Here is a 141,035-nt window from a genome sequence, read left to right as displayed (position 1 = left end):
CCCCTTGTTGTTGGTTCACCTTTTTCCACCACATTTCTTCCTTACACTCAATTTTCCGTTAACATGCTTGGATACAGAATTCTGTGAACAACCAGCTTCTTCAGCAATGATCTCTTGTGGCTTACCCTCCTTGTGAAGGGTGTCAATGACTGTCATCTGGACATCTGTCAGCTCAGCAGTCTTTCCCATTAAGGTGTAGCCTACTGACCTGGAGCGAGAAACCGTTCAAAGGCTCAAGAAAACTTTGAGTTGATTAAGGTGTGACACCCCGAGTTTACAATAATTAAGTTTTTCACAGTATTCTAATTTTCTGAGACACTGAATTTTGGGTTTGCATTTTCTGTAAGCCATAATCATCTAAATACAAGAATCAAAGGCTTTGAAAATCTCACTCTATATGTAAAGAGTCTATGTAATATATGAGTTTCATTTTCTGAGATGACTGGCAAAAATGTTTTGCACTTTTATGCAATATTTAAATCTTTTGAGAAGTACTTGTGCCTACCCTGATAACCAACTGTCTTCCAGGAGTGTGTACCGCTGGTCCTTCTCTCTTGCCTTTAAAAAATATTCATGCCAGGTTAGAGGAGATTGCAATTAGCTTTTCTGACCTCCATGCAAAATGCAGCATCAAAAGTATCAAAAAAACCTGTTAAAGGGGAGTTATCCTCTCCACTGTCGCTTCACAGATGCTCAGTATGAGGGATTGCTGCAAAGCCATTGACAATGCAGGCGACTGTCCCTGTGGCTCTACGCTCTTTTAGGAGTAGTGCATGCTGCTTGTCAAGACTTGATGCAGTCTGTCTTTCTGATTTGATTGAATTTTACTTTGTAAAGTGCCTTGAGATGACATTTGTTGTGAATTGGTGCTATATAAGTAAAACTGAATTGAATTAAAATGCTCCCTCCACTGTCCACAATACAGTTCTCAAATATCTACTATTTTCTAAATAACGATGAAGCTAAACTCTCCATCTTCTACACAGTTTAAAAAAAATACTACTTTGAGTTCCAATTTTTCTTTCTCGGTCCATCCTCTTTCTCAGGGATTTATGCATTCGTAAGTCAAAGCTCGGAAAATAACATGCTGAGCTTTGATGTACAGTGGTTTCTTTTAAAGGCCAGCTAAAAACATACCTTTTAAAATCTGCTTTTGTTAAATTTTGTCTATTTTTTTATCTTCTGTTGTAAAGCACTTTGTGATTTTTATCTTGAGAGGCCCTATATAAATAAAGGTTTCCTTACTTTCTAATCCATGAACAATGTGAATTGCTTAGTGATTCACTCTCCGGGACAGAAAGTGGACATGGATCGTGTCCTTATCCGATTATTTCGTCTGTGGTGCTCAGGTCAGATGAGTTTTTCTATTCTAGAAAGGATTCTTGACTTTCAAGGACTTCTCCCATAATGTTGGTGCTCTGAGGATTAATTTAAAAAAGCAAAGGAAAACAAGCTGCATGTTTATATATAGATATATAAAAAAAAGTTTTTGGTTTTCGGAAGACAATTAAACCTGCACTGACTCTCACTAATTAGCAGTCAGGCGAAAAAGCCCTGTTCCATTAGTTGGGTCTCAAGCCAGAAGCTTCTCACATTCACACAGCAGGGATTTCTGTCTGTCTCATAGGGAGAAAATGACATTTTATTTATACTTTCCAACAAACAGTTGTGTTTTTATTCAGGATGGTGACTCTATGATATTGCAACACCAGTCAGGGAAAAAAGGCCCTCAGGTTAAATATGTTTGTCTCCCTCTAGTGTTCAGTTGTGGTAAATACAACTAAATGGTTGTGGTCTGGTCCCACGATGGTGTTTGGAAAATATTTAAGTATTACAATGCTGATCCAGACTAAGAGAGAGCTAGTGGTGGTGTTGATAATAAGCCAAACAAGCATTTACAAATAAAAAACATTTTAGTATAAATTATTATCTGACAATTTGTCAATCATTTAATCTCTCTTTTTAAACATGGCATTAATTGTAAATGTCTGGCAACACGGCGAAAGCCCTATAACCTGCAGATGTGGGTTTTTTTGTGTTGTTTTTAATGTAAACAAATTTTTTTTTTTGAAAAGACATTCAGATGATTATTTCTACTAGGATGTATAGCAGAAACTGAATGTTGATAATTGTAGTGTTGAACTGGTGCTGGCAGGTCAGAACTTTGGCAAACTTGGAGATCTACAACAGCATTGCGAACCAATAAAGGGATCTAAGGGTTTGCTGAATCCTATTGTTTTTGGGATGTTTAATGCCTTTTTAAAACAATTTTAATTAATGTTTGAAAAATAGGTAGGATTCAACCTGTTTGTTTTTAACCTCACATTAATTGGTGTAATTTAGAGAAGGACCACCTGAGGGTGTTGTTACCTTTTCATACGTTCAGAAATTCAAGAAAACTGATTTTTAGGCATGTGAATGTTTCCATGAAGCCGATACTATTATTCTTTCAGCTTGACTAAGGAAGGGTGGGAATTCTGCATCTAACTACAGCTTCTTTGTCCACAAGGAAACCCTGATAAGTGGGAACCTAAAAATCAAATAGTTCTTTCCTGAAATACTCCCATTTCCCCTTATTTAAGTACATAGTTTTACTTATATTAACTTCCCTTGAAGTAGCAGTAAAACCTGATATAAAAGTCCTGTTAAGTAAAAGCAATGACAGGTAAAACAGACAAAAATCCTTCACCAAAATACCAGATAGGACAAAAATTAGGTTTATTCTGTGACTCTTACTTTTTAAAACACCCTTAAAGAAATTGAAAGACTTTACGGAACCTATTTTTATTGCTCTAAGTGCTGAATTATGAATATTCACTCAACCCAAGTCATGACCTGTTCTAGTACATTGCAAATGAAACATTTTGTTTGAGCTCATTGTCCTTATAACCTGAGAGGAGTGGAAGGCTAAAATGTCTTTTTCGTTCAAAAAAACAGCTCAAACAAATCCAAACATATCCGTTCGATTGAACATAAAAACAATTCAATATGTTAGAATAAAAAATAGATATAAATAATTGAAAAGTATGATAAAAGCGTTACATTGTGCGTAGAGCAGCTACTTCCACAATGTCCAGGGGGGTAATTAAAAGCCATTGTGGATAATAAAGTCAAAGTCTCTCAGCTTCTGAAACCTCGGCAGAAATAAGCTTCCCCAAATAAGAGAAAAAGCACGTTTTAACTTATTTAATCCCTCGCAGTGTAGCTGTTGGTGTTTGGTCAGCAGCGTCAGTATATTAGGAAGTTGAATCCTTTAAGTAGGCAATCAGATCTGCTCTTTCCTTCTTCTTTCTGATCCCATTGAAGAGCATCTTGGTACCCGGAATGTACTTCTTTGGATTTTCAAGGTAGATGTCGAGAGTCTCCTCATTCCAAATGATACCTGAACAGAAAACAAAACAAGCAATCAAAATAAAAAGTCAATCACGTGTCGTACGCGGTAAGCTTTTCAGAACTATAATCTCATGAATGTCTGTCTGTGTGTGTGTGTGATGGATTTATTGCCTATAGTTTTAGAGCATAGCTCAGAGAGTCAGAGAGGAAAAGTACAGCTGCTATCTGCCTGTTCAGACCTGCTGTCTGGACTTTATAAGCAGAAAAACGGCACCTTTCAAGGCAGAGCAGAAGAAACACTGATACAGTATTCTGGTGGGAAGGAAAGCTGCTAATATTAGAATTGTTGAGTTTCCTGCAGGTAAACATGAGAAAGAAGAAGGGGTACATTTTGTTCCTAGATTTATTATCTTTGATCTGTGTGCATCTGAAACAAATGTTTGCAGAAAGCTTTCAATATGGACAGCAAATTAGTATGAATTTACCCGCAATAGCAGTCACATCCCTAGAAATGTTCACATTTTGTCACATTACTACTATAAACCTCATCTGCAGCAGTTACAGCTGCACGTTTTGGAGGAATGTCTCATTTTGGTATTTTACAGAGTGAGATTCCTGCCCATTCCCCTAAGCAAAATAGCTCCAGCTCACACAGGCTGTGTGGAGAGTATCTGTGAACAAGAAGTCAGTTGAGTTATACAGACAGACTGGTCATAGAGTTTCCTATCTAAGGACACCCGGCGCATTACATCGAGTCACTAGCTTGCAGTAGTTTGTATTCCTGGATGAGCATGTAGGAACACACAGTGGAAAGTCGCTTGCAATGCGTTGTTAAATTTGCCACAATCCCTCATACTGAGCATGCATGTAGCGACAGTGGAGAGGAAAACTCCCCTTTAACAGGAAGAAACCTCAAGCAGAACCAGGCTCGGTGTGAACAACCATCTGCCACGACTGACTTTTGGGTTAAAAAGCCAAAGCAGAGACACAAAAAAAAGCACAGACGCACTGATCCAGGAGTACTTTCTGTGTTAGATAAATGTAAAAAGGCAATGGGAGCAGTAGCTCTTCAGTGGCTTAATCTAGGAGAGAAACACAGTTAAGAAGATAATATTTGGGCCAGTTTTCAAGTAGGATGAAAGAACCTGTAGCTAGCTGCGGTAAGAGCCATGTCTAGCAGAGAGACAAGGTTAGACTCTGATAAAAAGGGCCAAGTGGATCCTCCATAGAAGAAGAAGGTGAAGTTGTTGGTAGCAGTAGCCCAGCTGATGCCCCCCTCCAGGACGGCGTCACAGCTAAACATAAAGCCAGTCCAGATGTAGCTACTGGGAGATAAATGAGATTAAGGTCTGAAATTTGACTGGGCCATTGCTACACGACCATTCCTTGACGTAAATGACTCCACTGTAGCTTTAGCTGCATGTTTACATTCATTGTCCTGATGAAAGGTGAACCTCTGTTCTAGTCTCAGGTCAGCCAGAGTCCCTCTTTCTTCTGTTACAGCATCGCGATTAGCTCTCTCCATCCATCTTCATATCAACTTCAACAGGCTTTACTGTTCCTGCTGATAAAAAAAAAAAAACCCTCAACATGATGCTGCCACTGCCATGTTTCACAATGCAGATGACTTACTGCATTTGGGCAGAAAAATCCATGGCATATAAAGCATAAAACACGGCTTCCTGTGACTTTCTCTGGGCCTCTCCTCCGTAGAGTACACCACAAATAGTTGACCTCCCAGCTAATCCTCCCACCTGAGTCGTGGATCCCAGCAGCTCCTCCAGAGGAACCACGTGCCCCTTGGCTGCTTCTCTGATTAACGTCAGTTCAGATGGAGGGCCATGTCTAGGCAGGTTTGTAGTGTGGTGTTTCCATACTCTTTCCCTTTTTATACAACAGATTGAGACAGGCTCTGTGGGATCTTCAAAGCTGACCTGCCTGCTGTGTTCCTCGATCTTTGTGGCGGTGTCTGTCCTCTAATGCTCGCTGACAAAACTTGAAGTCCTAGTTCACAGGACAGCTGGATTGATACTGAGATAAAATTACACAAAGGTGGACTGTATTCAACGATAAGGCAACTTCTGAAGCAAGTAGGTCTTCCAGGATTTATTTTTGGGGGGGTATCAGAGTAAGGGGGGGGGGGGGGGCTGAATACAGTAACACACCATGCTTTGCATACTTTTATTTGTTATAAAAAAACAAAACAAACAAACAAAAAAACAATAAAAACACTTTAAAGCATATATAATTGTGTTACTTTGGGTTGGTCCTTCACATGAAGTCCAAATAAAGCACATTGAAGTTTGTGCTTTAAGTAAAAGTTGACCAACCCTGTTTTTTTTTCCTCCTAAGAGAATACAGACAACTCTGTCAACCATACTTAATATACCATAATATTCCTTATTATTACGCCTATACTTATTTGCTTTAGAGGTGTTTACCACTATTGTGGAAAATAAGATGCACCAAGGAAGTTTAGGCTTTCTTTATGTCGCTACATTTTCAATTTGATGATCAGGGACCGGCATGTTGTAAATCACATTTACCATTGCGTTGATGTCCCCTTTGTAACTTTAAACAAGGAATATGTCCAGGTTGTGATGTCAATTGTACTCATGAACATGCTTTTTTGTTATCCAGTCACCAGCTCAACTTAACATTCAGTGCGTTTCTCGGCTCATTCATACCTTTCTCCACGTTGGCCTGAGTGTAGGAGTATCCGGGCGCCTGCCCCGTCTTCCGTCCAAACAGCCCCCAGAGATTTGGCCCCATCTTATGGCGCCCCCCTTCCTCCACGGAATGGCACTGGGAACACTTCTGGACAAACACCTTCTTCCCTTTCTGGATGTCCCCCATGGCTACAGCAGCCAGGTAGGGCAGGAAAAGGACAGCAGGAGTCACAATCATTATGGCTAAGAAAGGCGACCAGTTCACCTTAAACTGTCTTAGCGAAGCTTTTGTCTAGCACCCATCATTGTTTTGAAGGGACCAATAAAAGCTTCTGAACTCACTAAAAAGAAGCAAACAAGCAAATAACAGAGAAGGCAAAACCTACCGTCAGCTTGGAATGTGTCAAAACACCCTCAGGTAGATGTTGTCGCCTGTCAAATTCACACTCCTTCCCGTGTGACGGCTTGCTGACCAGATTTCTGCCGTTGTTTTCGATTGGACTGGACTTGAACCTCAAAGTAACGTGAAGTAAAGTTTCAGAGAATGGGGGTGTGGTCAGAGCGGGTTGAGTAAGCTCTGACATGTAGGTCACACCCATCTGGAAAGACTGGCAGGGTGTGTTTGCCATGTGTGTTAATCACATGTATGAAACGCTTTGGTTCGGTGCTCGTTACTAAACCGTTTGTGTGGCTGAGTCACTTTAAAAAAAAAAAAAAAAAAAACTTTTTAAGACAAAGTAGATTTGAGTATCTTCAACTCCGAAGTTCCCCTTTGTTGTTAATGTTAAGGTTGCTGCTGACTCGTTATGGAAAAATTAAGAGCAAAAGGGAGAACGTTTCATACCCCTCATAAGGAATGGCAGTTTGTATTGAGCATTCAGTCATAATAATTACAATTTAGAGCAAATCTGCTTCAAAAGTAATATTTCATTTGAGAGAGAAAAGAGGATATGTGTTTTTCCCCTGATGTTTTCATATGTAATGTTCACAAACTTATTTCTTGTAGTAAATGTTTTAATAAAGTGACTCCCTTACACACTCTACCCTACCCTAACTGTGTGCTTTAGACGCTGTGTTGCGGGAAACCTGTCACACTTCAACGAACAAGCAAACTATTTTCCCCATCCCTGCTTCAGCCAGCTTAAATTCAATTCATGGTGGTCTATCGCATGGAAAATCCTAATAAAGCATTTGATGTAAAAAAAAAAAAGGCTGCAAGTCGTATGAATACTTTCATACTGACTTGCAGTCCCATCTTACATCCAACAGACAATCTGTGAAAGGAGCTAGAGATTAGGGTGATGGCAGTATGACCGTCCAACCTCAATGACCGGGGGCTCCTCACCAAAGAGAAATAATTTTAAAAAATCCAATGGAAACAGGCAAAAAGCTGCTCAGCAATTATTACAAGGGTTTCATTGCTGTAATCCCAGATATTGATATTGATACATTGATTACTTGGAAGGGCATAAGCCTGTTTGTGATGCCATATGTCAATAAAATTAATTTTCTTCTTCAGAAATAGTACCCATTATTCATTATTGTATATTATTGTCTGAAGTCAAATAATTCTACATCTTTCTCTTAACCATAACACATATGGTTAATATGTGTTATTAACCATATGGTTAATATATATATATATATATATATATATATATATATATATATATATATATATATATATATATATATATATATATATATATATATATATATATATATATATACACACACATTATAAAACTACATTCCTAAAGGACAATGTGTATATTTTGTAGTTCTCCCGTGTAACAGTGACTGATTGTTACATCACCATTTGGAAAAATATCTCCCTCTAGTGTTCAATTACTGCAATAACCGCTTCATCATCACGTTTCCAGTTGGTTCAGTTTTGCTCTGATTTTAATAGAAAGACATTGAGCTCAGAATGTATCTATAGCCCTTTACGGGATCAAAGTGTTGATTTTGGAAAGTCTGAATATATTTTCAGAGAGTCAGTCACAGCCAAGAGGCTTTATCTTAGAATATGCAGATGGTTCTGCAGGTGCTGGAGAAATATGAGAGGTCGTTGTCATGATGAAAAACATGATAACATTTTCTCTTCTCAGTGCTTGAAGCTTTATTTTTAAACTTTTTTTTATATATATATAAACTTCATCAGTTCGATTTAACAGTTTCTGACACTGACAATGACATCATTTTCAAAAGACAACATCTAAAACGTAATACTTTACATCTAAGCTTTGCCTTGATAACCTGAAACATCTTTACAATAAAAACACCGCATCATCAGCACCTCAACAGAGGTCCGTTGAGATCTGGCTATCCTTTGAAGCTCTTTTCTTCAGTCTCTACATCTTCCTCCGAGCTGGTCTTAAAGTCAAAATCTTCAGCCCTGTCAGACACAAAAGAACAACATTTATTTCCATGAACCACAGCAGAGCGTGCTCCAGCAGCAGGGTCAGCGGTGAGGGTTATGATTACTTCAGTTCCCTACCATTGCAAACTGGTGTCCAGCAGGTGTTCACTGGCCAGAGTCCTCAGGAGGCTCCAGTAAGGAGCGTTTCTTCCAAACCTCTGAGGCAGCACCGGGCTGGGAGCGTCTCGGACCCCGCGGCACTCTCCGCACAGCCGGATCAGCCCCCAGGACCGGCCGAACCTCTGGGGCATGTTGGGGCTGGAGTTGGGCACCCTCTCGTCGTTGCTGTCCCTGCCGAAGCGCAGGGGCATGTTGGCGTGCATGTGGAGCGGCTTGGCCGTGGGCGGGTACAGCTTGATGATGGTCGGCAGGCTCATCTTGCTGGTGGCCGGGGTCATGTGCAGCTTGAAGCTCTCCAGATCCAAGCTTCTGCGGATGCCGCTGGGCACCTGGACACAAGTACAGTTCTGCTTACTCGGATCAGAGGAATGAAGGAGAGTATCCAATGAATTGCTACCTTTTTTAGTTGGTCTACAAGCCAGATGAGAAAAAATAAAATTCAAATTTTATGTTCAGGTTGCCAAAATCAAATGGTCTTTTTTTTTTTTTTGGTGCTATATAAAAGCATGGTGGATTGCTGAGCAGTCAATCCATCCATTTTTGTTCCTGGAGCTCTTTACATGTGCAGCTAAACCACCAAAGGCACAGGTTAAAACACAGAGACACAAAAACACAGTTTATTAAACTTAACATTTATTAGACCAACAAATCAAACGTTATAAAGTGATACGAGAAGTGAGGAAACATTGTCGTGTACTGAAGCTTTATATAACTTAAGTCATTTAAAACAGAACATTTATAACACAAAAATCCTAGAACAGAACCCTGCAGCCACAACACTGATTGATCCATCAATTAATCTCACAGGTAGCCGTCACGTGTTATGCGAGCTAGCTTTTCTGGTCAGCGCTCTGACCTGTGAAGTTGGAAAGCTGTAAGTGAGCTATATAAAATAAAACGCTTTTATTGTCTTGTGCTGCTGACACCCAGGATTTCCGGTCGGTCTGAGCGGTTTATTGGCCTTTTCTGAAGTTGGGCTGTGAACTTCAGTGTCTGAAGGTCTGAAGGAATTCACGGTGCAACATCTACAACACATCTACAACACAGTTATAAAGCAGTTATAAAGCAGCATCCGATGTGGAGACCCAAAATACGGGACGGGTTCCAGCATAAACGCCCCAGCCAAAGCATCACTGGCGGCTCCCTACCTGCTGGCGCGGCTGCTTCCTCACAGAGTGTCTGTCGTCGCTGCTGCTCCGCAGGGCTTCGTCGTTGTGGAAGGGTTTCCCAAAGACGTGGAAGTCGGACGCCGCCGCTCCGCCGAGACCCCCCATCATCAGCAGCACTGACAGCACTGCTGCCGTGAACATGTTGAAACCAGGTTTTGTTCTTTCCCCTCTCCTTCTGAACTGGATCTGGACATGTGGCTTACTTCCCTCTGACCGCCCTGCCCCGTGTCATATAAAGCCAAACAAAACCCACGTCACATTAAGGAAACGCACACGCATCAAGCACAAAGTTTTATTTTTGGCTTCTTGTCATCGAGGTAGATTCCTGACCGATCCGCAAGCCATTGCTGAAAAGGCAGGTATGTGTGCGTTATATGCACTAATTGGGCTCCTGAATCCAATGCTTTTGTTTCTCCAGAGAACGGACGGCGTGAAAGCTGAACACACTTTCACTAATCGCACTGATCCAGTTATCAGCTGGGAACGTCTTGAAAAGCTGGAAACACATTCAGAAAGCCTTGCAATCAAACGTTTCATCGCAAATTAATATCACATGCGCAGGTTGGCTCGTGCAATACGTACGCAGCCCCCGTTACTGTGATACGTCTAAATAAAATTAAATAGTTGCCAGAAATCCCCTGATTTAGTAAAAAAAAGTCTCAGTGGAAACAGCTGCTCTGCGAAGGCCTCGGAGGTTTGGTGAAGGAACCGCACCATGAAGGCCATGGTTCACAGCGGACACATCGGGAAGAAAATAGTGGAGAAGCTTAAAACGTGGCCTGGTTAGGAAACAATACCCCAAGCTCTAAACATCTTATGCATCACACCATTTATGAAAACAAATGGATCGAGTAATTGCAATTGCAAAAGCATTTAAGACATAGGCTGGGCAAGGAGAGCACTAATTGGAGGCGTAGACAAGAGGTACCTCTGGAGGAGCTGTAGAGATCTGTTGCTCAGGAGGCCGACTGTCAACACTTCAGCTCAACCTTAAAGCAGAGTTTCTAATTATGCACCACTTTGTGTCGATCGCATAAAATCACCTTTTAAATACATCAAAGTTTGTGTTTTTTACATAGCGAAATGTAAAAAAAAAAAAAAAAAAAAGTTATGAGGGACATGAAGACAACTACAATGCATTTTACGTAATAAAAAAAATATATATTTCGCTAAATGTGCACCGACAAAACTTTCCACATCAACAAAACCGGACAAAAGTTACGTGTCTTCGGCTTTGTCTGCACTTGATTTCCAAAACGCCCGTCGCTGCATTCAGCAATGACTGGTATTCGCCCCACAGGACTGACGTCAGTCGCAGAACGCCTGCGCTCCTCGGCGTCCAGGGCGGTAATGAGTCATTAGGAGTTGGACCAATAGCAGACTGAATGAGAGGAATCCTCGTTAAGCAACGGTGATACTGGCAGCCGGGAGGGGAATTTTAATTTGATCGGTTCGTCTCGACCGTAAAATTGTTGCCATTTTCCACGTTGCCATGTCTGAGCACGAAGAACATGGGTTAAAGTAACCCCCGTTTTTATTTATTTATAAGCGCTTAAAAGCAAACACAGAGGTCAAACTGCTGTACAGTTAAAAGGCCCGGTCCCCTCCTGAGCTCGCGTCCTCGTTCTCGATACTGACAGGAGCAAAAGGTCAGCTGACCCGAGAGAAGGAGGTGGCCCGCTGGGCTGTAAAAGCTCAGAGATGGATAGACCATTTAAAGACCTCAAAACAAATTAAAAAAAAAAATCTTAATTTGGAAAATGGACGGGCAGCCTGTGTGCTCAAACTCTGGTGCGTTAAGTTAACAGAAAAGAGAAGAGTTTCAGTCACATCTGGTTTCGGTGATTCACATTTAGCCTTCAGAAGCCTCCCGTCTCAGCTTACTTCCCTGCATTATCGTTTACCTCCCATCTCCTCTCGGCTCGTCTCCTGGTGCTTTCTTTGCCTGACCCTGGCCCCGGCCTGCAGACTGCGGGATGTCGGATTTACGACCGCGTGTCGGACACTCATACTGTGCATTATCTGCAGAGGGCTTCAATAAACCTCCTCCTTTGTTCTTTAACTGAGCTCATAGAGCACTCCCTAGAAGACCTTGTTCTCTGCTGCTGTAATTCTCCCTTCCTAATGTTTTTGATGCTCATCTTTCGCCACCCCTGCGGCCTTTTCATCTTTCCATCTACATGCTTTCAGGCCTCCTTCCCCCTCTGCCCTCTGCTTCTACGTGTTTTAAAGCATGTCCTGCCTCCTTGATAGAAATATAGTCATGATCCCAGTGTTTAATAAACATGGTTATCTATTTTGAGAAATCTTGCATTCCCTTGACATATTTGGCCATTGAAATGTTCTTCTTTTGCCTATATTTGTGCATCACTAATGTGTATCTGGAACGGGGGACTGCAGTTTGCAACCAGCAGATTCATCGTAGCGAGTCATTTGGTCCCTTTGCATAAATGTCTCACGTTCTGCCTGAAATGGATGAATACTCCAAGTAACATTGACTGGTTACCAGCATCAAGACACGGCAATGCTGTAAAAAATTGTGGTGTGAAAGCCGCCAAAATCTTCTCTCGTATGGTTTCAAGTTATGAGACGCCACAGAGAAGTGTCAGGGAGACCAAATTTTCTGCCGCAGCAGGGAGAGATGTTGCGGCACGCTCCAGGGCAGCCGGCCTAAACAAGGCTTTTGGGTATATTGGTTGCAAATGATGTGCGTACGTATTTATGGTATGGAAACGAAAAGAAATAGAAAAATGATTTGGTGGTGGCAGTATCATCCTTTGGGGATGCTTCCCATCGCCCATCACTGTTACCCCTGATCATATTTACACAGTTTTAAAACTATATTTTGGAAGCTAGAATGCAATAATATTTATGCAATACTTTGCTTCGTAAAAATTATAAATAAGGTAAAAATAGCAATAAATACATCATATAGATGGCATTATAATAACTGAAGTAATTAGTGTGTTGTACTAGGGCTGGACAATATAGGAAAAAAAAAGCATATCGATAAACTAGAAATCATGTTGACCGATATCGATAATTATCAACTAATTCAAAGCATATATTTTAAGTGCAGCCCTGACCTTTTCATGCTGTTGCTTAGCGACTTATTTTTATATACAGAACACACAAACACTGAATTCAAAATCGAACCTTTATTCAACCAACTTTTTACCCCAAAACTGCAAGTTTTTATATTAAAAAAAAGAAGAAGTGTGCTCTCCGAACTCTTTGAAGGGGGCGGAGCTTGGTTCCTGGATCTGCGTTGTGATTGGTTAGGAGGATATAATGACTGTAATATTAACCTACATGGGTAGAATGCAAAAGGAAGGAAAACTTTTATTCTATTGAACTTTTTACTGACCCTTTTTTCTATCATCGATTTACGTTTATCGACCAAAATATATCGTTATTGAATTATCGTCCAGCCCTATGTTGTACTATATGATGTTTTTACATTTCATCTTTGAATTTTTGCGCTTATGCTGTGATTCTGTAAAGCTACACATTTATGTTGTCTCTGTGCATGGAGTCTGCATGTTCTCCTGTGTATGCATGTGTTCTCTCCGGGCCCTCCGGCTTCCTCCCACAGTCCAGAAGACATTACTGTTAAGATAAAACGGTCTCTCTTGAACTTTTTTTCTGGTTGCTTTCCTTTTTTACAACTTTTCACACAACTTTAATGCCATTACATTTGGAGGGCCCTGTGATTGTGAGCATTATCGTTCTGCAACCGAATGGCAAGCTGTTTTACTCCTTACTTGACTTTACACAAGCTTTCAATAACTGTTAAAATTACATATTGAAAATGGAGCATTATTGAGGAAAAAAAGGAAAACAGCTTGGTGACGTGAACCAAACTCATTCCCATTACTAAAAAAGGAAAATTACACTTCCTTTTTAGGTTCCACATACGTTTGTTTCCTCCCCTCAAGTGTTCAGAAATAAGCAGGAAACGGGTCATAAGACCGCTTCTCAGAGACCCAGCTTCGTTTGTGTTAACCATTAAATTAAAGCAAAAGTCAGTTTTTATTTATCTTGATTTATCGCTTCTAAAAGTCAATGCCATATGCGCATGAAAGAATATTATTCGATAAAGCATCTTTTGAGAAATAAACGGTCGTATTTGATTAGATTTACATTTTATGGATTTGTTTGCTCTGGTTTGGAAAAGATTACGCGAAGGAAGACGGAGATAAACAAACTAACTTCAGAGAAACTATAGGCAGTGGAAAAAACAGATTCTCCACGATCACTGCTTCCTCCTTCTCTCTGTAAACATCTTGTTTAAAGTTTGGCAGAGATCCCAAAATTCCTTTCCCGGACTGGGACACCCTCAGATTCCTGATATGACATGTGGGAGTCTGCTGTTACCTCTCCGCTGAGCTGATTTATGGGCCGCTTTATCTTCACCCTCACTTAGACATCAGCCGGGTCATCATCACAGCACTTCACGTGCCTGCGCACTCTGAGAGGAGACCCATTCATCAAGCCCTCCCGACTGCTTATGGCTCAGACGGTGATCAAATCTGTTGGATCACAACAAAGTAACGTATGGCACAATTAGCTGACACGGGACGCAGAGCGCTGCATGTGTGGTCTGGGTAAAAGCAACTGGATACAGATTAAAAGCGACCGGGAAATAAAAGAGTTAAAGGTACGGTGGCACAAAGGTATCCCTGCCCGTTAAGCCTTCTCACATTTTGTCCGGTTACAGACGCAGGGTTCCTCACATTTCATTGGGATTTTATGAGAAGTGGAAAGACTTTATTTATCTATTTTTACGAGATTTAACTAATTACAATCTGAAAATGGTTGTGAGTATTTATATGCAACCCTTTGCTCTGATACTCCTCAATAAAATCCAGTGGTATCAATTGCCTTCAGAAGCCACGCAATTAGTAAATAGTCAAATCTTAATTTTTAAATGTTCCCCAAAGGCCTTAGATCAGGGGTCTGTCAACCTTACAGCTGAAACTAATTTGTTTAGAGCCACAAAAGCCACATGACTCTTCGAAAAAATCAAATGCCTCGTTTTTAAAATACATACCGTATGTAATTTTAGATTTGTAAAATAAAGAACAATTTTAGCTTTGCTTTTAGGTTTATTACATGTTCTTCAATGGGACATTGAAAGTTTATAGACAACTATGTCTAAAAGCATGTAGTTTGAAACCTATTTACAAATCATTTAAAAGAAATATAATATTCCTTACACTATTAATGTCATACAAGCCACATATGTCAATGAAACGCATAGGAGAAGCTGCTAGCATTGTTAAATTAGCTTTACATTTTAAAACATTGCTCAACTCTTTAGCATCTTTTAGCCAAAGCTATAATGAGCCACAGGCTGCAGATCCCTGTCTGGGATGCTTGTCGGAGAAAATCAGTGAACAAAGAGCATCATAAAGACCAAGGAACTGAGCAGGCAGGCCACGGATAAAACTTTGGAGAAGTTGAAAGCTGTGATAGTTTTAGAAAACTATTCGCCAAGCTGTGGATATACAGAGAACTGTTCATCAGTGCATCATCATCAAAGGAAAGTAAACCATAACTTTGAACCTACAAGACATGACCTTAAACTGACAGGCTGGGCAAGCAGAGCAGGATTCACAGAAATAGCCAGGATGCCCATTGCACCTCTGGAGGAGCTGCAGGGATTCACTGCTCACGTGAGTAAGGCGATTCTATCGAAAGGACGAATCTCAGCGCTGCACTTCACAAATCAGGTCTTTATCGACGAGTAGCAGGAGGAAACCGTTGTTGAATGTTAATCAGAGGAGGTCACGTTTGCCGCAAGCCGTGTAGGGGATAAAGCAAACACCTGGAAGAAGGTGTTCCAGTCAGAGGAAACCAGAAATTGCTGAGCTGGCTTTAAAAATGCTCTGTGTGGTGGAACACATTCCCCCTGCCATGCACGAAGCTGCCACCGCCGTGCTTTGTGCTGTGGGGATGCTTTGCTTCCAGCAGGCATAGGAAAGCTGGCCAGAGATGATGGGAAAAGGGAGCAGATCTAAATGATGAATGATCCTGGTAGAAAAACTGTTAAGGGGTAGAAAATACTTCAGACCGGGGCAGAGGTTCATCTCCCAGCAAGACAACAACTTGAAACTTCCAGCCAGAGCTACAATGGGTTGGTTTAGCCAGCAGCTTGGAACGACCCAGTTTAGGTTCAGACCAGAATCCAGACAGGAATCAATGGTTTGTGTGTTTTACGTTGATCAATCACGCGAAACCCAGATAAAACACATCGAAGGTTGTGTTTGTAATGTTACAGAATGTGGACAAGTTTCAGGGGTTAGAATTACTTAGCAAAGACACAACTTTTAGCTTAGGGCTAACCTGAGTTTATCTAACGTCCACTATTGTTCCAGAAGAGGACAGCACAGTTTCCTGGTTAGTTCACCTATTTAATACAATGTTAAACTGTGTGAATCATTGTTAGCCAGTGATTTTCATATTGTGTGTGTGTGTGTGTGTGTGTGTGTGTGTGCGTGTGTGTGTGTGTGTCAAGGGGTTGAATAGTTGTCTTGTAATTGTAAGACTGTGGGTTTTATTCCAGCTTCCCTCGTCACATGTTTATGTGCCCCTGGGCAAGGCACTTAACGCTAAGTTGCCTACCGATCTGCGTATCGGTGTATGAATGTGTGTGCATTAGGCTGGGTGAATGTGGCTATAGTGTAAAGCGCTTTCAGTGGTCACTATGACTGGAAAGTCGCTGTACAAGTTCAGTCCTTTTATATATATATATATATATATATATATATATATATATATATATATATATATATATATATATATATATATATATATATATATATGTAGAAATGTATAAAAAAGTATTTTTTTCTGTGACATTTTCAACCTCTTGTTTGACTGATAAACTCAAGACATGAACTCAAATGTCAAGGAGTCGCTTTAGAAGCGTCAGCGTGAATTGACCTTAAATCCAGAAGCTACAAATGTATTGACTGGGGAATATTTTCAGCTGCCTCTTCAGTATTATTAAGAGCTAACATAGCATTATGCTTGATGCACTCTCAGCAAGCAAATGTGAACCCTTGAGGAAACGTGCCGATTGTGAAGCTCTCTTGAATTAAAAGAGTTTCTAAGTCTAAGAAACAGGACCAAGCTACTTATTTATTGTTTCTGGTCTTTTTTTTGTTTGTTTGTTTTACAGAATCTCCAGAAATGAAATGATAAATATAAATTGCGAGCTGAGCTAATTTCTGTGACGGTGTTGGCAGACCGAGGCCAGCTTTGTGTGTGCAGTGCAGTGCGCCACAGTCTCCGTCGAAAAAAGCCAATGCAGCAGTCTGCTGGCTTGGGTCTGAATTTAATGGCGCTTATTTCATCAACATTAAACACTGAAAAACACACAGCAGTCATGGCCCACTGCGCTTAATAGGCAATAAAAAACACCAGCTACTGTAGTCAAACAGACTGGGTTTTAGCACCGTATTAATATTCATGCCATGAACCAGCCACCTTGGATGGAAACAGCCTTTGGTCCAGAAACACGACAGCCAAACAAAAACGGGACTAAAGGCAAATTTGTAATTGTTTTTCACTGGGATTTTCACACCATCTGTGAGATCTTGTGTTCTTATGACGGTGAATCATAAAGACGTTGATCCCAGCCACTCGAGGCACAGGAGCCCCCCCCCCCCACCCCTCACCCCCGGCTCAATTACAACATCCCATCAGTGTTGACCTGATTTCCTCTCTTAGCTGCAGGAAAACATCCCCCCCCACACACACACACACAGGATCCAGCCAACACCACTGACACGGTGCGTTCAGGTGATCTGCTGTGTTTGTTTTCCGCCTCGCAGAAAAAACGTCGCATTTGGGTCTTTGCCGACCTTTTAACCTCGGACGGGCCTCACATTGTTTCTGGAACAATACTGACACTGAGACCCAGTAGGTCCTTGGAAAGATTAAATTGTTCGGGAACTAATTACAGCTTTTGCTACGAATGTATTTGCATGTCGGTCAGTCCTGTTGCTTCACAGCTAAAAGGTCGCTGGCTTCCTCTCATGCCACATATTTGTTTTGCCCATGCGGGTCATCCCGCAGCGCAAAAGCCCGCATGTTTGGTTCACTGGCTGCTCTAAAATGCTCTGAGGCGTTATTGTGTAACCTGTGCGTCTCTGTGCTTTGCGCCTCTGACCATCTGACTCCCGGCCTCAGTGGCCCTGCTGCTCTGCGCTGTCAGTGAGCAGAAAGGAAATGCAACCATCTGTAAACATGGTAGAATCTCTTAAGATAAAACTGAACCATGGTCGTTTCTGACCACCAGGAGGCGCCGATTGCTTTCCTTTCCCCATGACTGTACAGGCGGGCTCTCCGGTCCAGTTTTCCGCGACAGTGAACTCCTGGAAACACTAGATGGCACTAAAGGATAGAGGCATTGAGCAGATGCTGTCTCCTTTTACAGAATTACTGAAGCATCTCTTTTTCTGTTTTAACTTTTTCTGTTTGCATTATTTATTGTCATACAGACACCAGTAAGATGTTTTTACGATATTATTTTTTTTTTGTTAGCTTTCTTTTTAATGTAGACCTGAATGACAACTCGCTGGGTCATAACTTGAAGTCTTCATCGAAGGGACTCATCCCACCAGGTGGCGCCCTGACGAACCTTTTCTCAACATGCAGAGAAGGTGGAGCATCTAGAGGAGAGGCGGAGAGTCAGATGGGGAGGCCGTCCTAAGCGTAGGTGGGCGGTGCCAGTAAAAAGGGAGGTGCCAGAAGGGGAGGTGTGTTGCAAAAGACCACGGCCCAATCAGAGCCTGGTCTGAACCGACCAATCGGAGAATGAGTGGGGGGGAAAGGCTGGGATAGGCAGGAGGAAACTGAGCAAATGACCCTTGATGAGAGAGAGAGAGAGAGGAGGTGGAGGATGGGAAGGATGGGGGTGGGGGGGAGGAGGGGGAGGAGGAGGAGGAGGAGGAGGAAAGGGGGCCCTGGTAAAGGGATGTGTGTGTGCGTGTATGTGTGTGTGTGTTTTTAAAGTGTTGCCTTTGCTCAGAAAATCTTCCACCTCTTTTGTCTGTCTATAAAACGAGATATATTTCTGTCTTCCAAAAAGTACTTATGGCTTGTTTTGAATTTAAAGAAAGAAAGTCTGCCGGAGGGACGGAGTTCAGTAGATAAAGCGCAAACAGAGGAGAGCATTTTAATGAGATGTGAGCCTCTGGGACAGTGTTAGTGGGTAAGAAAGAGAGGGGGGGGGGGTGAGATTTCTACCAGTTTTACCAATGAGTTACGATTTCTCCCACAATGACGCCTTGTTGAGCGATTAACGCTCAACGACGTTTAGACATGCCTGCTGTTTTGGGATGACAAAACAAAACAAGTCTTTTTATTACTTTCCCTGCTCTCGCTTGATTTGAATGTTTACACGGTCATTTATCTGTTGGGTGACTTTCATGATCCCTGGGCCCTGGAAAGCTCTTAAAAGCCCGGCGCATAAATTCCAAAAAACACGGCTGTCTTCAGAAAAAAAAAAAAATAAGCATCTCTGTCCCACCTTTGCTTCTGCGCTCATGGCACATGTGTGTTGTCGGCGCAGCCCCCGGTTGCAGGAGGATAAAGTGAGGAGCCGGATAAAAGAGAAGTAAGGGGAATGAGTGGAAAACACGACTGAGGGAAAGCTTTTTCCTTGATTGTTTCGCCTGACCCCGGTGCATCTTCCCCGGCTCCCAGTTGGACGGCCAGTTTGGCTGCTGTTCGCCAGGGTCAGAGGGGGTCAAAGGCTACTAAGACACCCACACAGAAATCTACACTGCAACCTCTGACCCGTTTCCCCAAGATGCAGCTGAACACTGGGAATGCAGCACTGAAGGCGAAGCAGAAAATATCACTTCTAATCAGTTTTACTCCAAAGTGCCTTAATGCGGCCTCATAATTGTCCTATTTAATTTGCCAGGAGAAAAATTCAACATGTAAACTTTTTTGTCCCCTGCGCTTTAAAGACTTGCAAAAAGGAGATCCCACTGTAACCGTAGTAATGTAGGTGTAACTACTGAGGATTTTCTGCAATTGAACACTTGAGACTTTTATGGCTGCGACTGAAACCCCGTGCATCTCATATTTTTCCACAAAGATCAACAATTCTCAAATTAGCATAAGTAAATAAATGAACACACAAATTCACCACAATTTGAATAGATTTTTTTTCTTGATATAAGTTATTTTTTCTTGTCACAGTGTCTTTGCGTCCTTAATAAATCCTAAAACACTGGAAATTGTGGTGCCACCCACGGGGATGGGGTTGTGGAGTTGCAACATTTCTTTATTGAATTGACATAAAAAAAAAAAAAATTAATAAATAAAAAAACAATATTACAGCTTTCAGCCTTGGATTGGTGCCCTTCTGATCATCAGTGGTTCAGAATTTGGACACGTCTTGGAAAGCTTCCTCCATGTGCCCCTGGCTAGAGGTCTGACTTGCCCAGTACTACCAGTATAAACTAATATCTCACTTTAAATGAACATTAATCGTCCTTCAGACATTAAATTTTGATCTCAGGTTACATCTTCATGGCTGTTGATTTCTTTAAAAAAAGTCATGATTTGAAAACATTTATATAAAAACAAGTATACAATAAAAACATACATTATAAAAATGTGTACTTCATTTACAAAAGACAAACACAACAAAGAAAACTATATTAAAGGAAATGCTGCCAAATGTGCAGCTGTTTCACTCCAAAGCCGATGTAGGTGTGTGTTGTGTGAGAAGGGAAAGACTCGCAAATCCCTGAATGAAATCAATGCAGATCTAAAGTAACAGCTCTCCCAAAGTTCTCCATTCAGAAAAAAAAATACGTTTAAATGCAAGAGTCAAAGTGCATGCACTTACTGTAGCTGCCTACGGTTCTAGTAAAAGCACTCATGTTTCATTTCCAGGAAGCTCTCAACCTCTGATACAATAAAGCCTTTAAATTAGGATCACACAGTAGTTAATGCTATGTTAAGCGCTCTAATCTGTTTTTCTTTGAGTAATGCTACGCCGCCTGAGAAGATATGCATATTTTAATTAGAAGGAACGGGGGAATGAAAGGAAGGTGTTTTTTTTATTGATAATATGCTGTTAGGAGTTGCAAAACGTATTCATGAATGTAATGAAGAGAACAGAAACAGATGAACTTTAAGGCTGACTCCATAAACTTTTGTGAGATCAGCTAACAAGCCTGCACTGTGGGGGCAACCCTGCATTTTGACTGCTATAATGTTTTTACAGCAGCATTGGGACGCTTGGTAGCCGCCAAACTATCGCTTCATTCTATGCTTAGTTTTGACACGGGCCACTATTTAGGCCGCTCGTTTATCTGATGAACTAAATTGCACTTCGGGGACGTCGTAGAATGGCATCGGTGAAACGACAGGGAAACAGTTGCAGCGGGTTAGAGGACCTGAAGTGAACTTTTTTAATTTGTTTTTGTGTGTGGTTTAGGGAAACAACTTTCAGTGAAAGCCAAGCGTTCGTCATAGAGGCTCTTTTTAAGTATTAGTTCCCGCTGAACATTTCCTCGCTGTGTCACAGTACAACTTATGAAGCCAATGTGTTTTATCGGTGTTCCATACACTGACGCATAATTGTGAAGGAAAGGTAAATGTTATGTGGTTTTCAACATTTCTTGTGAAGAAAAAATCTCAACAATGTAGCATGCATGTGTGTTCACCCTGCAGATCGCAGTGAATGCATCACCCGTAGAGAGTAATATGGTGGTGGCAGCATTATGCCGTGGGGAGGCATTTTTTCAGCAGGACAAGTGAAGCCGGTCATAGTTGATGGGACGAGATAAATAAGTGGCAATCCTGAGAGAAACACAGTTGGATTCAGCAAAGATTTAAGAGTGGGGCAGAGATTAACCTTCCAGGAAGACCAAGGCCATGAGCATTTAACCAGAGCTGCACTGGAATTGTTTTGGATCAAAGAATATTAATGCGTCAGAATGATCCTGTTAAAAATTCAAACCTAAATCTAATTGGAAATATGAGGCAACGCCTGAAAGGCTCGAGCTATTTTGTAAAAAGAGCATGCATATTCAGTTTTTAGATGCGAGAAAATGGTAAAAAATAATAATAATAACACGCCAGCAGACCTGCAGGTCTCCTGTACTGACTTGGGGGGCAAAAATACAAATACGCAACACATTTTTCTGCTTTATCCTGGGAAGTTTTGCAGTTGTGCACAATATTCTGTTGGTCTATGTCATAAAATCCACTGAGGTTTGTTGCTGTAAACGGGCAGCATGCGAAAACGTTGTATGAGTACGAATAGTTTTGCAAGGCGCTGAACCTCTAAGCGTTTTAGCTGTAACATTGGTGCAGGTTTTCAAAAGGAATGACTATAGAACAAATGTATGTTTTTCTAAAGCACTTTAAGGCAATATGTACAGTTCAAGGACATATATCAGAGAAATAATTTTCATTTCTTGTCGGAAACTAACTTTTCAGTTGAGCAAATTTAAATCTAAACTCTACATTTAATTTAATCTGTTTGGTTTAATCATTTTTTTGGTTATACTACTTTTTGTGTATGACTAGCTTCTATGATTATCTATTCTTGAGTTGGACCAATATATTAAAGTGAAAACATTGAGTTTTCTTGAACTTAAAAGGTTTTGAAAACATCCAAACAGTAAAGTTAAAAAACACAACTTGACATAAAATAGTTCATTAAAAAAAAGAAGTTCAGTTGTGCCCGGATCATGTTCCTCTGCATTTCCACGCTGTTCCCCCATGCTCCGGACACGGGGATGTGTGTGGCCTGCTTCGTGTGAATAAAATATTGTTTTACCCTGATTGTTTGTGATGGGGCTGCTGTAAAAGCATCCCCACATTTCTCTCATTTCCCCCACTCTCCCCCCCCCACCCCCCCACCCAACCCCCCGAGCCTTTCCCGGCAACCGGAATTGGGGCTTACGGCGCATGTCTGCGTGCATCTCGGTGTGTGTGAGTCTGAGTGTGTGTGTGGCTCACATACGCACAGGGGGAACATGATCCAGACCATTGCTTTCAGCACGGCGTGCAGAATCCCCAGAGTTTTGAGAGAAGACAGAATTAAAGGGCGGGAGACGGAGAGAGATTTGACCTCGGTGAAGCTGTTCGCACAGGCACTCATGCACTGCGTGTGTGTGTGTGTGTGTGTGTGTCTGAGTGTGTGTGTGTGTCTGAGTGGTAGGGACAGCTGTGGGACAGTGACATCATCTCTAGTTGCTGCTTTGCCTATTTGATCTGGCCCGAGAAAGAGATTGAAACTGAAACATCAGACTTCTCCTTGGACCTACATCCTTTGGGAAGGTTTGGGAACGTCTACACGAGCGTGCGTGCTTTTGAGCACATCTGGATGTGTGTGCATGTGTGTGCGTGTGTGTGTGTGTGTGCATTAAAGGTATAGGAGCAGCAATAAAAACACCACACTGAACTGTACACCTCGCTCTTTGTCTCCGTCTGCCTCCCTGCTGATTGATGAGTTGTATATATCCCGTGCAGTAACCAGATCCGTTTTATCCAGAGGTTGTTGTAAATACTGTCTGCCGGAGTGCCAAGGCTGCCAGGCAGACAAGCCGACTGTCTCTGGCAGGGATTTGGCAGAAGCCGTAAAAACCCTGCTTTCGTGCCGCAGAGGCCCCCCCCCCTGGGGAGCAATGGACGAACACATGATGTCCCGCTGCAATAAGAGGAGAGCACGAGTGTAGTGCTGTGCTTGTAACTGTGTGTGTGTGTGAGAGAGAGAGAGAGAGAGAGAGAGAGAGAGAGAGAGAGAGAGAGAGAGAGAGAGAGAGAGAGAGAGAGAGAGAGGGATAGAGAGAGGTCAAGTGAGGTCCGTGTTAGCATGGATGTGAAGATTCATTAGGCATCAGAGTTGATTTAGATGGTAAATTAGCTGCTACATGGAGATGAGCGAAGCGGAGAGGTGGTGCGCTGATGTGACTTTTTGCGGTTCAGTGAGGAGGACACAAGCTGGAGGACGCACAGAAGTCATACGCACAGAGTGACACATCCAGGTGTCTATCAAGCAGCACATATGCACGCGCGCACGCATCGTAGCAAGGTCTTTGCTTTGACTTCCATTCATTTTACACTGATTTCCATGGCCTAACCATAATCCCGACCCTAAACCCAACCCTAAACTCAATTCCCAGAATCAGATTCAGAATTGGAACCGGAATCAACTTGATTTAGCCAAGTTTGAGGGTACAAACAAGGAATTTGAGCAAAATACAGAGGGAGCCTTCTGTGGCGCCATGACGGATCCAATGAGTGCTAAATTCATACCTAGTCCTAAACCTAACCCACAACCCACGAACAGCACCCACTGCTCCCTGAGGGCACCACGTCTTGGTTCCCACAGGAAGCAGTGGATCCTTACAGTGTTGTATATGTTGGGAAAATGGTCCTTAGACCACACACTGGCTCCGTGTTAGCACTGCAATAAAACCCGCTGTAAAAAACTTGCTGCAAACTCACTGACTCCATGCAGTTTTGGCCAGGCTTGCAAAAAGAGATATAATCAGAATTAAATTGAAACTGCATGCAAAATGGTTTGAAATCCTATAATATGATTGGTTTGTGTCAGAATAATAGATTTACTACCAAGTAAACTCCATTTCCTGTTACATTGTTGTTTATTTTATTCCAATTATTAAATCCCATACATGGTCAGATTTATCTGCATATTTCGGGCCTACGACTGTCATTTAAATTCATCCCCACAAGAGGAATTGAAACAGGGAATTTAATATATTAATGTGGATGTTTTTTTTTTTGTTTTTTTTTTATTAATGCATGGCCTTTACATAAAGGGTCCATTGGGTTGGATTGAAGGACATCGGTCCATGAAGTGATCAAGGTAGTTAAATTAATAAAAATATAATCCCTTTTCTGCATGTTGTATACTTGTTTGGTGTTTTGGTTCCCATCAATTGAAACATGTAAAAAGGGTCTACGGAGAAGTTTTCTGATTCTATTTTAAGATAGATGTGCTCGAATTCCTTTTGCTCAATGAGCACATTACCTTTTATCCGAACAGGGTAGTATTAGGGGACGCAGATAATTTACTTATGTATTTAAGTAATTGTTCAAGCATCCAAAAGATTGCAGTACATTTCTGTTTGCCTCAAGTTGGGTTTTCTTTTACCAACAGTAAGGACAACTGAGTACTTCAAAACACCAGCAACGACTAAAATTGTCATTCATAACATCACATTGATGGGTACATATAGAAACATATAGAAACACATAGAAAGCATTGCTGCACACCCTACATGTTAATACATCACCTAGTATGCTTCACCTTGGACACAGGCCATCTAACCCTTGGTATTATCGTTGTTTTCTGAGTTTTCACAGAAATTTAGAGCAGTTGTAAGGATGAGTACACAGAAAAACAACCATAGCTAGTTTGCATAGATGTTCATCTTGTAGTTTTAAAACACAAAAGTATTCTTGTGTCGCCACAGGCACACAGTTTGTGTCTCTGCATGATTTTGCCAACAATTTTGTCTGCAAAACATTTTTCTTTGCTTATACTATAGATCTGTTTGCTGTAGCATTACCCAAATACAATGGGACCGTGGCACATTTGCGGCTAGCGGAATTGATGCACTCAAACAAGGGATCAAGCAACAAAGACGGAGGGAAAATACTGAATCTGATGAAAGTGAGAGGAGGGCTACCACCCACGGAAAGCAGACAGCACACCCCGTCTCGCTCTCCAGAAAGTCAGCTCAGACACAAAAGGTACAAAAGCCATCTGGGCTAGGCGGCTACGCTACATCCACAGACAAAAGGGGCTCATTCACACAGTTCGGCCCAGCCGGGGCCATCTGCTCTTGGTGAGCGTGAGTGGGCGAGGGGACACCCGGTACCTCCAGAACCCCCGCTGCTCTAAAGCAAAACGGGATGGCTGTCTGATTTTAGCATAACGTGAGGACTCGCGTATGAAAATATGAATTTGGATGAGCAGCTTCACGATCACAATGAGAACGATGACCGATACAAGCGCGTAAGGATGCATAATGCTCACGCGTTGGGAATTGCCACATGTGTCGTGTTTCTCTGCACGACAATAGTGAAAAGAGAGCAACTGTTAGGTGGAGAGAAAGCGCGTGTGAATGAAGGCTAACATCTAGACGTTTAACGCGCAAGCACAGACGTACATGCTTTCTGCAAGCTAACATGTCATTCATCATGCAGTGGAAACTGAACAAAGACACACTAGAGAGAGAGAGAGAGCTGAAGAGACTGAGAGTAAATGTCTTTGACGTTTATTTTGTAAACTTTATCACATTATAGCATTGTCTGAGCCATAGGTCTAATCATTATAAATTATATTGATTTGTATAATGTAGTGTATGATATTATATATTTACGTACAGAAACATCCCCCTTTAACTAAGTTAAGAAAAAGTTAAGAAATGATGTCACATACATATCAAGCATGTAATCATGAAAGCTATGAATGTGCATAGTGTCCATTTTTTACCATCTGGACTTGGGACTTCCCCATTTGATTTGGCTGCTTTGAAACTATTCTGTTTTGAGTTTAATGCTGACAGTATGAACACAGATGCAACACTGTAGCCAATGCGCTGGCCTCTTTGGACACTCAGTAAAGATTCAAATTAAAACCTGGTGAATGGCTATGTTAAGATAAAGAGCAATGTCCACATGATCTTGATTTAGTCTTTCTGTAATTGGGTAACTGAATTAGGGTTGCCACTTAGCACACATGAAGCTGTGCCAGATGGGTGTCTAGAAGGTGCTCTGATCAATTTTTGTTACTATCAAGGACTGTAAGATAATACCATACATAACACCACCTTTAAGGCAACCTGCAGATGTTTGCAGCAATTAATTGGTTTAAAAAAAAAAACTTCACATGCAAACATTATAGAAACTGTGTTAGCTGGATATACCCAAAACGTCTCTGGTCTTTTTATTTTTGTGTCAGGGGTCCTGATAACTTGCGTTTCAAGGACCCCTAACCCGTGGTTTACGGACCCCCGGGGGTCCAGGGTCCCGAGTTTGAGGGCCGCTGATCTAAAGCAGAAAATTGCACATTTATCCAGAAGACGTTCAAAAGGACGCACAAGGTGAGTTCCCGATTTAAGGGTTTGAACTCAAGGAGACAACATACTTGTAACTAGAATAGTCAGAAGAAATACCAACTGGGAAGGTGGACTACTACAACCAAGGCAGTACAATCTGGCAATTGCTGCGTGTGACTGATCATGCACTGAGATGAAAATTCTTATGAAGTTAGAACATTTTTCCTCTTTTACAAAAATTTACACGTGAATATGATTAAAGTCAGATAAATACTTGACATATGCACATACATATGTGACATTAGATTATGTCCTCAAGTGACATTTCTGTACATGTTGGCACCACTTCATAGGTGAGGGTGAAACTTATGAAAGCAGTTTGTTTCTTTAAAACCTTAAAAACACACAAAAAAAATGCATTCCCCCCCTGCTTGCAGGATGGGAATCCTGTCCTTAAGAACTGCCATCCTGCAACTTCTAGGTGCACACCTTCCCCCACAGACCTGAATCAAATGAATGAATGAGCTGAAGGACATGTTGGTGAGGGAATTCAAGAGTGTTGGAGAAGGGATACATCTAAAAGCTTCAGGATTGTATGTGTTGGAGAATGGATTGGGGCACTTATGATCCATGTGCTTACTAAATGTGAGTACATTAGCCCTGGGAAAAAAGTATATTTATTGGACATAAGGAAAGTTCTTCAAACAGGCTTCCCAGCCTGTCTTTAATGCTTTGGCCAAATAAATACCAATGATTCATTTTAGCTAAATGAGAAAAGTTTAAGCAAATTACAATAGAGAATCAAAATGAACTGCTGGCTCTTTAAGAAGGGGGGTAAATTAACAAAGAGGTAGCTGTCCGACATATTCTTATCATTGTCAGTCTCTGGTTTTATGGTTTTTAAATCAAACTCACAAGACTCAACAGTCTGTCCCTAGTTAAACTTGGAGAACAGCGTTGACACTTGCCTGTCATCAGCAGCTATTGTTAAACTGTATCAGACACAATGACAGCCCGTCAGCGGAATAGCATTTGGCAGAATCTATTATTTCACTGTCAACACCCTCATCTCCGAGCTTTTGTCCAGCCACTCTTCACTGACACACACACTGTTTACACAGCCAAGACTGTGCAAGTATTATTTTTAGGCCCAGGTTTAAAGTGAATTTAGTGGGCACTGTGTTGCTACTTGTGTGGGAGTGAGTTTTGAATGCAGCCGTGGCTCCGTCTACCTTTACCGTCTGAGCGGGGAAGTTTCTGACTTTACTCTGAGACGAGACGTCGAGGCACGCACCGATGAGAGACGCGGTGTCAAATTGTATGCCTTTGCGATAATCAGCTGCTTTGTTCTCAAACACAACCAGACTGAAAAGTGTGGAAATCCCTCTCAGCTGGTGACAGGCAGTTGTCAGAAGCCCCAGATTAATGAAGGTGTCGCTCCGTCAGTCGTGTCTCAAAGTTCATCCACGGGGGCTTAGGTGTGCTGAAGTCTTCTGAGGTTGTATGTTCACAAGATGTCTGACAAAGCTAACATGCACGGGCACTTCCACGTGATATGTTGTTGTTGTGATATCTCTTCCATGAAAGCCACAAATTAAAGATGCATCTGTCCGTTCCAGGCTTCTGACGATCTGGATTCTGTTGCAGTAAATCAGGGAGATTGCATTTTTGTCAGTTTGTGTCATCTTGTGAGAGGAAAGAACAAATATGCAAAGAAAACATAAAGTGTCGTGGTATATTTAAGTACACATTGGAATTTTTTTCATATTTCTCAAGTGGAAACCATGGAGAATAAAACGGTTCCTGGACACGCATCAGTACAGGGAAATCCCCGCTTTGTGGAGATGCAATGATTCATTCAGCTCAGAAACAAGGCAGGACTATATTTTTACAATATTTTTGGTTAATGCTTACAATCTGTGCAAAGATTCCACAAATTGTAAAAAAAAAATACATTAAAAAAATCTGTAATCAATATACAATACTTGATCATGTTCATGATCAAATAGTTTTTATGCTAGTCTCGATCGAAGATGGTCTGTTTCCGGCACAGATTTGATACCTTTAGATAGTTTAGATTTTGAGAAGTACAGTACAGCTTAAATGCAGTACATATTCTTTACATTTTTTGTGAAATAGCCTATAGAGATTTGGAGCAGTGACTAACTTTAGTGTTGCCTGTGCAAATTCTCAGTTATCTGGGTCATCGCAACAGCAAACAGGCTTAAATCGGAGGCGACTGGTCTAACTTTAGCATTGTTGTTGGATAACGATTAGCCCATCGTGGTCCTCACACAGACAATTTGATAACAAACCATTTGTATCTTGCCTGTTGCTCTGTCTGTTTCTTACTGCTACAGAATAACCTGAATGCTGACATACATACAGTTTAAAAGCGGTGGAAATTGGTTCAACACTTTCACACATGGCTGTTGTCAGGAAGCTGAACGAGCTGTCTCTACTTCAAAGTAAGAGTCTCAAAAATAAATTAACGGTGTCAAGCTTAAAAGCGGTACGCCAGCAAAGTTGCTGCCTGCCTCTCTGATGGACATGCAGAACGGAGAAATAGCCAGACACAGCCCCCGGAGGGACGCTACAAAGGAAACTCCAAGTAGAATAAGTCAGTGAGCTGTCCTAAACTCTGGCATTCATGCAAAAAGAGATGGGATGAAGATTATATTATTTAATGGTCACAATCACAAATCAGATTTAGTTTATGGAGGAATAAAGCCGAAAACAGTCTGGTTGACATAGCTCATGAGGAAGAGGAGAATTTATGTGATTCAACACCACACCGTATCAGGCTAGTCTCTGTTACAGCCGCTGTCAACTTACCTGAAGGAAGAGGTAGACATCATCAGGCCAGTGCTGGGGCTAGATCAAGGTCTAAGCCTACCAATATTACTTTTATCCACGACTCAAACAGCTTGAATTTGATCTTTTTGGTTATGCACATAAAAAACAAAACAAACAAAAATCGTAAGTAACTGTCAATTGTATTGTTTTAGTCAGGCTGGGTAGATGTTGAGTTAGAGATTTTTATGTTAAAAGATAGTGGCTGGTAGCGACAGCCAATAGTCGAAGAAAAATAGGAAAATTTTGACCTTGATCATAATATGTAATCTTTCTCAATATCAAGAATCAATAATCTTTATTGTCATTATGCAGCCATAAGGAAATGTTGGTGAGACTCAGGATCTGAATGCACACATAATAGACAGCCACGAATCAAAAACTCCCATAGAAAAACAAAGAACAAGCATTCCTAGAAAAACCCTCCGAAATGCAAAAGCATTTAAAGTTAAGCTGAACAACAGAGGAGAAACACACTCAGGAGGGGAAACATGCTGTTCAATTATAGATAATATGCCATATTCAGACATTAATGAGATGTTCAAGTTAAAAAGAAGAGAAGAGAAGCAGCAGTCGATGTGAAAAACTGTGTAATTTGCATGAATGTACCAGACAAACGCTCCCTGTGCAGCTAAAAAGTGCAAATAGTCATTCACATCTGATTAAAGTGTAAATTTCAAGTTAAAAAAAAAGAGGAAGAACAGCAGGCGATGGAAAGAAATGTGCCATTTGCATGAATTTCCAAAGAAACACTCCCTGAGAAGCTAAAAAGTGTGCAAATAGACATTATCATATGAGAGGCAGTTTAATAATTCTCAATTTAATAATTAGCATATTTGTAAACATATAAACAGATTATGGACGAGGTTGGTGGTTTATTTGATCCTCAGCAGGGGACGATTGCCTTCACAGCTTTGGCAAATAAGCTGTTTTTAAGTCTATTTGTTTTGGATTTAATGTTCCTGAATAGTTTTCCTGATGGAAATGGGACAAACTCATAGTTCAACAACAACAAATGCTCTTTGCCAACTTGTATGGGTTAAGTCCATAAAATAAATCTTAAATTTTTCTGTAAAAAAAAAAATGCCGTTTTACTTTAATAACAGTTTTAATACTTGCACTTGCCAATAATCATAATAATTCTCCAAGATGACTCGATGGGTACCTTTTGTGACATCATTGCTAACACCATAAATCCAGTGTTGAAAATAATACTTAATTATACTTCACTAGATGAAGCAACAGCTTCTGAATAACGCTTTGTGGATCGTACTTCTACTATGACAGGAAATATTGCGCTGTTTCAATTTTGCAATCTCAGTATGCCCCTACATACAATCAAATTGTGTGAAAAATACACTCAGCTGCTAACAGCACTAAAACTCTCCCAATTTACCAAGTTAACATTGTTTACACTCTTGTATTATAGCAATTACACCTAAATGTCATATCAGCATATATCATTTAGATATACCCAAAACAATGCAGAGCCAAAATCTGCATTTGCATTCTAATGTCCACGGATTTCCACATGTTGTGGCAGCTGATCCGGTTGCAGAGCACAAAGAGAAATTCACTTCTTGATTCTCACTCACCAAATTAGCCACTGGCTTTTGCTGAAAATCCACCCGCCAAATGAGGGACGACACATCTATAGCCTGAAGTAAATACTCTAAAGTACATTGAAGAGTGAAAGGAAAAGCTTTATTTTAGTTTCCCTTGTGCTAGTCTGAAAGATTTATCTTGTGTGGTGTGGTAAGTAGTTTTTTTTATCCGTAGAATTACGGATTCATTTTTAATTAGAAACCAACATGTTTTATTGCCAGCTGTCAAATAGAAAAAGTTCAGTTTGCCACAAACGTTAAACTGTCTGATCAGATGTCCCTCGTTATAATTTGCCAGTTTGTTGAGAGCTTGGTGTTCTTTTCAGCAGGACATTTCTGGGATCCAAGTCTTGTACATGTGACTTTCTCGGCTACCATTTGTCCTCATTGCCAATGAATCAGTGAATTTCTGAGAAAAAAATAAAAATAAAACAGGCAGTTAACTCTGAAGAACTCATACAATTCAAACAAGAAGCCAGAACAAAACTCCATTCATCTCCTCAATTAGCCGCACTTTTATAGAGGACACAGACTACATGCATGGGGTTTGATCCACTGAGCAGGAGTAAACAGCCTCTGTGATGTGATATATTGAATTTTCGAGCTAACCGGATTAAATTTGCGGTATAGATTTAATTTGTAGAGAGAGTTTAGGTGCTCTGGGGCCAGACCTAAAACCATTAATGGCTCACTGTCTCAACAATTTCCATCGTAACTTGTTTCATGATTTGTACGACGGTAGCTTGTCGCTCAGAAAAAAAAAAACATTCTCTTCTTTTTTTTTCATATCTTTTTCTCCCCATTTTGGGAAAGACTGTGTGTGCAGCCACTGGAAAGAGGTTTTTGACAGGTTTTGACAGGTATGGCATGGTGGCAGACCTCCTGGCTGTCAAACAGACAGACAAACCAATGGAACCAGACATAAACAGTGCTCACTAAAGAAAGATGACGGATGGATAGCTGTGCAGACTGGGAGTGGTGTGTGCAACTGACTGACAAACAAAGGAAGAGAATAATAAATATTCTTTCTTCTCTCTTTTTTTCAACACCTGGCTCTCACCTGGACGAGTGGACAGAGCTGCAACAAAATGCTGCCTTGCTCAAGTAAATATAAACAAAGCTCAAGTGCTCCGAGTCTCAAAGTGAGGAAAGCCGATCCATGTTTCGAAAAGAGTCGCTAGTTGGAACTTGTGAGAGGATATACAGTGCCTTGCAAAAGTGTTCATGTCTGTAGAAACCCTTGCACATTTTACATCATAGACCAAGAGCAAAGCAGAGAACGATTGTGACGTGGAAGGGAAATCCTACACACATTAAGATTTGTACCGAGGGTTCTTAAAGGTAGACATAAGACTTTAAGGGGTTGCTGAACAGCACAGCAATGCTTTCTTTGTTGTTACCCTGGGTGGCTACTTCCACACTGCAAAAACGGAACTAAAAATAAGTCAAATTTTCTTGAAATTAGTGCATTTGTATTTTGACCCCTAAAATAAGATAATTAGATATACTGCACCTAAAAAAAGATGCCAGAGATGACTTGTTCCTATTTTAAGTGCAAAAATCGTTTGGTTATCTAACATAACCCCAGTTCTTAGAATAATATGAGCGAGGTGTCTCGCTATGGGATGCAGCCTCCTGCAGCCCTGATAGAAGCATTTATCTCAATCTGCCAATCCTGATTGGCCGGTGAAAGTGCTCGTCTTACGCCACGCCCAGTAGCCCCGACTACTAAAGCGTGCGCAGATCACGTCACTTCAATTCAACAAGCAAACCTCTTCTCACCGCCCAGCAAGAAGGGTTGTCTGGCGAGACACCTCGCTCATATTATTCTAAGAACTGGGGTTATGTTAGATAACCAAACGTTCTTTTTCATAATATTCACTCGGTGTCTCGCTATGGGATATGGTAGCTCCCGTATTGCCAGACAGCTTATCGAACAAGAACCGGCCGTATGGGGAAGGTCCATAAGTTCCGTTATGACTCCAGGACCGCACGGTCTGGACACGTCAAGCATGTAGAACCGCACAAAAGTCAGAGGCGAGGACCAACTCGCTGCCGAACAAATGTCCTGAACGGACACTCCCCTGAATAAAGCCCAGGACGCGGCCATCCCGCGGGTAGAGTGTGCACGTAAACCCGCTGGGGGCTGCAGACCCCTGCTTCCATACGCCAAAGCTATAGCCTCTACCACCCAGTGGGCGAGGCGCTGCTTTGTGATCGGCTGTCCCTTACGGGGCTCCGCCCAGGAGACAAAGAGCTGATTACTCCTCCTGATGTTCTGTGTCCTGTCCATATAAGAGCGTACGGCCCGAACAGGGCACAACATGTGCGCTCGCTGTTCACCGGGGGAAGCGGAGAACGCCGCCAGCTCGATTGGTGAACAAGAACCAACTACTTTAGGAACAAAAGCTGGGTTGGAGAAGAAGCCATTGGCGTCCATCGCCTCGGAATCGAGGGATGCCGCGCCTGCAATGGGGCTCCTGTTGCTGTACGGGCAGTTAGTCCATGTTTTGGAGAGCTCAGTCAGCAACTCGGGGAAGACAGGAAGAAGCTGCTTCATCGCATTTCGCGCCAAGGGAAGCCGTTTGCCTTCATAGCGGGACCGGGTGGGCTCCGCTATTGCAATCGGCCAGGGGATCTCCAGTTTCTCTGCCGCGCGTTTGCACACGTCGAGCAGGTCCACATGGAGGGAGGGAGCTGGTGAGCTCGCTCCCCTGTCTTCCCTGGTAGAAGGGCTCGGCAGCTTCGGCTTTTCAGTCTGGACTGGGGCCATGAAGATGTCATCCTCTTCCTCGTCCTCTGATATGAGGAACGAGGCGTCGTCATCCTCCTCCATGGGGCTAACATCCAGCACGTCTTCCTCGGGAAACGGGGGGGCACGGAGCTGCTCGCACTGGGTACTCCAGTCGTAGCCAGTCTCCGGGGCTTCCCCAGCCATGTCCTCGTCCTCCTCCGCGGCTGCCTCGTGGGCGGCGGTGGGGAGGAATGGGTCACGGTCCGAGATGCTAACCTGGCGGGCTAGTCTTCGTCTGAGGCTCTTGACCGTGAACACTTTGCAGTGCCCACAGGACCCGAGAACTTCGAGGGCCGACCTGGCGTGGTCGACCCCCAGACAGGTACTGCACACCGGGTGGGTGTCCTTCCCCGAAATTTTGTTCCCGCAACCACAAAGACGGTAGTCTCCTCTGGTGTGAGGGTTTTTGACGGTTGCCATTTTCTGGCAGCTGGAGTGCTGGTAGGGAAAGGGATCGTGGCTAGCTGGTGTGCTAGCGTGGTGGGGTCGAGAAATTCGCTGGTGTGCCAAATGCTCGACCGACTCGAGCGTCCGCGGAGGGGAGCCGAGAGGGATTCCGCCGTGGAGTGAACGGAAAAAAACGATACCGGTCCGGTCTGGAGTGAGCGGACAGGGCAGAAATGGAAGCACAGTGCTAGCGTCCGGCGACGGAAGCTAGCAAGGTCCGTCTATGGGCAGTTAAGCTAGCAAAAGGCTCCGACGTGAGATAAGCTCTCAGGTGAGAAGAGGTTTTGAATTGAAGTGACGTGATCTGCGCACGCTTTAGTAGTCGGGGCTACTGGGCGTGGCGTAAGACGAGCACTTTCACCGGCCAATCAGGATTGGCAGATTGAGATAAATGCTTCTATTAGGGCTGCAGGAGGCTGCATCCCATAGCGAGACACCGAGTGAATATTATGAAAAAGAACTCATTGCATTGGCAAATCATCTTATTTACATGCTCAAATCAAGGACAAATGCACTAATTTCAAGAAAATTTGACTCAATTTTAGTTTTGTTTTTGCAGTGCAGATGTGACATTTTTTTTATTTACTTAGTTTAGTTGATTGTTTCTAGCCTAGTTAAAGAGTTTCTTGACTAAAGTAGTTCAACTGGAAGTTGAACTTTTTTTAATAAATTGTTGTGTCTGGAGAGAAGTTGTTTGAGTTAATTCTGAAGGCCCATATGTGTGTAATGCGTGAGAATGTCAGCGTGCAAATTTGCTCCTTCAACCAATGTTCAAGAACCACACCTCACCAGGCAGGTGTTCCTTAACCTGACAGAAACCTGATAGAAACTGAGAAACGTTGGCTATTGTTTCCTGATAATTACGTTGTGCTCTGACTTGTTAAAATTGATTAAGATTAATAACTCTTTAGATAGTTTATATAATACATTATAATCGCTCTTTAGATGTTCTCCTTGTGCATGCGTGGGTTCTCTCTGGGTACTCGGGCTTCATCCCATAATCCAAAAACACGACTGTTAAGTTAATTGGTTACTCTAAATTGTCGGTAGACGTAGGTTTGTGCATCAATGGTTGTTTGTCTTGTGTGTCTCTGTGTTGCCATGTGATGGACTGGCGACCTGTCCATGTGTACCCTGCCTCCCGTCGATTGACCGCTAAAGATAGGCACCAACACCCTCGCTCCACCCCACCCACCCCATTCAACCCTGCATGGACAAGTGCGTAGAGAAAATAGATGGATGGACAGATGGACTTATTAATAGTTGTTCATCGTACTGTTGCACAACATTTAAAATCTACGTACATTGTAACTCTGGAAGAGCTGCTCAGATCCACAAACACTATTGTGGACCGGTTTGTCAACAAGATGAACTACAGATTTGTCATCCAACACCACACATGTATTTCTTTCAGCAACAGGAAACCTATTAGCAATCTGGTTAAGGTTTGCCAAAACCTTAGAATCGAAATAAGATGCTCCGGTCAGATGGGACTGAAAAAGTACCTTCTGGGCTCCAAACAAAATGCTACGTATGACAGAAAGCGAACACTGCAAATCAACCATCCTCACAGTGAAACATGGTTCTGGCAGCATCATGCAATGGAGATGAGTTTTTGTTTAGGGACAGATACGCTGGTCAGAGGTGATGGGAAGATGGGTGGAGCTAAATTTGGAGAAATCCTACCAGAATGTCTGTTGGAAGCAGATAAGTTCACAATTCCTTTTTTTCCACATTCTATTCTTTCAGTTCTTTGAGAAGTTCTTTTGAAGTCCAACTAAAGATTGAAGTCTTTTATTTTTGCAACTTAACTCTTAAACTTGAGTCACCATCTCTGGTTAGAGGCTGTAAAAACAGCAGAGCAGCAACTCTGAACATACTACCAGAGCTACAATTGCACAATCTAGATTAAAGCATATTCATGAGTTTAAATGACATAATCAAAACTCTGGCCTGAATGCAATCCAGAATCTGTGACAGTCAATCAAGTCCCAGAGATGAACAGGCAACACCCGTAGTCTCCAGATCTTCAAACAGGATAAAAAAGCAATGTTCAATACATTAGAATATACATTTCTAAGAGGCTTACCTGTCAAATTAAAAAGTACATTTTGAAAACAACAATCTCAAAACTGGTTAAACACAATTTTCCTCAAGCCCTCATCGCTGCATGAATCATTATTATTTTTTTGCTTCTTTTGTTTGTCTAATACAATATTCTAATCTTAAATGCTGTGTTTTTATTAACTGGAGGTAGGGGGAAAAATAATTATTAACAGAAACAAAGGCTTCAAAACATCATCAGTCTGTGCTGATCTATTTAATGAGTTTCCCTTTGTGAAATGAGTTACTGAAATAATTGAACTTTTCAATAATACTCCAATTTATTGAATAGGGCTATGTCAGAAATGATTTGAAGCTATTATGGACAAAGTACATAGACAAATTCAAATACACGCTTCGCCTCTCAAATTTCCATTTGTCAAAAAAGTTGAAAAGTATATGATTTCCCCTTCCACTTCACAGTTATGCATTACTTGGTGTTGGTGTATCACTTAAAGTCCCACTAAAGTAAATGATGGTGCAGCGTGATGCAATGTGGTAAAATTCAAGAAATACAAGTAGTCCCTGTATAGCAAGCATGCAATTAGAGCGTTGGGAATGTTGGGAGAAGCACAGACCGAGCTTTCAGGAAGAAGTAACATGGAGGGGAGGGAGGGAGGGGAAGAAAAAAAAAAAAAAACAGGGGATCTGTGTATTTCCTTGGTGAGAGGGTGCTGATGGTTCAGTTGGAGTAGTCTGTCAGGGCTTGTCACCCCAACAACCAGCCCTGTATTTTACTCACTCAGTGAAAAAAAAAAAAAGAGGCCTCTGGCTTCTAAACCCCTGTATACACCGACACACACAGACTTTCCCTTACAACACCCAAACTCTCTCTCTCTCTCTCTCACACACACCGCTAATTCATTCGGCTTCCTCATTTAACTCTGCCAGCGAGAGATCTGTTTCGGAGGAATTACACAAGCTGTTGGTGTTGCGCTGAAACCTCTCAGGAGTCTCTGGGAGTCTTGTTTGGCAGCCGAGGTGCACCTGGCAATAAACACCGTGGGGAAAACGCCATCTTTCTTTCCCCTGTTGGCACACAGGTGCGAATTATCCGTGAGAAAGCACGCTAGTCGTCCTCTGCTTCAAATCCGTCACCGTAATTCCGAAGAAGGGAAAAAAAAAAAAAGCCAAGATCACAGTGGCGGTCACAACAGTGTCTCGGCATACACAATAGACGCCCCGGACGGATGAATGAATGAAGGAAGGAGGGATGAGCTGAGTGAGTCGCTTGAAAGACGGATGGTCTGATGGATGGATGATTTAAGTGACGGGAGAAATGAGAGATGTTGCCGAATAAATGGATAGATTGACTGATCGACGGAGAGGCAGACAGACCAAAAAGAGGTGTAAAGTGACAAAAGCAGGGAGGAGAGAGAAATGAAAGCACACGGTGAAAGAAGATATCATGTTCAGTCACCGAAACATTCGCAGGGGGGAAAACACATCTGAATAATGGCTCTTGAAGCCATTTATCTTTGAAGGTTTTTTTTACGGCACAAACGGAGGTTTTGACAGCTCCTCAAGTGACTAAGAGGAGAAAAAAACACTCCAACAAAACATCAGCTACAAGACGTTTAGCTTAAAAGAGTGGACTTCCGCCTCTTCCGCCTTTGCGGATGGATGAAAAAGCAGGACGGGGCAGGAATGCCGTGTTCCAGCTCGAAGGCAGGACAAACACGGAGGCTCACACGCAACAGATAGAGGATGTGGGCAGGGAGGCTTCGTCACACATCTGTCTCTCATAATCATCTTGTGTGGCTTCAGAAGACTTTTTTAAAACGTTGAACAGCGAGCGAAAACAGCAAACTCAAATGTGGTTTGTTTGGCAATTCAACATCAAGCAAGATATGCTTTGGCTGGAAACGTTCCCACCGCCAGAGTCTGACAGCAGAAAAGGCCTCCAGACGTAGGATTTTACGCTTTGGAAGAAAGAGTCAGAATCACTTTTCAACGCAGCTGTAAAAAACGGTTTTGTCATCCATGGCAGCAGATCTATGAGCTTCTTAAACTGCTGTCGCACTGTTTTTCTTTATCCAGTGTACGTTGTCATGTGCTCTAAATGCAAAGAAATGAGGCCCTTTTGTAGAACATCGTGTCTGTTTTGCAGAGATCGTGATTTAAGTGTCAGACTTGGACTCGAGTTGCACTTAATTCACACTGAAGACTCGAGACTCGGCCTTCACTTGTTGCTTGGGACTATAGTCCCATTAACAGTTATTTCATGCAATTAGAAGTGACAGGAAGCGAGTATGTAAGCTGCAGACCGTTGCACTGACTCGTGATACACATTACTGCGAGCAGGAAGGATTCTTTCTGACCGCTCCAACCCCGGACACGGACTTTTTGAGAATCTCCCCTCCAGCTGGAGGCTGAGATCTACCAAGACCAATCAGAATCAGAATCAGAAATACTTTAATGATCCCAGAGGGAAATTACTGTTTCAGTACAACCAAAACCTCCTTCCGTAAGAAAAGTTTCTTTCTCTTTCCTACTGAACTCATTAACAACTCCAGGGGCCCTCACTGACTCTTTCTTTTTTACAAGGAAGCAGAAAGGAAGTCAAAATTTCCACAGTGCAGTTTTAATTCTATAGAAAGTGAGAGATGTAAACTGGCTCGTCAATGTTAGGTGATCCATCAGCTAGCTATCACTTCATCTAAGTTGGGTAATGAAATCAAATCTATCATTGAGTTATTTTTGACAGTTAAACCATATTCAAATCCCAAAAATGATGCCAAGCCTACTCTGGAGATATTTATGGATTGGTTGCATACAGTGACCACCTACTTCTGTAATTTAATAGTGTCACCTACACATACTATGGTACACAGAGCACCATCTGCTGGTATTCCTACTATCAGCAAGAATACAATGATTGAATCCTAAAAAAAAAAGTCAGTGGGAATTTGGTATTATTTAGAATAACATCATTTTCGGCATAAAATAGTGCTTGAATCACGGTTTGACAACTTTCAGTTTTAATAGATGCAGTGGCAACTGGTTGGGGGCTGGAATAAGTCAGGGAATACAGCACATATGCATAACATACATAATACAAACTCTCCTTAAAGATAAGTCATTCTACAGTCACCTACCTGCTGCTGGTCAGTCCAGTATAAATGCCTTCATCTGCCTTTTTTCCTCCTGTGAAAGCCTTCTGTGCCAGGCCATCATCAGGCCTTGATTTGGTGGGTTAAACTCATCTGCAGGCCAGTGGTCAGTCTTTTAGGAACTAAGACTTTAAAATCCTGGATAGACAGGAATGATGGTTTGAAAGAGACGTAAAGGAAGCCATTTTTGTGCAGAGAAACCGGCCGTCGTTAAACAGGAATGGTGGCTTCCGGGTCCAAATGTCCCCCTCTGACAATGCTGTTACTGCGACCATGACTCAGGCTCCTGGGAACGATAAGTGGCCATCAGAGCGCTAACGATGGGTTGGTAACCAGATGGTCCTCTTTTGCATGAGAGCAACCAGTTTTAATTGTCACCATTAGACTTGTTGATCCACTATGCAAAGTTATTGCTTATACTGCTGAGTTTAGCTGAAACCTCTCAGACTGGAAAAGTCTGTTGGAGAAGAAACGAAACATTTCATCAAAGAAGAACCCACCCAGATTACCTACTGAATGTCTGTTATTCATTTATCTATTTTTTTTGCATATTATGGGTTATAATATGCTAATGAAAGTAGCATGAAGCCGTCAGATCTCAGCAGGGACCTAAAGAATCCATTGAAATCCACCCAGAATGCAGGTTTCATGGAATTTATTGGTAGCTGCTTCTACAGCAGACTGAAGAAAATTATGCTAATATACATAACAGTGCACATTCTTTCTTCTGAGACACAATGCTGCTATTAACTCTTTGTGCTTTCTCTGTAATATACATAACAGGCTTTGGCCAGTACGTTGTTTTTTTTGTAGGGTTCTTCCTGCTAAAGGAGAGTCATTCTTTTCCAGTGCAGCAACATGTTTGCTGAATGCAGTTTGTGGGGTTGCTGCAAACTCAACCACTTGATGCAATAAGCCGTCCACTATGACCTCATGCTCACTCAGGAGGAGGGATTGCTGGAGAAGTAAACAAATGTGTGCTAAAGATCTTTACCAGCTAGAATGATAAAGTGTATTTTCCCGCATTTTTTTTATAGAAATGATCAAATTTTAAAGAATGTGATTGAATTTGACTGCAGTGATCATGTAGTTATGTATATAGAGCGGACCTGTTATTCTCATAAAGTGCCTTGAGATGACCTTTAGCCCAGTATAAAGAAATTAAAGGGAAGTGAATTACCAGTTTGGTTTACATTAAAATCTTTCTGTAGTCATGTCTTAATTTGCATTAGGATTTTGTTTTTGGACTATTCTGGACTGATTATGTTTCTCTCCTCTCAGCCACTAGTCACCATCCAATCAGCCCAGTCCACCCTCAGCCACCAGTCACCTTAATTGGTTCTACCGGCTGCCGCCACTAATCAGTCAACTCTTCTCACCTTTCCCTCTGCCTTTATATACCGGCCTTACAGAACGTCTCGTCTCGTATCTTCGCCTGCGTGTGCTGTTTGCTCCAGTGACTTCTCTTCATTTTTCCTGAGTTATCCCTGGGACCAGTCCTCGCCCCGCCCTCGTTAGTCTGCTTGCTAGTGCTTGTGTGTGCTCTGCCTTGAAAGAAGGATTGCAGTTGGATTCTGTGTGTCGCTCTGCTCACTCTGGAAACACGTTGTCGGCTTCAAGTCAGATTCTGTCTATAACTTCTGGTCACGTTTGATTTCGCCTGCAGCTCCTGCACAGCTCTGATTCTGTCTGGTTCTCCCAGCATTCATCTGTTCAACTCCTCCACTGCTTGCTCACCGGTTACAAGTCAGCCTCAGTCTGCAACCTCTGCTCATTCTCTGTCACCAACCACCTTATCAATAAACTTTTTAAACGTAACTCTGTGTTACTCTGCTAAGAATTGCATATTTTAAGTATGTAGAGTCACACGTCACACGATCATCCTCCTAAACAGTTGTTGCATCATAGATATTGAAAGAAAGGTACTAAAAAGACAGCAGTTTACTGATATAAGACAGATGAGAAAGAAAACCATAAAAGAGACAGCCGGACTGCATAAAATAGATTTCTGCATTTCTAATAATCTTTTTTTTATATATATCCAGTCCAAATAAAAACATCAGTTGTGCTTTTTTTTTCTTTTAAAATGTTTTGTTTGCCTGTGGAAAGAAAGCACAAACACAGCAGAAATTGTTAGCTTTGCAAAAATTCACATTTCTCACATGTAAAATACCACCAGCTGCACGCAAACTTCAATTTTCTGACACAAACTTTTATGGTTTTGAATATGATACCAAGGGGCATTTTTTGTTATTTCCCTTGGTTTGTTTGCAGATGGTTTTCAACAGAGAGAAATTTGTCATCCTTTGGAGACTTCCTTACACCGCACACGAGAAGTCGGTTCATTTTCATCAGCGGTTTCTAAAGGGAATATCCGGGACATACTTTCTTGATGACAGCTATGTGATCTTTATCAATTGACAGGAACAAATGAGCACTTCATTCGTTTGGGTCGGAGTCTCTGTTGGCCTCAGGGGTGACTCTTGTTCATAGTTTATTCAAAGACATCATCGTCTGGCAGCCGTGCTGCAAAAAAACACAGCTCAGTCTTTTGTTTTGTTTTTTTTTATGACTAAGTCCTTGTTTTTGAGATTTGTAATCAAGTTCTAAGTAACCTTGATTGTTGTGAGGCTCAAGAAAGAGAAATGTGTTCTTTTCCCTTAGAAGAAACAGTCACATTTAAAGAATCTAAACCGATTCACAGCATACTTTTCCAAATATTCACATAAGAAAATTTTCAACCTTTTTAAAAAAAATTATAATAATTCCAATATTGTGGGCGGAAGAGAACTTTTTTCAACTTGTTGAGCTGTGCAGTTATATTAAAGCTTTGCAAGCCCCTCTCAAGTCACTCTGCACCTCACAGCTGCGGGAGAAGAGGTGGTGAAAAGTCAAAAGATACAATTTAACCACGCACACACTTTTACAAACCGCCACCTACACACCTTGTGCGCACTCAAGTTTAAGTTGGTGCGCAGTCTGACGTGTCCGCTGACCCTTCAGCCTCGTCTGCACACACTTTGCTGGGACCTTATTCATTAATCTTCATTTCAACACACACTCCGGCTGCCGTCAGCACATATGCTCCCAACAATCACTTCGCACTGTGGATTCTATCTCCCACGCTGCCTCGCATACACACGGGTTCTCAGCGGGTGAGATCTGATTGCTGACACTGATATCAGGTCCCTTCTCGCTGCTGAGCTGTCCATCTGGTTGCCCGATCAGACAACGGAGCGGGGTCCTCACCGCGGGGCTCCTGTCACTGTGCATTAGGAGCGGGCTGACGGGAGATCTGCACTGACATTGAGGATAATATTGGCATCAAAAGACGCCTTTGGAGCTGGAGTCATGTTGAGTTTACAGTGGAACATGATGACACGTAAGGTGGCCGGGTCGAGTCATTGGCAGAGCTCGGTGTAACCCCGTGATCCTGCGCATATATTTCTGCTTTTTGTTTTTTCAAGAGACAAGGATTTGAGATTTGAGTGTCAATAGGCTACTGTGCCTTGTAAAAGTTTTAAGTGTTTGATTTAAGTGCAGTCCTTGAACATTTTGTCACGTGAAACAAAAAAAAAATCAATGTATTTTGGAATTTCATGCGATTGAGCAGTACAAAGAAAGGCCTAAATAGGTCAAGTTCAGACAGAATGGATAACATTTGTGAAAATGTAAATTCTGAGGACTGGGCCTTTTTTAATGTATTCTGGCTGTACTCTGTTGATTGTTGACTTGCTGGAAGTCTCAGGTGTTTTGCAGCCTCTAACATGTTTTCTTCAAGGATTCACTTGTAGTTAGCTCCATCCAGCTCGCTATGAGCTCTGACTAGTTTTCTTGTCTGGTTCAACAATAGCAGCCCGAGCGATGATGCTGTCGTCACCATGTTTCATTTTGGAGACGGTGTGCTCAGGGGGACGCATTGTTAGTTTTTATCTACACATGCATGTAAACAGAAAAATTACATTTTTTTTCCCACACCTGTCCAAAGCACCTTTTTCCATATGTTTGGTGAATCCCATACATGGTCTGTGGCAAACAGCAAATAGTTTTTTATGGCTTGTTTAAAACAACATCTTTCTCTCTCTAAGGGAACCAAGCAGATTGCAACAACTGATTGACTTTCAGAATTCACTTCAAAGTCAGTCAATTGGGGTGTGTCACTGACTTTGAAGCAATCTCTCATACCAAGTATGCATGTAGCAACAGCGGAGAGGAAAATTGCCCTTTAACAGGAAGAAACTTTGAGCAGAACCAGGCTCATTGTGAACTGCAATCTGCCACCATCCCACAAAATGACACAAAAAGAACAAAAGCACACCTTGATCCAGGAATATCTTCTACATTGGAGAAAAGTAAAGACATAATGGCAGTAGTAGAGTGGATTAATTTAGGGAAAAAAAACATAGTTAAACCGATAAACTCTAAACAAATTGTCAAGTCAATAGGATAAAAAATTGTTTACTGCATTTAGTCGCAGTAAAGGTTCAGCCAATAGCTTGGCTAGCTATTGCTGGGTAAGAGACTGGGTCAAACAGTGAAAATCAGGGACAAGCCATCATCTATTGAAAGAGAACCTGAAGTTGTTGGCAGCAGTAGCACGGCCAATGACTCCCTCCAGGCTGGTGTCACAGATAAACAGAACAGCTGGCCAGATGTAGCTGCTATAAAAAGAAAAAAAAAACAGAGAGAACAGAAACCTAAATGTTTAAATCATAGTGCAAAATTGAGTAGTAGGAGACAGTAGTAATGGAAATTATGTTGTCCAGCAGCCTAAGTCTATAGCAGCATAACTACAGAAGTCTTCCTGATAGGAAAGAATTACAATAGTCCAGCCTTGAAGTAACAAATGCATGGACTTAGTTTTTAAATGGTTTTAAATGGGATTTAAATGACATGTCTTGGTCAAAAATAACAAGAAGGTTTTTACTTTATTGGACCAATTGAATGCCATCCAGATTACGTCATTGATTACTAAGAATTTTCGTTTGCAAATACTCTGGTCCAAGAACGACAACTTTTTGTCTTGTCAGAATTTAAAAGCAGAAAATTTAAAGTCATCCAGGTTTTGATGTCATCAAGACATGCCTAAGTTGAAGTAATTGATTGGATTCATCAGGATTTATGGATAAATATAGCTGAGTATCATCAGCATAACAGTGGAAATTAATCCCATGCTGTCTGATAATTTTGCCAATCGGAAGCATATATATAGTAAAGAGAATTGGTCCAAGGACTGAACCCTGTGGTACTCCACAAGTGACCCTAGAGTTTGAGGAAGATTTATTATTAACATGAACAAACTGGAATCTATCTGACAGATAAGATTTAAACCACCCTAATGCTTTCCCCTTAATCCCTACAGTATGCTCAAGTCTTTGTAGGAGAATATTGTGATCAACTGTATCAAATGCAGCACTGAGATCTAACAGGACAAGTACAGACACAAGTCCATTATCTGAGGCCATGATAATATCATTAGTGACTTTCACCTGACTGAAACTCTTCAAACCTGTATAAATGCTCATGTACTTGATTATCAGTTATTTTTTAAAGAATGTTAGATAAGAAATAAAGATTAGATAGTTTATTAAGTCATCTCGATCATGAGAAGGTTTCTAAAGTAATGGTATAATTGCAGCTACTGTAAAAGTCTGTGGTATATGTCCATTCACTAAGGATAGATTAATCATATCTAAAATGGGGAAGGGAGAACTAAAGAATTTGTTTGGGATTAGGTCTAACATACAAATTGAAGGTTTACATGAAGCTAATGTTTTTGATGACACAGAAAGCTCAGCTGTATCAACATAGTCCAAACACAGATCAAGTTCTAAAGTTACCTCCAATTCAAGCTCACTTGCTGAGGACAAAGTAATCATGCTCTGGAGGATGTCAGTGGTTTTGTTTTTAATAGAATCACCTTTATTTATAGAGAATCACAGAAAGTCATTACTGCTGAGACCTGAGGGAATTGGTGGCTCTACAAAGTGTGTAAATTTTGCAACTGTGTTAAAAAACAATCTCAGATTATTCCTATTCTCCTCTATTAACAATGAAAATATACTACACAACTGTGGATTCTTCAGGTCATCCAGATTTTGCTCCCAAACAAGTTTCTAAAGCCTTAATGAAAAGTTTGTATTTTCAGCAGGATTGAAATACAGTTTGTATCTGTTTTAAATTAACTTCTGAAGGCATTTTTTGCATTGGGCTTCATTCTTTTCAGATTAAAAGGGAGTTGAATACAAATGCATTTCCTGCTTTTCTTATTTTTATACTTGAAGATTCAGAAAATGTAGGTATTGTCCTTCCACTCCACATCTATGCTTGACTTTGTGTTTGTTCCAGATAAATTCAGAATAAAAATTGACGCTTGTGAAACGTGACAAAGTGTTGGGGTTTAGGTGTATGAGCACTGCAGGTTTTTAAAATATTTGGAAAAAAAGTGGTAGTTTCTTTTATTATGCACTACAGTATTTCTCTGGTGTTGTGACAATTATGCATTCTGAATTTTCCAGACGACATGAAGCATGTCAGTAATCATGTAGGTTGCATTCACAAAGAGCCAATCCACTCATCTTCTCAGTGCTGTTCTCTTTTCAGTTCTCAAGGATGTCCAAATAGTTTGCTCCGGTGGTGGGCCGTGAATTTCACACTTAGGCTTTAGTGCTCTGTCTCAATCTATCTTCCCCTCCATAACTATTTTATTGCAATCTTTCTATGCAGAAAGGGACTATAAAGAGCCATATCATCGCAGATAGATAATTTGTAATGCCCTTTACTAATGAAACTAACATGGGGTGCATAATTCTCCTTCTACTCCTGCGGCTCACAGAAAAAGCTTCAATAATAAACTCATAGAACTGCAATATCATTTGGGGGAAAATAGCAGCATTTTCCTCTTGATTATTTTTACACAAAATCCATCCTCCTTTCATTCCTTAAGAAGATTTCAGTGACTCCGTTGTACACATTATCTGTTTCAGTTTCCTATAACCATCGAAGCTGATGCCCGTTGCGTACCACAGGACCCATGGGAGCTGCGCTGCGTTACTCGTGTTTGGTGTCTCTTCTGCAATAACAGAGACAAATGGTGCTTTATTAACTTCCTTTCTAAAGCCCTCTCCCATCACTTCAGCAATACCAGCGATCATGCTGTTCTGCATTGTGCCCGACGTCCCACTTAATAGTTTATTGATACACGGGTGGTAATGTAAATCCGCGTGGCTCTCAGAAATGAGAGAAAATAAGTTCCTACTTACAACCCCCAAAAATATATATATTTTTTTAAGGTTTCCCTATCCTTTTTCACCTTTTCATTTAGGATCTCGACTTCCCCGTGTATGTGCTCGCTCAGCTGTTGATCCACTTTGGTTTCTAAATCACTGTTGCTTGTTAGCGTCTGACAGTGTTCTGGTGTCTCGTTGTCGCCTTTGTTTGTCAAGTCAGATATCCAGGCCCAGCATGTCTCTAAACACTGTCAGTAAGTGGCGAACAACAAGAACTCCCAGCAATTCAATTTGTGGTGTTGAGCCAGGGGTACCGCTCATACTCATTGAACTGAAAGGACAAATTATTTTTTTCTGGTTGTGCATGTTACTCTTCAGGATCCAGATCTCCATGAAGATTTAATTTTTTAATCTGGCAGCAAATAATGACTAAAATATCACTGGTCAAATGCTTTAATGTAACAATATGTACATGTTTTGAAGCAACAACCAACAAAAAAGCTTTGGAAGAAAGTGGACAGATTTTTTTAATCTATTCAAAATTTAGTAAAGTATTCACGGACAAAATATCAATGTATGAGTCAGTGTATGATTCAGATGTTTCTTACGCCGGCATAGAGGGCTTTGCAGGTCCCGACATCCCACGACCGGTTGGATCCTGTGTTTGCTTGAACTTTGTTTCTAACAGGGCCTGACTGATTCAGTACAACATAGAAAAATAAACTCCAGATCTGCGCCTTGACAAGCAAATCAGCGCTGCTGAATGATTCAATCCTACCGTTTATTATGGTTTTTACGGCATGAATTCCAAATGAGGGTCTGAGCACGAACAGGCAAGCGGGGGTGGGGGGTGTGAGGGGAGCAGCCACTTATGCTTTGTATATTTATTACTCCCAAATGCTGTCTGTATTCTTTCTATTAAGTCTCCTCTGTGGAAAAGATTAACTTGCAATCTACAGTGCCACATTGTCAAAACCAAGAACAATGCTTAAAAGAACACGTTTTAATAAAAAGCCTGTTCATTCCCAAATTGCACAGAGAGGCCAGTGTGGGCTGGAGCCGTTTCTTCTATCGTCCCCAGCTGTGACTTGGCTGTCAGTGAGACATTTGGCCCTCTGGCTGAGGGTGACAGGAAGGTTTAGGTGTTGTAATCAAGCTCCCCTTATTCCTTCAAGGGTCGTTACAATGCTCGAATTCTGCACTAATTGGCCAGTGAGTCCCCTGGCAGCGAGGCACCCTGTCTGCCCAGTAACCCCCCCATGGGGGCGGGGAGGGTGTTATTATTTCCACATTGTAACAATGCATAACCATTAGGTAAAATTTCAACTGAAACCAGATATTGATATACACTGTTTAAAAACCATAACCAATTTTTCTCACAGTCTGAGGCAAAATCAGACTGAAATCTTTCTCTTTTAGGTCTGCTAGGATTACCAATATTATCTATATTTGCCAAATGGCACAATAGAGATTTAATTTTCTTGTTCTCTTCAAATTTAGACACTTACAGTGGGATTACCATGTCCTTAAACAATTTTCCAAAGTCCAGGTTATGATGTTATGGCTTCCTAAGCTTCTGATTAATTCATGACATATGAGTTACATGGAGGCCCATCAGTGGATTCATTTCAAAGCAGCACCTAAAACACCCTGCTTCATTGTGTTTCCTCATGGGACAAAGCAAAAGAAATCAGGCAAAATGTCAAGGACAAAAGTTGGGCATATCTAACATTTGGATCATCCAAGGTTAGATGGATGAAGGTGCCACGTTCATCGGTTTAAGTGTAAATAACATGACAGAGACGGGTGTCGTGTTCTCGAGAAGAACATGTTTCAGTGTGAAATGTGTGTATCGACCCTGGACCAGAACCAAAAGTCATCGTGAAGATGCTGGCAGCGGAGAATGACATTATCTGCAATGGAACAGGTTGTGTTCTGACCAGGGCCATTCAGAAACGAAGAACCCATTACTTAAGAAGTAACATAAAAAGACGTATTACATTTGCAAATGGACAGTAGGAGAAATAACTTAATTATTATATTGAAAATAATTCTCTGAACAATTAACGCTTTCATTATGCTGACGTTTAATCCTAACTGATCTACAACAAGAAACGTTTAGTCTGATTAAATGTCAGACATGAGTAAAAAATAATATGTATCTTTTAACATGTGGTTTGTTGTGCTGAGATTGTGTTTCAGCTTTATGTGTCAAAAACTTAAATTTACCGGACTTCTCACTTTGCTTCGAAGAGTTGAAGTTCATTCGAGAGATGGAAAACTAGCAGCAGATGAATGAAACACTCTCCGACCAGAGGCTAACCATTGGCCTGTTCGTCATCCTCACCAAGGTGTGTGACGTGTGTTTTCATACAGATTCATCAGGATCTGCGGCAGACGGATTTGAAAACGAAATGGATTCTGACATGGCCGGGCACTAAAGATAATGAAGTGTAACACATAAAGCCGGGTGATGCAAACGTGGTTTTTCAATAATTGGAACTGGAAGATGAAGGGCCTACCCTCAGCACCTCCTCCATCTCTGTAAATACCTCCACTGGTGTCCTCCTTCTTCTGCTGTAATCTATTTCGCTGCCTCCCTTTTGCTGGTTTATGGCTTGCAGTTCTCTGGCTGCCCCCCCCCCCCCCTTATGAACCACAAACTGATCCATGGTCAGTGGAAGTGTCCGCTTTCCCCCCGGACAGGTGAGCAATGTTTATGTTAACCTTTCTGTCTCTCTCATGCACGCACACATCCAAATGCACTGCCAACCCCCCACCACCATCACCGCCATTTAAGAAATACAGTATGTTTATCATCAGCTGTCCAGGATATTGGTCCTCAGATCGCCACATTTCTACATATGGTCGCTGATAAAGTTTATATGTTTTTGCACAGTTCTTTTTTGGCAACACAAAATCATAAAAAAGTAAAGTACTGCATGTAGGGGGAACAAAAAAAACCCATTTTATTTTATTCTCATCAGACCAGATCACCTTATTCAACCTGTTTGCTGGTTCCTCAACACACTGCAAAAATAGACCTAAGAATAAGAATTTTTTTCTTGAAATGAATGTATTTTTCCTTGATTTGAGCAGGTAAATAGGACTATTTGTCAATGGAATAAGATTTTTGCACTTAAAATAGGAGCAATTCATCTCCATCATCTTATTTCAAGTGCAATATATCTAATTATCTTATTCTAGGGGTAAAAATACTCATTCCATTGGCAAATAATCTTATTTACCTGCTCAAATCAAGGGCAAATACATTAATTTCAAGAAAACTTTACTCATTTTTAGTTTTCTTTTTGCAGTGCACAGCTCTTGGCCCCTCGTGACTTTCTTTCATCAATGGCTTTTTTCCGGGCTATTCGTCCTGGTAGTTTTGTTTAGAGGTTCTCCCACATGAGCTGTGAATCTTTGCAGCTCCTCCAGAGTCACCATGGGACCTCTCTGATTAAGATTTACCTTCAGTTCAGGTGGGCAGCATTGCTTTAGTATGGCGCGTTCGTGCCACACTCTTTAGATCCCTACAAAAACACGTTGAGGTTTGTGGCTGGAGCATGACAAAGTGAAGGGCACCACGCAATGTGTTTAGACCAATAAATGATTGTGTGTTAACATATGCTCCAGAGGCACTTCCCCTCTTAATAAAAAGAAGTAATAGCCAATGCCAAGCAAGTTTCCCCTTGCTTTCAACAGGGTGTTAGCTTTTCGTGTTGATCTAAATGAAGTGTGAATTTGTTCATGGTCACGAGGCTGATTAAGCGCACCTCTCATGAAAGCTTGGGTTTCTCGCTCTGACCCACTGCCCACCCAGCAGGCATCACCGGACAGCTGCTGGCGGAAGAGCGGGACGGAGGGAAAACAGGGAGGCCCGGGGCCTTGAGTGTCACCATTGCTCAGTGTTTTTCAGACCGCGCTGCACACACACACGCACGCACACACACACACACACGGGGACGTATGAAAATGCCCGAGCCATCAGCTTGAATGCGACATCAGAGATCTGACAAAGACAAGCTGGCCCTGGCCCGTCTCGGATTTAACAAGCTCCAGCTGAGGGTGCGCGCTGTGTGCATGGGTGTGTATTTAGACCCGCACCCGCGGCGACACAAGGCAGCTTGTATATGTGTCTGCTTCTTCATTTCCTGTTCCTGTGGGGGCAGACATTCCTCCAGCAGAACATGGCAGCTCACCACTGGGGGCCATATAGGGCCTGTTGCGAGAGAGCGTGTGTGTGTTCCTGTACCGACGGCACCGAAATGTTATGCACACAAAACGGACTAAGTCGCACTTGTGGGTGATTAAGGCCTGACTCCACCCATTAGCTCTGTCCTTCTCCTTCTTCTTCTTCTTCATCTTTTTTTTTTCTCCTTCTCTGGCTCCTCAGCTGTGAGTGATTAAGTTGAAGAGAGAGTGGTGGAGGGGTGGATGGGGCGAGAGGAGGGGACGGGGTACTCACTCACAGGCTGAGTAATAGCTTCCAGAGATCCACGACTGCCTGGCTCTGTGCAACACAAGAGCTAATCAGGAGTGACGGCTCGACCCGTTTGGACAGTGTAAAGGCTTCTGTCAGGAGAAAAAAAGACGTGGACGGCCACTCCCCCATTATTTCCCCCTCGCCACAGAAACCCCAGCTTGTCCCCTCCGCAGTCATCCGACAGACCAACATTAGGTGAGAAACAGGGACTGAAGGACGGGAGAGGGCTCCTCAAGAAGATCCGGGGCTGAAAAGAGAGCAGCGAGTCGAAGAGAAGCCCAATAGGAGATGCGTGAATAGTGAAGCGATTGACGCGTACATGTTTCGTACATGTTTTGCTGTCAGATGGGCCGCGGGGGTTTAATGGAACCTCTGAGCTGACGGAGAAACCCATCATGTTCTTTTACACCGACAGATCTGAAATAAGAAATAAAAAAAAATAAAAAAATGCAATACCAAATTTCCAGCGCGCGTTCCACACCTACAGTATGCAACGCAAAAGGGCCGCGATGCGGTCTGCTGGTTCGTGCTGTTTCCACGGCGATTGGTTTCCATCGCCCATCGCGGGGGGGGGGGGGCTCAGCCATTGACAGCGCTCTCCCTTTCCCCGCCACCCGACTTTCGTTTCATTTTTCAATTTCGCTCTCATCGGCCGCCGCTGCCTGCGCTTTTTTTTTTTTTTTTTTTTTTCCCCCTTCTTCTTCCATTTTTCTATTTCCAGCCGACAACAGAGAGCGTGTGAAGTGTGAAATTAGAAAAGAACGTGTGTAAATAATGGCGTGTTACACGGAGAACACACAGATGGACGAACGCGCGCAAAACGCATGCATGCTACATTACATAAGCTGCGAGACAAAACTCATTACCTTCAAACTGAGCGAGGGAAAGAAGTCAACTGATTGCTTGGTCTTGCTTCTAAATAACTTAATCACAAGCAGACACTGATAGTCCGACTTCCTATTTGCTTATATTGACAGCATAAAATTTAGCTAAACGTGCAAAAAAGAGAGCCCTGTGTTACCCTTCTGGCTCTGACCAAGACATTATGGGCTGAGTTTAAGTTTTTTTATTCCATCCTTTTGGGGTCTCTCCATGAAGGAGCCCCTGTTCTACGTCTCTTTGGCACAAACACACACTTTCACACACAGCCTGTGCCCCCACCTGGGTTTAACTGTCTGACAGAGTGAGATGTTGGCGTGGTGGAGTGCCGGAGAAGGAGGTCAGGGGCGCAAGGGCAGCCAGGTCCCTCAGACGTCCATCAAAATGACAGGTACCCCTGCCCTAAAACTCCGTGACCCCACCCCAAAAAAAAAGCCCGTTTCCCTCCTTTTTTCAGTAGACACACAAACCTGCAGAAACACACACACACACACACACACACACACGCACGAATACTGAATTACCAGGCCTGAAAAAGCAGCCCCGCAGCAAAGTAGACCAGCTCACCGTAATTAGGACATTCTGCGGCCATGAAATCATTCTGAAAATTAGCTCCAGGAAGCAAGAGAAGGGAGACAGAGTACTAAAGAAAGAAAAGGGTGAAGTTTGGAGAGGGGGAAAAAAAAGTGTTCTGGATGTCTTCAGGAGGCGAGCTGACAGGCCACATGTGCTGGCAAGGTGAGAAATGAAATAATTTAGACCCATCCCAGATAATGACAGCTGTTAAGATTACCAATTAATCCTCTGGCCTTGTGACATGTTAGATTTAGATCTAGGGAAATTGCTTGAAGAGGTGCGGGAGAGAGCAAAGAAGAACTCAGTCGAGCTAGGATCCCCCTGTCTGTGTTTGTGCCTCATTTGGCTGACGGTGTCCAGGCCTCTGGTCCTGACATTGGAAGGAACCAGGGGGTTTGGATCTCGGCTCACGGTCGACCTGATCTGCTCTGTGTTCTGCCTTTTATTTCAGGTTTTGGCCACAGCAACGCCTGCTCTACGTTCTGCAGATCAGCAAAGCTCCTGTCGCCACCGGTTTACCCTACCCTGACCTCCTGCCATTGCACAAACAGCATCTGCCAACGATCAACCCTCAAGCAAGCACTAAGCACCGTAGGACAACATAAACCAGTGTCACCACGACCCGCGGGCCATCCTGTCTTTCTCGGCTAAAACACTCGAGAGATAAAAATTGGGGATCGCTTGCTTCTAGCTATTTTCTTCAAACCCTAGAATAAATGAACGTGTGGGTAAAAGTGGTGTTGGCCCAGCTGTGGGTTGTTAACACTGAACCGAGCTCTACGGGGAAAGGGCACCAGATGGCTGGCAAATGGCACGATTGAGAGTTGAAAGGGGATTGCGTAAAAAAAAAAAGAAAAAAAAGTAGCAACAGGGTGGAGAAATTTTAGAACCGAGCACAGACGTGAGCTGAGAGAGAACATTTCCATCATTTTACTCCAACAGAATCAGGTAGACACAAGTACAGTGCCTTGCTAAAGTATTCAGCCTCCTGAACCTTTATACATTGTGCCATTTAAAAAATTTAATTAAAAAAACACACATAAGTGTATTTTATTGGCAGTTTTTGTATTTGACTAGCACAAAGTAGTGATAGTAGTAGTAGTACACTGCAAAAAGGGAACTAAAAGTAAGTAAAGTTTTATCAAAATGTTTATATTTTCCCCTGATTTGAGCAGCTAAATAAGACTATTTGCCAATGGGATGAGTATTTTTACGGCTAAAATAAGATAATTAGATATCCTGCACTTGAAATATGACGATGGAGATGAAATGTTCTTATTTTCAGTGCAAAAGTCTTATTCCATTCGCAAATAGTCTTATTTAGATGCTCAAATCAAGGAAAAATACACTAATTTCAAGAAAAGTTTACTTCCTTTTAGTTCCATGTTTGCAGTGTAGTAGTCCAAGTAATTGTGAAGTGGGAGAAACATATTTTTTTTCAAAATTTGTTCCATTACAATTACAAAAAAGTGTGGGGTGATTATTGATAATGACTATTTTTATTATCATAAAGGAAGTTCAACATGGTGAATCGATAGAAGAAGCTACCCAGGTTAGATTTGATCAAAATGTAACTTTTATGGACAACAAGCAAGGCACTGTTTAGGTAGAAAACTCATAAGTGACAGACAGGACCTGAACGCACCATCTTCACAGGGAAACGCGGTGGAGACTGCATCGTGCTACGGGGTTGCTTTTCTTCATCGGGTTCTAGGATGGGAAGACAGATGGAGTTAAACAGTAGAAAAAGAAGTTAAACAGAAGTTAAACACTGGAAGAAAACCTGTTAGAGGAAAGACTGAGGCGGAGGGTTCACGTTTCACCAGACGACGACGCCGAGCGTACAGCCTGACCTACAAATAGACCAAAGCTTATTCTTGTGTTATGGTCCGGTCAAAGTCCAGACCTAGATCTATATGGAAATATGTGGTGAGACTTGAAAATCGATGTGGATTGTGGTAATAATGCAACAAATTTAGAAGACATTTTTTGATTGTGAAATATATTGAAAGGCAATTCCTGACCGCTTAAATATGCAAGATAGTTGACTTGGACAAATCTTTTGAAATGGGATTTTCAAAGATCCCATTTCAAAAGACTTGAAATGGGATCTTTTCAAGTCTTTTGACTTGAAAAGATCCCATTTCAAGTCAAAAGACTTCGCTTGGAAATTGTTTTTTTTTTTTTTTTTTTCACTGTGCATATCTATGGACACCAAACGAGAGCAAGCATTGTTCCAAGACTCTGTAATCCAGGCCGCGTTACAACACATTTCCCTTCTAATTTAGTTCAAACAAAGGGGAAACAAAAAAAAAAAAACTGACAGTAAACCGAGCATCACGCTATCGTCAGAGCAGCTAATCAAGCGATGAGAGATGTTGGGAATTCCGCCGCATGCTGACAATAGAGGCAGCGCTATATTTTGCGGTATCCGGAGCAGGAGGCAAGGAGAAACCGTGCTCAGATGACTGGCCAGTCGCACACACACACACACACACACACACACATTATTATTTGACAAACATTTGGCAAGAGAAGCACTGATCCTGATTAAAGGCCCTGCGCTTTTTGTATGTTTCCACCGATGACATATTTCATTGCCAGTGCTGTCGGTGTGTAAGAACATGTTACATTTTCCCCTATGTAAACGTGCTTGCGGGTTGGTGATTAGCTGCTTTTGCTCTCAGGTGTCTCTGCCTTGTCCTCATGCTCTCTAATCACTGTTGAGGGCCCCTGCCACAGCCCGGAAGGAAAGCCTGACTCTGTGCAGCTGGCCTCGGTGTGGCTTTTGTGCCAGTTGGACACCAATGGAACTGAGGAAAAGGACAAAAAATAAATAAATTAAAAAAAAACACTGCATCGGTGTTTTAAACATCCAGTTACTTTCAAACCCCATCCTGAATGGGAGGTTTGGTCTTATTTGTGTTTGTTTTGACCAAGCCGGTTGACAACTTGTTGATGGAAGCGACAAAAATACACACCGCTTACAGTCTGTGACTCAACGCCCCTACGCAAATATTGTACAAACTTTCCTTTTTAAAAGAAATAGGGGGGGGAAAAAAGTCAAACTCGGGTGACGGTATGATGCTAAAGTGCCTCATGGGTCGCTGAGACCTCACTCAGGCGCTGAGTGATGATGTAAGTCTTAGGAAACCACCGCTGGGATAGCAGAAGGGAAAATAAGAGCTGTAGCATGAAAACAGGGGAAAAGACCGAGATTGGAGGCGACAGTTGAGTTGGGAGAAGTGTTTTTCAGGGCGCCGTGGCTGCGAGTGTGCCGTGCGGTCGCTGGCTGGCTAAGGGATTTTAATAAACAGCCTGCTGAAACATGACAGGACTATTGGGTGAAATCATGGTTGTTTTAAAGTGATGACTGTTGCAAGTCCCTGAACCTGAAACCCAAAGCGCAAAGCATCAAAATCAGCCTTCGTTACACTCGGTGACACATTCAGATCTACAAAGTGCTCAGTTCAAAATCTATTCTTTCCCTTCTATCGGAAAATAAATTTTTATGTTTTCAAAGAAGTTTGTTTCTTTAACCATATCAGTAACTCTAGTTCTTGGGGTCGGAACTACATTCTTGATTAAGAACAAAATTGGCCCATTCACAATGCTAACAGCAGTACAAGAAAAAAAGTAATAAAAATGTATATAACTTTAAAAGAAACGGTTATGGACACAAACACACACACACACACACACACACACACACACACACATACTAACTCAGATCTAAATACAATATAGATCAATTCATCAAGCATGCACATCCTGTCCATGGTATACTCATCTTTCCTCTTTCCTTATAAGATCTTAAGCACTCATTTTCTAGACCAGCTTTGTTTGGTAATTCTAAAACCATTCAGGCAATATTTTTAGTGCCAATCTGTGGCACCCACACATTGCCAAGACATCCATCCATCCATGCATCCATCCATGCATCCATCCATGCATCCATCCATGCATCCATCCATGCATCCATCCATCCATCCATCCATCCATCCATCCATCCATCCATCCATCCATCCATCCATCCATCCATCCATCCAGCCAGCCAGCCAGCCAGCCAGCCAGCCAGCCAGCCAGCCAACCAACTGGTCAAGGCAAGTTCTGGAAACACTGGAGTCTCCTCCGTTAATATGTACAACCTCCAGGGGGGAGACGCAGAGAAGGCATCCTGATCAGATTGCTTTAATAAACTTGAAGGAACTGTCCTTGTTGTCTCTACCATCCCTTGGAAACAGGCCATCAAGTTACTTGAACTCCTCCATTTGAGCCAAAGACTAACCGAGGAGCTGGAGGGAGTAATCCTCAATAGCATATCTGGCTGAGAACTATGGCCTCAGAAATAAAGGGAATAAACCTCATCATTTTTAAAACTCATCTACAGTCCAGGGTAAGAAGGTGACAAAACCACATCATCTACAAAAAAACTAAGATGCAACCCTGAAACTGGGAACAAACCAGACTTCAGGGCGAGAGGGCAGACACAGCATACAAGGAACGACTAGCCCTTAAAAACAGCCCAAGTACAGCATACTCCCACAGCACCTCCCATAAAATACCTTGTACAATGTCACAAGACCAAGCACCCTCTCAGCAATTCTGCAAGGTTAAAGTTCTGGTACACTGTTCTACCATCAGGATGATTGTCCCGCTGTGGCCTCCTTCCCAACACTCAAGAGTGAGCTTTCCAGGGAGACTGCGAAGTATGATCCCTCAGTAGTTAAGACACACTCTTTGGTCCTCTTTCTTTAACATGTTAAGAAGCACCTTAGTCTGCCACCCCTCGTATTGTCCCAGAGTTCTCCCTCTCTACCCGCACCTATCTAAAAGCTGAACGGGGGGACCCGCATGTGAACATCTTGATCTTGCTGGCCAGGTAAAAGCCTTCATGTTCGAAGAAACCTTGGATCCAAAATAAGTATGGTCTGCTGTGTGTGTACCCAGTGACCATACCCCAGCCGCTTGAAACAGGCTGTCTAAGATCCTGCAGGGGAAAATCGAGAAGAAAGATAGATTCCCAAGAAGAGACGCTGTCCATATTTATGTTGACAAAGTGGTTCTTCCCCATTGACTGAAGACGATGGGATTGAAACTGCAGCTCTGCACGCTACTGTGTGTGCCAATCCGACAGATGCTAGCCCCCCGCCGCGATGTCTTCCCCTGTTCATCAGAACGAGAGTACGGTAAGAGGTTGTGCATCTGGACAGAGAAAGTTGGTTTGAAGCGTAAAACAATTTGAATATTGTGTACTTCACTGTTTGTGGTGCTTAACTGGTCTTGTGCTAAAAGGCCACAGAGCCTAGAAATGCTACTAACACATTTTGTAAAGTCGAGGAATGATAAAGATTAATTTCACTCCTGCAACATGAACATATTTAGATTTGTGTGTCTTTTCCTAACCTGCATAAAATGTGTCCGCATATTCCACATGAATGGGTTAAAGTTTATAAGTTATCTCTGATGCCAAAGCTAAAAGGTCTGCTAAGACAACAGTTCTGCTGTGATTACGCAGGTTGTTCTGTTTGCACTGCGATCGTCCATAGCGCCACTAGAAAAGGTACTTGCCGGGCATCTCCAGAACATGGGAAAAACTCCGGCTATTAAGTATTTTAATGATCTCGTTGGTTAAAAGAAGATATCGCATTTAGAGCTAACAGTTAGCTTTATACATCAGTAAAAGTATAACAAAGCTTCTCAAAAATATCCTAGTACTTCATATAAACACTATTTTGCATATATATACACTGCAATCATGTATGCAATGGATGTTGTTGTTTTTTTGTTGTTCTTTTGCTCTTTTTCTACAGGTTTCTAATTACTGATAATGGATTTGACCATGTACTGGAAAACAAAATTGTTTTTTCTGGCCAGCATCCAATAAAACTCAGGGTAAAAGCCCGCTGAATTGCGTTTGTTTGGACGGAACTAAACTCTATCATTTTCAAATATCCACTGGCATGCCTCTTACATAAAAAAAAAATATTATGTTTGCATGAAAAGTTACAACTTATCAGATCTTTTTATTCAGTCTGCAACAAGCACATTTAAAATTAGAAGTATTATATATGTTAACATACCAAACCTGTACCTACAAATGGCCTGTGTTATTTCCCAGTAAAGTAATTGCATTCTTACATTTTAAAGTAAATGACAGCAAATTAAACCTTTTTTGCTACTGACAGGATAAGAAAAAAAGTACCAGAAATATTAGTGTTTTCACTTTTCCACCAATAATTGTAGCAGAATGGGGTTCAGAATTGATATGTGACCAAAATTACTGTGTTGTTCCAGTGTGTCTTCCAGCAGTTTAGTTGAATATTTTTAGCTTTTACCCAGTTTCTGGGGGGCTTCTGAAAAGCTATGATCAACTTTACCAAACTTACTGTAACAGTCACATTCAGGACTTAAAATCTTGTTTATTTTTGTCTCCATATTCACACATATAGGTGGATTAACAGCATAATTTGGGTGCTAAAGACACAACAGTGTGGGCACTTTTCACATTAATGACCAGACGTATATCATGATCTGAAGAAGTTTATTGTTGAATCTTATACATTGCTGCACCTTTAAGGTGAAGGCACCATAGCGTATGCTATTTTAAATTAAAAATAACTCCATAGTTCCCTTCATGGACTTTTGCATACAACACTAAACATAAAAAAAAAAACTTTCTGACTGAAGCGCACCCTGAGGCACTCAATTATAACATCCACCAGTTTATGTAAATGTTGCAGCTACCAGTTGGCCGTAGAAATGCTGCTACGAAGGAAAGCAGACAAAGCAGGTATGTACCAGCCATGCGCTCATGGCACTCACTGGTTCCACAGGCAATTTTGGAGGACAGAGAGGATGCTGATGTGAGCAGAAAGCCACCTTGCCTAACCCGTTCCCTCAACAGACGTATTATACTGCTGTAAGGGTGAGGGGTGAGAGGTTACAGGCAAGGGGGAGGGCTGTGGGGGGGGAGGAAGGGTGTCATGCCTCTGGATGACAGCTCTCTCTGCCTCATCCGCACACCAGCTGCCCCACGATGCATATACAGACACACACACACACACACACACACGTGACATTCATGCATAAGCACACTCTTCACATTAACCCACTCAACCTCCCACCCCCTTTCCCTCTCCAGCCTCGTCAACTTCTCTCCATTTGTCACAAAGACTTTCTCGCCCGCTTGATGTCGGCCCGACTCACCCCGTCCCCCATGCAGGTGCTTCATGTTTTTTCCATATCTGTCCCGGGGTCAAGGTTTGACATTTAACCGGCACCCGGGGCTTCCCGTGATGGCTGACATGTTGTATTAAATGAGCGTTGGTCTGCGTTTGACGGCTATGCCACACCGAACAGGTACGACTCTAGATGTGATCTCGGTAGCGTTCCTTAGCCGTGTTTGCGGGCCAGCAGGGATCTCCCATCCATCTACTGTAGTAACCAACCTGTGGATTTTGACAATTCATCCAAGCCCAATTCATACCTCCTAGTCATTTCTACTATGAGCTCAAGTGCAAACATTGGTGTAATGTTTGTCATGTGTACCTGACAACCATGGTCTCTCCAGTCTTCTGCCTGCAGGCCAGATTTTTGTGACTACGTTGGCTGTGCACACCAGCACGAACAGCAATACCCCCAGTCAGAAGGTATTGCCAAACAGCAGAAAAAGAAAACCAGTAAATGAAAAACAACAGTGCTTCTTGTGTTTAAGAAAAACAGTATGGCCAGATTAGGGTTTTTTTGCATTTAGATAATTTATTCCTCAGAGATAAAATGGCACAAAAACTGTATTGTGGTGGGAAAATACTAAAAATAAATATTTTCCTCTGACTACACATTATCGCCCCCTAGGAGGCTGGAGGACAAACAGTATATCTCTGAGTATATCAGCTAAGCTAAAAATAACATGTACAGGGCCACATGCTTGTTCGTAACATCAAAGTGGCTTGCATATATGACTGCATATATTTCAAGGATGTTACAAGGAATACTTTCTGTTCTTCAAACGTTAGCTTGCCAGCTGTTTATTTTTTATCCAGAACAACACACCTTTCTCGAAACAATGACTTGTTTCTGAAAAAGGAACGTGTTTTTCACCTCCCTGGCTATTGTTGTGTGATTCACATTAAATGACATAAACAAGGCATTGTAAATGGCTTGTACTTGTATAGTGCTTTAACTAGTCTTGACAAGCTCCAAAGCGCTTCACACTACAGTTCAGTCAGTCACCCATTCACACCCTGACGGTGGTGAGCTATGTCAGTAGCTACAGCTGCCCTGGGGCAGACTGATAGAGGCGAGGCTGTCATGCACCGGCGCCAACAGGCTCTCTGACCACCGCCTGCAGGTAATTCAGGTGAAGTGTCTTGCCCAAGGACACAACAACAGAGACAGTCAGTGGGGGGGGATCGAACTAGCAACCCACCAATTTCAAGACGAATTCCCAACCTCTGTGCCACGTCGCCCCACAGTGCTAGTTAACTGTCTTATTTTTAGTTTTTTTAATAGTTTAGAAGATTTAGTTCTGAATGTTCACTTTGTAAAAATTCTGAACGTAAAACATATTTAATCAGGGCAATGGTTATATGTTTAAAAAAAACCTAAGTGTGCATTACAGTTTGTTTCAGTAAAGAGGAAACGTTATGGGTAAAATCTTACATGTGAGAAACTCTTCCACCAGAAAGGAAGAACTTTTGGAAATTGGAAACTTTAGACTTCCTCTAGCTCACTGGCTGCTATCATACAGTTCCCATGTTGCCCATATTTCTGCTTCTTATTGGTTGACCAGCCATGGCTGACATTGTCCTGTGGTGAGTGCAATTCTAGTGGAAGACTGATATTGAGTCTTTTAGAAAGCTTTGGTCCATTAGAGAAACTGGACCAGGGTGTGGTTGTGGCACAAGGGAAGTGTGCTCGACCCATGCATGGAGGCCTCAGTCCTGGATGTGACCGTCCTGGGTTCAGGTCCCGACCTATGGACCAACGTTGTGGCCTACATTCAGAATCAACCCATTTGCTAAGTTGGTGTAGTAATAAATCAGGCTCTGTGATACACCATTCTTGTTATTAAAGTCCGAGTCTTCAAAGATTTAATGCTGAGAATCGACATGGTAGAGTGAAGAGAAGTGATTCTGTTGTCTTAGAATAAACACATGTTGTTTGGAGAGTAAACCTGAGAGTGAGAATCATCTGTTCCCTACATCAAGCGTAATCAAGCTGGGATCAAAGACATCACATCTGTAGGAAAAGAACTGCATGCTGCTGATGAAGAGGACATATTCCTGATTTCTTTCCTGGTAGGTCTGAGCTGTCACAGTGATGGAAATGAGCACCGGCGCTGATCCGTGGGGCCCGATCCGCACATGTGCTGGCCCGTGAGTGGGCAGCAGTCTCGCCTCTTTCTCCTCCCTCTGGTTCTCTGTCATCTCTCCTTCTTCTCCCATCGTTTCCTCCCATGGTTTATTATTACGGTATAATCGCTTCCATCTGCCTATCAAGCCGACGGGCAGGGAAAGATTGGAAAGAAAAAGAGAGCGAGAAGGAGGGCAGGGAGGGAGTTTTCCCTCCTTCTCCAACACAAACACTTCTCCTCCCTCCGCTCGCCTCGTCTCAAAGTCCCTCGTCAGAGCAAATCAAAATGCTGCGGAGTCACTTCTCTCTTTCTGTCCACTATATTATAATCTAGCATGACTTCTGGACAGCTTCATGCACAATTAGGAGTTCAGCAGCTCTGGGCAACAAAATCTGATTCAAATTAGCGCTGTATTACATTACTGTTTACTCGTGATCTCTCCTGCCGTCTCACACCCTCTCGGTTTCGCGTCGAGGCCTCTCTGGCGTGTGCATGTGTGAGTGTTTTCGCTGCAAGGTTGCAAGACGGGAGAAGAAACATATCTGCGCTCAAGTAACTTTGGTGCATTCTTCAGGAAGTTTGAGAAGCCAACAGATGCTTGCCTTGCAAATGGATTCCCAAGTCTCCCAGCAGCGACCGGTAGCAATCAGCTGTGCTACAAACAAATACGTTTGATGTGTACATCTTGGGTCAGTTGAAAGGCCAAGGGAATACTCGCTCTCAAACCACACAGGACCCCCAGTCCTCTGATCTTCAATCAGATTAGCCCCTCGGCCCAATTACAGCGAATCAAAGGCAATTAAATCCAATTATGACCAATTATGGGTAATTAGAATGCCTAGGAGATTGATAACTTGGAGAGATGGGGCAAGATGGGGCACCGGGGTGTCACATTAAAAGGGAAGCTGTCACCAGCCTCTCGCTCCATCTCTGTCCAAAATCAGAGAGCTGGGTCTTTTCAAAGGATGCAGACTTCAAAAAGACTGGGTGATAACTAGGGAGCCTCAGAATAAAAATAACACAGGACTTCCATCTGTCTTTTGGGTTCTCTCCTCCGTTGCTTGCAAATCCTAGAGGTTCCCGCGGCAAAAGCGAAAAATCAGTGAGCGCCATTTGAGCCGTGTCCCGTAACCGCCGTGAGCTCAGGATGGTTTTCCCTGCTGCTTTTCTTAGGACGCATGACCAATTTGATTGTCAGCTGTTTACCTCAAACCAATCGTTGCTTTCGGCACTTGGGTATTTTGGTAATGTGGTTTGGAAACTTCAAGACACGGGAGGCAAAGGCCCGCTTTTATCCCTGGATTCAGATCGCTTTCAGAGCGGTGTTCTTAAAAATATCGGTGAAATACCCCAGTAATTTCGGGTGTTTCCTTGTATGGTGAATGCTTTCACATTCGCACAGTCTCCCCCTCGCTGAGCACCGTGGAACGCCTATGGCCTATGTTATTGCATGGCTTTAGATTTCGGGCCGCGAGGGTCTTTGACTTAGGTCGGCGAAAGGTTTACGGATGTATATTTTCATCTTTTTGCCCAGAGAAAGTCAAACGTGGGAAATGAATTTATGCTCTAGCCGATGTTACTCTGTTTAACACGTTCGTCCTTCAGATCTGTGTCTGTCCGTCAAAAAGGTCGTCCCGTGACCACGTCTTATCCCCGCCTGGCGTTATCACCGAGGTAGTTTCAGCTTAGCCTTTCATTTCAACAATTCTGTTTTCCATTCCACAAAGCGCTTGATGTTATCATTTTGATTAAAATCACCGCTCAGATATTCGCCTCTAATGGCTGACAGAGAGTAATGGGGGCCCTTTGCAGAAAAAAAAAAAAAAAAAGTCCTGCCAAGATAAAGTGCACTGAGTGCGGAGTCTAGGCTTTTTCTGTTTTTGAGCATTTAAAGGACTGAAATAATTGCTACAAAATGCTGACATAAAAGCTTTCCTCTGTTTGACTCTATCAGATATTGCCTGCAGGGTTTTTTCTTAGCTGGATCGGAGCTGAAGTGAGCCAAGCTACAAAGAGCTGCATGATGGTATGGCTTCGAATGAACCCCATCGCTGGTCGCCAGATGAAACGACGGGCTGTTTGGACGTTCGCTCATTTCGAGCAGCTTTTTCTGTGTCATAAACCTAACTCTGCCCTGCGGTTTCTACTTTCTTTCGGGTTATATAAGTTTGGATACTGAAAATCAGAGTGTTTGTTCGAGGCTGGCGGGGGGGCGGGCGGGCGGGGGGGGGGGGGGTTCAAAGGAAACATGGAGGATAAACAAACAGAGTTGCAGAAGTGTGGACGGCACAGCGCTGATTGCGGGGGCTAAGATTGGCTCTGCCCCGGTTTATTTGTGTATGTCGCAGAGATAAACATCACTCCGGGAATTCGACAAGAAAAATGAACCCGCGAGAGGAGGATGAACACTGGTGAGCAGAAACCGCTCACACGTGTAGATTAGTACAAGCTCACATGTAAAACACACCCACAAACTCTCTATTTCTCTCAATTCACGCACAAACACACACACACACACGCACACACACACATTCCTCCTTCCCTTTCAGGGCCCCTGCAATGAAGAGACCTTTTTAGGAGCTGTCAGTCAGAGCTGGTCACCATGGAGGTGACATGGGCATACAACAAAGACCGTTAAGAGTTTCTCACAAGGCCAAAAAAGGGAAGGCACACGGAGGAAAACAACAAAGAAGGAGATAGAAACCGACAGCCAGAGATTCACTGGGAGACAACATGAACACTTGCGAGGTAAAAAAAAAGATTGACTGACTAAGCGAGTGGGATGCCACGCCGATGAAGATGGATGGAATGGAAGTGATGGACAAACGAGACAAACATGTTGCGATAAAGAGGTTGGGAGGTAGAATTCAGAGTTGGCAACATTAAGGGAGATGGAAGATGGGGAGGCAGACAACCTGAGCAATCCGCTTCCCCGATAAAACACACAAAACCCCCAAAACTTAACTGATGCGATCGTTGAGAGTTTTAACATTAAAAGCTTATGCAAAGTGAACTTATGACCAACAGTAGACGGCTCTAATTTCTTCATTTGCTGCATATCCAGATAATATTATCCCAGAGGCTGAAGCTAAGGGCTAGTTTAGGAGAAGCCAAGTCTTAAGTAAACATCTAACATCTTAAAACAACTTTATCTTCAAAAATATCTCAACAAAAGCTATTTCATGAATGTTTAAACCTTTGTCACGTTTGCATTGGAAGGTTGTTTGCACAGAAGCCACAGGCTCTGTCCGAATACCCTTAATAATAGCTTCTTAGCTCCTGTTCCTTGATCTGTCATGGGGTCAACAATAAGAACGCTATCGTGGGGAGGAAAGGAGCTTCGGACTGCTGTGGCCTAATTCAAACATCCTGTAACTCCGACATCATTATGTGATAGAAACACACATGGATGATGAGAGTCAAATTTGGGCCTACAGCCTACCGAAAATACATCAGAAAAATCCGAAACTACAAAGTGCACGATCTCTTCTCTCCAGACATTTTCATTGATTTCCGCGAGGGGGCTGTGCTGATACTTCATGTCACGCACAGAATTGTGGGATACCTTAAGGGTTCTTAGCACCAGTAAGGGACATTGCGGGGTTCCTAGGCAAAACTAAAAGTGGGAGGAAGCATACAGACTACTTTTCCTACCTCCTTCCTTACTGACTGCAATATTCGGACAGCACTTATCATGGCGACCACTGCCGCACTGCCGCTTTGGCTAAAGAGTCCTTGCTCAATAAGGATATTCAAATTGAGCCGGTAATTATTTCCACAGTAAAAAAAGAAGTTGATGGAGATACGGTGCCAATGATCTTCCTATGTGAAAAACACACAGATAAAGGAACATGTAAAGCATCTCTTGTCAGAGTCTGAAATAAAAGTAAATTGATGTGGAAAATTAAAATTATTCCAATACTGTTCACTTAAACTGCTGCATTATGTTTCTTTACACCCCTTTGCTTTTAAGCTGAAATGGGCAGAAATGCTTACCATGTTTCTTTCTTAGTGCATATTTCACACATAAAGACCAACAGTGGTGCACTACATGTAAAGGTCCTTTTAAAAGACCTTTGTTACATTTTTTTCCTCACTTCACTTATGTGGGCTTTTACTTTGGAGGTATTTATCTTAACTCTGCTTCCAGAAAGACCTGGAAGTAATTTAAAAAGGGAAGCACTAACACATTCAAGAGTATCGTTTGAACAGTGATGGTTCAATTCTCATTGTTAATAGAAAAACCTTAGCAATGAGCCAGAAGGTGGACAACCCTGCCAGTGATGTTTTAGGAAGCATCACTTTGAGAGTTGGAAGTTTTTTCTTGCTGGGGATATTACATTGCCTTCCACCTTCATGTCCCATGTAAAAAGATCATTGGGTTCTGAGTACATAACTAGGGTACATAACAGGGTAAACAGAGTTGTTGTTTTTTTAGTCAGGCTATTATGTACCTAAAGTACATCATTTTCTGCAAATAGTATAAATTCATAGCTGGTCCTGGAGGCAGAAGTAAGTATTTACCTAGTGGGAATTGTCCAGAATTTGCTAAGCAAGTTCTGTTAAGAAGTTATGAGCAGTTAAGATGGTACCTTGATTTGGTCACTTTTGTTCCATCTTAATTTAGTTGTACTTCGAGGCTGAAGATAACGCCTAGTTTAAGAGGCCCAGGACCGAAGTGGACTTCTACCATTTTAAAACAACACTATTCTGAAAATGTCTGAGTGATTTTTTATTAACCGCAAAACTGTGTAAATAATCACTTACACAGAAGCCAATTTTTTTTATTACTGGACAATGAGTTACGAGGCAAGGAACCACGTAGAATCTTCCTGTATGAAATGGACTCAGAACATCACGTGTAAAGCTGTTCTTGTCGGTCTAACCTTGTGTAAAGTAATGAAACAAGCAAGACAGTCGCAATATACGAAAGTAAACACCTTAAGTGTTCTGTTCTCAATACATGTTTTAGAAAGGATGCTTCATTGGTACCACACCATCTATAGCTCTATTTTGAATATAAATAATCACCAGCTTCTCTGCAAAAATAGATCAGTTACTCTATGATTTACAGTCTGGAGTTGTATTATTATAGAAGAAGTCTGTTTCGCTTTTGGCCCTTAATTTTAATAGATGTCAACTTTAGCCATCAGGTCTAACTAATCTGGATTTTTACTAAACAAAGGTGCCAAAAGAGTTATCTAGTGCAGGTAACAGCTTATAACCTTTAAAAAGTAAAAAAAAAAATCTGAATTATTTTAATACAGATGAATACATATTCCCACTACATATGTACAAAACTTTACATTATTTTGTATGCTGTAAAAGGTGGTTTAGGAGGTTTAGGTTTTGGCTCATGTGGTGAATAAAAAAGTCAAAGGGAGCGTGGGATGGTGGGTCAAGAGGTGATGGGTCCATGGGCGCAAAGGGGGGCCGGGGCAATGGGTCCTGTGTTCATGGGTCAGATGGGAGTGTGGGCCTCGGGCAGAGTGCCAGGCTGAAAGGCCCTTGGGTGGGCTTAGCACAAATTTTCCAGGAGGAAAAGTGATGGAGTCAAGGGTGGAGGAATAGAGGGTAAGGGTGGGATACACGCACTGGATGATTTCTCAAAGCCAATCGAGCATCAAAGTAATCCACCCATATAATGTTTTCAAAATGTGATCAGCGCCAAATGGTCTTTGCCAAGGAACCACCAGATTTGGGCGGAGCCGCTTTGTGTTTAAAAGAGAGGAGGATATGGAAAAACTCAAAACCAGAATAAACAGCTTAATTAACTTTCTTGCTTCCTGTACACACACATCTACACATCCACAATCTTAAGCTGTACTTAAACACTCCTGCGCCTATTTAACACTTTGTTTAAAACACTTTTCATCCAGACTTTGACTGAAAGGCACAAGTCAGAGGTTGTCAAGTTTGTTCTTAAGAGTCCCTGACACAGTGATAGAAGGCAGCACGAAGCAATGACAGACAGAAGGAAAAGGGAGAAAAAAAGGCGCACTGCAGACAGTTAAAAAAAGACAGAAGCCTTTAGTGGAAGTGAAAAATACCCACAGAGAGAAAAAGAATAAGGTTGGCTCGCAAAGGGGGTGAGAAGATGAGAAGAAGCCAAAGAGAGGCAAAGAAAAGGGAGGCTAAGGGGGAAGAGGAGAAAGAGAGAGACTCGGAGCAGAGAAAGCAAAAGAGAGTGAGTTAAAGAGATTACTTTCAGGTTCAGAGACGCTCTTTCTGGCTGTTTACTGGCTGTCACTCAGTGCCTGGCTCCTAGAGGGAGGGACTGCTGGTTCTCATTGGTGTCATTCACCTGCCAATCTGCCTGACAAGTGGACCATAGGGCCCCATGTTGTGGTGCGGAAACTGTCTGTCAGACACGCAGCAGCTGCACATGACATCATCCAAGATCAGGTTCGAAAACATGCATACGCGAACTGAGCGTGTGACAAAAACCATACACGCATGCATGGTAAAACGTGGAAACTTGGATTAAGGGCATGCCGCACCGTCGGCACCTTTCCCTGTCTAAACGCACACAAGTATGTTGAGACAAAGCACGATTCCGTACAGACCGTACGTCTGGGCCTTGCCAATCCACTGGCTGTCAGCCCTTCCCCTCTGCAACCCAGAGGACCTCGTTACTGGCAACCGACTGTAGGGCATCTGCAAACCAGAGAGGTACCTCATTCCAGTCAGCGCACATGAGCTATAGACACAAAGTAACCAAAGAGAAACCATTTATGCATATGTCTCGGTAGCAATTAGGCACACATAAACAACACAGATGAAGATAAGCACATGAATAAACTCTGTCTGGTTTACTCTGGCAGAAACAGGCATAGCTCACAGAGACGGCTTGGCAACAAGTAAGCGCCCTTCTGTTTTGAGCTAATTTAACACGGTCACTCAAACAAAAGAGACAAAGGCTTGCGCTGGGAATAATGATAAAATGGCTGTCAGCTAAAATCATAATAAAAATCAGGTGTTTCTAAGACTGAGTTACTGTCAAAGCAATCAAACTCATCAGTTCTTGCTAATTTTGTCATAGGAATTAAAGATAAAACGCCAGGAATTTAGGTTTCTATCAGATATGTTCCAATAAGTGAGTTGCATGAGTAACATACGGTACGTGAGGAGCTAATCGGAGAGCAGTGAATTATGAGCAGTCTGTAGCTTACCTGTCACTGGCAGCAGTCAGAGCCATCTCAGCTTGGAGTATCAACAAGAAAATCTCTGAGGAGAGTCAAGCAAACAGCAACCTAGTGCAGGACACATCCAAGAAGCATTTTCCACCGTCAAAGATAACCCAAACCTTCTAGTATGAAATAGTATTTCTACGTCCATCATCGTTTTAAATGATTGCTCCCCCAATCAGTCTCTACCTGTCTTTGTGTATTTTTCACAATGGATGGATGGATAGAACAGGAGATGAATAAACATACTGGGTCTTTGTCAGTGCTGCTCAGGTCTGTTGTGTTTAAGAAAGAACTGAACCAAAAATGTACAGATCCATCCACATTCCAAATTTATTCTATGGCGATGAGACACAGGTCAAGACAGATAGAGCAACATCCTGTGAGCAAGTAGTTAAAACAAGCTTCCCTCACCAGGTGGCTGGTAAAACTAAAAGTGGAAGGAAGCATACAGGCTCCTTTTCCTACCTCCTTCCTCACTGATTGCACTATTCGGACAGCACTTATCATGGCGACCGCTGACGCACTTCCGCTTTGGCTAAAGAGTCCTCGCTCTATAAGGGTATTCAGACTGAGGCTTAGGTTAAGAGTGAAGTTGAGCACCTGCACGACCCCAATATCGCCATCACGTGACTGTTTATTTGTCTTGTGTTTCAACTGTGTGAAACTATATCGTTTTTAGGTAAATACCATTTTTGCATGTCCTACCCCCAACCATCCATCCATTGTCTTCCATTTGTCTCAGACCAGGTCAGGTAAGCAGAAGGGAGGGACACAGGGGACATCCTGATCAGATGCCCAAACCACCTCAACTGACTCCTTTCAAAACGGTGAAGTAGCAGCTCTACTTTGAGCTCGTCCCAGGTGACAGAACATCCTCACCCAATATCTAGGGGTAAGTTCGGCCAGCCTCTAGAGGAAGCTCACTTTGGCCGCTTGTATCTGGGATCTTGTCACTATTCCTTCCTTATGAACATTGGTGAGGGTCGAAGCAGAGACAAGCTGGTAAATTGACGGCCTTGCTTTCAGAGTCAGCTCATCTGCAAAATGCAGATGTATCTGATGATCACAGCCTCAGTGCTGCAACTCTGAGAGTCCATTCATATCACACATATGCTCTACTTCTTTGGAATTGATTCAAGTCCTACTCAAATGTTGGAGCAATGACCTAATATAAAGTTTCCTAATGTCATGCTATGCTATGCAGAAGCTCTGTCTGGACCGATGAAGATTGATTTCTAAGTGTGTTGGAAAAGTTGTTTGGTTGATCAGATGGCCTGACTTTTGATGTCTTTGTTTAGGTTCAACTTGGACAGGAGCTTTGGGTTAAACACATAGACATTCAACATTATTTATTTGGCAAAATCCAGACAATTGCCAAACTTAAATACCATGTCTCCATTACTGTAAAGTTTTTGCAGGTTACTACTTTCAAAATCCAATGTGACAAAACCCCTTCTGCTACACAAGAGACATGTTAAGCTCTCTAGTCTTGTGCGATGTGAAAAAAATGTGGTGTTGAGCGCTTTCAGGCAACTGTGTACAATGATGTTTGTTAAATTAATAAAGACCTGGCTGTGTAAAAAAATGCTATGGGAGAATGAAAAGACACAGTGTTACATTTTGGCTATGACGGGACGATCAGCCAACCCTCTTTTAGGTAGCAACAACAAACTATACTGGTTATGTCTACCAGTATAATAAAAAGGCGACGCAGGCACATAATATTCTGCTTAACTAAAACAATTATCTCGAACCATTGCGAGATTTAGCTAGCTGAAGATTTAGCCAACTTCTTTAGATCTACCACTATTGTCTTCTTTTTATTCATCTGCTTTATTTGTTTTATTTTGGCACACTGAATTACAGATTTAGTTATGAGTTTTACCTTAATCATCATACATCTATAGTAGTCAACCTAAGGTCTACCTAAAGTCCACATTTAAGTTTTGTTTCAATACCTGAAAGAAACAGAGTATCTTGTACAAACGTATCACCCTAACCCATGCCAAAGCCCACCTTTCTTAGTGTGCTCATTTTATTTTTTGTTGGCAGATGACTGTAACATCTCATGGAGTGAGTCCCTTTCTTTTTTCTTTAATCTCTCTTAGGTTGCTTCGTCTTGTGTGTATGTTTTTTTTCTCATGTTAGGGTCAAAAAGCTAAATGTTTAAAGGCTGTGGAAGAAAACAGAGGGAGGCCCGTTTACATTGCTGAACTCAAATTGAAACAAAGCCATTATAGCTTCGGAGTCATTACAGGTCATCATTTCCATCTTTGCCAATTTGACATTCTAAGGGAAACATTTTATTAATGAAAATCTTCCACTTTATCCGCTGTCACCCGGAGGTTAATGTCGTCTCTGCGTAACCAGCGGGTCCTCAGTTTACGTCAAACAGAAGCACGCAGGCCTTCCTCGCCTGTTCTGCTGAATTAACCCTTGTCTGCCTGTGATATGTTGTCTGCTGACAGGTTTGTCCATCGGCAAGAGCAACCAGAAGGCTGGTATTACACCATGACAATCCACAGATTCTTGGAGTGCCTGGCATGAATGGTCAGAGCATTCAGAGTGGTTGCTCACAGTTACACGTCACTTGGAGAGCAGCGTGTTGCCACTCACAAAGGGACTTCTTGCTGTTGATATGCTGCTATTATTGGTGGACAAGAGGAGAGCTTGGAAGGCATCCATAGTGTTTCTTTTCTTATCCATCCACATTCTTCTTGGGAGTTAAGTTGCACATATTGCAGTGTGGTAAAAGTTTTTAAACGTGCATTATTTGCTGTAAAAAAAAGTCTTCCCTCCTTTACAATGCAGATTTTTGTCTGTTTCTTAAGTATTTTATTAACCTAAGTGAGTTAAGATTCTGAGGTATTTCATTTTATTTTTTGACAAATTTGAAAATAAGACGCTCACTATGTTTTATATGAAGAGCCACGCGTTCAGTACATTTACTCTAAATGGAAGAACCGGTGTTTTTGTTGTTTTTGTTGTCTAGTGGTACTGTTCTTGAAGGCCCAATAGTCCTTGGATTTCACTTTTGGAAAATGTAGGATCTATATCAATATTTGTTATCTGGCTCATTTTCTGACAACTTGAATCAAGACTTAAAAGACAAAAGTGTATTCCAATATTGTTCAACCTATGCAAATCTGGATTTTTTTCCCTTTCTTCATGTTTATCTGTGGCAGAGTCCCAATCAGATATTTAAAGGTTATACATTTAGTGACATGTATCACTTTGAAAACTCAGTAGCTTTATAGTGCTACAAATTAACAAACACAGGCCAGGTATTTTTTCCCCAACAGGAGTTTTTTTTTCTTTTACTGGTTAGCCTTGGTAAGTGACTCCAATATGTAATTAACTCAGTTAAGAAAGCTACAATAAATGTGTATTAAAAGTGTCACCTAAAAGAGAAACTTTGAAATTTTGTACACTGCGTAAAAACATACGTGAGCTTTTTTTTCTCACTTTTTCAAACTTAATTAGAATAAACCTTTCTTGCTGTAGGTCAGTTGGAATTGCAAAAAAAAATATTAATATGTTTTAAATGGCAAACTACGGAGCCCCTCTGGTGACATGGGCATAATTTTTTTTTGAAGATGTTAAGTCGTGGCCACAACTTACTAAAGCGTGGCCACGAGATACATAAGTTGTGGCCACGACTTACTAACTCGTGGCCACAACTTACTAATGCGTGGCCACGCATTAGTAAGTTGTGGCCACGAGTTAGATAAGTTGTGGCCACAAGTTATTTGTGAGGGAGCTCCTTTATGGTGGTGTAGCATACATTCAAGGAATATAGACATAGACTTGATTTAATTTTATTTCAACCTTGGAATGAACTATATTGACATACTTTGCTTATTACACAGAGTGGTAATAAGCAAACCTCTCATCTTACAGGCATTGACCGTGTAATACGCATTTCACTGACTTCACCTGCTCACGCCTAACAGAGCTCTAAACTCCACCTTCTGCGGAGCTGTTTAACACAGCTTGTGGCCATCAATAATTATTCCTGCTGCAGTTCATGTTAACAGAGCAGCAGGAAGAGCGATCAGTTATAAATAATTTTGGTCTTAACCAGTGGAGACAGTAAGCCGGTACCGTCCGCTACCGAACACACAAGAGGGAAGTAGGGCGGCTGCCAGATAAATCCTTCATTCAGAACCAGTCATGGCTGCACGCTGGATCAGAAAACAGTTCTGCTAACCAGATAAAGTCTAAAAAGCCTCTTATTCTGTGTCAGGGTGCTGCAGGCGTACATGGGCTGGGCGCATGCCTTTTTTCCCCTCTCCCTTCTCCGCAGGTGGAGGCTGACAAGCAGGGAGGCGCCTCTCGCAGGTGATCTGCGTTCAGTCATCAGCAGGGACGGTTCTTAAACAGGCTGCTGTCAGCACCTCATAGCCAAAGTGTCAGCCTTAAGTGGTAGGACTCAGTAGCCCAGCGTCTTTCTACGCCTTGGAAAGCACCTAATTTCTGTCTCCCTGTTTCCCAGGTGGAACCTGCCTCGGATCCCGCTCATGAGAACCCTTTTCCTCGGCTGAGCCGGCCAGCTCTCGGCCCGCTCAGCTGCTTAGGAAGAAAACCTCAGAAAGTCCCGATCATCCTCGCAAGTCTCGGCGTCTACAGAGCGCCGATCAGCTGACAGCCTCCCTGCCGCCGCCCCCGCTGCACGAGTGACCGGACCCTGCCCCGCCCCCTCGGACGCTGCCATCTGTCAGCTACCGCACCCTCTATGATCACCAGAATCCACCTAGAACCGACGATCCGCTTGGCAGCCTCCGCCCCTGGTCCAGGCACCATCAGCTTTTCAGTCTTTGGTGCCCCCGCAGCAGCCGATCACTCCCCCGGTGAATCAATTATAATACCGCGATTACCACCTCCCGCTGTTACCAGACGTCCGGAGGACTCACAACAGGTCTTGAGCTTTATATTTAATAAAACTCTTAAAAACTCGGATCTCTGCCTCCTCAGTGTGTTCTGCATGTGGGTCAAAAGACTCGGTTCTATGACATTCTGTTTATAGGAATCCTTCTAATAAACAGGCATTGGTGAGCCCTCAGTTGTTTTTGTTGGTCACGCTAAGGATTACGCCAGAGACGGCTGAGCTGCTTTTCAAAATAAAAGCAGCATGATTGCAGTGTATCGACCACTTGTTTTTACACATATTTACATCAGTTATATGAAATATATTTCTATGCTTTGTGACATTTTATGTGACACTCTTTAGCTTAAAAAAATACTTAACTGATTTTTTTTTTTACAGCTGACAACTTTAACTTACAGATAACAGATGATCTCCAGAAGTTATTCATCAAAGTCCATATACATGATTTGTGATTTAAAAATAGAGACATTTAAAAATCTCTACATTGACTCTATTTGACCTGTTTTGTTGTAAATGTTGCTACAGAATTGGACGTTTTGGGCGAATGCTATAACATCAGCATGACAATAGAAAACCTCCTGATGTCGCCCAACAACTTTCATCCAAATGTGATGTGGAATTTCAAAATAAGAGCCAAGTGAAATCTGTATATATATATATATATATATATATATATATATATATATGTATATATATATGTATATGGTTTGCTTATTACCACTAAGTAATAACTTGTGGCCACAACTTATGTATCTCGTGGCCACGCTTTAGTAAGTTGTGGCCACGCATTAGTAAGTCGTGGCCACGACTTGACATCTTCAAAAAAAAAATTCTGCCCATGTCACCAGAGGGGCTCCGTAGCAAACTAAAAAGGAAAGAAATAAGTTTTGTTCAGTTTTTTTCAGTCAGAAGTTTAAACACATATCCTTATTGTTTAGCAAAATCGGCTTGCAAGCTGTGTAAGTAAGGGATAATGCCAGATCAAGTGTCCATTATCAGAAATTATTGGATGACGCAAAGGCGTGAACGGTCCAATGCAAAGCGGAGGACGGTTGCTTATGCAAAGTCCATTAATTTATGATAATGGACACCTTAAAGGGCATTATCCTGCTTATACCATGGTCACTAACAAAGAAATAGATATTAAATCAATTATTTATACTTTTTAATAATAGTTTTTTCCCCCATATAAATTGTATGAGAACTATTTACAGTAATATCTCTCGGTGTGACCCATTTGTTTTCAAGTTTTGACTTCCTGGCCAATGTCTTGGAACGTTACTTAAATATGTCCATTGGATGTTTTTTCCCCATAATACCATCTGTTTTATGGAGTGTTCCAGTGTCTCCTGTAGTGAAACAACCATCCCACAGTTGGGATGTTGCTCTTCCCTCTTTGTCTCCAAATGTGCCAATGGTCATCATGGTTAAGCTCTTTAGTTTCAGTCTCTTAAGACCACACGACATTGTTCTTGTGCTTGTGTGCATTTACAAACTGGAATGTGTCGCTTTAAGAGCAATGGCTTCTTCCTGAGTGGCCTCTTAACTTATGCCAGTACCATACAGTTCCAGTGTGGATAATTACACTCTCTTTCCAACCAACACCTTGAAAATGTATTTTGTTTTTGTTCAGATGTTGATGCACAGACTTTACCCTAAAACATGTTAATGTTTGCATCTCCTTTTCGGAAGGATATAATGTTTGATCATTGCCATAATGCATATATACAGTGTCACGTACATATACTTTCAAATAAGTTTTTAAAAAGATGAGTGTGGCACCCATAAATTGGCCACGTTAATTCCCTTATTTATGACAGAAATGGCTGATTTCTTTTACATTTTTACATGATGTCCCACAAGAAAGGAGTGCGTTTGAGGTTGTGCTTGCACTAAACCAAAATGTTCTAGCTGATTTATCAGATGCTTATAGGGCCACGGCATCTTAATCTGGGTTTTCACATTGTTACATATACTACATTTTTAAGAAACTAACAAAGAAAATCTCTAAAAGCATTTTCTTCCTCCTTATTCAAGCATAAATGGTAAATGGACTGAACTTATATAGCGCTTTTCCAGTCATGTTGACCACCCAAAGCGCTGTACACTATAGCCACATTCACCCAGTCGCTCTCACTAACGCACACACATTTATACACCGAGACGCAGCTCGGTAGGCAACTTGGGGTTAAGTGCCTTGCCCAGGGGCACATCGACATGTGGCAGGGGGAAGCTGGAATCGAACCCACAACCCTCAGATTGCCAGACGACTACTCAACCCACCAAGCCACAGTCGCCCTATATAATTTCCCCATATAAGAAATTAAAATGATTGTGGTTTTACTAACTGAACACAGGTGATGTATAATCCGTTTTTAAGGCCAGATAGTGGAAATAAATGAGTTTCTTTTTACGCAGCGTATGTAAAGCTCTGGTTTTAACTGCACCTGAAATGACGGATACAGCAATAACCTTTAATAAAGCTGACGGTGTAAAGATGAAGTGCTGGGCTAATGTTAGCATTTTCATTTCCTGATTGCATACGTCTTATTAACAGTTCAGCTGTTAACAGCCTCAGACGAGCTGGCAGAAGAAGTTGCCTGCTTTATAAACTTTCCTTTAGACATCATAAACTTCAGTGACAATCGTTTCAGCTGCTCTTGACATGGACGACTGAATGTATCGCAGTAAATTGTTGCAGTTGCCCCGTTTATCAAAACCAAACTTGGAACATGGCTGAATGAATATTAAAGAAGTGTCTGATAGATTGCATGCAGTCGCTGATAACGTATTTTATCTAACAATGTTCTAACAAGCTAAGAGGCATAATGTTAAGTCGATGTGGTTAATGCACCTAGCTAGAAGGCTTGCTCTATTTTTCTCTGCTTAAATTATTTGTCTTTCATCTACGTTTATTGTCAGTTCAGTGATTGCAAATCTTTTGTCTCGAAAAAGAAATGCAGACGTCTATGGACGAAAAAAACACCGAAGTGGGAATTTTCCACTCTGCAGAGAGCAAAAATAATCCCTTTCCATGTTTCTTTCTCTTGTTCTCATCTGTTTCTCCTCTTCAATTTTCAGCTTAAAGGGGTGCTGTTATTCCAGATGGCTTTGTTGCTACGAATACAAAGAACAACAAGCACAACTTCGCTGGAAATATGAAAATATCTTCGCATGTGGACATCATTACGGCTGCCTAAATTGTTTAAGCTCCAGAAAGAAATCTAATCCATGCCTAAAGAGCAATAATAAATGTGTGCGCTTATGCATGAGGGCTCAACATGTATGCCTCTGCATTTGTTCAGACCTCAGATGTACAGATTTCAAACATATGTCGGTTTGTTTCTTGGAAAACTTGAAAGCAAATGATGTACTTTAACCAAATTCGCTTTCCATCTCAAACGTATGGCTTTTTACAGGTAAATAACAAGCACGAGAGAAGCTCAAACACAAAGGAAGAAAAAAAAAGAACTGAACACTGTTTATTTTCTTCAGATCGGCTCAGGGAAGCTTGTTTTCATGTATAACTTTGTCTTTCTTTAAATCTGCCTCTGCCAAGCCCTGAAAGCAGCCCTGTGCCAAATGAGTAGCAATAAACCATGTCCCAAAGCAAGCCCAAAATGACAGCCAAAGAGCGAAGCTGTCAGCCCATCAGCCAATGCACTAAAACATGAATGCCGCTGAACAGTTCGGTTTTATAGCCGACAACCCCCAGTCACAAGCTCTCTAATGCCCTGTTTAACAAGCTGAAAATCCTCCATTTAATCCGTCTGCAATTCCCTTTATATGAGCTCGTCCATTACTATTCACAAACGGGGAGGACCTTAAATAAGCGTACTATATTGTGTATGACTATTCAGCGTACTGGTAAGGTCAGTGCTGTGGAGCATCCAGAATTGTGCATAATGTCAACTGTGTTGTCATGTATTGTGCTGTATTTGTGTGCAACATTTCCGGTACATTGATATAGGCACAGGAGCATTCTATCTAAAAAAATAAAATTCAAGCTCATTCTTCTTTGCAAAATAGCCACGGCCTAGATTGGATGGAGAATAAATAAAAGAGCCGTTCTATAGCTTCATTTAGAACTGCACGATGTGTTTCCTCTTGCCACTCCTCCATAAAGTGGGCAGATTTTTGGGGTGATTGACCAACAGTTGTCCTGTTAAATTGTCCCACCTGAGCTGTCACTCTTTTTCGCTCCTCCAGAGTTACCGTGGGCCATTCAGCTGCTTCTCTAAATAAATGTGAAATCACATCAATGATGGACAGTCCTGTCGTAGGTAGGAATTCATACTCAACCTTTCAGATATTGATTGGTATATATATGTCTATATATATATATATATATATATATATATATATATATATATATATATATATATATATATATACTGTAGATAGATAGATAGACATGACAGACAGGTAGGTAGGAATTCATACTCAACTGTCGTAGGTAGGAATTCATACTCAACCTTTCAGATATTGATTGGTATATATATGTCTATATATATATATATATATATATATATATATATATATATATATATATATATATATATATATATATATATGTCTATATATATATATATATATATATATATATATATATATATATAGACATGTATATAGACATATATGTATATGTACATGTTTATAGACATATATGTATATAGGTCTATATATATATATATACTGTAGACAGACAGACAGACAGACAGACAGACAGACAGACAGATAGATAGATAGATAGATAGATAGATAGATAGATAGATAGATAGATAGATAGATAGATAGATAGATAGATAGATAGATAGATAGATAGATAGATAGATAGATAGATAGATAGATAGATAGATAGATAGATAGATAGATAGATAGATAGATAGATAGATAGATAGATAGATAGATAGATAGATAGATGGATAGATAATGTAATGTGCTGTTGATGTGTCAGACAACATTCCGGTAAAATGCATTGAGGCTTGTGCCTGTAATGTGACAAAAGTGCAAAAAAAAAAAAAAAAGAAAATTTAAGGGGTACAAATATTTTTGACAAGCACCACGATTGGCATCAAGAAGCCCAGGTCTTCATAAAATATGTAACACCCACAAACAAAATACACCAGACCAACTTTTATTGGAGGTGCTGCACAATATTTGCATTGAAAAAGTTGAGGATTTTACTAACAAGGGTCATTTTAGCTGTAACATTTCCAGCTTCCTTGACAGCTTCTTTGGAAGCAACCCTTCCACTTTAGGGGTTTATATTGGTAAATACATTTGTCTTTTCCCAGGCTTTTTCTGAGAAAACCAGCTCAGGTGGTTTCAGATAGGGTGATTTACCGAATTATTGCAAAGTATTACACCTCTACACTTTCAGTAGCGCCGGGGTTTTGCCTCGAGGGTATGTTTAGGTTTGTCGTCCATCTGTGCTGTGGAGGTCTTTGCGTCAGCTTTGCTGCCTTTGGCTCAGTGTCAACAGACAGTATATCCCTTTACATTTCTGCTCCACTAAGCCCCAACGCCACTGGAAGTCGAGCATGCCTATGCCATCACACCACCTCCACATGTGTTGCAGATGATGTTGTTGGCCTTAAATCGTAATTCACTCACGCCCCCCACCCCTATTTTCTGTCCTGTCTTTCTGGTACAGAATGATCTCTTTTTCATCTGTTATAAGAACTGGCCTGGGTTTGTGTTTTTTTTTTATATTTTTATTGTGTTTTTGGATACATCTTCTGCTTTTGTAACTTTTATGGCTTCACAATCAGTTTGCACCATTTTATGATCTTTCCTCAGCTGGATGCTGAGAAGAGATTGAGCTCGTCTGCAAAATAAAAAAATGGTTGTTTTAAATGTACTGAGCTCAGAGTGTTCAGTTTTTGTAAAACACTTCCAAAGCGCTGATATTTCTGACTTTTTAAAATCTGTCTAAGGATGCTCTAATTTGATTGGATCGAAACGTCCTTTGACTGCAAGTTGGACGTTTCCAGGAGAATGTTTTAAAGGCACGTGCCAGACTTTGAACCACTGAGGGATAATCGTGGCAAAGCTCGTAGCAGCTAATCATATACAGTGCATGAGGCATTTATTGCCTTTAAAAAGTCTTTAAGGATAAAATGATATTTTATTGTCGTAGCAGAATTTTAAACAAAAGGTTTTTGAGCTAGTGCACATTTACTCACTGGGGAAAAATGCTAAAGATGTAAATTATTTTCTTTATGGAAAATCACAATTAATTGCGCCCCTGCTGTTAACACTTTTAAACAGCCTCACGTTTGGCACTAGGAAAGCCATAATAACAGCAATAACTTCTAACCGTGTTGGAGCATACGGACAGAAGGGTCTTTTATTATTCCAGTTTGCACAAGCTGTCTAGATCCATCACATTTCTATAAGCCTCCTCTCATGTTCTCTTCTCTTCTGCTCACCCCACAGGTTTTATGTTGGATTTAGACGAGACAGTCATGGATAATGTTGTGCCTCATGAACCATTTCTGTGTTGGGGAGGTGTTTTTGATCATTAGACATCTAAACAACTCACTGAGCCTGTTGCATTTGAGTTCAAAATGTCCTACACTCTAAAACAAACTGTGAAGATTGAATTTAGGAGGAAAACAGGCCCAGAGCACCAGAGATCCTCCACCATACTTAACAATGGGCAGAGGGGTTTTTTCACCACATTCATCCTTTGATTAATGTCAAACCAAGCTGCAGTGTTTGCCAGTAAAACTCAGCCTAATTTGATCTAACTGTTAAATTGTTAACATATCTAGTGATTATGTTAAACATAATTATTTCTGGGGGGAAATTTACTGTATAATTACACAAATTAAATTATGGATTTTTCTGATTTTCCTGTTTGAGATTATGCTGCGACAACTGAGGATCAATTTGTTTTATGGCTTTTTATACATCTTTACTAAGGGTGCCAATACATGTAGCTCAGAGCATAAGCTTTAAACCACTAGGCCCGTCACATTTTAGACCCCTTCAGAGTGTGTTCTCCTTAGAAATGTCATCTGTATTGTTTAACTTCAGAAGAGAAGATGCACTCGTCAAAGTTCTGCATTGACATGTCTACTTTATTTCTCTCTCTCTCTCTCTCTCTCTCTCTCTCTCTCTCTCTCTCTCTCTCTTTTGTTATGTTACTTTGAGGCATATGGTATTTTTTTTTATAAAACTGCACACACCCATGAGTGAGCACATATTTCTTTGCCCATCTCTAAGCCTCTTTGCATTTCTACATGGACTGCATAGCAGTAATATACATTCATCTCTGTCTTTTAAGTGTAAAAGTCATTGTATTTAATTGAACATTGATGAAATTGATCGAAAGTAACAACAAAAACAGACGTTTTGTTTTTGATTTTTTTTTAAACAATACATTGTGAGAAGTCTGTCATGTGTTTGCGTTTAGCACCCTATAATCCAATAACATAAAAAAAATTCAGTACACACAATTTCGTTGAGAAGTCACCTATCTAGTAACTTTGGACCTACTTACAGAAGAGCAGTGTGGTTGACAAAAAACACTGAACATCACCCTACCGGCACCGGCACCCAGGGTTGAACAGGCAGCATCATGGTGTAGAGCTTCCCTTCACCTCCAGCGGTGCAAAGCTGGTGTAGACAAACACAGAGAGACTTTGTGCATCCCATACTTCCACTTTGCAATTTTGCCTGACTTTGTGTTGGTTTATCAAATACAACCCTATCGAAATAAATTGAAGTTTATATTTTTTGCGTGACAGAATACGGAAAAGTACAAAGGCTTTGAAAACGTTTGTGAGGCAATGTACATGAATACATATTAAAGGGGACATATTATGCTTTTCAATGACTTCCTTTTCACGTATAAATCATTCAGTTGTGGTCTATATAAAGTGGAACTGCATTGCTTTGGTCTGAATTCCTTGTTGTTGTCCCACATTCCCCCTTTTTCCCCTGTTCTGAGGGGGAGAGCAACTCGTTTTGGTGCTGTCTCTTTATATTTAAAGGAGGCATTTCGCACCCCGCACCACTCCAGGTCACACAGCGTTCCATCACACCTTGTTCAGCTGTTTTGTAGCAATGTAATAATGAATTATGAGGGTTGATACACACAACAACCAAAAATGTTCACTTATCCACTTGTAGCCTCCGCATCTTTGAGCTTGGAGTACAAAATCACAGAGAAAAACATAAAGTTGGCAGATTTGCGAAATTGGTAAATCAGAAGTCTATGACCTTCTTTAGCAGCATTGAAAGCAAATGCTGTGACATAATTGTTTAGATATCGTAAGAGACAAACAAAGAAGACTGGACGGCTTGAAAAAAAATGACCCGAACATTATTTAAAGATATCTATGCAGCACCTATAGAGTCTAAATTCAAAATGTCTGCATTCCTAGATACTCCAAATACACAACAAAATGTATTTAAGGGCTAAAAAAAAAGGGGGATTTTGATATCTTTTTGAAGGTGTCTCGCAAGTTTTCACCAAAGGGACAAAAAAAAAAAAGAACAAGAAGAAAACGACGGAGTAAGATCGACTTTGGGTTCATCAGGAAAGGATGAGGGGTCAGCGCCTCTGTTCTGCCTCCATAAACACAACAGACTGGATGAAGTCCTCATCGGCGTTACGCTGTCCCAGTCACAGTCCCGTGAAACAAACACCATGCCTCCCCCCACAAACACACACACACACTCACTGCCTCCTCTGCCCTTCAAAACAATGGTGTCACTTCTGAAAGCTGAAGAGACACACGAGGCATGCCCCATCATGGGTATTAGCCATGGGGATCAGTTGCTTAAGAAAAGAGAGATCAGAGGTGTGCTTTTGCAGCCTGTCACATACCAGAAGCACATGAACATGTGGGAAGTTCTGACTCCTTTTGGACTGCACGTCCGTATTTCGCTTAGAGGCTGCTCCGCGAGAACCTCCGCGTGGGTTCGCACGCGCATTCCAGCCGTCTCCACTTGTACATTAAGCTTGTGTTTTGTTTTTTATCGCAGGTCTCGGCAGTCTCTGTGGAAGTGTGCAGCGTTCTTTCCACTTCATTTCATTTTACAACGTGTCCTGTGGGGGAGCCCGTTTTACCATCTCTGGGAGAAGATTTTAAATCAGCTGTAGACGCTCGACTCCCACACCAAAGACGGTTTTGGTGTTAAGTGGGTCGACTTTATGAGTTGTGGTCATTTTCTCCTGCTAAGACTTGTTTGATTGTTTGTTTCACTGTTTTTCTGCCCTCCCAAGTTAGTAATTTGATGTGAGAGACTGGTGTGCGAGCCACCTTGTTTCATCCCTCTTCAAAACAACTCTTTTTGGGCCACTCTTTAAGGAATCCAAAGCAAACCTGAAACAGATCGGACCCGTTCTTGCCTCCCCACATCCTTCTGACTATTGTATTTGAGCGTGTTTTTATAGCCACAAGAGGACATATTTATGTCCGACGCCACGGCAGGGCTGGAATCCTCAAGAGTGCCGTGATGTGGACAGGAAACCCTGAATCGCTCTCCATCCCAAATATCACTCCCTCTCCTCACCCGCTCCTCTAAAACAACAGCTTCGACACGATCTGCGCCACGCCGCCGGTAACCCGAGAGCAACCTGCCAGAAATAGGAGCGCAGGGGGGGATCCTGTGAAAGAGTCGCTCAGAAAACCGTTTCGTGGTGGAGAAGATGGGGCCGGGTGGGCGGAGCAGAAGGTCCTCCATGGTGGGACAGACCTAAGCCACCTTAAGATACCAGGCAGCAAAGATGGCCAACCTCGTCATACAGACGTGCAGTGGGGTAAACATCTGTCAGCCATTGCCTAACTTACACACACACACACACACACACACACACACACACACACACACACACACACACATCCCTGCACTCCCACCCCCTTCCAGCAGTTCAGTTTGCCCTCTGACCGTCAGCTGAAGAAAGAGCAACTGTGACTTTCTTGCCAAAACTCCACGTGGACCTCGACCGTTTTGACGAGTTCCTCAAAAGCAGAGAAAGATTTAGTGTCATGGCTGTGTGCGGATAAATCATGGCAATGATGCGCGTTCGCAGCTGTATGTTAGGTGACTGCACCGTCGTGCAGGAAAGAGGTCACCCTTTGGGTTGCTTGATCTTTCCAGAAGTTTAACTAAACAAAGTGAAGCGCTTTCAGAACGTATTTCGTAAATGAAACATGGCCGCTGCATTACAAAAAAAAAAAAAAAACACCCGACCAAACAGTGAGGAGGAGAGGTTTTTCCACATGTTGATTCTTTGTTTTACCCAAGAGCCGTGTTGCGTGTTTGTTGCCAAAAAGCCCAGTCTTGCCGTGCTTCCCATTTGCCTTGGAAATCGAAAATAGGAGCTTGGAAAGGGTCCAAACCAATTTAAAAGCAGTCCAGTTAACACAGTCGGAGGTTCCAAAATAAAAACAATAAAAAAAGTGTAGGATTCCGATATGGTGACTGTCAGGAAAGCTGTTGTTCTGTTCGTAGTGCCTCGTATGAACATCATTTAAAGCTGTACTTTCCACATCCACATGCAAGCACCACTTTTGATTTGCTCTGTTCAGAGTTGCAGCCGCTACATCTAGCATTCATTTTATTATTTTTTTATTATTTTATTATATTTATTTTTTTTCCCCCAGTGTCCTGTCTAGCAATGTGGCAATAAGAATTGATGTCTTAACGCCAAATAGAGCTCGACAAATTTTGCTTTCACAAGTGGAGCAATCAGCTTTCGCCGTAGTGCTCATCTTGATTTATGCATGTAAATAGTTTTATTGTGATTCCTGCGGGGAGAATTTCAAATTATGTGGACACTACCATGGGAAAGTAGGAGAGTAAAAGAAGAACAAGAAGAGGAGAAAAAAGAAAGAGGAGGTTAAAGAAAGAGGCGATAAAAGGGAAAGAATGATAAAACGTCTTCCGACTGCTTCATCACCTGGAAAGAGAGATGTAAACAGAACAGCACAACCAACATTAAAGCTGACATCAGTAAAGTGATACGTGAGAAAAGAAAGTGAGAAAAAAAATGAATAAAAAAATAAATAAAAATAAATAAATTAATTAATTAATTAAGGGCTTACTATATATAAGTGAACACTTAGAGCTAGCATTCATTTTAGACGCACTCGTACAACTGTGTCTGAAAAAAACAAACGTGTTACCACAGCTTACTGATGTTGATGCAACGAGCTGCCGTATTGGAAACGACAAAAAATGTCTCCGACTTTCCGGTTTGACTTCGGCGCCCGTTACAGTTGATTTTTTCCCGATCGGAAGCCGGGATTTCTGAGTTCCCACTGCAAATGGATTGCAACATTTGTTTCGTCTCGCTGAAGACTCCCTCTCAAACTGGTTGGCATAACAACAGCATCAAACAGTTGCCATGGAGACTTGGTAAACCCCAAGATGGCACTCTTTACTACCTTTCTCCCACAGCGATAGGAAGATTTTTCTAGAATATGTGTATTTGTTGTATTACATATAGTCCTTTGCATGTGAAAGTAAAAGAACTGAAGTTACTTTTTAGACTGACTGAAATTTTATTTCTTTAAGAATTATATTTTCTCCTCATTCTTGTTCAATTAAATAGTCAGAAGCTTTGTTCTGCCATCATGGCCGCCGCTCTGCCTCCCAAAGGACCACCAGACCAGCACCACAGAGCCGAGGACACACACCAGAGCCCTCATCAGCCCACCTATCTTAAGGGCCTCAGGTTTCTCCACAGTCCCCGCTGTCGCCTTTGCTTCCAGCAGACCCCCCCCCCCCCCCCCCCCCCCTCCCGCCCACCCCTTTCCCCACATCAATTACTGCCGCGCCTCGTTGCCAGAGCCCTCAGCTCTACGACCCCTGGGGTTACCGAGTCACGGAGGTCACAGGTCATTCTCCCCGCTGCCGAGCCAGGCATCTCTCAGAAGTTTCCGGCCCTGCGCCTGAAACCCTGCGGTCATGGGGGCAACACCCACACAACCCTCAGGCGGCCAGGGAGAAACACCGAAGCAAAAAAAAAAAATAAAAAATCTCCCACCGTTGCTGCAAACAATGCCATGTTGCAGTCGGTCTGGGGAGTTAATTGGTTCTCTTAAGTGCTGCATGCATATTCCGTTTCACATTAATCCTTATGCTCATCAATAAATCAACTATTACTGCTACAGCACCTTCTGTGTGCCTGCCAGAGAGAAAACGTTTCAAAACGAGTTCCCCGCTCTCCAGATAAAACTAGGTTGTTTGAGATTCCGAGTGTTATCACACATTTCATAGTGTATCTTGCTGTTATCCGTTTGACTTAAACATGGGAAAAAAACATGACCACCGTTCGGTTAAAACCTATTGTTATCTAAAGTTTAAAGTGGGTTAAATGACATTTTGCACTTCTGACAATCTCAATGCCTTTTTGAAACATATAGAACTGCCTAAAGCGAACATGTTGCTACAGTGTTTGGAAAATTTTAAAAAAAAGTAGAGATATAAATTGTTATTAGCTTGCATTGCTAACAGAAAGTAGTGACCAGCTCTAGTTCCTGGTTTGCTGCTGTCCACTTGAATTTGTCCTATGAGTTCTCGAAATGTTCTGCACCTTGCCTTCTTTTTGAGTAGTTTCTGTTTTAATAAAAAAAAATAACTATGTGCTTTTTCCTTTTTTTTGTTGCTATTTGTGCTTTGTTGGCACCACATCACAGTTAGTTTGTGTTTGGCTTTTAACTGAAACCAAAATTGCCCTGAGTAAACATCACAAGCAGTCCAACTTCTACCAAAGGTACTTGCGGTACCGTTTGAGAATCTTGACATGTATTTTGTAGCCTCTAACAGGTTTTCTTCCAGGATTGCCATGTGTTTAGCTGCTTTCTTCTTCCCATTAACTCTGACCAGCTTCCATGCGCCTGCTGACAAAAGAAATTATCCTATTTGTAAAAATTGTGTGTTCAAGGCGAGATGCAGAGCGAATCTATCGCAGGCGGTGTTTTACATGTAGGCCAAAACATTAAGATGTTTAACTTTTTTTAACAGAGGATTTCCTTTTGCTACTCCTCTAGGAAGGCTGGATTTTGCTGTGTGTTACTAAAGGTTCTCCTGTCAACATTTTTTCACACCTGAGCTGTAGATCTCCGCAGCCCCTCCATAGTTAGAACGAGCTTCACCGCTGCTGTTTCCACGAATATTGCTCCCCTCACCCTGCCCGTATGTTTAATGGACGGCCGTGTCTGGGTAATTATGCAGTTATAGTGTATTCTTTCTATTGTCAGATGACTAACTGAGAGAAACACGACACTGTGATAAAATGTTGCTGTATTTTGAAATGGCCCTACTGGTTGCAATTGACCAACATTTTAATCCCGTTTCTTTTTCTTTCCCACTACCACGATGTCCCCACAAGTCTCTGTGAGCTTTAGCATCTCAGTCTCTAAAACCTATTACGGGCGTAGGCATGGAGGATGAGAATCCGTCTTATTGGCTGACAGTAAAATCAGCCTGCAGGGCGTTATAATGCATGAAGCATTAGCTATAGCCCACCAAACATTGCATCCAAGGCAAGTATGACTTTGCACATGTGATGGAGCTCATGTCTCCTGGATGCTTTGTTGAACTAAATACCCTCAGAGGGTTTCTAAATTACACACATATCGACTCTATTTAGCGGACTTCTAAAAGCAACTGACTGCAGTGGATTTTATTTAGGGGTATCTGAATAAAAGGGGTTGAATAATAAGAAACACTTTTTGGGTTTGCGTTTTTGAAAAAAATATTTAAAATGATGCATGCATGCCGTTGTTCTTCACATCTTTTAGTTGGCCTGTGGTACGAAATCCCATATGAAGCATAATGGATGTCTAACATCACAAAATGCGGTAAACTTTAGCTGGCACGAACACAGCTGAAGGCCGGGTGTAGTTGCAAACTGAGGTCACCGGTACAGAAACCATGGTTTTACACATGCGCTTTTTGGAAATGCTCGAGTTTCTCGGGCACCTTGCTGAAAGAAAAGGGCCAGTGAAATCCAAATAATGTTTTCGCATCAATTTTTACGTGAGCAAAAAAGGGACACCTCAACAGCCCCGAATTTATGCCCGCAGCAGCAGCTCTGCCACTCTGTAAATCTCTTTCAATTGATTACTGATCAACCAAAGACATTAAAGAAGGAGGAGATTTTCACTGATTGGGTGGTAAATTTCACAATGAAAGGCCAGCGGCCTATAGAGATGTATCACACAGCCAGGCAGGTTAAACAGCATGTCAATGGCTCGGGTCGCTTGGTTGAGCACACAGCCTTGATGTGGAGCACAGCTGTATTTCTGTCGCGGATCCCAGAGCTAACAGTATCAATATAAGACACATTATTGCTAATGGGGGAGCCAGAGGCTGGAGGGAGAGCGGGAGACACAGAGCCTGCAGAGGGACGGTATCTCTATTGATTAGCTGGGAAAAAAAGGACCTTCCCTCCACTCCGCTCCCTGTTCAGACATATGGGGTAATAAGGACCACTCTACTCCACTGCTGCTCATCCCATATCCCCAAACCCCCTTCCAGAGAGCCTTTTAATCAGCCCCCGTGGGAATACATGGATATGATATGGGAGAGAAAGAGAGAGAAAAAGAAGACAGGGTGAGAGGAGTCCATTAGTGAAGCTGACACAAAAGCTGCAGAAACAAACCTGACACATGGAGGGTTCCTCCAAGCACAGGGGGGAAAAAAAAGAGGGGGAGAGATGAATAATAGGCACGAAAATGTTAAAAATGCTCGCATGTTTTTCTTACATTTCAACCATTCTACTTTCTGACTTGGCTGCTCATGATGCACATGACATGCTTCTGAGCCGATAGCACTCCAGAGTTTCCAGAGGGCCAGTTTTCTCACTGGGCTGGGGCCATTTTCCTCTGTTTATGTATAAGGGCCTTTCTGTTTTCTTTTCCAGGCAGAAGGATGCCAATCTCAGCGAGCCAGACTAACTTTATCAAAGCAGCCATCTCAGACGCTGACATCGAGTCCGCAACTGCGTTTCATGCTGAAAAGACATGAAAAAGAAAGCTGTCAGCGCCTCACCCCTTCCCTGGCCTCTCCGCCTCTCGTCTCTCTTGAGGGATGGCGAAAGGGAAGTAAGGCGAGGGAGAGAAATCAGAGAGTGGTTAAAACAAAGTTTTTAGTATAACTTTAAATTCTGACTAAAGGGCCAGAGCTTATCTTTAAGAGTAAATTTAACCAAAGAAGCAGAGACGCGATAGTAGACGCAAAATTTCAATAAATAAGCACCAGGTTCTGTGAAGTAGAAGTAACAAATAATACACAATCACAAGAAAACCATTGTGTTTCGTAAAACCTGTGCAACAGCACCCCCTTGTGGTCATTAGTGTTGGAGCACTTTATTTAGCAAATCTGTAGAGTTGAAGCTGCACACCAGACTTTGCAGTTAAATTGCCCAAACTCTCTTAAGATATTGTTCCCTACTGAACAATATGCAGTAGGGAAATGATTTTCAGTTATGTTGGTAATTTCTTTTACAATGTTATGCCGTCGAAATAGAATTTACCATACCCAAAAGAAGCCTTCAAACAGAAGTGACTCTGGAGACGTCAAAGAAAGGCTTTAAACTTTATATATATACATACATATATATCCAAGCAGAAAAAAATCACTACTGGATAGTACATTTAAAACTAGGCTAAATGTTATGACTGAAAATGTTAATAAAAAAGTGGGAAGATGTATGGCTTACATGAGCCAAAACAGGCTGCAGCAGTCCTGTAATACTGTCAATAGGACTTTTATTATTGCTGATGGGGTAAGGCAGAACTACTGTTAACTGGAACATATGTTTCTTATAGACCGGAGGGACATATAACACAAGGTCTGTTCATCCCATTAGCGTTGAAACAGTAGTGGAAATGAAAAAAATAAAACAAGATTTGGACGGAGGAGCGCAGTTTTCATCATTATGAGTCACCAAGCAATGGACAATCCTGACGTGAAATTCCTTCCATGTGTTGCCGCTGCGGGGCGCCAAAGCGTCCTCCGTGGACTTCAGGATGACATTTGCGCGCTGTGATTGGCTGATAAGCACTAAAGGAGATGGAGAGGAAGACCAATAGGAGAGCCGGATATTGGGTCTCCAATTCGATTGGCTTAAAGTAGGTGTCAATCAAACAGCGATTGGGGTCTGGAGGAAGAAATCGGGCCAGTCGGTTGTTTTGCTCTCTGGAGGACGGAGCTCTGCAACAGAAAGATGCAGACACACACACTGGCAGTGCTGCTGATCACCGACCTGCGGACTATTCCTGTGCATTTAAATTTAACAAACTAATTAAATTATTATTATTATTATTATTATTATTATTATTATTATTATTATTATTATTATTATTATTATTATTATTATTATTGGTAGCAGTAGTATTTTAGATTTAATGTCTACTTCGTAACAATATTTAACAGCAACATTTTCATATTTCCAAAATAATGTACAACAATAATAATAATATTAATAATAATAATAATAATAATAATAATAATAATAATAATAATAATAATAATAATAATAATTTTGTTGGTGTTGGAAAAATCGGTATTACAGTGAACATTTGTAGCTGATGAATTTGATCAAAGGTGCCTGCAAACGTACTTTTTACATCTGTCTTTATCTCTGTACATCTACTTATAGCGAAGTAAGTTGCAAAATATATCGATCTATCTAAACATCTCTAGATAGATAGATAGATAGATAGATAGATAGATAGATAGATAGATAGATAGATAGATAGATAGATAGATAGATAGATAGATAGATAGATAGATAGATAGATAGATAGATAGATAGATAGATAGATAGATAGATATAGTATTAAAATAGTGTCACTGGGTACAATGAATTTAAACTTACTCCCATCAAAACTCTTGAAGTAACAATTTTATAACTCACTAAATTACTACTTTGTCCAACTTCACCGCAAGTCAAGCTGCCTCCATCGTTTCCCCACAAGTGCGCATGCGCACTAGATACAAGACGTCATGTGCAGCTCCTCCAATCAGCTCCGCTCTCGGAGCGCTACATAGTATGTGATTTAGGGTTCCTCCCTCAATAAATCTGTCTGAACTTCGCAAAGTTGATTTGAATGTCTGTGTTTCACTTCGGTGTGAAAATATTCCCTCGGACTAATGAAGTGACAGCGAGCTGGCGTCCCATCAGCCGGAGTCGGTTGTTTTTATTTTTTAGCTTCCTAAATGAGACGCGATGCCGAGCGGCTGTTCAGAGTCTGGACCTTGTTGGAGCCGCTCCAAGTCTACCAGAGACGCTTTCCTGAGGCGAACCGCAGCTGTCACATGGAGCCAAGGATCGGTTTCTTTCTGTTTCTGTTTAAAAACGGTGTTGGATGTTTCTTGTTATTGTCTAAGTTAGTTTGTAGCTGTAGGATTTATTTATTTATTATCCTGATTGATCTATGTCTTGTAAGAATGCCAGTTGCACGCAATTTAATGTTGCAGTGCAGTTGTGAGGGCAGTGTGGCAGTCAATTGCCAGAGAAGACCATAGTCAAGTTTGTTTGTGTGTGTTTTACTGACACTGCCCAGCTCACAGCAGTACTCGTGAGTCAATTGTGAATACAGTTTCTCTGTCTTCTTTAAGATGTTGTGTCATATAAACTGTCCACAGTTGACTGTTTCATAAAGACAGCGGATTTTCGCCGACACTCACTGGGTAGGCTAGTCTGGGGCAAAAAAAAACAAAAAACAGTGTTTTGTGTCCTCTGGGTGCATTAGAAAATCAGTTGTTTTATGTATTTCCTGTTTGGGAATAATAAAGTGCTTTGTCCACTGAATTGAATGGAATTTAGTTCAACTACACTCACTTTCTAGTTATAGTGGTGCCAATAGTGTCTTCCTAACACAATATTTTAGAATCACGTGTAATGGATGATTTTTAAGATATTGTCAAGTCTGTTTTTCTTACTAGTACTGTCAGTTTTGTGGGGTTTTTTAACTTTCTTATTGGGATGATTTAATTTCCACGTTTTACCTTTTCATTGAATTGAATTGAAGTATAAAACATTTCATATTGATAACCATGTGTCCATTAGGCATTTGTTATTTAATTGCCCCCTGTCCCACCTCCCAAACGGAGCTTTCAAAAATACTAAATATCAGTATAGTAATTACCAAAATATGCCAGCAGGTGTCGCAGTGGATCGCTGATAAATCAAACCGGACAAGGCGTCCCTCTAGAAATTGCAATCAGTTCTATTTACATTTTGCGAATATAATCTCGACTTGTAAGGTCATTGTTTTATTTTTATTACATGTTGTATTTCAGGCTAAGATTCACCAACATCATCAGCATGAGTTGCACACAAAATTGTCACGAATATAATAAACGTTCTTAACTATTATTACTGTTTTATTATTATTAATTTATTATTAGTTATTATTATTACTATTATTATTATTGTTATTAAAATTATTGTTATTATCTGCCAACGAAACAGTATATTTTTTAAACCACGTTCTAAGTCATTAAAAACGAATTTTCTTTTTAAACTACTGGATTTATCAATGATTTAGACAGTGAACCAAATCGTCGATAAGACAAGCCCTTCTTAGAAGCATTTTTTTTTTTTTTACTTTTCCAAAAAGTGAAATAAAAAGATGCAAATCCTGCATTTTTTGTGCAGGATTTGCAACTTAATTTACTAAATATTTAACGAATGTCTCTCAAATTGGAAGCTCTGGTAAAATAAAACACTCGCCAATTGATTCAGGGTTATGGAAGCAGTCACTGTGTCTCTAATCAAGAATCAAGAAGCTTTATTGTCATTATGTGTTACCATAATGAATTTTTTATGAGGCAAACACCGGCTCAGAATGCACATAAATACACATAAGACAACAAGACATTCCTCTTTTTTTTTTCTAACTTGATTGTACCGACTAACAACACTCCCTGAGGGCCTTAAGCGTGCATATAGTGCTTAGCAGCATATGTCACGTATAGCAGCTAATGTCACATCAGTTCAGGCTTTTCATACCACAAGCCTGCAGAGACCTTGGATAACAGTGTCTGTAGAAGGTTGTTCTGCACGGACACACACCCTGACTTTCTCAAGTACTGTGTTGTCAAGTCTCCACCTACTGCATGAATGCAGTCAGTCCTTTAAACCTTAATGAATATCGTTTGATTTTGGCCAGACAGACAGTAACAAAGGTGTTACTGAGATAAAATGTGGATAAATGAGACTGTGACAGATTCCATCTACCACTTGAAGAGTTTCTGTGAACTTTGCCAAATTATCCAAATCTCTAAATCTGGTGGAGACATAGACACTATGTTCCCAAAACATATTACACCCCCCGCTTATTTAATAGTGATGGTGGACATTATCTATTATTGAGCAAAAATATCAAGAACTACATTATGCACTCTAAATCGTTATGCACACTCCAATAATCTGAACAGAATGGTGATTTGATGTCTTTAACCTGTTCCCATTTTCAGTAATGGATAGAGACAAGACAATCCTACAAAAAATACCATTATAAATACATTTTATTATGATGATTTTCATTTAAACCAGCGCTATGAAAGTTAAAAAGACCCCCAATTTTCCTCAAACAATGCAGCAAAATAAATCACGACAAAATACTAACAAAAGCTGTGATCACCTCAGTTCACAAATTTAAGACTAAGGAAAGCTCACATATTTTTTCAGCAAACACTTGTTTAAATTCTCAGTAATTTGGAAAATCACAATCCTCAGTGCTTAAACAGAAGGACTCTTCACAGCCCTTGAAACTATTTCACCTCTCATCCAAATGTCTTATTTAGCTCTGAATGTTTTTTCAGCAAAAGGACTCTCATGGAAAGGCAACATGAAAAAATATGAATGACATAAAATCAATATGGGTCTTAAAGGCTGCGATTGAAACATATTTTAAATATGCAGCTCATGGATAAATGTAAACAAAACAGTTATAGTCTTTTTCTTATTCAAATTCAGCAATCATGTCAAGGCACTTTACGAGACTAAAAACGCCCAGTTTAACTATTTAGATTTCAATTTGGTCCGAATTTAATTCAAATCATTCCTTGTTTTTTTGTTTATTTCGACATACAATCAAATTATAAAGTATATTTGATCCAGTAACATACAATTCATTTCAATCATATTGTGCAATACAGTATAATACATAATAATTAATAATTAAGTATTTTTAATTCAGTTCATATAATGCCGAGTGGTCTGTTGAAAGAGCTCAAGCTGACTGCATGGAGTCTTTAACTCTGCAGCAATCCCTCAAACCTAAACCCTAACACCGTATCACGGAGCCAGGAAGTTTATGGAAGCAATAGCTGCTATTATTGTAGCATAATATGGTTAATCATGAAATACCTTCATCTGGGAATGAAGCACAGTTAAGTGCAGAATCAGAGCCGGGTGTACCTTCTATGGAAAGAATAAAAACGGAGATTGAATACAAAGTTAATGGCAGCAATACCCCAGCCAAAAGCTTTGTCCAGAAAAGAATCACCAGTAAACAGAAGCACGGGCACAGGGGTACTTTCAGTGGGAGAGAATGATAAAGAGAATGTATAAAGGCTATAACTTCATCAGTGGCTTTGTAGGTAAAATAAACCCAACTAAATACAGACAAACTGAGCTAGGAGTCCTCTTTTATACTAATTAATATTAAAGAGAGCGCACATAGTTAATGGCTTCAAAATCCTTGTCAGTGGCTCCATCTAGCAAAAAGACGGTGCTAAACACAAGCAATAGGAATGTTGTCTGTACAGGAAGATACTCACAAAAACACACATACACTGTGACATTCATACCTTCTACAAAAAGAAAAAGAAAGAAAGAGAGATCACAAAGTTAATGTCTGCAAAAATGGCAATACATAAATTATATACAGGGGAATATATAGACACTTTTTTTCCATGATTTTTTTTTGTACTTCTGTTTGAAGGATTGTTTTGTGCTTCTTTTTTTTTTATAAAGGCACTCTAACACATCACGTGCTTCATAAGAAAATCCATGAGTGGGAGGAAATTAAAACAACCTCAGTGGCGCTATATTACTATATACAATGTTGTTAAAAAAGGATTTACCCCCTTAAAAATGTATTTTGTTTTTGCTGTTTGTCACATTTAAATGTTTCCGATCAACAATTTTGAATATCGAAGATAACCTGAGTGGATACAAAATGCAGTTTTCAAATGGTAATTTTATTTAATAAGGGGACAAAAGTGTCTGAACTAACCTAGCTCTATGCAAAATAGTCATTTTCTCATAACTCTAACAGGTTTTGCCACATTTGGAAGCAACAGCACCCATCAAGCAGTCAGGATGACTGGTAATCAGTCATCTACATCTCTGTGGAGGAATTTCTACCCACAGTTCTCCGGTGAATACTTTCAATTCAGCCAAACTGGATGTCTCCAGTACCTCAGTTAGAATTAAGTCCAGACCCATGTGCAGAAGTGAGTGGTCCGGTCAAGGTCAGCAACTGATTTCTCTTTCAGGATTTCCCTGAAAGCAGAGAGCTGACGGCTCCATCAATAACTGCAGGTTGTCTGGTACCTGAAGCAGCAAGGCAGCCCAGGCCTTCACACTGACACCACCATCTATGACTGTTGGTATGATTTTCCTTTTCTGAAATCATGTGTAGTGTTCCCTTTCACCAAAGGTAACGGGGACACAAAAACCTGAAACACTTCCACTTTATTTTTGGAGACTATTGGTGAGTTTATTTTGCCTCAGAGGTCGGGACCAACGAGTCGCAGGTTACGTAATCTCCACATTTTTGTGGAGTTTCCCTGGTCGGACAGTAGGGAAAAAACATGGACGATCGCAGTGTTAAAACAATGACAATAACCCTGTTCTAGGTGGTATTTTTGGCAAATAAACAGAGCTGAAACCTCCTGTCTAATGAACACTAAAATGTTCCATGAATGAAAGAGAGCTGCTACAAACAGACATAGTATAATGTTTTACTCAACGTTCCTGCGAGTAGCAGCCGCCATCATGAATACAGAAGTTGGGTACTATCCTGTTGCACCCAGTTTCTGACTCGTCATACCGACTTTGGGGGCCATTCCACTCAAATTTTCCGACCTGAAGGTCGAGAATTCCAACCACGAGGACAAATGGAACGCATTATATTTTCCTCAGTCTTCTTGGGAATCATCAGGATACTCTTTGGCAAACTTGAAATGGGCCCTTATGTTGTTTTTATTCTGCACTGGTTTCTGACTTGGGACGCAAGGATGCCATTTTTGCCGAGTCTCTTTCTTGTTGTGTAACAATGGCATTACCTGAAGCAAGTGGGGCCTGCAGTGTTGTTCTTGTTTTTTGTGACCTCCTGTAAGAGTTGTCGATACAGTCCTGGAGTAATTTTTGATAGGCCAACAAAATCATGGGAAGGTTCACAACTTTTCCATGACTTTTATTTTTATTTTTACTTTAAATGTTAGCTATCAGTGTGGTTTTCGTCCTGGCCGTGGAACACTGGACCAGCTCTATACCCTCAGCAGGATTCTGGAGGGGGCATGGGAGTTTTCCCAACCAGTCTACATGTGTTTTGTGGATCTGGAGAAGGCATTCGACCGTGTCCCTCTGGGGATCCTGTGGGGGGTACTCCGGGAGTATGGAGTACCGGACCCTTTAATAAGGGCTGTCAGGTCTCTGTATGACCGGTGTCAGAGTCTGGTCCGCATTGCCGGCAGTAAGTCGGACTTGTTTCCGGTGAGAGTTGGACTCCGCCAAGGCTGCCCTTTGTCACCGATTCTGTTCATAACTTTTATGGACAGAATTTCTAGGCGCAGCCAAGGTGTTGTGGGGATCCGTTTTGGTGGCCTTAGGATTGCGTCTCTGCTATTCGCGGATGACGTGGTCCTATTGGCTTCATCAGGACGTGATCTACAGCTCTCACTGGAGCGGTTCGCAGCCGAGTGCGAAGCGGCCGGGATGAGGAACAGTGCCTCCAAATCTGAGACCATGGTCTTGAACCGGAAAAGGGTAGAGTGCCTTCTCCGGGTTGGGGAGGATGTCCTGCCCCTAGTGGAGGAGTTCAAGTATCTTGGGGTCTTGTTCACGAATGAGGGGAGGATGGAGCGGGAGATCGACAGGCGGATTGGTGCGATGTCTGCTGTGAAGCGGGCGCTGTACCGATCCGTTGTGGTGAAGAGAGAGCTGAGCCAAAAGGCGAAGCTCTCGATTTACCGGTCGATCTACGTTCCTACGCTCATCTATGGTCACGAGCTTTGGGTCGTGACCGAAAGAACGAGATCCCGGATACAAGCGGCTGAAATGAGTTTTCTCCGTAGTGTGCCTGGGCTCTCCCTTAGAGATAGGGTGAGGAGCTCAGTCATCCGGGGAGGACTCAGAGTAGAGCCGCTGCTCCTCCACGTCGAGAGGAGCCAGTTGAGGTGGCTCGGGCATCTGGTCAGGATGCCTCCTGGACGCCTCCCTGGTGAGGTGTTCCGGGCACATCCCACCGGGAGGAGACCCAGGGGAAGACCCAGGACATTCTGGAGGGACTATATCTCCCGGCTGGCCTGGTAAACGCCTTGGGATTCCTCCTGAGGAGCTGGCCCGAGTAGCTGGGGAGAGGGACGTCTGGGCCTCCCTACTGACGCTGCTACCCCCGCGACCCGACCCCGGATAAGCGGAAGAAGACGGACGGACGGACGGACGGATGTTAGCTATGGTTCACTGGAGTCCCCAAACCCTAAAAAAAGCATTGTAAACCTTTCGTGACAGAAAGATGCCAATGACTTTGTTTCCCATCTGTCTTGAATTGGTTGCTTTTGGAGATTTTTTTTTTAGCCTAATCCATGTTGTCATACAGTTCCTATTGATACTGAAGGTCAGGCAGTCATTCTGCCAGAGTGTGGCTATATTTAAACTTAAGTCACTTTTTCAATAAATGTAGGGAATCACACATACTTCACAAAGTGTGTGTGTGAGGGGGGGGGGATTACTTTCTACTTGTGGCTTGGTTAGAAAGCAGTCTTCAAATATTATTTGAAAACTGCTTTCTGTATATTGGGTTATGCCAAAAAAGTTAAAAACAAAACAACTGGACTTTTTGTTCGTTTTGTTTTTAACTTTTTTGGAATGACCATGACCTGGATGACTGAGAACCTTTACCAGCATACTTGGGTTATGGTTCTGTGAAGCTTGGTTGAGGATTTCGAACATAAGCAAGTCTAGGTAATCTATAAGGGGGCACATATTTTTTTAACAGCACTGTAGCATACTACAGTTTACTGCTTACCTTAGTAAAAAAAAAAAATCTATTTTAATATGGAGTGTTTTAGGTATTCTGTCAGCATAGGGAGGTACATCAATTCAACACTAAATGGGATGATTAGTATGATCAACAATGCAAGGGGAAAGAGAAAGTCCTGATTGAAATCAATGTCGTCTTGAATCTTAGAACTGAAACGTCATAAAGGTGAAAGAAATCAATTATGAAAGTGATAATAATTCGCCATGTTTGGTTACTTATTCAAACAAGGTGGGTGATGAAGAATTAGACGGGAGCTCAGTGTGCACCGGTTCAACTAGGCAACTTTTCCTGGCTCTGATTGGTCAAAATCCATTGACAGTTGGATGGACCAATCGTTCTGCGTTGTGGCCGAGGCTCTCATCCAATCGGCGTGTAGCTATGCAAACGAACGAACAGAGTTGCAGCAGTTTACTGTGACAGCATAGGGGGTTATTTACATGTTTCATTTTCACTTTAACCCAAACGCTTTAAAGGTTGCGGCAGCTTGGAGTCGTCGGGAAGACGTTTATTCGCTGTATCGTATCGCAAGTTAAAGCGCGTGGCATGTTAGTGACGTAAAGTTTATGTAAGCCGGTAAGTTAAGGCTGGAAGCTAACAGCTAGCTAGCTTAGAGCTTTTCACCGGTACAGGCGGACCTCTTTGTCTGACAGGGGAAGGCGTGCTCTTTTGTTAGCTATTTTTCCCCCCTTTTGTCCGCTCAGGAAAGAGGAACTGTCGGCTCAGGATTTCACAGTCACCCGTGGATCTGGGATTTATTTTTTTTATTTTTATTGTTTTTTTTTAGAAAATGCAGATCGCGAAAAAATACTTGACAGAAGGCCTGATTCAGTTGACTATCCTGCTCAGCTTGGTCGGAGTTCGGGTAGACATCGACAGCTACCTAACCGGCTACTATCCGCCTCTGGCAGAGATCAACTTGGGTCCGAGCTCAGCCTACACCCAGACACCCTTCCACGTTTTAAGGGAAACGCTCGACGGCTACGGGGTCCACCCGAAATGCCCCGAGCTGGACTACTTCTTCGCCAGCCGTCGGCTGCTGGATGAGGTGAGGACGCTCGGCTCGCCGCGGTTCCACACGCAGCTGAACGCGTGGCTGGTGCACCAGGTCTCGTCCGCGGGGCCCTCGACCACCAGCAGCGACCACGACACCAGCGCCGGGCCGGAAAGCACCGAGGATGAAGCCGGAGGTGCAGGCGAGCACCTGCCCGTCAGAGGCCAAGAGGTGCACCGCCAGCCCAACTCTGAGCTGGGACAGGGGCCTTGTGGCGCTGGAGCCTTCCTGAGTGTGAGTCTGGTCTCCATGTCGCGTTAGGGGTTGAGGAAATGCTTTGCTGGAAACAAATAAAGGGATCGGCAACGAATTCAAAACTTATCCCGTGACTAACCAGTGCCACACCAAGGCAGGAGAGGAGGAGAAGGAGGAGGAGGGGGGGACCCAGTTAATGAGTTGTTGTTTTGTTTCCTTGTAAACCAGGAAGGAAACATGGTGTGGCAAACCGTTTGGCATAAGGAAGAAAGCACAATCCTTTTCATTTGTTTTTGTCACTCTTCCAACCCCCCCTCCCCAGTGCTGGTCAGGAGTTAACATGAAGTTGTCATTGGCATAAGTGTCAACAATTCTGGGTTTAAAGGACGGGGTGCACAGGTTTGCATTTTATTTCTTGCATCTTTTCTTGCAGCTTTTCTGCAAGAAAAGCTGCAAAAAAAGCGTGCTCATATTTGGAAAATGTACTTGAGCGTGTTGACGAGAAAGCACGCCTGAGCCAAACTGAAAGCTTCAGATGTTTTGGAAACGACCCAGAAAAAAAAAAACTGACCTACACCGTCATAAAATGGAAAGTACTGGAACACCTTGAGTTTTATTTTATAGCGCTTAAACTCAGGAAAACTGTGCCGGTTGCCAGGCATGGTGGTGGCAGCAACATGATTAGGGCTTCTTTAGGTCTTGGTGCGTTTCATAGAAGGGAGTAGAATGAGGAGGAGGAAGAGGATTACTTCAAAATTGTTCAACTTCGGCTCAAATAAAAAACTAAATGCTTGAAACTTAAACACATCTGAGTGTAAAGTGATCCCAGGAAAGCATCAACGCTGGTTTAAGAATACAGCAGGATAGTATTAAGCTTCTGGGAAGGCCCAACCTTAACCCTGATAAAAACTGGTGGGCCGTGCTGAAGAGGTTGTGCCTGTGCTTCACAACCCTCCAGATGAAAAGATGAAAAGAGGTTTTCAAATAGTGGCCAGAATCAGGCAGGACCTTGTAGAAAGCAAGTGGTTGCTAACGTGCACCCCTGACATGCACATTTGTTTAAATGTATGCATGTCTTTGGGACGGTTTTGTATAATATTTACCTTTTTTTTTGTCCTGTATCAGAGAAAATGCAAGATGAATTCAAACCTTTGCACCCAATTCTTGGTGATCACTTTTAACAAAGTGGTTTTATGTATATTCACACCACCCAGGAGAAAAGTCCAGTTCATAAGCATCTTTAAAATCCCTGATGAGTGTGTACGCATCACAGAAATGTTGTAAAGTTTAGTTGTGCTTTAGCTAGGGGTCTGTAATTAGTAAATCATCACAGGACACTTGGTAAACTCATTTAACTAGTCTAGTTAGTTACCCCTTAAAGCAGTCAACGTGACAGTCAGGCAGCAAAAGCATGCAGCAAACGGTCGGCTGCACCTTTGTTGTCACCCTGAACTGGAATTTGAGGCCTCTGCATAACTCCACAAAGATGAAAGTCCTGGTTTTGTTTTTTAGTTTCCTCATTTACCAGTCTGGATTTCTCTTTAAAGCGCTAGGATTTGAAGAAAGTCTAAAAACGGCACAGAAAATGTGTTTTTTTGTTGTTGTTTTTTAAGCGGTCATTAATAATTTATGCTGGAAGCAGGGGGGGACGTCACACTGTGTGCGAGGAAGCAGTCGCTGCAAAACGCCGCCGGGCTAATATTTTAACACGACAGACCACATATTTAGAGGTCAGATTTTTAAGCTGCATTTTATGTGGGCGCAGTCGCGGCTGCCGTTACTGAGACGACAGTCTGTATGTCCTGCAGAATGGAGGTCCTTAACGCTCAGGCTTACAGGAGGCGGCCATCTTTCCCCAATCCAACGCGTCCGATGACAGAATCGACCTTTCTGTACTCCACTCAGCCTTCCTGTTTTCTGCTAACGCTCTTGCTCTCTCGCAGCATCTCCCCACAGTCTTTGCTTCACTCAGTCACAACCGCCGCACCAAAGAGTGCAGTGGGCCGTTGTGATCTGTTAGTGTTCAAAGCATCTCCTAAGTTTTAAGATGAAATCCTCCTCCTTTACTTTTGATCGCCCCGCCACAGTAATGAAGCGTTCTCTAGCAGAACCAGCTGCTCGGTGTGTGTTTTGTCCCGGCAGCAGCTGACCTCGCAGATTGTGTAACCGTATCGCCCTCCGCCAGACTCAACCACCAGCTGCGGACCTTGAGAGGAGAAGGAGCGAGGATCGGATCCACGCCCTGTTTGCTTACAAAAGCAGCGGTCTGCGCTCCGCCGTGGCCCCTCCCGGAGCGTTGCTTTCGATGCGCACCGTGTGACACTGATGCGTTTCTTCTTCTTCTGCCGCCCAGGGGCCCCTCTCTCAAATTAGTTTTGTTCTCCTCTGCTTAAAGAGGAACGCTTCAGCCGCGATTTTGAAACATTACCGTCAGCAAGCGTCGGCTTAAAAAGTGACCGAGTAAGGAGGGGGACGAGTTGGGGCAGAAATGGTCTGCTGTGGAGAGCGTCTCTTTTTGTGTTTAGGAAGGACGCAAACACTGGAGAAGCACTCATTATCCTTTTCCATCCAACCCTGCTGCACATTAAAAACAACTAGTGTGTGTGTGTGTCAGCTGGTGACCCACATCACTGGAAGCGTATCCGGTAATCTCTGTCCCAACTTTTATGACTGCTTATTAAAACAGACCTTGACAACCGCTATAAATAAAGCGCTATGCAACGCTAGAGCTACTTTCTGTGTTTGCTTTTATTCTCCTCTAACTCCAAATGCAAAATCCTGAGCATCGACATCTGACCTTGCTAACCCCTCTGTCTACCTCTGCTGTCCCCACCAGGAGGAGGAAGCTCAGATTAAAGAAGAGGAGGAAGCCGTTCCACTCGCTCAGCTGGCCCACAGTTCAACACTAGAACAGGAGGTATGATGGCTCATTAATTATTTTTGTAAAATGTATAATATTAATTCATTTAAGCATCCTCCAAACAGCCCCTGCCCCCCACAAAGGATGTTCCTGATGATTCAGGTCACACTGATTGTCATTAAACAAATGGTACTTGGAGCACATTTAGATACAACCTGGGTTCCACGAAGGTGCTGCAGAGGAAATCAAGGAAGTAAAACAAAGAAAATTTGACTTAAAAGAAACTGGAACAACTGGGTGAACTTTATCGGCTTCTTTTTTTTTTTTTTTTTTTTTTTTTTTTACTTCAGGCAATTTTGGCTTTTAGCGTGATTCATAAACAGGAGCTACCGGGTCATCTAACACTTGGCTTTTAGCAAATGAGCCAATCCTATTTTTATTTTTTTCTCCCCTAACGGCACTGATTATGTTCATGTGGTTACACAACATAGGTGTGGGAGTCTGCTCACAGTTTGTGTTAGGAAAACTGGCCTGATATTGCTGCTGTTCCTGTGCGTCCTGCCTGACTCATCGGCTCTGAGGAGACTCCGCTCACTTCCTGTTTGAGGAGGCTGGACGTGTCTTCTGTGGGCTCCTGTGAAAGCTGCCATAGGGCATCTGCCGAAGTCTGTTTGCCAAAAGGTTTGCAGTTATTTCCCCAAAAGGGAATAATTGCAAATGAATCTCGTTTGAATTCGTATTTTGCTTTTAATTAGGGGCGGTGTGGATGAGCTGCAGATCCACAGTCCGCGGCCTTCCGTTTTGTTGGGGTATGATTTTCTGACCGCGGTGCGTCTGAGTCACTGTTTAAAAGCTGGAAGATATGAGGATATGGTATCTAAAGAACGCAGATGCATATTGATCTTTAGAAGCTGGGAAACTGCTATAAGAAAATAGCTGCTTGTCTAAACTTGCCCGTATCTGGAGTCGAGGCAATAATTAAAAATATTGAAAAGAAAACAACTGGATCTGTAACACACAAAGGGTGGAAAAAGACCCAAGTTTGTCTTGCTTTCACGCAAGACCAAGATAGTAAGAGACATTAAGGGAAAAAAATCTATCCAGAACTCACCATAAAAACTGCCTTCATAATAGGGCTGGATGATAATTCAATAACATTATATATGGATCAATAGACGTAAATAATATATATATATATATATATATATATATATATATATATATATATATATATATATATATATATATATATATATATATATATATATATATATATATATATATCAAATAACAGTTTTCCTTCCTGTTGCATTCTGGCCATGTAGATTAATACTAGTCATTACATCGTCCCAACCAATCATAACGCAGGAATGCTCCATCACCATGCTCCTTCCCCTTCAAAGAGTTCAGAGAGCACATTTTTTTCTTCCTTTTAAAAAAAAAAAAAAAAAACTTGCAGTTTTGGTAAAAAGTTGGTTGAATAAAGTGTTCAAAAATGGCCAGGGCTGCACTTAAAATATGTTTTGAATTAGTTGATAATTATCGATCAATATGATTTCTATTTTATCGAAATGCTTTTTTTTTTTTCTATATCGTCCAGCCCCACTTTATAATAAACGTGATTCCATCCACGTCTTCTGACCTTCCCCCGTGTGATAAAAGCTACATAAAGGGTTGAAGTGGAACAACGTGCTTTGGCCAGATGAGACCCAGATTAAGTCTCTCTAGTTGGTGATGGTGAAGAGCGAGGCTGAACGGGTGGAAAACAACCTCATGCCCAATGTTGCGTGCAATAGAGGATCTTTGATCTCCTCCAGAAACCCCACTCTCTCTGTGCTTCAGCCTTGTTAAGTGTTAGCGTCTTGATGGCAAAAAGTAGCTTTTAGTACAGACAGCAGAGGGGGACTTTGTAACATTTATTTTAACAAAGCCTTCTGTGTGACATTATGCTGCTTCTCTGGAAAAATCAGTAGAATTTAAGGAGTTTTACAGATATGGTGATAAAACCTGCCTTGTTTGTTAAATCTGGTGTTTGTTGAGTCTTTCATATCTGTTTTTTTTTTTTTTCCTATCAGAGTCTGCTTGAAGGCATCGGCACGCTGTCGGAGCCGGTGCTTCACCACGTTGCTCCCGCTACTGATATCGACTGGAACAATTTGCTCTCCGTTCCTGATCTAGACGTAAGCTTTCTGGACCTTCATAAAGATAAACGTGTAAACAGACCTGTAGTTTAGGAATACATTTAGTGGATTATGTTCTGTACACTGGTGAAATGTATTTTTTATTTTTCTTGAGAGCTATAAAAAGGGTTCCTGTGCAGTTCAGGAAAGTCTGGAACTGGAGCTGGTTATTCTCCAGATCTTGATGTTTTATGGAAGCAAAATAATTACAGAAAAGATTTGTTTTCCTTTACCTAATGTCTAAACCCATCCATCAGCATTCATCCCTCTATTTTTGTCAGCCACTCATTGTTATTCAATCTTCCGTCCACCCACCCATTCATCAGTTCATTTGCCCATCTGTCCATCATGCATTTCTCGATTTTATTTGTCCGTCTCTGGGGAAAGTGTGCGTTTTTGACTTGAAAAGATGCAGGAATGCAGCATTAAGACATTTTTATTTTTATACACGTACACCTTTATATATTGCTTTTCTGAAAACGCGTCATGTTTCACCTGCAGGACTTGGACTCTCTTGTTGCCGGTCGCCTCTCGGAGCTCGACTCCGACATCAACGGCGCCATCAGCCAGGATGTCAGCTTGCATGACGCCATGGTAACCGGCGGCGGGGCGTTCGGCCCGGCGTCCGGGACGGCGGCGTCCGGGACGGTGGGCCAGCAGCGGAGGACCCTCCTGCGGCTGGAATCCACAAACTCCTCGCTTTCAGACCACCTGCCGGGGATGGCGGTGGGCCTGGCAGCGCTCCCCTTCGCCTCGGTGTGCAATCTGACTGGAAACATGACGTCGCAGAGCGGGCTGGATGGCTGTCTGGACGAGGCCGTGTTCGACCAAATCAATCAGCTGGGTTTGGAGAGCCTGGACGCCATTGACGATCATCTGAACTACCTGGACTGCTTAGACTCTCAGGCCTTTGAGGACTTGGACTCGGATTCGGGACTCTCCCTGGAAAGCAGCTATGGGTGTCCAGTGTCTCCAGGTTCGTTCAGATCCTAACAAATGCCTTCGGCCTACTTTTCTATTATCTACTAAACGAGCCAACACAGCTAATTGCTCCTCTCTCTTTCAGGTTCATCGGAGATGTCCTCATCGTCCAGCTCGTACTACGAAGAAGAGGGCGGAGCCACAGGCTACAGCAGCGAGGTGGACTCCAAGCCCCCTAAAAGCATAATAGACCACAGCACAACGTGGCAACCTGTAGATCTGAGCGAGAGCGTGTGGCACGATCACAGCTACACGTCTCCTCCCGTGCTCAGCAAGCCGTTTCTGAGGCTGCCCTGCAAAACCGAGGAGCCGGAGGAGGACGGCGGCGCCCAGCTGGACGACCGGGAGCTGAGCCGCGACGAGATGCGCGCCCGTGCCATGTGCATCCCCTTCTCTGTGCTGCAGATCGTCAACATGCCCGTGGAGGAGTTCATGGAGGTCCTGGACAGCCACAGCTTCTCCCCGGAGCAGGTGACTCTCCTGAGGGACATCCGCAGGCGCGGCAAGAACAAGCTGGCGGCGCAGAACTGCCGCAAGCGCAAGCTGGACGCCATCACGGGGCTCCAGGAGGAGGTGGAGAGGCTGCACGCCCAGAGGGAGAGACTGCTGCGGGAGAAGCGGCTCACGGCCAAGACGATGGGCGCCGTGGCGCACCAGTTCAAGCAGCTGAGCCGGGACGTGCTGTCCCGGCTGAGGGACGCGTCGGGGCGGCCCCTGAACCCCGACAGGTTCTCCCTGCAGTGCGGGGCCAACGGGAGGGTGGTGGTGCAGCCCGTCAGACAGCCGTCTGTCTCCACGTCGGCTGGCAAAAAAACAGACAAGAGAAAGAAGGAAAAGAAGCAGTGATGCTCTCTGGGACTTTAGTTGTTGTTTTTTTTGGATATTGCTGAACTTTACTTACCCTGGCTTTGTGGTTTTACTTTTATAAACGTTGTCTCGGGAGCCCTCATTTTTTCAGAAGCTGCAAAAACAAAAGAGACTTGGAACATAATTTAATTTTTTTTTTTTTAAATCTGTACATATAGAGAAAAAAAAAGTAGCTTACACACTGGACATTGCTTTGCTTATTAAAGATGGGCAAGGCACACAGGGTTTAAGGGAACAGTTTAGCTGCTGGAAGCGCTATCAGTCTTTCTTTGTGCCTGTTAAGATATGAACGTTTATTGCTGAGTATGACAGTTACTGGTTGTTCTGTTTGTTTGCCCTGTACTTTACCCTCCTACTTCTAAATAGGCAAATATTGTATTTATAAATGGCTTGAGGCTCTTGAAGTTCTTATATATGCGTCGTGAGACTATTTTTTTTTTATTTTTATTTTTTTTATTATTTTATAACTTAAAATGCAATTGCTAAGAAAAAAATAAAACTCCACCTAATGTTTACAGTCAACATTTCAAAGATCAGAGGGTAAGATAAGGTTAAGTCTTTGAAATGAGGGAAAAAAAAATATTTTCTACAATCGTCTTGATGACATAGAGCAGACCAATGATTAAAGAGGCCTTAAAGTGTGATTTTTATTATTTTTTTTTGGTTATTTTGGGAGAAAGCGATCCTGGGATGCATGTTTTCGTGAAGCGTTTCGAAGGTTACCGGAACAAATGGAAAATCGACATCGTTTGGACGTGAGCCCACCTCGACGTCACCATTCAAGTTTTGGTATAAATATATATTCTACCTCACGCTTCCGTTCTTTTTCGGCTAAATTTTAAATGCTCTTTCGGGACCTGAAAAATCTGTATCAATGTTGCTATGACGCCAACGCCAACTTCAGGTTGAAATGTAATTGACGTCTTTGCATAGTTATTAGCGGACGCACCTATCATATTATTAAGCTAATATTATTAGCGGATATCACCTATAGGTATTGCGGAGGAGTTTTCCACCACCGGCTTTTGCTATTTTGGACCTGCTGATACTGAATGTAGCTGCTTCAGATCTCTCTTAAGAACTGTAGGAATGGACGATATAAGAACAAAAAACAACACTTTTGCCGTAAACGGGCTTTTAATATATCCAGAGCAGAGACGTCACAGAATGTCCTTAGCCTAGCTTTGAAATCTCCAAAACCCAAACAATGTTTCAGGTTCCACAGCAGACGTGTGGAAGAGCTCAAAAAGGACGCAATGGCTCAACTTTGCTGTTTAACCTTGCTGTTATCTTCTGAAAGTCTTGCTCTCTCCTGCGCCCCTGAATGAACGGCAGACACGCCTCAACGTTTCACTGAAAATCGTTTCTTTTCAAACGGCCTCTGACACCGTTGTGCTTCAGCTGCAATTTTCGACGCCTCCCTGATTCGTTTTGGGTCTTCCTTGGGCAACAGTGTTTTTGCCCTTTTTATACGGTTACACGAGTGAACGATAAGTCGATGCTGCGTGGAATAGTCAATTCATAGTTAGCCTTTTTGTTTCAAGTTCACAGTCCGGTTGTCCATATTAGATTTTGACTGTACTTGTACATTAGTTTTTCACTAAACTAACCTAAAAATATGTTTTTCTTCCTAGATCCGGTGAGGTTGGGTGAAGTTCTCACCAGCTGTGTTTTCACACTCTTTCCACTAGATAGTCCATTTACCTGCAACAAACGCAAAAGACTCCGTCTGTAATGTCGGGAGCGTTTTTAACGGCTTTTTTTTCTACAGGTAATAAAATAAGCTGTAACGCTGAACACCACCCCGCTTCAATAAACCAATCTGTCAAAGGTTAGGTGTCCTTAATCAGACCAACTTTCCTCTTGCTCCTTATTACGGGCGTTGCTCTTGAGATTATCAGAGAAGTAAGTGAGATGTTACCATTTATAGCATGGAAGTCATTCATTCCTATTCCTGGCAGTCTTTTTAAAAAAAAAAAAAAAAAAAAAAAAAGTTGGAGTGCATAATGTAATCATTTGTTTTAAGTTTGTAACTTTTTTTTTTTTTAATAAATTGTTCTTTTTCTGAAATCCTTTTGTTTGACTTCAGGGTGATTGTTGAAAATAAATTGAAGTGTGATTAAAGCGAAGCTCCCTTAACTGTCTGTTCTTAGCCAGCTTGAAAGAAACACACCGATGGGGAATTTTCCAAAAAAAAAAAAAGGAAGTGCCACTGAAGCGTCAAACCGACACCTTTTCCATATACCTGAGGCAATAGCTGAGCTACGCCCTGGAACGGCCGTTTAATCTAGCACACGCGTATGGCGGGAACGTGCAAACTGCACAGAAAAAAAAAAAAAAGCCAGGATCTTCCTTGGGTGTTGCAGCAATCCCTAAATTCAGACCTTGCAACTCTTCATTTAAAAAGGGTTTCCTACAATCTGGAAACATGAGAACTTAGCGCTGCAGGTGGTCATAGATAAGTTATGAACCAATGAGGCTTTTGGCACAGTCTTGTGGTTTGGCCTTTTATATTTTCCTACAAAGGATTAAGAAACCTGGACTGAAGGAAGCGCAGCAGCGTTTGAGATGGCATATCGGTGCATTCAAATTCAAGTTTTTCTATAGCTGTCTCTGCCCATTTTTGGTTAAAGGCTTAAGTTTCTCTTTTGACCCATTTGACATGCCTTAGCTGTGGGTTTTGCACTTTGCCAGTTATCTTAAATTGGTGTTTTAAACATTAATCTGTAACAGGTTTCTCCTGAGTACTTTGGTCCATGTGCCTCACTTCTTTGGCCCCTTTACGATACCAGGATAAACTGAACAGGTTAAAGAGAGCGCTAATGTGTTGGTCATGACTAGTGTTGCGCCGATGCCATTTTTGGCCCCGATACCGATACCCGATACCTGGCTATGCAGTATTGGCCGATACCGATACCTGTTTGAAATTGATGTGTGTGTGTATATATGAAGAACTGCATACTACTTAGGGTAGTAGAACTTTTTATTGCCTACCTGGAATGGGTGACAATAGTTGAATAAACTTTTGGCTCTCAAAGGCCAAAATAGTGCAACATTCGTGAAATTATAACATGTATTATAGTAGTGCAACAGTAAAATTACATGAATAATTTCTATTAAACCCTGAGTTTTGGCTCTCAAATACCGAAATAGTGCAACTTTCATGAACTTCTATAACATGTATAATACTAGTCGGGAGAGAGAAGGCTGCATTCAAGTGACATACAAACATCAAAATGGTATCGTGCCTATTTGTTGGTACTCGCCGACACCGATACCACCAATTTAGTTCTGGATCGGGGCCCCGTCCGATACTAGTATCAGTATCGGTGCAACACTATTCATGACCGGGCCGACTCAATACAATGGTTAATATACACGAAGAAAAAGCGCTGATTTAGCACGACTGAATTAAAACGTTAGCCACGCCGCATGATCATGGACAAAGGTGTGCCTGAGAGGTGTTGAAATCTGAAACCAGTAGCATACCATGGGTTGAAAAGCTGGACAGGGGTGCGGTGGGGGAGACACAGGTACAGTATGTGGAGAGTCAGACAGTTTCCCATGGAAATATTCATGCCTTGGAACTATTTTATTTTTATTTTTTTATACTGCAACCACAAACTTCATCGTACTTTTATTGGGATACAAAAGTAGCACATCATTTTGAAGATGAAGGAACAGTAAACAAAGTTTGTCTGTGCGTCGTTTAATCTTGCGATAAATTCAGCTGCTCTGTCAAGGCCTCAGTGGAAAACATGAGTGAACACAGCAGACGGGCCGGGGATAACGCAAAGGAGATGACAAGGACGCTAAAGAAACATCGGCTCTATTGTTGACCATCTCCTGCAGCACTATTCGATCCATCCCCTGAGAATGAAGCTATACGTGGCCATCTGTCTAAACTGTCAGACGAGGACAAGACAAGCAGCCAAGCGACCCTCTGGTGACTCGGGAGGAGCTGCAGAGATCCATAGCTTACATAGACTTATAGTTCTACTTACAGGGGAACTATAAGTCGTTCACTCCAGAAATATGTGTTTTTTTAACGGAAGAGCGATGAGACAATGGCCATAAAAAAATATGTTTTGCCACGAACCCTGTTAGGGATGCAGCAAACACGTAAAAAAAGATGCTCATATAAGATGACAGTGAAATGCAACTTTGAACATGATGATGATGAAAACACGGTGGTGGCAGCATCCTGCTGGGGGAACGCTTTTCTTTAGTAAGGACAAGGAAGCTGGTGAGGGTTGATCAGAAGACGAATGGGGCCACTAACCCTAAAGTGGTTCAGATCAAAGCATATATTGATGTGGACTTAAATGCAATAGAGAATCTGTGGGAAGAGCTTCCTGTTCACTAATGCAGCATCTTGCTCTGACTGATGATCTTGATCTAATATTTTTGCAAAAGAGAATGTGCAAAAAATGGCAGCGGCCTATGCTCCAAAAACCACTGAGCTATATTATACACTGGAGTGCTAATCACCGTCTGTTAGAACGAGTCGCTTTGAAGCCACCAGCCGCCATATTGGTACTCCCTATTTCCCCCCAGTAACTAGGGAATATGTGCGCTGCAGCATCGAATAACAAGGATTTTCTCCTGTTCAGGGGGGGGCTTAAAACTTTTAAAATGTCAAATGCCATATACTTTTATGTTATGTTCTAAAAATATCAAGTACTGAGAAAGTCATGTGCTGAAATATTTTGCATTTTATTCATTTAAATATATATATTTAACATTTATAAATATATAAATAACAATATACAAAAACATATATTTACATATGTGTATACATATATATACATATATACATATACACATACTTATATATACATATATGTATATTTAATATGAATAACATGTAAAATATCTCAGCACCTAATGTCCTAGTAGTTGATAGTGTTAGTACATCCACTGACTGTAGAATTACCTGTGAAACGTTTTCACACAGCCAGAAAACTGCTTGTTGTTGCAACCAAATCCTATGGGATTCTGTGAGAGTAGGGAGTAGCAAGATGGCGGCCAGTGACTTCAGTTTTTCGGCAAAATCAGCACTCCAGTGTATTATATAGCTCAGTGCCAAAAACACGTTTAGCATCTGTAGCAGAAGATGGTTCTATAGATCACTGACTTAGATCGGAACACATATGCACGGCACGTTTAAGAATTTCATCTGTAAAAAAGAAAAAGAAAAAAAAGGATAACTTTCGTCCAATTTCACGGTTACTTTATTAATTGGAACGTCACAAAATTACTGTCTTGAATGCTATTTTAATGCTTGCTTTCATACCCCCCCCCCCCCCACACACACACACACACACACACACACATAAAACCGCTATTCCGAAAAGCTGTAAGGTTTTTTTTTTTTTTTTTTACTTTAAACCGTGTTGTTTTATATAACCATTACGCATTTGCAATTGTTCACGAAAAAAAATGCAGTAAAATAAAATGTCAGCCCCAGTTCAGCACAAACCAGTGAAAGGCGAAGATCCGAATCTCAAAAAAAGAGTCGCTTCCCCCTGACTTCGCAGGACCGCTTTACCTTCCGGGTTGCCGTAGACTCCATACGTCTGCCCTTTTGCTTTTTCGCGCTATAAATTGAGGGTACGTTCGCGGACCGCGTGTTCAGGAGTTAAACCGAGAGGACAACTTTGGGGTCAAGGTACGTTCGCAGCCTTCATTCGGGTTCAGAAACCTCGCAGTTACCTTTGCAGCTTCGCCAAAGCGAGCTCAGGCAGTGAATGCGGACGGTGAACGGCGACTTCTGCGACGGCGGATCTCGTTCATTATTACCCAGCGACGTTTGCATCCCTATTGTTACGCGTTCGGCTAGCTAACGGCGGATGCAGCTCTTCCCGCAACACGGCGTCGTCCTACAATTTGAGCGCATGCTTGTATTTTTTTAACTTAGATAAAATATTAAGGCTTATGATAATTAAGAGGTGGAGGTTAATCGGGGAAACCTGGAGCTAAGTCAGGCTAGCATGGACGCTCGCCTTTCGTAAAGCCATTAAGACCTGGCTGGCTAATGAGCTAACAAAGGCTGCTAGCAAGCTTGTTTTCATCGCCGGGAAGTTATCGCTGCAACCAAACTCGCATTTCCTCGTCTTTTGTGGGTGTTTAAAGCCAAACTATGGACGCGGCTGTTTTGGTAAATAACACCGGCGTGATGCTAACAATGCTGTTGTGCTATAATCCCGCCCTCCCTTTCCTCGTTTGTAGAGCACAAGATGGGCAAGAAGCAGCACACCAGACCCAAGAAGGAAGCGCAGGCTCAGGAGGAGCCCGAGGAGTTTGTCGTGGAGAAAGTCATCGACCAGCGCATCGTCAATGGGAAAGTGGAGTTTTATCTTAAGTGGAAAGGATTTACAGAGTGAGTTTCCCTCTCTCCCCCCCCCCCCCGTGGGACGCCTGCCCCTCCTCTGGCTGAGCTGGAAGTGCTTCCCTGGTATGGGGTTGTGCTGTATACTTCTATCCACTGGTTGCTGATGCATGCCTGTGCTGCCACTCTTAGCCTTGCATGAATGTAGTTAGTCTTTGTTTTTTTTTGTTTTTTTTGTTTAAGATATGAAATGTCTCTCTCCCCTTTTGCTCGCTCAGGGCCGACAACACCTGGGAGCCCGAGGAGAACCTGGACTGCCCCGAGCTGATCTCGGCCTTTTTGGAGGCGCAGAAGAACATCAAGGAGAAGCCCGCGGCCGTGAAGAGGAAGGCCTCCACGGAGGAGGTAGAAGCGGATCCGGCGAAGAAGACCGAGGTGATTTTTAGTGGTCGTCTCTGTCCTGGTATAATGGGGGGGGGGGTCTGCCTCAAGTGTGTGTGGCTAAAAAAAGCTCACGTTCCTTTTGCGTGCTCATGTTGTGGCGTTGTATTGCAGGCTGAGAAGCCCCGCGGCTTTGCCAGGAACCTTGATCCGGAGAGAATCATCGGTGCCACGGATAGTAGTGGGGAGTTGATGTTCCTGATGAAATGGTAAGTTACCAGAAGAAAAACTTCATATTTTAAGGTGCACAAACTGACAAATTTAGTGGCATGGGTTTGCGGTAGGTGACGTGTTGAACTGCCAACGTGTCCCAGGGTGCCCGCTTTTTGCCCTATAAAGCAAAATGGCACTTTTTCATCAAATGAAATGACATTAGCATATGGTTTTCAAAATAACTTGCACTTTGATGTTATTGAGCATGAAAAGTGTATATTGATGACACAAATATGCGTGGGAAATAAAAAAAAAAAATCAGTATAAACCGACCTGTTCATATGTCCCCAAAGCTGTGTCACTTCGTTTGGCTTCAACGCTGCAGTAGCAGAGGCTCCGCCCTTCAGCTTCATTCAGCTGCTCATCTCAACAATGAGCCACTGCAACATGTGGCGTACAGCTGTAAGAAATAACCTGTAGCCCTCTTTAGCTGACAACATGAGCATCACTTGGAGGAACCCAACCTATAGGGCTGCTTGACAGGAGGGGAAAAAAAAAAGAGTAGCTACACTAATGCTATGACCCTAATCTTTGAAGAGCTATGTGATGCTCCTGGATCTGCAACAGTTCAGCTGTAAACTTCCTAGAAGACATGAGCTAATGGCGTCTGTTTTAAGTATTAGCTTCACAGACGGGCCACTGGTGCTACTCTGGGTTTTAGCCCCAGATGAGGTCCACCCCCCAGATGTGCTGTTCTGTACAACGCAGCACTCCCTACTACAGCGGTACAGGTTAACTAAGGGGAAAGATGATCAGCTAAAGCCTCAGTTGGCTACTAACTTCTGACGCAATTCTCAGTTTAGCTGTAAAGACATTGGGGGCTGCTGATGATAATGGGTCATGGTGCAGTCAGACTGAAGGTGACAATTGGAGCAGAAAAACATTAAACCTTAGCTGCTGTATTGTTCGTAGGGCTGGGTAATATATTGAGATGTTAAATTAGTTGCAATTTAAAGAAAGATGAAACTTTAATTTATATTGTGATGGTCTATGTTGCATTATCATTATATTTTTATGTATTGCAGTAGGTTATTTTTCAGCTGTTTCTCATATTTATCGACAGCCATTAGACTTGTGGCTGTGAGGTATTTGGGATGAAGCTTTGATTCAGAGGTGCTTTTTTATAATTGCTGAATGGGGGGGAAACATTAACTGTGGACTTTTGAGCCTAAAAATATCAAGACTTTATTTTTGATGTATAATGCCCAGCCGTTGTTCAGTGTCCGAAATGAACTTTCTGATTCATGGGGCCAAGTTGGCCAGTAAATGTAAGAATCAACCAGCCAAATATTCATTCTGACTGACCCCCTGCTAAATATCTCCACATAGTCCCTGTATGTGTGCGTTTGTCATACGTGCTGAAAGCGGAGGAACATACAGAAACATCCACCCAAATGACTGAAAAACACGACTTCTTTGGTGCAAACATTTCCTCTCCATGTAGCAGCTAGCCCTCTGAAAATCACATTTGCTGTCTGGCGAGTGTTAATTTTGGACCCCGGTTGTTCACTAAAGTATGTTTAAATGCCTGAGAAGCATCCAGTGATGCACTAAAATAATTGCTTGACTGAATCAAAGGTACATGCTTCCATACAGGAATTTAACACGTTGGTGTAATCTTCCCTGTTTTAGTAAACAGGAAGGGATTTATATAAATCTCTCTAAACGGGCTGACTTGCACTCTACTTGTGAGGTTTTCCCCAATTAAGAAAGTTAAAACTTTGTTTTATTATTATATCTTTTGTTCTTAACCAGAAATGGGGGTTTTAGCATCGTGACAACCTTTGCCTAGTATTGAATATAAAATAGGCGTTTAACATGTCTGGCTTTATTAAACTGTTAACTTTTTTATGTGGAATATTAACTACCTATTAAAATGCAGGCACTTCTGTACTTGATTAATCTTTACATTGAGTTAGATTCCAGCATGCTGGTGGGCAGCCGGTCAGACTGGATTTTTTATTTATTTTGTTTAATAAATCTTTCTTATTGTAGGCTTATGTTGGACTGGGTCATCATTTTGCTGTGGCTCAAACTCTGTGGATTTTCATACTTGTCCCAAAATCTCTCAGAAACAAGTTTAAACTCCCAACTAGACATTAAAGTGGCTATATACAGTAACTATTTAGATCCGATCCAGCTGGTTCCAGATTACGTCATTCAGTCCCAGTACGGTTATTGTTTTTAACCAAACTACAGCATTTCTCTCTGACCCAGCGTCACATTTGTGTAACTACTTTGACAGCTGCTCATTCTATGAAGTTTTTCTATAATTTACTTGAGGCTTAATGTAAGGGAATGGTGGTTATGATTAGTTGGTTATTATGGTTTAAACAGGCATCATTATCTGTGGGGTTTTTTTTCCTTTAAAATGTGAAAGATTGAATATTTTTTTTGTTTAAAGACCATAAAATGATAACCAATCAGTGCAGAAGTGTCCAGTTCCTCCTTGAATCTCTCCTAGATTCCTTGAAGGCTCTGTAGTGTAGCGCTAAATCAGAAGCACCAAATCCCTGCTGCTGGTGTACGACTATATATTGCTGTATTTTCTCAAATACAATAAAAAATACAAATTTACTAGAATTACTTTGCCTGGGCTTATATAAAGCCAACTTCATGTTGAATGTGAACTAATCTTAGCTCGCATGCGGATGATACTCTGTAGATATGGAAAGCAGCCAGCGTCCTGCTGAGGTTACTGGCTGGCCTTGAAAAGTGATCTTTAGTCTCCGCTGATTAACTTGGGAGCCTAAATATGTTGCTTGTCGTTATGGTGAACTTTTATTTACTGTAATGTCTCTGCATTAATCAAACTGTTTTCCACTAACGTTTTTTTTTTCTCTCCACCCCTTTCGCCTGCTTTTTTTTTTTAATTTTTTTTTTAGGAAAGAATCAGACGAAGCAGATCTGGTCCCAGCCCGCGAGGCCAACACGCGCTGCCCTCAGGTGGTCATATCGTTTTACGAGGAGCGACTGACATGGCATTCCTGTCCAGAGGATGAAGCGCAGTAGTTCCTCCCTCTGCTCTGTTGTTTGCACCACCGGTTTTGTTGATTTGTTTCCCCTCAACCCTGGACTCTATTCCCCCCCCTGCCCTAGTCTGCCTGTTAGTTTTAGCTACCGTTCAATGTTTTTGAAGAAGTTTCTACGTTTTGTACTGTTCGGCAGCAGAGGAGAGCTTCGTGATGCGTTGTGCTGCGACAAAGTTTTTTGATGGAGCTCTTTTGCAACCTGGTTGCTCAAATATATAATTTTAAATCTGAGTGCCTACTTGAAGATGTTAAGCTGTCCACTTTGTTTCATAGCTTAGTTTATTTTGTTTGACCCTCTCTACAGATGTATGCAGAACAGGAAAATATTATAGATCTTGATACCTTTCACTGTGTGATGTCTTCCTGTTTTTTTTTTTTTTTTTTTTTTTTTTTTTTTTTTTTTTTTTAAAATCTCTGCTTTCTAGAGCAGCTTGTGTGTGTGTGGAAATCCCAACTGGAATTAAGGGGCATAAGAGACGAACTTTAGACTTTTGAGCATATTGTTGATTGGGGGGTGTGTTAACAACCAGTGTTTAAATCCTTTGGATAACTTGGTTGTTACGACCAATTAAAATGTTTTGCTTTGTCTTGTTTTTGCAGGCTCTTGTACAGTTCTTAAGTAGTTCTCCTGTTCTCTATATTGATAGTTTTATACATATAAGTCTTGGGGTTGTAGGATCCTCGTTGGCCTCAGACGTGACCATCTTGTGTTAACGGCGACTGGCCAGAAGAGAAAACAGCTCTGTGATGAACACGGGTAGAATGAGTCGGTATAATGGACAGCCGCAGTGCTAAACTAATCGCTACACCCGAGGTGCGGTGAATGCCTCTGACTGCGCGACACGTGAAATGTCGAGGCAGCAGAAGTGCCGCACCTGAGAACAGGAAGCTGGGGCTACATTTCACAGGTTCAATTAAAATTGGAAGCAGGTCGTGTAAAAAAAAAAATAAATAAATAAAAAAAAAAAAAAAAAAAAGGGGGGAGAAAAAAAGTCACTTTGTCTGACTAAATGGTGTTGGGTTGTTATCTTGCCCTACTTTGGCTCGGTCCCTGCTGAGCGCTGTTTAAATGCCCATTTTCCGACCACCGTGTACTCCTGACGGAGACTTCCTCCATGTCACAGAGCTCAAATCATCAAACTGGTTTTTGCTCTCTGGTCCAAAGGCCTGCAGAGTTGCCACATCCCGGTCCAACGGTGGACCTTTAGGGATGTGGTCGGCCTGGAGGTTCACCGCGACGCGCACCCCATCAACTCCGGAGCGACTGCCTGAAGCTGTTATTTCAGAGCAGACCAAAGTCTCAGAAACATTTCTGATAACTTGTTGAATCTATGACACGGAGAATTAAAGCAGTTCAATGACAAAAGATGTTTTTTTACAGATTGGCCTGTTGTGTATATTTCTTTAGTTATGGTCAATGTATTGCAGATATGGGGCACTGATTTGGGACTAATTCCATTATACTATCATGGTATGATGGAAAATAAACATTTTCTACTATACCATTGAACCATCTGTACCCCTTGTGTGAAAACTTTTTGAATTCACCTCAAGACCCTCTTATAACCTCAGTCTGAAATTCTGCTTGAAATAAATAGACTATGCAAGTTAGCAGGCTCACTGCAGCTACTGGCTCATTTGTGTAAGATCAAGGCTCACTAGTTAAATTCTGGTCTGGAGTCGGGACGTGGCAGGATTGGACTCTTGAGGACTTCTTGGGGAAGGTGGATTAATTTCAACTTTGAAATATACAAGTATGTCCTGCTGTAGTATGTAAAAGTGTTTCAGTTCAATTTATCTGATAGAGCAGCTATTTAAATGCTCATGGAAGTTAAATTTGGGCCCTCGTCCAGCCTTGATTGTCACAATTTCTTTTGAACTTTTGAAAGTATGACTAGAACTGGACAGGTTTGGGTGAATAAAACGTTCTTGTAGCCTTTTTTTCTGCCTCCTGAATACTGACACATCTGCCTTCAATGACATGTTCTCTTGTCTTTCCCATTTTTAAGAGTGGCTTGTAGAAATGCGCCTCAAACTTTAGTAAATGGGAAGCAATGAACCCCAAATAAAAGTTCTAGAGATTTCAATCAACATAAAAACAAGAAGTATGCTCAGAAATGGGCTCAACTCCAGTTTTTTTATTTACACATCTATCACAGTAATCAACTTATTTTGGTGGTTGCCTCAACTATAATGGCTTAATAATTTATATTATATATACTGTATATACCTCATGCACCTATTCCTCCTTTTGGCACCTCCATTTGATTATTGAGCCGGTGTGACAAGTGAATTTCTCCACTGTGAGATCAATAAAGTACATCTTATATAAAACCAAAAAATTTATGAAGATTATAAACGAACAAATTTGCAAGTGAGTGAGGAAAAACGTCTGACGCATGTAACAATGAGAACGTGTTCAGTTTCATAAATACCATTTTAATGGGGGAAGAAAGGACATGTCAGCTTAGCTACTTTATGTCGTTAGCGCTTCAATGTAGGTATGACATATTTGACTAACATGGTTGTTTTCTGGAAATGTAAAAAAACTCCCTGCCCCTTCATGCAGCCAAAACTGAAGTGATTGTTATCAGTACGTTATGATTTCAATGTCTCTGAGTGACAGCAGGATTCACAGCAGTATCACCACAATACTCTGTATCTTGAGGTGGTTTTTCGACCAAACCATTTAAACGCCGCCTAAAGCAGGTGGACTTTTTTTTTATTTCATATTACAAACACTGCACCAATCCTTTCACCTGAGATCCATATGTATGATTTCCTCTATTTCAGGTTAGTTCTCTGTAATTCTTTCTAACTGAGGTTACTCAGAGTTTATCAGGTCTTTAGAAGGTACAGAGTACAGCTGCTCTGGTTTTCACACAAGTACTAGATATTTATTTAGTTTAAATTTTTTTCATCTGGGCCGTTATTGATTTTACAATTTATTTATGTTATAATTTGAGTGTTTTTAGGAACTTTTAACTCTGTTCTCTGTGGCTTTGCCTAGCTCACAGCCTATATGTTCAGCTGTGATTCTGTTCTACACAAAGGCAGGTACTAAAGGAGGTACTACTGCTGCTGACTCTCAATGTTTTTTTTTTTTTTTTTTTTTTTTTTTACATAGAAAGTACTCCTGGATCAGTGCTCCTTTGTTTTCTGTGTATATTCACCTTTTTAATGCAACCACTATATAGTTGTGGCAGATGGCCGTTCACACTTTGGTCCTGATTCTGCTGAAGGCTCCTTCCTGTCAAAGGGAGGTTTTCCTTTTTGTTGTCTCTGAGGGATTGCTGCAAGTTATTGATACTTTGCAACCGGCTGGGGTTTCCTCAGTAAGAAGACTGTTTATTTTTTATTTCATTTATGTATTTTTTAACTGATAATTTACTAATGAATAAGGAACCAAACCTGACTACATTAATAGATGACTAGGATCAAACTGGACTGAAAAGTGTTTCAATTGGATAGAGGGGGGGGGGGGGGGGGGGGGGGGGGGGGTGGGGGGGGGTAGGGGTGGCACCACATGACACATGCTTTAAAAATATATTTTTCATAAATTGTTATATTATTTAGTTGAAATTGTTGAAAGACCATGCATTATTCGTTTTGTGAACACTGATGTCACAATAATAATAAATGATAAATAAATGAAATTTTTTTTTTATTTCAACATTTTAAAATTAGATATTTGAATATTGCTCACTGCTCATATGCCTACATGTAGTTGTGTAAGTTAGTAAATAGTAAATTACATTACAGAAATCCCCTTGATTATGTCTGATGTTTTTGACCGGAGGACAGCACGGGTGGGGGGGGGGGGGGGGGGGGGGTATAGTGCACCACATTGTCTTAATACGGGCCTGCCCATACTAAATTGAAAACCAAAGGACACAGCGTTTTTTGGGGCTCCCTTCCTCTAACACTGAGATATGGGCTGACTCAGTGGTTTCTTGACTGGCCTGAACTCAAACCAACCAAGCACCTATAGGTTGAGTTACAGCGGAGATTGAGAGCCAGCCATGTCCAACATCAGTGTCTGACCTCAGAAATGCGCCTCAGGAAGAATTGTCAAAAATAATTCCCATAAACACTCCAGGACAGCCTTCCTAGAAGTGCTGAAGCAGTTGTAGCTGAAAAGGACCACCGTACTGAACCCTATATGAATCAAGAATGGGTTGTTGTCCCTTAAGTTCATATGGCAGGTGAGGTGAGCGACTATCTTTGGCATAGTGTAGGCTTATACTTTTCATTTGTCAGGAAGGCTTTGTTTAAAATGTATTTTTTTTTTTTTTGCTGCTGTCGAGTTTTAATCAAGTTAAAAGAAAAAAACATATGCGCGATATCGCAGCGTAAAACAACGAATAAATGCGTGTTAAATTTCAGCTCAACCCGGTTTCGGCTCGACGTCCAGCCCACCGGTACTTCCTCCTCCCACCAGCTGAAAGCACTTGGGCTGATTGCGGGACAAAACAGGTGCGCTGCGCAGCTACAAGTGATTCTCTCCCATCAAACAGAGGTGTTTCGCTATTCTCCCCTTACACGCCCAGTTTATGGAAAATAAAAAGCGGCAGAAAAGGGGCGCGTACCGTTGCTGTTTTTGACGCATATCTTGTTGGCCCCGCGGGCCCCACTGAAGGAGGTCCCACCGAGCTGCTGGTGCTTCTCAGCCGAGTTTGAGTCCAGGCGGGGCAGAGCTTCAAGCCAGAGCCCTGAGCCGGTCTCGGTTGTTCACCAACATCGGATTACGTCTCTGAAATTGAAGAGAACAAAGGTAGGACTTGTTTATTGTGATGTGTGTGTGTGCAATTTAGGTTTTTAAACCCTGGAGTAGCCTACTGACAGCTTGAAGAATGAACAATTGATGTTGTCAGTCTTTGACTTGTGTATTTATTCAATTCAATGTCATATTCCTGTTAAATATTTCAGTTCATTCTATTCCTTCTGTTCAGGTTACCTCCACTCCCAGCTCGTCCTGCGTTTCCAATTAAAACTAGGTCTGATTGGGATTAAGCCGCCAATCCCAGAAGAATACAACCTCTGTTTCTGAATGTTTACCCCAAATGGCTGAGAAACGCGTAGTTGCAGGCTTGTATTGCTAACTCTGGTAGCCTGGTTAAACGAGCAAAGCAATTATTCCACTGGTTACATGAGACGCCATTTTTTTTCAAGATCCAAGTTCTGGCTTCCAGCACCTGTTCCTGGTTCAGTCATTCTTTTCTGTTTGCGTAGGGGACCTAAAGTTGTTCTACACCACTAAATGTCTCTGAAGAAGAGTTTTTGCTTGAAAACAAGATTGTTGTTCTGTCTGCATCATATTGTCAGGACTACCTCACAGCTTAGTTTACCACGGTAAAACTACTTTAAATGTACCCTGCAGTCGGTTGATGCCAAAATATCTCCGAGTAACACTAGTGACATAATGCTGGACCTCAAGTTAGAAAACCATGGATTTGGAGGGGAAATGGCTGTCAATCAGGCTTTCCCTGGACTGTTTGAGATCTGACGTTCTGTTTTTGAGACGTCCAGTTTTTCTTTGACTACAGCAAATCAGAGCTAAACAATGTTCTGCAGGGTATTTAATTAGTTGTACCATGCTGCTATTAACTCAATAACCACAATGGGTGATGTAATGCTCCCCGATTAAAGCCAATTAAAGAAAAAAACATGGCTTCTTGTTGCTTCTCCATCAGGTAATTCCAGTTTAAACTGCCGTCTTGGCATTTATTTTGTAAATGAAAGCTATTACGTTTGATAGCGACCAAGGCAAAGGGATGTAGGCTGCATTCTGTGAAGCCAGCGTGTGACCCCCCCCCCCCCCCATTTGAATAGACAGTAAAACAATCGACTGACACAAAAAAATGGGGCTGCTCTTTGACCTGAAGAATTTTGCCATGAACTGGCCATAAACTCATTGACATGAGTACATGGTCACGCTGTCCCACAGGAAGGTGATTCCATGTGACGACTTGCAAAGCGCTCGGACAGATCGGACACGGCCTGTCGATGTTTGGTCCCATTGATCGACTCCGCTCGAGGCGGGAACGCGTGTCGACAAGTTGTGGAGGCCTGGCCATGTGATGGGAGCAGTTGTGCAACCCGCCTCTTCAAATTGAGTTTCTTTTAAAAAGGACCAACTATGTAAAATACCTTTTTTGAGTAACTGCTAGATATTGAATTAAAAAATGTATAAGTGATTTGATTCAGTTATCGGCTGGGGGGAAAAAACATCCTTTCTATGCTTCGCTCTGTTTCGACGAAAGGTTTAGTGGCGCACCTCCTACCTGCCCCTTACCTTTGTGAATAACCATGCAATGGAAAAGTGACAATTTAAAACGGCAAACAATAATACTCTAATAATCTTGTGACATTGGAGTTGTTTAACATGACAGAAGACCACTTTGGGTACGCCTTCTAAAGCTAGCAGGTAGCTTTAGCCTCTCAAATCAATTAATCTGGAGTTGTAAATGAAGGTGCAGAGAACATGATTTACTGCAGGTATAATGTATCATAGCTGTATTATGGCTATTAACTGTTTATAAGATAATAACCTCACTTAAAGAATTCTGCCCTATCCCTTGAAAGTGTTATATGAAAAAAAATCCAGGAAAATGGAACAAAACTTAACTGGAAAAATTTAGTTTTTGGGATATTTCTGCTTTTGGTCATATAAAAAAATTAAATGTTAGCTAGTTTCTTTTTTTGTGCAAAATAACATTTATTATTTTTTTACACTTACTCTGTACAGAACTTGTTCCAGTTATGAACAGTATTCTGGATAATCTCTCAAAGACTGTAAGTATACAAATGCACCAGTTACCACTTTATAATTTGGTTTCATATTTTGTTCCTGACATGGGACTGGGTTTGAGTTCTGAATATTAAGGGCCAGAAAAGAGAACCTTATTTTAGCTTTACACAACATTGACGTCATTTGAAGTTGGCTGATTAATCTCTGCCACTGACTCTTCCAGGAATTTGTAAGCATTTGTGTTCAAGATCCAAGACTCCACCAAGATGACCTTTGGCACACTCATGTCGACTACGAGATCTGTTTACATGCAAGTGTTCTTGGATACTAATCTTGTTTTTATTTATTTTTTGGGGGAGGGGGGGTGTGCTTTTTTTTTTTGTCAATAAGCCTGTTTGCTCAGATAAGTGAACGAACATTTGTCTTGCAGACTAACAGCATGTGTTTTCGAAAGAAGACTTCTTGTGTGAGGCGGCGTTACAGTGACTTTGTTTGGCTACGTCACTGCCTAGAGCGGAATGCTCTGATCATGTATGTTTAAAGCCTAGAATCTTCCATTTTTGTATTGACTACATTTATGTAAAATCATTTTCCTCCAATGTTTTAGAGAATTGCCAAAGTTGCCACCCTGGAACCCTTTTTTTAGTCTGAAGAACAAAGAGCAAGTATCCAAGAGAATGAAGGGTCTGCAGGAGTTTTTAGAAAGGTTGGTTGATTTGTGAAGGTGCTTTTATTGGTTTTGACATCAACTGAACAGCTATTTGAATTGCTTTCTTCTCCAGTGTTCTTCAGAATCCGTTCTTGTTATCAGACAGTCGGCTCCATCTCTTCCTCCAGTCAGACCTCAGTATACCAAGGATTGAAAGGTGTGCTCTTGGAAAGACCAGGTACACGGTTGCTGAGGCTATTCAACTGTCTAAAAGTGGATATTATAATTCAGAGGACAAAACGTCCTGTGATTCAGACTGTGAAAGGTGAGTTATTTTAGTGTCCTTAAAGTAGTGTTTCTTGAACTTTTTCACTCATCAGAGTTTAGCTTACTGTTTGGATTTCTGACGGACCCACAGAAAAAGACTTAACTGTGGAAACAATGATTTTTTTTTTTATTGTTTTAAACAAATCAGACATGTAGATTGCATTTTATTCAGATCTTCTCAGTCAAGCCCTTATGGAACTACCTTTTTGTTGCAGTGATAGTCGGTTCTTTTGGGTATGTCCTAAACAGCTTTGCATACTTAGACTAAACTTTTCATCCAGTCTACTTTACAAATTCAAGTACAAATATGAATTTGTAAATGTTTTTAAAGTCCTTCCACATTAACAATTGAGTTTTGGTCTGGGCTTGTATATTATAAATGCATGAATGTACTTTGCTCTTAGCCACTCTATTGTAGATTTTGGGTTGTCCTGCTAAAAGGTGACAGTTCCAGCCAGTAAAGTCTTTTGTAGGGTCAAACAGGTCCCCCACCCTCCCCCAAAGTTTGTCCCATGTGCTAGCACCATCAAATTTTTCACATCTGTCCAGCATCTGTGCCTGCTGGAGGGGGTGAAAATCTGTACATTATGATGCTGGCATTACCATAATGATGTACTTTAGGATTGCCTTTAAGGTTGGCTACTTTTCAGCCACATCTTGCACGTTTTCCAAAAAGTCAAATTTTGACTTCCTCTGACCAGACCCCAGTACTGTGAAACAGGTTCACATCTTCCCTAACCATACCATTTAAGACTGGGCTTAAGTGACTCTACTCAGCCTGGTAATCTCTGTAAAGCAACCATGGATATGAGTGTTCATGAAACATGGATGAAGAGACGGGAAGGAAATTGGCCACAAAGGCTTGTGACTGATCAAAAGAATTTACTGTTGCAATAATTGAATGGATGTGTGTTCAATGCTTCTGTGCAAAGACCAATGAATCAGTCCAGCAGACATAGGAGTGAAAGTTGAAATATGCTATGGGTTTTAAGTCTTGCCATATTGTGCTCTTCTTTAAACAGCTCCACAACCTTCTTTTATAACTCGGTCTTGATGACCTTTTGTTCATTTTCTAACAAACTTGAGGCCTTCATGGAAAAGCCCAGTTTAAACTGTAGCTTTACTAATTTTGTGACTGCTGCAAGAATCTGGTTGTACTGGATTTTATTTAGGACTGTTAGATAACGGGGACTGAAGTGCTAGTTGTAACATCACAATCTAAAGGTTCAAAGCATTTCACTTTCTTGACAAAAACTGTACTTAAAAAAAAAAAAAAAATAAGCTGTGCAATTAAGATCTTTTCTCTTTGTGCAGCTCTGCATCTTCAGGCCTGGGATCAAGCATCGACACAAAGACTCGCGACAGTACTGTGCCCTTCCTGCACTTGTCTGAAGTGGATCTGTAATGAAGTTTCCATTTCATTAGCACATTTACTGAACATTTGTATTGCAAACTATGGCACCTGTCCTCTGAATATAAATCAATGTAAATACTTGTTTGTGATGTTCCTTTGAGGTCTTGGTATTCTTGACCTGAAAGGTCCAAAATTTTATTGTCAATATCCTGCTTAGGTCATCCTATTTACCTGATTTGTATTTCTAGTGTGACCTTGGTCATTTAAGTTATGTGTTTGTGCGAGGAGTTTGGAGTATATATTTTAAAAAAGTGTATGTAATGGAGAACTCTTAAATATTTCACATGCATATTGCTGTTTACACTAGCAAGTTTTGAATTGTTTTTAATGGACCATGTTTTTGATTGGTTAAAGGATAAATAAATTGTCTTTTTTAAATAAGCAGGTTTTTCATCTTTTGCTTTCTAGCCAAATTTAGAGGTTTGACAGGACTTCAGTGATATGTTTTTGCATTGTGCCAACACTCCAGTAGAGGGAGTGTAGACAGCATCTTAAGCTGAAGCAGTGAGCTGGTCAGAAATGAGAACGGCATGTACTGTAGAGCATTAAAGTCTGCTTGCTTGGATTAGTCTGAGGAAAATGAATATAATGCGGTACTCATTTACTTGATTGACATTTATGAAATACTTGCAGTGGAAGTCAAACAAGGCATTTATGGCTGTACTATATTTACACTAAGGTCACATTTATTGACAACCCTGATGATGTTAAAAGCTTCTCAAAACATTAATTACTAAAGAGAAACTGACCTTTAATTGGACACAAAGTGGGAGCATGCAGAATGAGCTCTTTGAATCATCTAGAGGCCTTGTGCCCTCTTTCAGCTTCAGCCCCGTTCGCTATAGGGTTCTGCCCTGGGGACTGATGTGGCCACAGAAGGCTAATTTTTTTATGAACTTGCTTTTTGGCCATGTTTCTGATATTTTCCATCTTAAAACGACTACCCATCTTAAGATTTCTCTCAGTCCACTAGCTTTTATTTCAAATGTACTGGTATCTTAAGAGCACTTAGGTTTCCATGTTGCCTCTTTTGAAAAGGGAAACTGAAACTACAGGTAGCTTTAACAACTCTGCCTCTATAGAATGTATGAAAGGTGGTGAAGGTTTAAAATTGCCGTTCAGAATAAGCATATTTGGGACATGAAATAAAATACTCTTCCAGTTAGAGCATACAAGCACCAAGCATTGTACAGTCTGAAATAACATTTCAGACGTTGTGCATGTCTAAGGCTTGGTGATCCCAAGATGCCACTCTTTGCTGCTGTTGGAGTTATAGGATATGGATTCATGTACGGACCTTTTGGGAGCAACTGCTTTATTCATACCCCAGTGACTATTTGAAGTTCCTGAAAACTGAACCAAAGAATACATGTTGCATTTTATTAAGGTGATCATTAGTGTTGCACCGATACCAGTATCGGACGGGGCCCCGATCCTGCACTAAAATGGTATCGGCGAGTACCAACAAATAGGGCACCAATACCATTATGTTTGTCACTTGAACGCAGCCTTCTCTCTCCTGACTAGTATTATACATGTTATAGAAGTTCATGAAAGTTGCACTATTTTGGTATTTGAGAGCCAAAACTCGGGGTTTAAAAGATTATTCAATTATTAATGTAATTTTACTGTTGCACTATTATACATGTTATAATTTCACAAATGTTGCACTATTTTGGCCTTTGAGAGCCAAAAGTTTATTCAACTATTGTCACCCATTCCAGGTAGGTAATTAAAAGTTCTACTACCCTAAGTAGTATGCAGCTCTTCATATATACACACACACACACACATCAATTTCAAACAGATGGTATCTGTCAATACCGCACAGCCAGGTATTAGGGCCAAAAAATGGCATCGGCGCAACACTAGTGATCATGCTTGTTAGTAATACTTGAGGCATTTGTAATTTTTCAAAAACATGGGATTAGGGCAAAGTTTAATATGGCTCATTTCAGTACAAGGGCAGCGCAAAGGGTTCCCTCCAGTTTCTCCAACATCTCCTGTAGTGATGCTGAAATGTTTTTGGAAAACCTTTTCCACATATTGTACCAGGGGTGCATTCACTTAAAACATGTTTTTTTTTTCACAAATTTGTCCATTAATATCTAGCCTTTGTTTTATTAGCATGGAGACATTTAAGGGCTGCAATTTATATAAGGCGGATGAGATGGTTTAAAAATGCCTTGAATAAATTTCAGTCCTTGTGAGCTTCAGCAGGTCCCAGGATGCAACAGTGCTGGACACCCTTTGTAAAATTACAGGAGACAGCCGTTGCCCCCACCAACCAACCAACCAATGGACCGACTTGAAGACGGCCCACCATTAAACCTGGCCTGTCCTGTCTCTGTTCTTCTTTCCCCTGGATCATGCCATCTCCCAGTGCGCACTGGCCATAATGAAGCTGTCAGCGACTTCACACGCCAGCCGCCGAGCTGTTTTTTTTTTTTTTTTTTTTTTTTCCTTTTCTCCCCCACGCTGCAAACATGGATGCCTACGTACGCGCAACGCTGACAGTTGTGAAAGCCGTGCATGAGTGAACATTTTCTTTCCTCTCATCCTGTTGTCATTTTCCTCCTAGTCCCACTGGTTTGTGTTTGGAGCTCTCAATCTGTTTGCTGTTAAGGCTGACCTTATCAGTGTACACCCCCATGACGAGCATACAGTTATGACACACAGGGTTTGCTTTCAGAGAGGGTCAATTTTCGTGCTGAAATGAAATGCGACTGTGAAGGTTTACATCTGGTGTGTGTGTGTGTGTGTGTGCACTTCTGCAGTGTTGAAGGAGGGGGGTAACCAGCATTTGGATATTGAGTATTCACGGTACATGTCTATTTCAGCTTGGTAATTTATAACTCAATTTCCAGTGTGCATTGATGCGCTTCATACCTCCAAAAAACACCAAACAAAGCCCAAACCCAATTGTATTTGAAAGCAATTAGGGTGTCCACTGGCTTGTGAACGGTCCGCGTTTGCGATGGCTCCGGGCCCGTGTGATATTTCTAATTGTTAATTTTCTATCACATTAGTCAACTTCAGTGCTTTTTGGACAGGTGACCAAGAGCCCTGTACGGAACACATTTGCGGCTTTTTAATGGCAGGTACTTCTGTGCGCAGGAGGGGGAAAGGTGACGATGTACGCGAGGAGTTAAATGACAGGAGGGTATATCATATTTACAGCTTCTTTATGGCCAGAATCTTCCTAATGCTTTTCAATATACGCGAGTGACCATCAATATTGGTTTTAAGTTTATGAGTGTAAATTATTAGCTCATTTAGTCTTTCACCTGATGCCACCGCAGGGGAATGGATTCACCTCCTCGACCGTACAAAAGCCAACAATGGTAAAATCCATATGAGCAATTAGCCTGCGTGGCTCTCACCCTGCCCCTGCACTCACTTCCACACCTATTTTCTACCTCTCTTACTTATTCCCTCTGTTCTCATTATCTCCCCATGGGCCGTAAGTTAATTACCTGTATTCTTCTGTAGTTGGGAGTCGTTGTTTTTTTCCTGCTGATGCTGCAGACCCTGGCCCCCAATCCCTCAGATGTTGAACAGTTGAGAAAGCAGAGCCCTGGTCCAGAGCTTGCAGCCTTCTCTGGTCCTGTTTTATGCGTAGCTAACGAAAGCTTCATTAAGCCCCTTGTGGTTTATAAAACAACCTGAAGGATTAATTCTCTCTTTTCAGGGAGTGATTTATTAAATAAGTTTCACTTCTTCATGTCCATCAATTGACCCTTTTCAACTGTGTACAAAGTTTCAGAGAACGTGGTAGGTGTGAACATGCCCTTCAGCGAAGGTTGGGTTTTGGACACGACTGTTCTGTTTGCCTAAGGCCACCCTGAACGTGGCACTGGGCCCGGGATGTCTGGAGGTTTCCACTTTGGGTCTTTCATGACACCAAGTTAGAAATGATTGAAGAAAACGATGCTGATGCACATCCAAGGTGTATGGAAGTAAAAACAAAACATCTTACAGTAACATTTTAAAATAAATAGACGAACGTAATGTAGGGGTTGATGAAAACCAAAACAACTTAAATCTGAAAGGGCGATGGGTTCACTCACTGGATGACCTAAACTCACTGGAAGCCAGTGTTTCCAGGAAAGGAGTTATCACAGGGCACCGACCAACCAATCGGAGATTAAAAGCATTCAGTTGCAAGGCAAGGGAAATTTATTTATGTAGCACAATTCAGTACAGAGACAATGCAAAGTGCTTTACGTGATTAAAATATAGGAAAATAAAACAGAATAAAAGCAAGCAGGAATAGAATGTAGAAACATTAAAAACAGTAAAACAGTTTAAGTAGAATAGTCAAAGGCAGTCCTAAACAAATGTGTTTTTAATCTTGATTTAAAAGAACTCAGGCTTTCAGCACTTTTACAGTTTTCTGGAAGTTTGTTCCAGATAAGTGGAGCATAGGAACTAAATGCTGCTTCTCTGTGTTTGGTTCTGGTTCTAGGTATGCAGAGTAGGCTGGAGTCAGAAGACCTTAGTGGTCTGGAGGGTTGATACACTGATAACAAGTCTGTGATGTATTTAGGTGCTAGGCCATTCAGGGATTTATAGACTAAATATATTGCGGTCCATATAAAGTGGAACTGCAAGGCTTTGGTCTGAGTTCCTCATTAATTTACCCCACGTTCCCCCCTTTACCCCTGTTCTGAGGTACGTCTGAGAGCAACTCGTTTTGGTGTCGTCTCTTTAAAGCCAAATGAGGCCTTTCACAACCCGCCCCCCTCCAGGTTGCAGCACCAGTTCGGCCATTTTTGTAGCATGCTCCGGGATTGTATTGTGAATTGTGTGGGTTAACAACCGAACATTTTGACCTATCCACTTCTACCTTTGACGTCCTTCAGTGCTGACTACAAAATCGCTGCAAGAATTAAAAATGGGGGATTTACGAAATCGGTAAGCTGGAAGTCCGTGACCTTGTTCACCAGTTCTGCAGCAAACAGGCCTACTGTGATTTAATTGTTCAAAAAATGGAACAGAGAATAGAAACAACTCAACAGATTAAAAACTATGACCCAAGCAGAATATAAAGATAACTACAAAGCACCTGGACATATATTGGTAATGCACAAATAACACCAGAATTCCAATTGCAGGCAAGGATATGGTTCTACAGGAACCTGAAAAAAAATCAGTTCTGCAGAGTAAAGTTCAAATCCAAGAGAGGCAGCCCTTGTGTACGCGCTATGCAGCTGTCTGTATTTTCTGGGGTCAAACCTCGGGTCTTCTATTGTCTTTTGGATAACTCCATCTAAGACTGTAATTGCACATCTATCATTAAAAGTCAATGCACTTCCCTCCCCAAACCCCCCCGCCGCTGCATGCCTAAAACATACACATGCCAAGGTTTTGCACTCACTCCTCACATCACTGACCGTTTAGCAGCTAAAATATGATCCGTGCACAGATAAATGTCAGCGGGCCATCTATCCCAGAGTGTTAAAAGTCGGCTAATGGAGATGACATATTAGCGGCCCAAATGACTGCCATAAAAAAAAAAAAAGCTCTCTCCATACCTTGTGGCTGTGCCTGGCCACTGTGACGGCAGTCAGATACAGCCACCGGTTTGTTCAGAGTGGAGGGTGATCTCACGTCGGGATCTTTTGATTCAATAAATTCTGCAGCTTCAGCTCCGAGGCTCTATGATTAGGAGATGGATGTGATATATATTTACTTGGGGCTTCCACTTTATGTTGTATTACACATTTTCCATATAAAACTCTGGGTGTGATCCTAGTGACCTCTCACCTCTGACTCCTCACACAGCAATTATGAGCCGGGGCCCGGCTTTATCGTCGCCGCCTGAGTCAGAGGCGAAGCTTGCGTTAAAATCAATATCCTCCTCTCAACCCTACTTGAAGATCCTCCACAGGTACGTGATCGGCCTCTTCTGCTCCCCCCCGCCCCACCCCCCCACACCACCTCCATCTCTTTATTAATTACCCCTCTCTAGCCATGCATGTCTTTCTCTCTCTGAGTGAATGGAGCAGTTGTAATTGCTTCTCTCTGGAGCAGTTAGAAGCGACACAAAGGAACCGTATAGAAAACCACATTTGCATTCGAGATGAGCCGAGATGGAGAGGAGGGGAGGGAGCGCTGCCCTCCTGCCCAACACCGAACGGCTCCTCTTACACTCTACGTCCCCCCCACCCCACCCCCTGCTTTTTCCTCTCCATCCCTTCCTCCTCTCATCTATTGTCTCCCTCCCTTCCCTTCCATCTTATCAACTCCCACCAACACCACCTCCCCGGCCTCCTCCCTCCCTTGCGCAGCGTGGCTCCCCTTGCATTGTCTTTCCAGAGAGTTCCAAGGTCGACGGGAGCTTGCTCATCAGAGCAGGGTTTGTAAGCTCGGTGTCGGTACGGCTCAGCTAATTATTGCACAAGTGTGTGTGCGCGCGTCGCTCTCCTTGTGTATATATTTTCCGTCTATATCCTGAAGCCTGCTTATGTGAGTGATAATTTGTGCGGCTGTATTTCTAATGGCCGTTAAAGAAGAGGCTGAGGCGAGGACGGCTGTAATTAATAACTCAAAACCTCAGAACTGCACTTTTTTTATTTTATTTTTTTTACAACCACCGATATCTCACAACCTTTCAGCCGTCCGCCATCACTCTCGCTCGCTCCTGCGGAGAACCCACACACAGGCTCTTCTTTTCCAGCTTGATAAGCGTTTCTCGTTTGTTTCAGCTTTTTTTTTTTTCTGATCAATACAGTCAGAACGCCGGAGCTCGCTTAATTAGGCCCGAGATGGCTCCCCGCCGTGACCGAATGGGCCCCCACCTGGAGAGGCGCTCACCATTATCATCATCGCCCCCGTGGATGCGCACGCGTGTGTGTGCGCGCTCCTCCAGCCCAGCGTGATCTAATAGAATTGACAAAGTGCGCCTCAGGACGTAGATTAAAGTAGAACTCGGAGCTATAGGTTAATTTTAGCAGGTGATGGAGTTTCCCCATGCGCGGCGCTCTCCCTCACCTCCATCTACGTTGGCCATAATCGTTTGGAACAACTTTAACAATGCATCTCTGCCAGTGTGTGGCTCATTTCAATATGTCGTGAGCCGCCTCAATCATTTTTTATTGGTTTATTTACTCAGAACGATACATGGATGGGGGCTAGAGTGATCATAAATTGCCCACAATTGCCATTATGCACACAGAAGTGGCTCTCCTTTGTGCTACGATCCGGGGTTAAGGCCTTTGTAAAAATCCATCTTAGACAGTAAAGAAAGCTTTTAAGTCCTTGGTGAGGGCTCACACGAAGACTGATGTTCCTAGTTTGATCTTCACCCCCACGATAAATCTATTAGGGGGTAACAATGTCTTCTTCATAGGCTATTCTTTTTCCATGCTACTTATGAACGTCAACCCAATTTGTAATGAAGTGGCACAATGTTGCAAGTGATATTCCCATCATGCTGTGTGGTTCCTTTTGCGAAAGCGTTCGTACACCTTGTACCTTTTCATGTTTTGTTACATTGTGCTTTGTTATCTTCTTCTGGAATTGTACGAGATGGATCAGCATCAAGTAGTGCATACCTATTAAGTGGAACACAAGGTTTTTTATTTTTACAGATAAAACCTGAAAAGCACTTCAGCTACCTTTTTTCTGACATGCCCAAATAAAGACCAGGCCAAACAGCTGGCTTGAGTCGTCACCTAACCAATAAGCAGAGGCAACGTGTGTGTAACGTAATCTGAGTATGAATGCAGCCGCTCTGCGTAGGTCTAAGAGGCTTGTTATACAACATTAGTGAACTAACAGCCTCACTGGTCAGAGACACTGTTGTTAAGAAGTTTAAAGTAGTTTTTTTTTTTTTTTTTTTTTTTTTTTGTGAACTCCTCACTCATCACTGTTCAGTGTATCAAACAAAATGGGAAAACGTGACACAGCCACCCACCAGTCAGGCCAGCACTGCAAAAATGGAAATAAGATGATTTGCCAATGGAATAAGAATTTTGCACTTAAAATAGGAACATTTCATCTCCATCATCTTATTTCAAGTGCAGTATGTCTAATTGTCTTATTTTAGGGATCAAAATACTCATTCCATTGGCAGATAATCTTATTTACCTGCTCAAATCAAGGACAAATGCACTCATTTTAAGAACATTTTACTTATTTTTAGATCCGTTTTTGCAGTGAGGCTAGGAAAGCATCAGGGAAACTGGGTCAGGAGGAGCTTTGGAGAGCCATAGGTAAGGAGGGGGAAATCTGTTGTCAGGAAAACCATTAGCCGGACACTCCATTTATCTGACCTTTGAGGAAAAGTGGCAAAATGAAAGTATTAATTGAAAGAAAACCATAAAAAGTCCTGTTTAAAGTTTGCTACAATGCATGTGGGGGGGGGGGGGGTGCATGGAAAATATATGGAGGGAGGTGTCCTTGTCATATTGGCCCGTATGCCATACCCAGAAAACTAGCTAAGCACATCACCCTGAACACAGCACCCCCATGGTGAAATATAGTGGTGGCAATACCCTGCAGTGGGGGACGCTTTTATTTAGCATGGGCAGAGTAATTAGGAAGAGTTGATGGGAAGATGGATGGAGCAGATTTTGTAAAACGCTGTTTGAACGGCCCGGTCAAAGTCCAGACCAAGACCGTGGCAAGCCTTGACAGATGCTGCATGTCCTGTTGGACTCAGCTTTCTGATTCTGATCACATGTTACATGACAAGAGGTGACAAAGTTAAGGGGGTGTGAATACTTTATCTTAAGCCCTACATTTTTTCCCCCGGTTTGCACAGCAACAATAGTACAGATGAGGGAACCAGTTGTACAGTTTTAGTCAGGCTATCAACCCCCCCCCCCCCCCACCCGACCCCCCCCAACACAGCCAGGAGACGTCTCAATTCTGATCACAGCCAACAAAGAGCTTTAATATGATATGTGGCTGAGAGGAGATATGTGCTAGGAGGATTGTACAGGTGTCCGCGGGGGGAAGAGAGGACCATCCACACTACTACTGTTTGAAATGGCGAGGGGGGGGGGGGGACGCCACACTGTGCGTGTGTCCACAAGCAATTTGTGTGTGTTTGTGTGTCTCTGTGTGTTTGCAAGGAGCAGTGTGGGAGGAGGATTTAGACCCATCATAAAGGAATTCTCCCCCCCCACCAGCCCGTAGCTCATCCAGACACTTTTATGCCTTTTTATTTTCAGGCCCATTGCAGCCAAGCCCGGAGATGTGATTTATACTGGCTGGCAGCATGGGCACTGCAGCAAGAAAGACAGATGGAAGGAGGGAGGAGAGGAGGAGGTGGAGGAGGAGAGGGTTAGAGGGAGCTGCTGAGGGAAAGAGGGGATATAGGTGTGTGGGGGGTGGGGGGGGGGGGGCGCATCGGTGTGTGCGCGCAAGGGGTGGTTTGTTATTAAAAAAGAGATATGAGGAGGATAGGGAAAAGAAAAGGAAGGCAAAAGAGAGGCAGAAAGTAGGAATAGACGAGGGGAGCTCTCCTCACATCTCCCTCACCTCCTGTCACATCCTAACCTCTACATTTCTCTCCTTCTAATGAGTTATTGGCCCTGTCGGACTCAGGAAGAGGAGCGCCATCTCTCCACCACACTGGCGCCCTGACAGCGATAATCCCCTCCATTCCATTCCCCATCCATCCATTCTTCACCCCCCCACCCCCCCCCCCCCACACCACACCACACACACACACACACACACACACACGCACACGCACACAAACACACTCAAACCCCAGGTACCAGGACCCCCCCCCCCCCCCCCCCCCTGCGCTCCCTCCCCCTTTCCGCCTAAGGTGTGTGAAATATTCATGGCCCTCCTATTGATTGGGATGGGAAATATTGGGAGGAGGCGAAAGAAAGCGGGGTGGTGGTGGTGGGAGGAATCCTTTGACAGGCTCGGCTCTGAGGCGTCGAACGAGATGAGGAGGCCGCCGCCCACAAAGAGACAGCTCACTTACAGGGAACACGGGCTGAGTCGAGATGGGGTGGGGGGGACGAGAGACAGGTAGACAGAGGTGGCAGGGTTGTGAGATGGGGGGCAAGGGGAGAGCCAGAAAGCCTGGGAAGAGGAGGTGGGGCTGGGGTGTCTCGATGCTGCATACAGGTGCATGCTTTGAGCGTGTGTGTGTGTGTGTGTGTGTGTGTGTGTGTGTGTGTGTGAGAGAGAGAAACCTGCTTGCCTGGCTGTGTGGCAGTTGTACTGTCTGTACGCTGTAACATCTCTCTCTGTCATCCAGCCGCCTGAGAGGAGATGAGCTGCCACGCCGACTGTCGTTCATCCATCACAAGAGACAGCAAACACACACGCGTACACACACACACACACACACACACATGTACACACACATTCTTTCTAAAAAACACAGCCACTTATTTTGCCCTCATCTACATTTCCACTTAGGCAAAACATCCTTTTTGGTCTCTGCAGATCCATTTTTCTCCCTTAATGACTCATTTGCCTAAATCCATGCTCTTAATAGGAAAAAAAGGCTTTTAGCAGGGGCGTTGGCACAAATTAAACCAAGCCACACTGGGGCACAATTTCTGAGCAAGTCCAAACCAAGATTTCCATTTTCCATGCAATTTAACCCAGAAGTTTACATACACCGCACAAGAAAGAAAAAAAAAAAACATCACATTTTTATTAGACTGTTTAACTTTAAATAAAACTAAACTTTTCTTGTTTTAGATTTGTCAGAATTTTTTTTTTCCATTTGCTAAATGCTAGAACTTTGAGTTTCTTTGAGTTCAGAAGTTCACACACCTTTTAATTACTATTTTATGTTAAGTTGAACGTTTTTGTCACTGTTTCTCAAGCGTCTCATAACAGTTTGTTGTACTGTTGCCCCCTTTTTTTACGGCTTTAACTGAGTCAGCTTAGCTGGTCACCTTGTTCACACACAGCTTTTCAGCTCTGTCCACCACATTTGTGCGGGACTGAGATCATGGCTTTGTCATGGTGACGCTAAAATCATAAGAAAAACATATTTTTGTTTTCTTTTAACCAATTTGTGTCCAAGCTTTGACTTCCTCACCGATCTCTTGAGATGTTGCTTTTAATATTTCCACAAAATATTCGTTCCTGGTGGTTTTGTGAAGTAGGTCATCCTTCTGTAGTAAAACAGCCACACAACATGGTGCTGCCACCAGTATACCTTACAGTTGGGACGGTGTTCTCAGGCTTATAAGCTTCCACCTATTGTACATGACCCATCATAAAGGCATTTGACTATAATGTAACAATGTTGATTATAGCCAAATATATCAATATTAGTTTCATCCGACCACAGCACATGTCTGTTTTTTATTTTTATTTTTGATATTCCTTCAGGACAGAGGTTCCCAAACTTTTAAGCCTGCAACCCTCGAAATAACAGCACAATTTTATGAGAACTCTTACAACAAAGCACAGTCTTTCCCCTTTGTGTTAAAATAAGGAACATTGAGCATTCTTTAAAGTTATATTTTGGTATTGGGTTTACAAATAAGAAAATAATAAATCTTTTTCGCACAACAGCATCAAATTATTAGTAGTATTATGACTTTGGAAACAATTGTGCCAACAATTGTGTGACTTTATTCTTGCAATATTATGTATAACTTGATTGATTGCACATTGAAAAGTTGTAAAAATTCAAGAAAATGTTTTAACATTTTCCACAATTAAAGGCATACATTAGCTATACTAAAACTCATCTGATCTCGCTACCCCCACTTTGCTTTAGGATGAAAGGCTTCTTCCTCTCTGATTGGCTTTTTGGTACAGGGCTTGTTTCACTGTGGATAATAATGTTTGTCAGCTGCCTTTTTTTTTTTTTTTTTTGCTTTAGTTCTGGGGATGATGTGAATAAAGTTTGTTTCTACAGCACTTTGGTTAGCTGCTATATATTTTTTAAAGGGACCTACTTACATATTTTGACCATAAAAAAACTTTCAAACTCTTTGAAAAAACAAAAAGGCACCAAGCATTCATCCTGATAATGTTGTAGTCCTCTATGAGGCTGAGAAGAACTTTGCACTGGGCACGATCACTATACATGAACATTGTTGTGCCATCTGCTGGCCAGAAGTACCGCGGAACCATCAGAAACCAAAATGGCGACAATTGACGCAGCTTCTGTAGGAGCCAGTAGACCGTCCTGCAATGCTTTGCAGGAAAGTGACAGCTCAATGTGGTTTAAGAACTACCCGATCTAAAGGTTAAGGTTACTTACCCATTGTTTTCACGCCTCCACTGGATGTTGCTAACTCGCTTGGCTCCAACACAGACATATGTACATAGACACCGTATTGAGCAGTGAATCGCATGTCTACGTCGCCACCATATTGTTTGAGGCATGGGGAAGCGATTCGGATAAGATGCCTCATTCATGTGCTGCTTAGAAGTTTAGCAACTAATTCACGGTACAAACCAGATCTACCGGAATTACCTTTAACAGGTAAGAATGAACATATACTTATGACTTAGACAACTTAGACAACTTTATTTGTCGTTCTGTATGCACAGAGTGCGCACAGAATGAAATTTCGTTTGCATACAGCTTGGAAAATCACGGTAGATTGCAGTAAATTACAGTAAATTTCAGTGTCCATAGTCCATTTTATGGCTTCAGCAGTTTCGGCAGTTCAACAGTCTGATGGCAACAGGGAAAATTATATGATTATATTTGTTCCTTATAATGTCGTTATAACGCTGTATATGTCTCTGTGGGCTTCATTGCCTGCGCATGCAGTGTGTCTTACTTCCGGTTACGTGGTCTTGTTATGGTAAATAGACAAAAAAGCAATTTGTTTACTAACCAATAGAGGAAAAACAAAGTGTAAAACAGAAATAAAACACAATAAGACAACAGGGCGTGACAATTTAATCGGAAAGCCTTTGTATGAAAGCCTATGAGTGAGCAACTGGTGTAGAAAGTCATGGAGTTATAGTATGTGACTAGGCCCCTTTAAGTGCTTTAGAAATAAAGTGGTACTGTGTGGTATTTTGCAACAACACACATTCTTCTCTAGTACCCAAAATGTGCCTCCTTACTGGGAAGTGTGACGGCTGGATATTCCAGTTGTGCGTTTAAGTGCTTGAACAGATCATTCTGGCACCTCGGGGCATTTGATCTGATCCCCAAGGATGAAACTTGACATGTAGAGTTTCTTGCCTGATATTTTCTCATGACGCATGATGCCACAGAAGGCATCAGAGTGTTTAAGGTGGTAGTACATCCAAGGTGTACCTCCACGTAATTCAAATGTTAGGAAGCTGCCATCAAAGTGCAGAGCAAACTTTAGTCTAGGTAAACTTCTGAGAAGGTACAAGAATATCTCTAAAAATGTCCTCTCTCTTTCTTTTCTTGTATTCAGGAAATAGAAACAATTTTGGTAATGCTAAGTGACCTGAAACATGGCATATTTAGACGGAGAAAGGTGATGCCTTTTAGGAAAGCTCCCAGCTGCCAAATTTCAGATTAAATCATAGCAGTGAGTCAGTTTTGCATTGCCCCCAAACTATGTTAGACCCCTTTAACTTTGGGCATCCTGCACTAAAACAGAGTAAAACTGAAATATTTTCTGAAGCACTTTTTTTTTTTTTTTTTACATTACTATAATTTGCTTCTCAACGAGGGTCAGTTGTAACATCAGTGGAGGTTAATTATAACAATAATAAAAAGCACTCATTTTCTAATTATATGCTAATTACTTTTGTCATCAACTTTAATGGGGTCATTTGTAATGTCTCAACAACAAAAGCATGCGTACTGCATGCCTCTGTAAGCTTTGGAAAAACAGAGCACACGTGGCCCGCGCGCCTGTGTGTATTTAGCCACAGTGCAAATAAAAACAGCATGAGTCAAATTAGAATGGAGGGTAACTAGTGTATCCACTAAATGCGGCGGCAGGGGAAATGCCAATTTATCTACATAAAATCTCCGCACAAACATGGCAGCATGGCAAAGATGTAGCGGGGATCGGCTTTATTTAGAAATATCCCTGCCATTTAGAACAGCTTCATGATTTAAAGAAACATGTATCCACTTTTAAAAGCAGATTTGCCTTCAAAAAACATTTTTTTTTTTTCTGGACTAGAAAAAAAAATCTTTATCTAGGGTAGTTCTTAGAGGAACCTCCACTCCAGCACAGCTTACTTTCTGCTCCCAGATATCTACAAGCAGCTTTTACATTAGAAAATAAACACAGGTAAATTAACCTGTCAGCACTTCCCCGTGCTGCTTTTATTTATTAATGGTACATCACCATAGCCTCGAGGGGTATTGCAATGAAAAATATCATTGATAATTTTCAAGCTCTACAGAAGTTATGGCGCATGTCTTGAAACAAAACTACATTAATGTCAACAACTAACAGCCAGGAAATTATGAACAAAACATAAAGAGCTAATAAAAGTTTGCTTACAGCAGGTATTATACAACCTCTCCCATCAACTCATCAAAGCTATCGTAAACTTAGCCAATTAAATTATACAACTGTGGCCATTGTTGTGTTCTGACACCGTCGTTTTCCAGCATCCCAAATAAATGTGAATTGGTCAGCTGATAATCTCCGCAGCAACAGTCTTTCACATCTGCGATCTCTGCGTGTCTTTTGGTCAGTAGCCATCATAGCCCAGCCATCCATGTAGTGTTATTAAGTGAACAAATCTGCCGAAATCGTTAACTATTTTTCTCCCTTCCATAGAAAAAAAAACATTTCAGGTGTGAGACCCGCTCCACGTCTTTTAGGTGCTAACGCAGAACTCTGTGGTTTTGGTGGACGCTTTGATAAACTGCCTATTTTGTCCTCATGCTGAGAGTCGGAGATATTTCCAACCTCTCCTTACTGTCGAGTCATGAAAACTCAGCACTTATTCATGTGCCTACCTTTATGTCTGCTGTGTCAAACGAACTGCTGAGGATTCTCCTGTTTGACCCTTGCATTTTATTCAGACTTTAGGATTAGGAACTTTTCCTGTCTTGGTTTCTTTTATCTGGGTCCGACTCACTCAGTGACATACAGTCAGAGGAGGCAGGTGAAGTGCCTCAACCGTCATCATGATAAGTAAAATATCAACAATCATGAGCTAAAAATATTTTTTTTCCACTTAACTACTCTATTAATTAGTTTTCTGTATGACTTTATGACATTTTCATGGTCAAAACAGCTGAATTTACGCATTGTCCGTTCAGGTGCAT

General features: G+C 41.9%; 5 protein-coding genes and 2 long non-coding RNA genes across 7 annotated transcripts; 5 read left to right on the top strand and 2 right to left on the bottom strand.

Moving 5' to 3' along the window:
- Positions 1-2,694: 2,694 nt before the first annotated feature.
- LOC105934296 (cytochrome c iso-1/iso-2) lies at positions 2,695-6,549 on the bottom strand. The gene is made up of 3 exons (XM_012874209.3): positions 6,389-6,549; positions 6,021-6,191; positions 2,695-3,382 (listed from the first exon to the last, which is right to left on the bottom strand). Exons 2-3 carry the CDS (start codon positions 6,187-6,189, stop codon positions 3,237-3,239), a joined length of 315 nt encoding a protein of 104 aa, XP_012729663.2. The 5' UTR covers positions 6,190-6,191; positions 6,389-6,549; the 3' UTR covers positions 2,695-3,236.
- Positions 6,550-8,163: 1,614 nt separating this feature from the next.
- On the bottom strand, positions 8,164-9,940 carry npvf (neuropeptide VF precursor). Its single transcript, XM_012874203.3, has 3 exons — positions 9,693-9,940; positions 8,503-8,873; positions 8,164-8,400 (listed from the first exon to the last, which is right to left on the bottom strand). The coding sequence occupies exons 1-3, from the start codon at positions 9,852-9,854 to the stop codon at positions 8,328-8,330; spliced, it is 606 nt and encodes a 201-aa protein (XP_012729657.1). The 5' UTR covers positions 9,855-9,940; the 3' UTR covers positions 8,164-8,327.
- A 42,867-nt stretch (positions 9,941-52,807) lies between these two features.
- LOC118565530 lies at positions 52,808-53,724 on the top strand. The gene is made up of 2 exons (XR_004932421.1): positions 52,808-53,034; positions 53,324-53,724. It is a non-coding gene; the product is annotated as an uncharacterized LOC118565530 (long non-coding RNA).
- Positions 53,725-73,096: 19,372 nt separating this feature from the next.
- On the top strand, positions 73,097-74,379 carry LOC118565186. Its single transcript, XR_004932248.1, has 2 exons — positions 73,097-73,845; positions 73,916-74,379. It is a non-coding gene; the product is annotated as an uncharacterized LOC118565186 (long non-coding RNA).
- Positions 74,380-98,956: 24,577 nt separating this feature from the next.
- Positions 98,957-107,811, top strand: nfe2l3 (nuclear factor, erythroid 2-like 3). Its single transcript, XM_012874233.2, has 6 exons — positions 98,957-99,138; positions 99,350-99,850; positions 102,648-102,728; positions 104,747-104,851; positions 105,353-105,827; positions 105,918-107,811. Exons 2-6 carry the CDS (start codon positions 99,353-99,355, stop codon positions 106,676-106,678), a joined length of 1,920 nt encoding a protein of 639 aa, XP_012729687.2. The 5' UTR covers positions 98,957-99,138; positions 99,350-99,352; the 3' UTR covers positions 106,679-107,811.
- A 4,417-nt stretch (positions 107,812-112,228) lies between these two features.
- On the top strand, positions 112,229-117,309 carry cbx3a (chromobox homolog 3a (HP1 gamma homolog, Drosophila)). The gene is made up of 5 exons (XM_012874237.3): positions 112,229-112,370; positions 112,931-113,081; positions 113,309-113,465; positions 113,586-113,680; positions 116,570-117,309. Exons 2-5 carry the CDS (start codon positions 112,939-112,941, stop codon positions 116,694-116,696), a joined length of 522 nt encoding a protein of 173 aa, XP_012729691.1. The 5' UTR covers positions 112,229-112,370; positions 112,931-112,938; the 3' UTR covers positions 116,697-117,309.
- Positions 117,310-121,214: 3,905 nt separating this feature from the next.
- snx10a (sorting nexin 10a) lies at positions 121,215-126,239 on the top strand. The gene is made up of 7 exons (XM_012874236.3): positions 121,215-121,490; positions 123,465-123,511; positions 123,691-123,777; positions 123,898-123,998; positions 124,075-124,173; positions 124,250-124,441; positions 125,758-126,239. Exons 2-7 carry the CDS (start codon positions 123,479-123,481, stop codon positions 125,846-125,848), a joined length of 603 nt encoding a protein of 200 aa, XP_012729690.2. The 5' UTR covers positions 121,215-121,490; positions 123,465-123,478; the 3' UTR covers positions 125,849-126,239.
- Positions 126,240-141,035: the final 14,796 nt, after the last annotated feature.

This window comes from Fundulus heteroclitus, chromosome 13, assembly GCF_011125445.2.
Source record: "Fundulus heteroclitus isolate FHET01 chromosome 13, MU-UCD_Fhet_4.1, whole genome shotgun sequence".
Lineage (NCBI taxonomy): Eukaryota > Metazoa > Chordata > Actinopteri > Cyprinodontiformes > Fundulidae > Fundulus > Fundulus heteroclitus.
Note: the sequence above shows the minus strand (reverse complement) of the source record. Positions and strands in the feature narration are given on the sequence as shown.

Bases quoted from the DNA above. Each gene is read 5' to 3' on its own strand.
- npvf (XM_012874203.3), bottom strand. From the start codon at position 9,854: ATGTTCACGGCAGCAGTGCTGTCAGTGCTGCTGATGATGGGGGGTCTC. The intron at 8,874-9,692 runs GTAGGGAGCCGC...ACTTGTGTCCAG, and splicing joins GGAAGCAGCCGCGCCAGCAG to GTGCCCAGCGGCATCCGCAG. The intron at 8,401-8,502 runs GTAGGGAACTGA...TGTGTCTGACAG, and splicing joins CTGGACACCAGTTTGCAATG to GGCTGAAGATTTTGACTTTA.
- LOC105934296 (XM_012874209.3), bottom strand. From the start codon at position 6,189: ATGGGGGACATCCAGAAAGGGAAGAAGGTGTTTGTCCAGAAGTGTTCC. The intron at 3,383-6,020 runs GTATGAATGAGC...TTTTCTGTTCAG, and splicing joins TCAGGCCAACGTGGAGAAAG to GTATCATTTGGAATGAGGAG.
- snx10a (XM_012874236.3), top strand. From the start codon at position 123,479: ATGAACAGTATTCTGGATAATCTCTCAAAGACT. The intron at 123,778-123,897 runs GCAAGTGTTCTT...TTTGTCTTGCAG, and splicing joins ACTACGAGATCTGTTTACAT to ACTAACAGCATGTGTTTTCG. The intron at 124,442-125,757 runs GTGAGTTATTTT...CTCTTTGTGCAG, and splicing joins TGTGATTCAGACTGTGAAAG to CTCTGCATCTTCAGGCCTGG.
- cbx3a (XM_012874237.3), top strand. From the start codon at position 112,939: ATGGGCAAGAAGCAGCACACCAGACCCAAGAAGGAAGCGCAGGCTCAG. The intron at 113,466-113,585 runs GTGATTTTTAGT...GTTGTATTGCAG, and splicing joins ATCCGGCGAAGAAGACCGAG to GCTGAGAAGCCCCGCGGCTT. The intron at 113,681-116,569 runs GTAAGTTACCAG...TTTTTTTTTTAG, and splicing joins TTGATGTTCCTGATGAAATG to GAAAGAATCAGACGAAGCAG.
- nfe2l3 (XM_012874233.2), top strand. From the start codon at position 99,353: ATGCAGATCGCGAAAAAATACTTGACAGAAGGCCTGATTCAGTTGACT. The intron at 99,851-102,647 runs GTGAGTCTGGTC...TGTCCCCACCAG, and splicing joins GCGCTGGAGCCTTCCTGAGT to GAGGAGGAAGCTCAGATTAA. The intron at 102,729-104,746 runs GTATGATGGCTC...TTTTCCTATCAG, and splicing joins GTTCAACACTAGAACAGGAG to AGTCTGCTTGAAGGCATCGG.